Source organism: Bufo bufo, chromosome 2 (assembly GCF_905171765.1).
Source record: "Bufo bufo chromosome 2, aBufBuf1.1, whole genome shotgun sequence".
NCBI lineage: Eukaryota > Metazoa > Chordata > Amphibia > Anura > Bufonidae > Bufo > Bufo bufo.
The window spans coordinates 290,671,558-290,815,736 of NC_053390.1; the positions used below are offsets into that span (position 1 = coordinate 290,671,558).

At 43.7% G+C, this 144,179-nt stretch overlaps 1 protein-coding gene across 1 annotated transcript; it reads right to left on the minus strand.

Annotated features, from left to right (window-relative positions):
* Positions 1–512: 512 nt before the first annotated feature.
* Positions 513–73,773, minus strand: P2RX2 (purinergic receptor P2X 2). The gene is made up of 12 exons (XM_040419693.1): positions 73,631–73,773; positions 73,350–73,500; positions 71,724–71,795; positions 22,478–22,553; positions 20,171–20,267; positions 16,104–16,184; positions 12,343–12,475; positions 10,448–10,575; positions 6,791–6,881; positions 5,592–5,657; positions 1,915–1,992; positions 513–704 (listed from the first exon to the last, which is right to left on the minus strand). Exons 1-12 carry the CDS (start codon positions 73,771–73,773, stop codon positions 513–515), a joined length of 1,308 nt encoding a protein of 435 aa, XP_040275627.1.
* Between the last annotated feature and the right edge of the window lie 70,406 nt (positions 73,774–144,179).

The following is a 144,179-nucleotide window of genomic DNA, read 5'->3' on the forward strand; positions in this document are numbered from 1 at the left end:
TGCTAACAAATCCCCAGAGAATGATAGTCAGGGAGTCTTAACCAGAAAAGACACAAAAGAGGTGGAAATGGAAATACCATTTCAGATATATGCATAAATAAATCATGAGTTATTAAGTTATAGTAAGTATGATAAAGAGTTAAAGGGGTTATCTCAGCAGTCTTGCCTGTATGTATGGCAGGAGATAGCTGAGCCCAGCGATTGGATGCATCGGGCACGTAGGTAGACAACACATGTTCAGCTGCATAGTAGTAAACAGAGACCTGCGGGGTTGTGGATTGTTTAAAGAGGGTGACATCAGTTTGCGCTGGTGGTCCAATGTTGAGGGTCTATTCTTCGATTTGTTGACTTCTTTTCAGTTCCTGTGAGGCTGAGAGCCTGTTAGTCATTTAACCCAAACACTTATAAGATAGACAGAGCCAGTAATTTTTCCCATGACTAATAGTATATGTTCTTGAGCCCCATGAAATTACTTGGCTTTTAGAGAGAGTTTTATACCTCTCTATGAAATGTCAGCTTCCTGGCGGAGGCTCTATTCCTTCACTCCATGTATGGTCTTGCTGCCCCTCCTTATGTGTGACATTGTCAGACGAAGGACTACTGTCTTTGTATGGAGGATCATGATTGGTGCAGAGGGATTCGGAGGTAGCGGGTGAGCAAACCGTAGTAACTGTTGCAGTATTTGTCTCCTCCAATTTCCAAACCTTTAAAAGATGAACCATAACAGCTACAGTTAGAAAACATACGATTAAAATATTGACATCCCAAAAAGTTTCAATATATATGTGATAACATATTTACAGAGTAGTCCATTATTTATTGAGTTAATGGGACTGGGGACTACTGGTATCCGAATTAGGGAACTTGATACCAACTATCAAACCCTACTGGTCTGGTGTTTTTACTTCGCCTATAGTCCAGTAAATTTAACAGCAAAAGGGGGTTCTGGAGTATAAATTTCTAGAGGAGTGTCATTTTATTGACCAATAATTTATAGTTGCATGTACCTTGTTGGAAATTACAAACACATAAAATATTTAAATCAGCTTATTTATAGAAAAAAAATAATAATACTGATCCTTTACGAAATGGAAAGATAATATTGCTGTGTAGTGATTCAGGGAGTGGTACTGTTATTGAGGAGCCACATGCTTCATGAGAAAACAAGTATGCAAGTTAACTCTTTATCAGCCAAGCCAGAAGACAGATGAATGTCTCTGGTTTGACTGGTATGAGTCAATTTGCAAACCGTCCAGTGATGCTGAAGAGCTAAGTAGTTGTGTCTTGTCCAATCTGAATATCTAAACGGATACTGACTCATTGGCTTGACCCATTATTTGGCCCTTATCTGTCTTGGTGGGCCTGTTAGATATGATTTTGCCTACATTTGCCTAACAAATCAGTAGTGGAGGACCTGAAGGTACATTTACACTGTGCAATGAGCAGCAGATTATCGGGAAGGAAGCGACTGCTCGATTAGTGGAGGAGAAAGCTGTGTTTACATACAGCGATCTCCTCCGCAGTATGAGAATGAGGGATCCTATTGCAATTGTGCATTCTCATAGCGCTGCCTTGTTTCTGGGCAGGAGATAGCTGTTTAGACAGCACAATCTGGTGCCCAGAAACAATCATTTAGGTGCCTGCAGAAACAACAGGATCACCGTTTTGCTCGTTCATTGGCTGATCAGCAGCACTTTTACACAAGCAGATTGTCAGGAACGAGCGTTCGCAGGACAATTCGCTTCCGATAATCTGCCTGATTATTGCAAGGTGTAAATCCACCTTAAATTTCACCAAACAGTGTGATAAAAAAGGGGAATGCCATTTATGAGTTATCTCTATGATTTCTCTGACATGTCAGGTTTATAAAGCTGGAAGGTTTTATAAGCCAGTGTACAGATGTAATATCTTTACCTTATCAAATTTTCTCATACTGTATATGTGGTTTTTGTTCATGAAGGTCAGTAGTATCCAGTCACAGAAAACAGAACCCTAAAGGGACAAAGAAGCACACACAAGGCCATATTAGAAGTCTATGGGATGCTATATGTATGGAGGTATTCTCCCCTAGAAGCAATGCTTACTTTTTGTTTTTTGTCTAAAAAGAATAATAACACTACATGGTACATCAAAAACCTTAATTGCACATAAATAAAAATAATTATCTTTCAGGACTAGGGTCCATTCACACGACCGTAAGTATTTTGTGGTCCACAAATTGCAGATCTGCAAAACACGGGCACCGGCCTTGTGCGTTCCGCACAGCCAGCAGTATGATAGAAATGCCTATTCTTGTCTGCGGACAAGAATACAACACGCTCTTTTTATTTTTTTTGGCGGGGCGTGGAACAGAATTACGTTCTGCATGTTTTGCAGCCCCATTGAAATGAATGGGCCCGCACCTGTTCTGGAAAATTGGGGAAAGGATGCAGGCCCAGAAATATGGTCATGTGAATGGACCCTTAGAGACCTGGATTTTCACAAGAAGGGTATGGTTATGTTTCAGGGAACCCATCCTACATGGCTTTGTACTTTGAAACTGATTTTGAGCTGGCCGTAAAGTTTAGATGAATGCTAGCCGAAATGTCAACTTCAAACATTTCAAACAATAGTAGTTTTTTAAATTGTATCTATGGGCAATGACTGACTGAAGGCTGACTGGTCATGTTGGTCTTTGGTGTGTTAGACAAAGTTAATACAAGCCATTTACTTATGTATCGTGATTGTCCATATTGCTTCCTTTGCTGGTTTGATTACATTTTCTATCACATTATACACTGATTGTATCCAGGGGTTATGATCACCCTGAAATCCAGCAGTGGTGGCTGTGTTTGTAAACTGTAGGAAAAAGTCAGATAATCTGTTGGTGTAATACAGCCCTTACAGTTTCATAGTCCTGTGTCTCAGTCCGAGCAGTTAGGCAGTATAGGATATAACGGTTGAGGCCATTGAACTACATGTTATCAGAGTCTAATCTATCAGAATTTTAATTATTATTAAATTATTGCTTGAAACAGTTTTATTTCATTACAAAAGAGGAGGCAATGTTTTTCTCTACCAGTAACCATGCAAGGAACGAAATGGATGGTAATTGTTGGGATTGTAAAGTGATTCATAAATAAAGTAATGTGTGAATCACTAAAATGATCTCTAGCAGCACATATTAAATGGGTTTTCCAAGACTTTAATACTGATGAATTATCCCTTGGATGGGTCATCAGTATCTGACTGGTGGGGGTCCGACACGTGGGAACCCGCGACCTTCTCTGTGCTCACCAAGCCCAGTGCCGTACATTGTGTAGTGGCTGTGCTTGGCATTCACTTCAATGCGGCTGAGCTGTGCCTAGACCACATGTCGTTACTGGCCTAGGAAAAGCTGAGAGAAGGCAGTGGCGTACTGTGAGGTTATGCCCTGTCTTGTTGACAAGTCAAACATTGACTGCTCATGACTGGGCCGGTACAAGGCAGGGGCCGAAGGAGCGGGTGCCCTGGGCGCTACCATTTGCGGACAGGAGGGGGGCGCAGGTGAAGTGCCAGCCACGGCCCCCCCTACATCATGCTGTGCCCCCCCATGTGCCCCCCCAACTAAAATGATGCCCCCCCCCCCCCCAAGTGAGCAGCCGCCGCCGGGCACAGGGAGATGAGCGCTTCCATTGCGCTCATCTCCATTGTAAACTGTCTGTGCCAGCGGAGGTGCAGGGGAGGGAGAGGCGTGTCCCTTCCCTTTCCTCTGATAGGCTGCAGGCAGGCACCGAAGTGGAGGAGAGGCCCCCGCCCCCTAATTACTCCTGTTTACCTTTCTAAAGCTAAAGGACCTTTGATGATGTCATCACAGGTCCTGTAAGGGAACTGCACAGTGTAAAGTGTAGTTCCCAGGTTAGAACAGTGCATCTGCCAGGACCTGTGATGACATCATCTTCAACATCACAGGTCCTGCAGAATCTAGCAAAGGAACTGCACCAAAAATGGTTGTAGTTCCTAGGTTTCAAAGGTACATCTGCCAGGACCTGTGATGACATCATCACAGGTCCTTCAACCCCTAACAGCAAGTATTAAAAGTTCACAAGCAGCTCTGTATTGATCCATACAGACTGGAATGGAGAGGTAAGAGGAGGTCCTCCACTTTTCATCATTTACCCCCCCCCCCCCCTCCATGCCCTGTTTTTACTCATTGCTCACTCATGTATACTACTTCAGACAGTTACCACTACCTCATGTACCTCACAGTGACTATAATGCATAACTGACCACATATTTCTATAAACACTGCATCTACAGTATTATACCTTCTATGTGTCACATCAATACACTGCTCTGTATATATATATATATATATACACACACATACATGCACACACACTGCATATATTACACAGTATTATACATGCAATATGTACAGATATATAGTATATACCGCAGTGCACTGATATGTGAGGTATGAGGTATAATAGATGCTGTGTGTACAGATATCAGTACACTTCTGTATATACTATATATGTGAGGTACGAGGTATAATAGATGCAGTGTGTACAGATATATAGTATATACAGCAGTGTACTGATATGTGAGGTACGAGGTGTCAATACACTGCTGTATATACTATATATCTGTACACACTGCATCTATTATACCTCGTACCTCACATATTACACTACTGTATATACTGTATACACTGCATATATTATACCCCGTACCTCACATATCAGTACACTGCTGTATATACTATATACCTGTACACACTGCATCTATTATACCCTGTACCTCACATATCAGAACACTAGGGAATATACTATATACCTGTACACACTGCATCTATTATACCGCGTACCTCACATAACTGTACACTGCTGTATATAATATACATCTGCATCTATTATACCTCTTTTGTGTGCCAGGGCTGTTTTGTAATCCCATTCCGGCCCTGATGGCATAAATTATAAAACGCAGCAGCAAGAATAGTTCATGGAACAAAGGGAGGGGCTATAAAAGGGGAATGGGGCCCAATTTAGATTCCTGCTATGGGGCCCAGTGATTTTTATGTACGCCCCTGGCTGCAGGCACTAGGCCGGCAGCCTATCAGAGGCCGGCGCAATGACGTCATCGTGCCGCCTGAGCCTTACATTACAGCGTGGGACACAGGAAGAGGCTGCATCGCATCGCTGACACTTAGGTAAGTATAAGTGTTTTTTTTTTTGTTTTTTTTTACAATAGTGTTACTGGCACATTGGGGGGGCTTATTACAAAACTGGCACATGATGATGGGGGGGACTTTATACTGGCACATGATGATGGGGGGGAACTTTATAGTGTCTGTGACTTTCAAAGTCCCACAGTCCTTTGTTCTATTGCTTTAAGTATATTCTTGTTTTGAAACAACATTGATTCTTTCTTAAAAACGGGGGGGGGGGGCGCAGTTTGCCATCTTCGCCCTGGGCACCAAATGGCCTTGTCCCAGCCCTGGCTCATGAGCCACTTCCAGTGAGACGGCTTTCTTTCTCTGGGAGATACCACTTGGCAAATCAGCAATACGTATTCAGTAATATTTTATAAATGCATATGACTGAAAAAGAAATGATGTACTGTATACTTACAACACCAATTGAAGTCAAGGCTGTGGCCAAGTTAATGATGGTTGGGATAAGACTAAACTTTCCAGCCTGTGTGATGAGAAAAACTTTTATTCTTTGAGTTCTCATAACAAAAAGTAAATAGTCAATGACATTAAACGTAAGAGAGTGTCATACATGGTCTGTCTTCATTCCATAAAAGTTAGTCCTGAGAGCTGGGTTGTACAGATTAACACCTAATTTAGGGGGTTACGTTTATTATTCGTTCATTTATATATGTAGTGGTTGTAGCCAGTGTCGGACTGGGGTGCCTAGGGCCCACCAGTAAAATTTATTTTGGGGGCCCACCGTACGGATACATTCAAATATAATAAACAAGTTTTTTATACGTATGAGAACAGGCTGGTTGAGGGGCTGTACATTGAATATATGTATGTAGTGCAGTAAATCTAATGTGTTATGTGTCACTTGTGCAGGGGGTGGGAGACTAGGGGCCCATCTTGCTCAGGGCCCCACCGGGGGATACCCCTGTACCCCTGTGGGCCAGTCCAAGCCTGGTTGTAGTGCTATATTAGATCTGTCCATTGAGGTAAAGGATTATTTCACAAATAAGTCATAAGTGTATGGCAAAGTCTAGAGCTGGAGTTAAAATGGGTATTCTAGTTGTTAAAAGTTATCCCCTATCCAAATGATAGCGAAAAACTATTAAATCATTAGAACGGGTACCACATACCCCTCCAAAATGAACGGAGTGGCAGGTCGAGCATGCACACTACAGGGGCGCTTGACCTGCCGGTCTGTTCATTCCCGGGGGCGCCAAGGGGTTCTAATGATCATGGGGGTCCTGGCAGTATGACCCCCAACAATTTAATAGTTATGCCCCGTCCTGTGGATAGGGACGGGGATAGTCAATGGGGCAGCACTTTAGTGATGAGCTTAGTCCACTACAAAGCAGATGGAACTGTCTACTTCCAGCGCTGGAGCTACTGCCGAACAGCTGAGGATAGGCCATGACTTAGGGGGGACAACTGTTTAATTGCATATCTAGTGCATATTCTGTATAATTTGGTCGCAGGTTTGCCCACATGACCACTGTGGGCACCATTTCTGTGTTTGACCTGATTTTTTCATATTTTTTTTCTTTTACTCTGTCCTCTAATAAGTTGGGTATCTGATGGTGGCTGGACTCTGAACAGACATATAAAAAATGGAAGTAAAATTACCTGTCCATGCACAATGACATCAATACGGATCCCATAAACTTTTATGAGCGTGCGGGCCTCTCTACCATTCTTATTGTAATACTTGGCAAACCTGAGAATAGAATGCCAGGAAAGTGAGGATTGAAAGAAAAATAGATGTTAAGTAGAAAACAATTCACTCACTTTTATTTATTATGATTGTAATTTATATAAAACAAACATTCTGATTTTGTCATTTCTCTGTTATTCCTCCTGGAAATGTATGAATGAATTGACAACTGGGACCCTTCACAGTCTGACATTGTTCAATCAGTGTTACCAGTGTCAGTCTGTGTGACACGTCCCTTTGAAGACCCAGTTCTCAATTTATTCATACATTTTTAGGAGGAATAACTAAATGCAAAGTTCTAAGAAAAGATGCTCTATAGTATTTGTTGTTTGATGGAGAATACTAGTATGTACAGTACTAAAAAAGACAGGTCAGGAGTGGTGACACTGCAGAAACTCCCAGGGGGGGGGGGGGGGCAGGAGGAGCGGAGTGGTAGCTGTGGCATTGACATAGGAATGGTGGTGGTTCACAGTGGCTGTCCTTACTCCAATGCTCCCTAAGTTAAGTCCATACAGTGAATGGGGGGTGCACCTTTTCTTCCCTTGGGCAGGGGTTCACTGGCCATAGACCTTGCAGGGAAATTTCCCTGTGGGCTGATGCCCAAGCCCTCCTCACGGCCACTGGCTGGGTACTTAACAATCTGATGCTCTAAGAATTAATGCTAAGAACATCAGGCACTTATGCACCTGGCCAGCAGCCGCATGTACCCTCCTGATTTCAACTGTATTACCATCCTTAAGACAGTTATAAAGTTGAATACTGTGCACTACAGTATTGCAGACCATACCTACCTATGTTGTCCTGCCTACTTGTGTTGCCCTGCCTTCTGTCAATTTGGACCTGCCTACAACATGGGGCCACTTTTAAGTTTTTTTCCAATGCCACTTTAAGTTCCCAGTCCGCCCATGCCCTCAGGGCACACCCTGGACCTTTTTGGTCTCCTGCCTACAGGTGGGGTGCCATTGATTTTGGGTGGATGAGTGCAATGCAGGAAGGCAGATGTAAGTAGGGGGGTGGCAGATGATGGTGGATACAATGACCAAGCCTGCAATAAATAGTCTCTCTTTATTGAATAGATGATGGGAGTTGTAGTACATATAGCATCAATAGGCACAGATTCGAAGTATATTTCAGTGTAGGCTCTTTCCAAGAGCTGTGTATAGGCAGCAGCAATGATGGTAATTATCCTCCCTAAGTCTCCGTCTAAGTGCGCTTCGAGATTTTCCAAATAACCACAGGTATACAATTACATTCTTATTAACTCTTTCTGAAATTCTCAGGCTGTGGGGTGCAGATCTTAGATCCATATGGTCAGTGTGTTGGGCGCCAAAGCAAAATAACCTTTCCCCAACCACAAGCAGTAAAGTCTTATTGCCATAAATGTGCAGTACATTACTGTGTTTCCAGGCAAGGCCTGGGAAATACAGTTCTAAACCCTCTGTGAATGTCTGTTCTCTTTCCCTCAGGGGTTTTCCCTCAATTAAGTTAATCTCCGACAGTTTTCAGCCTCAGGGATGAAGATTCTCTGGGTCAGAATTCTCCTCAGGCCAACTTCTAAGGAGCTTGCACAGGCAAGTGTTGCCTATAGCTTTGCCTGCTAGACTCTCTCTAGCCAGCCCATCACTGTGGAAACTAGGCTGACTGCCAGTGTTAACCACTTGTTGTCCATACATAACCCTTAGGTGTACATAGTGCATAAAGAAATAAATGCTTTGACAACTTACAACTTTTAACTCTTGACAAGCAGTTTATTTAGCAGTGACCCACTGGGTCACTGCAACATTTCTTCATTAACCACTTGGGGACTGCTCAATGACTTTAAACACCATAGTGGCCCCTTCTTATCTCTTTAGCACAATTTATAAGTGTCAGTTGAAGTTCCTATGTCCAAATGCCATGCATCTGAGTGCTGTGAATGATGCTGTAACATACAACATTAACCCCTGCAACAAGGGATGTCAATGGTTGTCCTGTCAGTTGGGGGCCTAAAAAAGGCCCCCAACTGACCGCAACATCCAAGTGGTTTAGAGGGAGGGAGTTCCCTCTGTCTCACATTGGCACCCCGCAAATGAGATTGTGGGGTGCTGATGTCTGTTCATGGTAGCCTGGGACCTAAAGAAGGCCCCAGGCCTGTCTGCAGTGTTTCCTATCCAGCTATGCCTCTCTGGTGAACCCTGATGGTATCTCTCAGTATAGCACTGACAGTATAATACACTGTATTGCATAAGCTATATAATGCATTATAGAAGTGAGGAAAATATCACCTGTTACAGTCTCCCTGTGGAGCTAGTAAATGGTTAAAAAAAATCTTTAAAAAGTTTTATTAAATAAAAACATTTTCAAGTAAAAAAAAAAGGTTTTCAGTGAAAAAAATTGCAAAAATAAAATCCCCTCCACATATTTGGTATTACCGCGTCAGTAACGTCCTATACTATACAAATATCATGTAATTTATACCGTATGGTGAATGCTGTAAACAAAGAACTATGCCAGGATTGCTGTTTTTTGTTTATTTGCTGCAAAGAAAAAAAAAAAAAAAAAAAAAAAAAGCTATCAAAAACCCCATATTATACCCCAAAATGATGTCAATGAAAAGTATGTCGCCCTGCAAAAATCAAGCTCTCATACAACTCTGTAGAAAAAAAAACAAAACCTATGGGTCTTGGGGTGAGGCAATGCAAAAATATTTTCATTTATTTTTATTTTTTTTAAAGAAAAGGCTTTTTATAGTGTAAAAGAAGTCAATAAAATGTACAACGCAAAATTTATAACCCAAAAACTCTGTGATAGTATTGCTGTTTACAGAAAAGTAAAAAAAAAATATAGCTCTTAGGATGCAATGATGAAAAGCAAAACAAAAAAAAATGCTTGGTCATTAACGGGGTTGTGTCACTTCAGCAAATAACATTTATTATGTAGAGAAAGTTAATACAAGACACTTACTAATGTATTGTTATTATCCATATTGCTTCCTTTTCTGGCTGGATTAATTTTTCCATCACATTATACACTGCATGTTTGGTTGCACACGAAAGAAAAAAGCACCAGCCTATGTGAGCTTCCATGGTCCTGGTATAACAATATAATAACATTTGCAAAGACAGGTGCACTCTGTGGTCTTACTAAACCCTCAAACTGATGTTAAGATTGAGAGATTAGCCAACATATCCTACTGTGGAGGACATGTCTGAGCCCGAGCACCACACTACTCCCATGGTCCTGGCCACCAGAGAGACCGGCACTTTTTCCTATAGTGTGCAAGCACGGCCACTGTTGATGGATTGCAGGGTGGCCGTAACCATGGAAACAAGCAGTGTATAATATGATGGAAAAATGAATCCAGCATGGATAATAACAATCCATAGTAAGTGGCTTCTACTAACTTTGTCTGCATGATAAATTATACTTGCTGAAGTGACACAGCCCCTTTAAGGCCCAAAATGCATATATGTGGAAGGTATTAGGACTGTCTGTGTTTACCCTGTTTTACGATTAGACAGGATTATTAAATCTGCCCCATTGTGCTTTCTCTCCACACACTTGTCACAGTAACACAATCCAGCGCTAACCTGTAGTTATAACCAGTGGAAATATTGTTCTGCAGGTCAAGGCGTCGGAATGAATAATGTGGACGACACTTTGAGGGATGTAAATCCAAATTACAGTTCCAGTTAATGATCACACCAATGATTCCTCCCTTTAAAAATGAAAGAAGGAGTTGTTTAGCAATCTCGAGCTTGTAAGCTAAAAGTTATATGACTGTTCACATTATGTTTGGCAGACATGTCTGTGCCCTAGAAATGTATGTAACAGTATAACACACAATATCTGTTTTTCTATGGAATCAACCTACACTGAATAGAATAGTCAACCAGTGGCCACATGTATCCCAAAAATACACTTTTTTGGAATACATTTGGCTAATAAATTGTTGGGCTTATGTTGGTAACACATATCCGGTTGATATATAATACTAATATACTAGTTATCCTCCACAGACCATTTAGTCATAGGGGAGATTTATCAAATCTGGTGTAAAGATAAACTGGCTTAGTTTTCCATAGCAACCAACCAGATTGAGCCTTTTTTGAGCACTTTGGGGAAAATTAACGGTGGCATCAGATTGGTTTCTATGGGCAACTAAGGCTAGTTTCGCATCTGTGTTGTGCTGTCCGGTTTTGAGATCCGACACAGGGTTTCAAAACCGTAGCACAACTCTTTAGTGTTGTCCCCATTCATTGTCAATGGGGACAACACTGAACAAACCGGAACGGAGTGCACCAGAATACATTCTATTCCGGTTTGTTGCGTTCCCATTCCGGACGCAAAACCGCTGTAAGCAGTGTTTTTGTGTGTGACATGGGAAACTGAAGAAACCGGATCCAGCACCAAAAACATGTAAGTCAATGGTGCCATATCAGTTTTTTTCTAATAGAAAAAAAATGGCTCCTGCACCCAATGACTTAAAATGGTTTTAATGGTTAAATGGATTCTTTATTTCCAATTTAATACAACCGGTTCTGTTCTGAATGGATGCAGCCAGTAGTATTTTTGTAACGGAAGCGTTTTGCTGTGGTTTTGAGATCCAATGCTGGATCTCAAGACTGGACAGCAAAAATGCAGATGTGAAAGTAGCTTTTTAGGAATTTTCCGTGCAGTGTACTTCTTCAGGGTTTTCTCTCCCATATTTATCAGCTGTCTAAAGGATTGTTGATAATTGTTAGATTCAGCTGCTGGGACCCCTCTCCATCTGTCTTCCTTCTGTGGACAGCCATGGTGGGGAGGAGTTGTATGGAAGAATAGCCAAGTATGTGGGCAACCCTCTGGATGCAAGTCTATGAAAGATAAGCAGATAGCACAGTGTACTCCCACATCTGCCTCCTCACCATGGCTGCTCACAAGAAGAAGAATCGGATAAAGTAGTCTCCCATTCTAGAGATGGATTGGGGTCCTAACAGTCTGACTCCCACTGATCTTACATTTATCCCCTATAGTACAAAAGCTTCTTTACTCATCATTTATACCTAAATATATCGTGAGGGGAGAATTAAATACAAAATTACCACAAACTCTTTGCTGAAACCCCTATTAAGGCAATTCGACAGGATGCCAAAATCAAACGTCTAGCCTGCTAAACTAGGAGAATATTATGTGAGTCCACCTTCACTTTGATTGAAGTGACATTATTTCTGATGGATAAAGCTCCACATCTGACTACACACTAGGACACGACCAGCAAAAGTGGCCATCTGTATTCAGATTCTTAGCTCAGACAATTTACATTTTTAACACTGCTTTGAGTAAAGAAAGTGACAATTCCATGAGGCAAAAAAAAATCATTTCCGCAATCCGTTGTCCCTTGTGGCCCCAGACTGTAACCAGCTGAAAGACAATTGTTTTCTGCTCTTTATTTTTATTTTTTTATCCATTCTCCATGAGTGTCGTTCCTGAAATACAAGCTGACCTTATAGGCAATTTTTGTGAAGTTAACACCAGCTTCTTTTACAATAAAGTCCATGGTGAAAATTGGGCATGAGGGAGAGCGGACAGGGTGGTAAGTACAGTTCTTCAAGGCATTGTCTCCCTCGATGTTACTCCTAGGAGACACAAAATAGATCTGAAGGTCAGAGAGTGACCATACTCAAAATGCGGATCAATCATTTATTTATTTGCATATTTCACTATAAAAAGTTACTAAAATAAATACTGTTACAACTATGTTCGCTTATACAGTCCTGATCAAAAGTTTAAGACCACTTGGAAAATGGCAAAAAATCCTATTTAGCATGGCTGGATCTTAACAAGGTTACAAGTAGAGCTTCAACATGCAACAAGAAGAAATGGGAGTGAGACAAAACATTTTTTGAGCATTCAATTAATTGAAAATAACGATTAAACTGAAACAGGCTGTTTTTCAGCTGATCAAAATTTTAGGACCACATGCCTTTGAAAGGCCAAATCTGTGCAAAGATGTGGATTCATTGTCATTTTCTGTCAGATAGTCACACGTTGTGATGGCAAAGGCAAAAAAACTCTCCCTTTTTGAACGTAGCCGGGTTGTTGAACTGCATAAGCAGGGTCTCTCACAGCGCGCCATCGCTGCTGAGGTGGGACGCAGTAAGACAGTCATTTGGAATTTCTTAAATGATCCTGAGGGTTATGGAACAAAAAAGTCAAGTGGAAGACCCAAAAAAATTTCATCAGCACTGAGCCGGAGGATCCAATTGGCTATCCGTCAAGACACTGGACGATCCTTGACCCAAATTAAGGCCCTTACTGGTGCTGACTGCAGCCCCATAACCATCAGACGGCATCTAAAACTGAAGGGCTTCAAAAACAAAAAACGTCTTCAAAGACCTTGTCTCCTTGAATGCCACAGAACTGCTCGTTTGGACTTTGCAAGAGAGCACCAAACATGGGACATTCAAAGGTCGAAGAAAGTTTTATTCTCTGATGAGAATTTTTTTTACCTTAATGGTCCTGATGGTATCCAACGTTACTGGCATGACAAGCAGATCCCACCTGAGATGTTTTCTACACGCCACAGTGGAGTGGGGGGCCATAATGGTCTGGGGTGCTTTTTCCTTCAGTGGAACAATGGAGCTTCAGGAAGTGCAGGGGCGTCAAACGGCCGCTGGCTATGTCCTGATGTTGCAGAGAGCATTCCTCATGACTGAGGGCCCTCGTCTGTGTGGTAACGACTGGGTTTTCAACAGGACAACGCTACAGTACACAATGCCCACAGGACAAGGGACTTCTTCCAGGAGAATAACATCACTCTTTTGGCCCATCCTGCGTGTTCCCCTGATCTAAATGCAATTGAGAACCTTTGGGGATGGATGTCAAGGGAAGTTTACAAAAATGGACAACAGTTCCAGACAGTAGATGGCCTTCGTGCGGCCGTCTTCACCACTTGGAGAAATGTTCCCACTCACCTCATGGAAACGCTTGCTTCAAGCATGCCGAAACAAATTTTTGAAGTGATAAACAATAACGGCGGAGCTACTCATTACTGAGTTCATGTTTGGAAGTGGGATTTCTGTTTTGGGGGGGTTTAGTTTTTTTTTGAATGTGTGGTCCTAAACTTTTGATCAGCTGAAAAACAGCCTGTTTCAGTTTATTCGTTGTTTCATTAAATTAAATGCTCAAAATATGTTTTGTCTCACTCCCATTTCTTCTTGTTGCATGTTGAAGCTCTACTTGGAACCTTGTTAAGATCCAGCCATGCTAAATATGATTTTTTTGCCATTTTTCAAGTGGTCTTAAACTTTTGATCAGGACTGTATGACATCTTACCAGATGCTCAGGAGACTCACAAGTTTTCTCAACAACTTTTTTTTTTTTTAAACAAGCTATACAAGTGTTATTCATACCCTCCTCCAGTACTAAAATATTTAATATTCTTGTTTTAGGTGAGAATCAGAAAGTTTCCCTAACCATTTTGTTTTCATTTGTATCCCTTTATACACTTCTCCCAATCTCACTCTATTAGGGTGACTTCACACACGGCAGTTTTTCTGGCAGAAAATTCTGCAACTGAAAATCTGTTCCATTGATTTAAATCGGGGGCAGGCACATGGATTTCTACAAGCCCCATTAAGGTAAATGTAAATGACTTTCAGTCGCAGAATTTTCTGCCACAAAATCTGCCGCATGTGAAGGCACCTTTAGTCTTTTTATATTTTGTCAGTTCAACAACCATCTTTTCAAAACCACGTGCCATTCCTTGAATTGCCTTTGTGATGAACTAAAGGTCGTTTGTGCAAAACCAATGACATTTTAAACAGGACCTACCAGAAAAAAACTTATATAATCCCTTTAGTGTGCATTTATTTTTATTCATTCTTTAATATCCTGGTAAATTATTGACCTTTCAAAAATTATTATCCACATCCATGTGCACATGGATGTGTGCAAATCTTCAGACACTTTCAAATTTTATGTTGCTGCCTTGTGCTAAAATGAAAAAAAAAATCCCATCTTTTTTTTTTTTTTAAAGGAAAAACTAAAATATTGCATTGACGTATGACATACGTATTCAGACCAATTACTCAGTACTTAGTTAAAGTACCTTTGGCAGTGATTACAGCTAGAGATGAGCGAATTTTAGGTTATGAAATTCGTTCATGCTTCGTTTACTGGTAAAAGGTTAATTGCTTTATGGATTCCGTTACCACGGCACAGGCCTCTTCATAACTTAGGCGCATCCACTGCCAGTCTAAATAAAAGACCGCTTCCTAGCTGTCTCACATTTAGACCTTTTTTTTTAACGTCTGAAACAGGCATAGAAAATGGTAAATGAGAAGGGCCTGTTGGCCCGACCCCTACTTCACCCGCTCCACGCCCACTTTTTTAGACCTGGTGTGAGTGGGGAGAAGTCGCAAATTGCGGCGCAACTAACTGTTTTGCCACAATTTGCGCTTGAAATAAGCCTAATTTAGGTGTTTTTCAACTTGATAAATGACCCTCATAATGTACCAACACTTTCTCTGAGGAAAAATGGCCTTCTTGCTCATAGCAGTCAACCAGAGTCTACAAGTGCACAATACAGATAAGTCTTTGGTTCCATGGTCAACAAGGCCACTTTTCCACCACGTTGGCTCTGACGCCTGAGGTCCTTTCTATTTCTTTATACAGTCAGGATCTTTAATATAGCTAAGTATTATAGTCAATGGCCTATTGGAATTTTTCACTATGGAGCCCTTCAGATTCCCTAATTATTCATTACGCAGCAGCCCAAATATGTGTGTACCGCAGTGCTGCCCATGTTCACCAGTACACAGTACAGTCCTCTTAAATTGTCACAGTCAAATCATACAAATATTGTCACCAAAGGATTTTTTTAAAAATCTAAAATGACAATTACAAGCCATCCTGGATTCCAGCATATTCCTATCATATATGGTATATAGGCAAGATGACAAATACAAATATCTTTAGAAATATCCCCCATTTATTATAGCACCTCTGCTTTGTAATGTGTTACTGTTTATAATGCATGACTAATTTTGGCAGTGACCACCAACACCTCATCTAAAGTGATTTAACGCTAAGTAAACACTAAATGCATTGTGCTCAGCCACAAAATTATTTTAAATACATTAAAGGCATTGGAATCGCCTCACTGAGCAAACTAAGTAGTCTAGACTTCATTTGTACATGCTTTTTGGACAAGGTTTTTGTACAGCAGGAGGTGAGACAGAGCTATCGATTTAATAATCTTACTTGGAGAATCCAAACTGAGGGAAGTGGATGTTGTTCTTGATGAGGATGGTGAAGCTCGGGACAAAGTCATGCAATGACTCACTAGAACCAAAGAGACAATGGTGAGAAATGAAGATAAAGAAGATTTTATTATGGTGTTGTGAAATTGGAAGAAGAGAGAAAATGCAACGGAGAAATAACAAGTAAAACCCCTCTGAGGATAATGGTAGGTTTCTAGGATATTAATGATATTTCTGACCTCTTCTCAGGGGAAATTCAGGATTGCATTTCCTGGTAATGTGCAATTTATTTCAAGGCTCATCTACTAAATCCCAATGGTGGAGATTTAGAAGATGTGGAGCAAAGATTACAAAAATGGTGGGGTTCCTTACAAGGAAGAAATAGAGCTAGTGGGCTGTAAGATGTACAATAGCTTCTGTATCCATCTATTCTCAGCCCTTGTGGTGTCATAAATTTAGTTTGATAATGTAGAAGGTGGAACTCTATTTGTAGCATTTATTTAATAAAACAATATAATTTCATAGTCGTAATGGAGGGATAATATGGATGATGGCAACGCTGGGTTTGTATGGAGACCAGTTAATAAAAGGGGTCTCCACAAATGATTTAAAATGGCTGCCACCAACCTGTCCTGAATGTGATATTTTTGAGGATTAATTTTATTATTGAACAACAACCATGTTCTCAATGAACCCAAAAAACTCATTAATATCAAAGCTGAATATTTTTGGAAGTAGTTTTTAGTTTGTTTTTAGTTTTAGCTATTTTAGGGGGATATCTGTGTGTGCAGGTGACTATTACTGTGCATAATTATTAGGCAACTTAACAAAAAACAAATATATACCCATTTCAATTATTTATTTTTACCAGTGAAACCAATATAACATCTCAACATTCACAAATATACATTTCTGACATTCAAAAACAAAACAAAAACAAATCAGTGACCAATATAGCCACCTTTCTTTGCAAGAACACTCAAAAGCCTGCCATCCATGGATTCTGTCAGTGTTTTGATCTGTTCACCATCAACATTGCGTGCAGCAGCAACCACAGCCTCCCAGACACTGTTCAGAGAGGTGTACTGTTTTCCCTCCTTGTAAATCTCACATTTGATGATGGACCACAGGTTCTCAATGGGGTTCAGATCAGGTGAACAAGGAGGCCATGTCATTAGATTTTCTTCTTTTATACCCTTTCTTGCCAGCCACGCTGTGGAGTACTTGGACGCGTGTGATGGAGCATTGTCCTGCATGAAAATCATGTTTTTCTTGAAGGATGCAGACTTCTTCCTGTACCACTGCTTGAAGAAGGTGTCTTCCAGAAACTGGCAGTAGGACTGGGAGTTGAGCTTGACTCCATCCTCAACCCGAAAAGGCCCCACAAGCTCATCTTTGATGATACCAGCCCAAACCAGTACTCCACCTCCACCTTGCTGGCATCTGAGTCGGACTGGAGCTCTCTGCCCTTTACCAATCCAGCCACGGGCCCATCCATCTGGCCCATCAAGACTCACTCTCATTTCATCAGTCCATAAAACCTTAGAAAAATCAGTCTTGAGATATTTCTTGGCCCAGTCTTGACGTTTCAGCTTGTGTGTCTTGTTCAGTGGTGGTCGTCTTTCAGCCTTTCTTACCTTGGCCATGTCTCTGAGTATTGCACACATTGTGCTTTTGGGCACTCCAGTGATGTTGCAGCTCTGAAATATGGCCAAACTGGTGGCAAGTGGCATCTTGGCAGCTGCACGCTTGACTTTTCTCAGTTCATGGGCAGTTATTTTGCGCCTTGGTTTTTCCACACGCTTCTTGCGACCCTGTTGACTATTTTGAATGAAACGCTTAATTGTTCGATGATCACGCTTCAGAAGCTTTGCAATTTTAAGAGTGCTGCATCCCTCTGCAAGATATCTCACTATTTTTGACTTTTCTGAGCCTGTCAAGTCCTTCTTTTGACCCATTTTGCCAAAGGAAAGTTGCCTAATAAATATGCACACCTAATATAGGGTGTTGATGTCATTAGACCACACCCCTTCTCATTACAGAGATGCACATCACCTAATATGCTTAATTGGTAGTAGGCTTTCGAGCCTATACAGCTTGGAGTAAGACAATATTCATAAAGAGGATGATGTGGTCAAAATACTCATTTGCCTAATAATTCTGCACGCAGTGTATACTAGATATGGATGATTGTTCCTGTCAGGCTGCTCAGCCATGATGGAGTATCATAGGCAGGATCGCATCATTACCATCTATTGCAGAGCAGTGTAGTGTGTACTGAGGTCATGCCCCCTCACCCCCTTAGGCAGCTCGGCAAGTGGAAGCAACCAGTCCTGTTCACATCCTAGGACAGGTTGCTGGTGGCCATTTTAAATAATTCCTGGAAGACTTCTATAAACAAATATACTATGGAACTGCAATTTCCCAACACATTGTTAATATAGGAGAATCTAACATGATACACAAAGAAATCAGCTGATATTTAGAGCTCTCCTTGTTCTCATAGTTTCAGTTACCTGAACAGAACTATCGTCAACAGCAGAGGTACACAACCTGCAGCCTGTGATGCCATTCTGTGCAGACACCAACCTGCCAACTATCTACTCACAAAATTGCATAGTTGCATGTAGTTTTCATGTCAGAACTAAAGGAGTGGCACACTACTCTGGACAGACAAATTCTAATGGTGTACTTTGTAGCCATCTCTGGTTTGCCTATATATCAGGAGAATTGGGTTCTTTGACCCCTGATTGGAAGGGGTATATGCATCAGAGAGGTGTCCATCTATGCATGGAGTTCTCTCCACTGTAGTTTATGGGTGTTGTGAAATACTAGCCTGTTACCACAACACCCATCATCTATCATGGAGACAGTCACATGCATGTAGGGTCTCCTCCTACCTGGAATGCGGAAAGCAGAAGAAGATCTTAATTCTCTCAAGTGGTAGGAGTTCTGGAAGTGGAACCTGCACTTATCAGACATGTATAGCATAGATTTTTGATGCTATGAATATCTCAGATGATGGTGCCTCCACCTTGGGAGTGGTTCAATATGACAGTTTGGCCCTCAGACCAGACAAGGTCATGCATAGCTAAAGACCACCTAATAAATAAACAGTACTGTTATCAGGTATTATAGGAAATACAACTGTCACTGCCAATGACCACAGATTGTGCCTATTACATTAAAGATTTTGTGGTCACAGATATAGGTATTTATTCGGCTGAGGCAGTGATGCCAGGTTGGTAGCTTTCTCATCAAACAGAGCTGCTTTCTTGTAGTCTCTTTGGCAGAACCCAGTTCTTAGTTAATAGGTTTCTGGATCTTGAGCTAGTTGAATATGCTGTACCCGCTTGAGCTAGTTGAATATGCTGTACCCGCTTAAAGGGGTTATTCCATGACAAATGTAAAAAATGAAAATCAGACATCATATAGTACATGGCAGTGGCTTTCTAACATAGCTATAACCAGCCCTGTACCTCACATCCAAGGATCCTCCTCATTCATTGCTCCAATTGCTCTACTAGATGAATTTCAAGAATTTTCAAAGCAGCTCAGGAGAGTGTCCTTGCTCAGGGGCATGTCCTTCGTGCAGCATCTCTCTCCCTGTCAGGCCATGTTCACATGGCAAAAATCATCAGTGGGATGATCTGCTTCTGTGAGCAGCATGTTTGGTTCCTATTGGAGCCCACGTTTTAGATATTTTAGCCTTATGCGGTGAACATAGCTAAAATCCACTTCAAAGAAGTAACATTCCCCTTTTGAAGCGGATTTAAAATCATCAGCTAAAAATAACGGCACCGTGTGGTGCTCCAGAACCCCTGAATGCAAAAAGTAAAAAGCATGTGTCTATTTTCAGATCTAAAGGGCAACCACAGGAAATTTCGAAAACTGGACTGCCCCAGTTATTATAGAAAGCAATTCTGGTACATTGTATATTACAATATTAGGAAATTGCTTATTTTAGTTCCTTAGTATTATGTATGCAATACCAAATACCAAGCCTGCCTTGTCTACTAAACTGTACAACTGAAAACAAGTACTGCCCTCCTAATATCTGTTACTAACCTGGTGACGGTCTCATCTTCCAGCGGACACCATGCATGGATCTCACAAGTTTTAAGTGATCCATGAGTAGCACTGACACAGCGCCCAGTTTGCACACCTACGGAAGCACAGAAGTTACCAATAAGTTCAATTTCCACGTTCACAGGTTGTTAATCACAGTTTTTGAGCGAGGCCACACATATAGTTTTTAAAAATATAATTTGCACAAAAATATTCTTGCACAGCCAACGGTAACGCAATGCTACATTTTAATGGTGAATATTTATATATCTTTTAAAAAATATATTTTGGACAAATTTTATTTTATTTTTTTCTTTACCCCTTTATTGTGCTACCAAAGTAAAACCAGTACCTCTCCATGCATTTATACACAGGGATAACAGTAAAGATGTAAATTCCTTTGTTATCTTTTTGTAAATTACTGCCATTAATTTAATCAAACAAATGCCACTAAATAAACTTTGCTCCCTTCTGTGATACCAAATTCATGAACTTTGCCCAACTGACGTCATTGCTATAACACTCAAGAAGAAAGGTTCTCAATTTTTGTAGTGTGACTCTTGCCTTCAGGTGGTATGTGTGATCTGTAAAACCACCCATATATTAAGACATTTTTCTTGAAAATATAAGAAGAGATGTGGGGCTAAGGAGGCAAAAACAAATCACAGATAATAATAATAACTTGTGTGCATTTGATATTGAATATATTTCAAGAAATGGATGCATCAGGTCTTACTCAGATGTGCACTGACTGTTCTCCACAGACAGCACATGGATCATGGGTGACGGGTCTATTTAAACATCAGTGGCTTTCTGAGGACCATGGGTCGGTGGAAAACAAGAGAGACATGCACTACTTTGTCCTGTGCTGCAGACCAATCCTGAACATTGACGTCTATGGGTTCATGAAAACTACCGACAGAACATGGATGATGTGTTTTGGCACTGGTTTTCACATTCTAGCAGTGTGAATAAAGCCTTATTATATGGGCTCATAACACGGTGGATGGTCCTTGTTGGTGTGGCTGGGTTGAGGCTGAGATTATTTAGTGTTAGATTTTTATTTGATGGGAGGGGGGATGGAACAAGCTGGGATAACATGACTTGCGCATACAGAGGAATGCAGATCATGTCCTCCCAGCATGGACCACTCCTCCATCTGACGGTTGGAGGCCTTTGATGTCATTCCAATGTCATAGGCCTCCATGACATGAATGCAGAAAGGAAACTTCCTGCATCTGGGCTCTTGCTGACTATACAGCTCACTCTAAGACCTGTGTTTAGCATTTTTTTGTGACAGAGAGCCAACATGATCACTTCAAGTGGATCAGGCTGACAATCTTTGTAGCAAGATCTACTGCAGTTGTTTATGGTTTAAATTGAGTTTTAAATTGGCCACAATAGCAGGCAGGGCTTCCTTCTCATTTTATTATCATACCTTTATGTATCAAGATCACTGCTGCAATCCATTGTGCAGTATGCTAATTAGATGTTAAGTGCACCAAGTTTGGGCATGAGCTGCTCAGTGCACCATAGCTCCAGCCCTTTTCCCTCTCAGCACCTCCCTTTGCTGCTTGATAGATAAGTCCAAGCGCCATGAGGCTGCAGAAGCACTGTCAGTCAAGCAGCTAAGGGAGGCTGGGATGGGAAAGGGCTGGAGCTATGGTGCACTGAGTGGCTCAGGCTCTCCCTTGGTGACCAGCTAAGGCTACTTTTACACTTGTGTTGTTAATTCCGGTATTGAGATCAATAGGATCTCAATACCGGAATTAAACTGATCAGTTTTGATTTTCCACATCAGGATGCATCCGTTCCATTAGAATGCGGTTGTGTGAATCAAAACAGAAAAAAACGGATCCGTCACTAAATACATTGAAAGTCAATGGGTGATGGATCTGTTTTTTAGGCTCCTATACAAATGGATCTGTCACCATTGACAGTGCTGGATCCGTTTTTTTCTGTTTTTATGACCGGACACAAAACCGCAGCTTGCAGCGGTTTTGTGTCCAGTCAAAAAACGGAATGCTGCTGGAACGGAAGACATCCTGAAGGAATTCAGAATGTATGAGGACTAAACAGAAAAGTTTTTTACCGATATTGAGATCCTCCACCGGATCTCAATACCGGAAAACAACATTGAAAGTAGCCTAATAAGCATATTGTATAAGAGAATTTTTCACTGGATTGCACATAAAGGTATGATTATAAAAAGGGGAAGAATACCTGGCATTGTGGGCAGTTTAAAACTGATGTTGATGACAGATTCTTAGTAAGCTAAATATTGCAGTACATTATTAAGTTACTTACCATGACCAAGAACATGCATCTCTCCATGTTTACAGTCTTCAGTTGTAACACAGAGAGCGTCAATTACACTCTTACTCTGGAAAAAAGAAAAAAGAAAAATATGTATATACAGCCATGAGAAAAATAATACACCTCTCAAAATTCTATGGTTTTACGTATCAGGACATAATATAAAGCATCTGGTCCTAAGAAGGTCTTAAAATGATGTGAATACAACCTCAGATGAACAACAGTATATGACAAATTACAATATGTCATTAGTCATTTAACAAAAACTATGCCAAAATGGAAAAGCCATGTGTGAAAAATGAAAGGGGTATTCTGATAGCAAGAAGTTTACCTCTATCCACAGGAAATAACTATATCAGTAGGTGTCCTACCTTTGGGATCCCCACAGATCACAAGAACGAGGACCTCTTGCCCTTTGGGGGCCACTCAAAAGGAACAGAGCAGCAGGTCAGGCATGTGCACTGATGCTCCACTCATCTGTACGGGAGTTCTGGAGACAACTGACTAGAGCACTTTGCGATTTTCACAGAGATGAATGGAATGGGCCATTATAAGGCCATTTCCACACTATTTGAAGTCCATCATTCTACAGTGAGAAAGATTATTCACAAGTGGAAAAAATTCAAGACAATTGACAATCTATCCAAAAGTGGATGCCCTAGCAAATTCATCCCAAGGTCAGACTGTGAAATGATTAGAGAAATTGCAAAACATCCAGAAGTTACATTCAAGACTCTACAGGCCTCAGTTAGCAAATTAAATGGTCAATTAGAAAACGACTGACCAAGTATGGCTTGTTTGGAAGGACTGCCAGGAGAAAGCCTCTTCTTTCTAGAAAGAATATGGCAGCACAGCTCATGTTTGCAAAGTTGCATCTGAACCAACCACAAGACTTCTGGAAAAAGTTATTTGCCTAGACGAGACCAAAGTGGAAATGTCTGGCCATAACACACAGCGTCATGTGTGGCAAAAGTCAGACACAGCATATCTCCACAAACACCTCATGCCTACTGTTCTAGTACAGTGGTGAAGAGGGGATGATTTGGGATTGTTTTACAGCCACAGGACCTTTGGACTATGAACTCCTCTGTTTACAAAAGTGTTTCAAAGTCAAAGGTGAGGCCATCTATCCAACAGTTAAAGTTTGGACAAAACTGGGTCATTCAACAAGAAATGATTTAAAGCACACCAGCAATTCTACTACGGAATGGCAAAAAATAATAATAATAGAATTAAGGTGTTTCAGTGTCCCAGTCAAAGTCCAGACCTCAACTGCTGTTACAGGACCTTAAGAGAGCTGTGCATAAACGTATGCCCACAAATCTCAATGAACTGAAGCAACGTTGTAAAGAACAGTGGGAAAAAATTCTTCCAGAACGATGTGAGAGACTGATAAAGTCATACAGAAAACAATTACTTTCAAGTTATTGCTACAGGTGGTTCTTTTTTTAACCTTCAATCAAATTATTTTTTATTGATTTTCTTTAGCATTTATACAGAAACAAAGATGACACGGATCCATGTGCAAAAATATACAGAGACCCGAATTGGGTACATCCACAGTCATAAACAGAACATACCCATTTTCCTAACCAAACCCCCCGCCCCTCCCCTGAACTGCACCATAACGCACTTAGACCATAACTCTCTCTCTCTTCCTGACCTATAATCATGCATTTCTATTGCATGCAGATCCTAAAGGTCCAACAAAACTGAGTAATACCCCTCCCCAACTGAAGAGATAATAGGCGCCTGGAGGGCAGTACCGATGTTGTCATCCATGGTCCCCAAATACAGTCACACTTTTTAACGTTGCCTCTATTATAATACACTCCCCTCTCTAACCCGATTATCACATTCATGCGTGCAATGAACTCATCTTTGGTTGGTACATTGGCGCTGATCCAGTATTTGGCTATTAGTTTCCAGGCTTGATATAAAAATCTACTTATTCCAATGTTGGGTCCCTCTGCGGAATCTTTTTGCAGTAGTGCCAATATACATGTTAAAGGTTCAGCAGGAGTCTAATTCTATATACCTCAAAAATAACATCCAATATTGCTCGCCAGAAAGGGCCTAGATAGGTACATTCCCAGAACATATGAAGGAGGTGTGCGTCAGGGATACAACATTTAGGGTAATTAGACGTGTCATGTATACCCAATTTCTGAAGGAACAGGGGTGCCCTATATACCCTATGTATCAAATAGAGTTGTGAAAGTCTGTGTGCCTCGCACAGGGACAATGAAGGTCCCATAGATAGCACCTCCGACCAGTGTGTATCTGTTAATTAACCCATATCCCGAGACCACTTCTTTCATACTAACAATGGAAAATGTTCCTGATAAAATGAAAGCAATAGTTTATAAAAAAAAATATTAAATCACCCCCTTAGTCCCTCCCCCACTTTTAATCTGCTCCGCCACCATAGAAGTATGTATGGTAAGATCAGCTGTCTTACACTGTGCTGCTAGGGCATGCCGAAGTTGTAAATACTGGTAGAAGAGAGAATTCAGAAGGCCAAACTCTGCCTTCAATTGTTCAAAGCATTTAAAGGGAACCTGTCACCGGGATTTTGTGTATAGAGCTGAGGACATGGGTTGCTAGATGGCCGCTAGCACATCCGCAATATCCAGTCCCCATAGCTCTGTGTGCTTATATTGTGTAAAAAAACGATTTGTTACATATGCAAATTAACCTGAGATGAAGTTCATACGTTGACGTAAATGATGGAAGACTGAACGTATAGCATGCGATTCAGTGTCAATAACTCTGGACTGTAGCACCTGTAATAGTTCCCTACTTTTAGACTTGCGGCACTGAATATGTATGATAAATATCCCCCTAACATAAGCTTTCAAGGTATCCCAAACTAGTGTCCGTGATGCAGATCCAATATTAAATGACATAAATTCCTGCCTCTCTGTCAGTATACCCCTGGAGTCGTGAAGTAGTGTTAACCAGAAAGGGTTTAACTTCCACAAGCCCCTACCTCTCACTGATTTAGGGTCCAAGCTTAGCTCGACCCTGATAAGGGAATGATCAGAAATACTTCTGGGCATATACTGAATAGTGTTGATCACGAATATTCGAATTTCGAATTTTTATCGTGAATATAGGTACTTTGAAAATTCGCGAATATAGTGATATATATTCATAATTTCGAATATTCGTTGTTTTTTTTTAATCAGTACACATGATCCCTCCCTGCTTCTAGCTTGTAGGCCAATGAGAAGGCTGCAGTATATTTGACTTTGGGAGTAGTGTTGTTTGCGAATTTTCAAATTTTTATTGCAATTTTTTTCAATGTACAGCTACTACACAAAGAAGATTATAGCACTATATTAGCTAAATTGTTCTATATTCGTTATTCCGAATATTTGCTATATTGCTATAACTTCATCTGAGTTTTTACGAAGTGTAAAATCAGATCTGAAAAAAACAGTTATGCAGACGGATCCGTTCTGAACGGATGCAAGCGTTTGCATTATAGGAGCTGATCGGTCTGTACAGACACCAGACGGATCCGCTCCGAACACAAGTGTGAAAGTAGCCTTACACGATCATTACCTTGCCGATTTTTCGAGTAAAAAAAATCGTAGAATATAACGAATATTCAAATTTGCGAATATTCAACGAATATTCTACAAAATATTCGCGAAATATTGCGAATTCGAATATGACCCTTGCCGCTCATCACTAGTAATGTGAGGAGAGGCTGAAGATGTCTCCTTTTCTGGAGTGTGAACCAGGATAGGTCAGGAAACAATTGAACTGGAGCGGCATCAAAGTCAAAGTTGCGTAGGTATCTCGCCTTAGCCATGATAGATTCTTTAAGGGCAAAATCGTGGACACAACAAATTACGTCCCTAGGACGTGTAGCAGATCCCTTAGGCTTGAGTGCTCTATGAGCCCCGTCCAATTTGATCTTGTGCGAGGATGGTTGCCCCAGGATCATGTTAAAAATGGCTTCCAGCGTAGCAAAGAGATCTTCGTCACCGGTAGCCTACGGAAGACCCGGTACTTGGATGTTATTCCGGCGCCCTCGATTATCCAAGTCCTCCAAATGCCATCCCATGCCCCTGAGTACAGCCGTTTGGGCAGAAATGGATTCATGAAGAGTGGAAATATATTGCCTGGTATCGTCATGGGCATTTTCCAGGGAGTCAACCCGGTCCACCACATGCTTAATGTCAGTGCGAACTACCGAAATTTCAGCTCTGCAGGCTTCCGTGACTTCAGAAATAAGAACCCGAAAGTCCTCTTTTGTAGGAAAACGGTTAAAATAGCTCGCCCATGGCTGTGGAGGTTCAGGCAGGGATGGGGGGTCCATAAGGGCAAGTGTTGGAGGGCTTGGGGATCTGGCCCAGATGTCAGAAAGGAGAGGAGAGCTGCTGTTCCGCTGGTCCAGCAATGGTGGGGCTGGGAGCTGCTTATTTCGCAAGGGCTCAAGCAGGGGGGTCCCAGGAAGGCTAGATGCAGGGTCCCCTGGGTTAATATACCGTCCCCTAGTAGCCACAGTACCTTTACTTGCAGTCGCCCCCTGAGAAGTGGGTCCAGGAGACATCATGGCGGGATCCCTCCTTCCAGTAGTAGCAGGCCGAAAGTCTGGGGTGGCCGGTGAGAGCCCCAGGTCAGAGGATCGGCGTGTGGACACTGCAGATGGCGATCCGGTTCCCTGAAGAGATCCAGCAGGGGTAAGTAGCACTGTGTCCTTCTCCCTGGGCAAGGTGCGGGAATCCGGCGGGGATAGGAAGGAATGGCGGGAGGCCCTCTGTGCCTTGGTGCTGCGCGGTGGAAGCGCTGGACCTGGAGTGCAATCCCAGCACAGTTCAAGGGTCCTAGTAGGTGAGGGGGATCGAGGAGGGATAGGGGTCTTTTTTGGAGTCACTTTCTTCCCCATATGATCAAGGAGAGATGTGTCGCTGGCCAGTAATTTGCGGTGCAGTCAGGAGCAGCTCATTCAGGTAGCCATCACCGTCAGCGTCCGGACACGCCCCCGCAACCTGCACATTTAGATGTGCTGACTAATACCCATTTTTTTTCTTGACAGGAATTTCCCTGCCTGCTGCCCACTGATTGGCTGATCCAGGCTGTCTGCAAGCCTGTAAGCCAATCAGGGCAAGCCCTCCACCCAACTTCCTCCCAGGAATATGCAGTAAAATGGCTCACTGTGTCAAATTTCCAGGGTGATGGACCTGGATCCACTCCCCTGATTAGTCCAAGTCTACTTTTGGTTGAGGAACAGTAAAACCTACACGTGCAAGCTACTCAGAGCTAGGCCCAAGTTCAGAGAACCTCTGTTTCTGAGAACCAAGGAAGCAACTTAGCTACCAGAATATTCCAGTGAGAAGGAGATTAGAAGGTCTGAAACCCACAAGGCTGTGCATTGAACTGGAATTTAAGTTCTAGCTCCTTCCTCAGTGGCCATAATTAAGTTCTGGATTTCCTCCTTTGTAACATTTCGAAACTCGTTAAAACAATATAAGATACACTGCTATAACCCTCAAATCCCACAAGGTGTATTATACTAATGGAACATCCATATTGGGACTATATCTAATACCTTTTTTGACAGCACTTTATATCTAATATCTATCATCAAGGCAAGAGATTGATACATTGTCCTACAATTAATAGGGGGATAACAATAAGTACATAATTTCTTTATGTTTTTCATTTCTTTATATTATTTTTTATTGTCTTTTACTAATTCAGAAAGGGCCCTTCTGGTACCATTTGTAATTGTTATATTGTATAATAAAATATTTTAACTATATAATTGGTTGATACTAATAGTCCAGGTGGAGGTGTGTCTATTAATCAATTTATAATTTCTATTGTACACTAGTTGGCAGTGGGCAGGCTATTTGGTAGAGAACCTTCAATTTATCCATAGTGTAGGAAGGGTGAGCCTCTGAATTATTTTACAAGTATTCAGGAAGATGTCAGTGTCCTCAAAAAATATATATTAAAATTGTATATATTACAATATATTCACATGCACATCTAATATAACAGGTACGCTTTAGACATATTGGCCTATTCTACTGTTGATATGAAAAGTCTATGATGAAACATAAAATTATTATAAGACTATGGGACCATCTTCAGTAGATTCAGATGGGGGAGACCCGGGGTTGCACTTGTCCATCTGTAATGTTTGTAACAAATCATTTTCATCTGTGTCCTCCAGCAATCTGTATCTGTATGTCTATAGAGCTAGGCTATGGCTGGACCCCCTGTATGGAGATGAGCCCCAAGGAGGTCTTCATTGTTTTGCACAACAATCCACGGTTCTCCAATTTGTCCTCAATTCCCTTTGTAATCAATCAAAAAAAGGAAAATTTCACATTTGCCATTTTATTACCAAATAACGTCAAAATCATTCTGCAGCAAAGACGAGACAGGAGCCGAAGATCATGGGTGTATCTCCAGTGTGGGCTCATTGGGACAGCACTACCCAAATGCCATATCTGAACATCATAGATGGGGACTTCTGCTCAAGACTCCTTCTACTAGACAAATCAGAGCGTCCCTGTAACTCTGACTCGGACTGACCTGTCTTGTCAATGGATTACATTAACATTACTGCAAAGTATATGACTATGAAACCATATACTCTGCTGCGTCCACTGCTGCAAAAGTATTACAATTTTCAAGTTTACAAACAGGAATAATTTGGATAGGAGCGCAGAGCAGTGAGAGGTGATATCTTCTCTCCTGAAACGGTCAGCAGAATAGAGACACCTTTCATGGCCCCTTCATTCCATACACATTGTAGGCAAAGGGGCTCACATGGGTGCAGGGTCCATAACCCAGTTTTACTCATTCTGTTGTGATATGGTACAAATGTATAAAAGTAGAATTTCTTCTCTATTCAGTAGACTTGAAAAGCCAGTAACATCTCAGCAACATATGCATAAATTCCAAAAATACGGAGGACCAATCAGATCCAGGCATGTATGGAGGTTGAAGCACCAATCACATCGCAGAAGCTACTGAGGACCAATCAGATTCAAGTATATAAGATGATGTCACAATGAAGGGAGAACCAATGAAATGAAATAAACTAGCGAGGACCAATAAGATTGCAGAATGTGTGATGATGTCACAGAAGCTAGTGACATCACCGAGTTCTGAGCCTTAGAAAACCACTGCCTGACATTATCTCAGACAGATTTTCTCTGGATATAGAGAGAGACAGATCGGCTTGTGCTTTTGCTTAGCAAATCCTTGCTTTCGCTTAGCGAATAATTGACTTTGCGCCATGGAGATCCGGGGTTTGGCATTCTTGCTTTTCCTCTGGGTCATATGGACGCTATCGGGCCTCTGTGCCCTGATTGCCTTGACTGTCATCCCAGGCCATGTAAAATATCCTTACATCAGGTAAGAGGGGACGGGGCGGGATTCCTCTGTAGTATTATTACTGTTATTACCGTATTATCAGTTTATTCCTGGAAAGTTATTACATTATTATTAGTGGATTATTAATAAGCTTCATCTAATAATTGTTAGTATAGAAAACATCACATTTGGGGGTGGGGGAATCTATGAAGACTGAGGTTTCATGCCCCGGCCCTCATCTAATCTGCACTGGAGTGAGATGCACAAGCCTCATAATAAATTAGGAGCATCTCTGACCCCCATGCACAAAAAATAAATAAATAAAAATAAATAAAAAATTTATTGCACCAACTATTTCAGGTGGGAATTTGCCAGTTTGCAGAGGCCCGCCCCCTCCTGCTAAACCCACCTAAACCACACCCACTTTTTGGAAATGGCTTAAGAGTGCAAAAAGCAACTTTTTGTAGAAAATGTCTCTTTCTTAATAATTTTTTTGAGTTGCAATCTCACTGGTTGCTATGAGCAACGGCTCCATAATATCTTCCCCATTGTTGTTTGTCTTCTATTTGTGTCTGGACATTAGATCATATTATGGAGGATGATTACAATGGAAGGAAATAAAGTCTCCTCTGCTATTAGAAGACATGACGCAATCCTGCTGCCGTTTGTGTCCTAATAACATCCAATATTTTGCTTTCTTTCTCAGTGACACGGGACGAATATTCCCCGAATCGGTGGTCTTTACAGTGGTCTTCTTAATATCTGCCCTTTTTGGTAAGTGGATTTAGAGAGACAACATCATGAGGAGATCAGCGGCTCCAGCGCTCAGTGATGACATTATCTCCCTAATCACTATTCACTGCTGAGCGGCGTCCATCACTGGAGATTATAATCATCACTGAGTCCTGGAGGTTATCACAAGTGTCTATGGACGTTCCCGGCTGATCCCATGTATTGTCTATTTCAGGAGCTGGCAACGCTTCCATCATGTACCGGTTCATGATCATCCGGTCTGAACAATCAGAGAGGCGACATATCATCTGCCAGAGAATCCTCTATGTCGTTGCATGGATGGGCTGCATTGGGACCATTGTGACCGCCATAGTTTCGGTAGGTTTATATACAGAGGTCTCAGGACTAGTAATACAGAGGGGACATCGCTTGAAGTCAAGAGATATGTATAAATACAATGACGCGCCCTGGTGACTATTCTTATGTATTACTGCCCCTGTATAATTACACCACCTGCGGCCTCTGCTGTTCTGTATTCTCAGATCTTCATGACGTCCATATTGATGACATTTATTCCTCTGCTTTTGTTCTAGATGAGGATCAGTCCTACAGTCCACAGGATCGGCGCAGGACCGGCATTTTTCTTTTGTGCCGTTTACAACCTAGGTCAAGCTGTATGCCTGTACAAGAAATCCTTCAGCAGTCGCCGCCTATGCCACATTAGATTGGCATCAACCTTGGTGCCCATTGTGGGCCTGCTGACCTGTATCCTCTTATAGCTGACTGGTACAGTGCCATGTTGTGTGCTGGATACACTTACACATACGTACTTACCATCATTGCTGCCGTTAGTAAATTTGGGTCAAGCTACCCACCCCCTTAAATTGTCAGGTCACGCTCACTCATTGGTGGAGTTAAACTAAGCCCCACCCATTTTTCAGCCCAGGACAACCCAAATTTACAGAGAGATTGTCTCTGAAAATTTGGAAACATTTTGGCAAATTTGGGACTGTTGGCAACTAAGATTATTCGCTTCCTCTGACCCCATTGTAGCACAGATCAGACATCACAGTATAGGAAACACTATAATAATATAATTAATTCTGTTACTTGTCCTTAACACGTCCTTCCAGTTTCTGTGTGTATGACCATCGGCTTCTTCAAGCTTCTTCCATGTACTGGCCGATGTGAAGAGGTGAGTTCATGCAACTTTTCACCGTCTTGCATAATCTACATCTTTCCCGTGTAACAGTAATATAAAAGCTCCTATCTCACCTCCATCTTCCCATCTCACTCCATATAGAGTCCCTGGTGAGTACCGCCAGGCACTAATCCTCTATTCTGTCTTCTGCAGATCTACACCAGGACAGGCATGGTGGCCGAGTGGACTGGATTCCTTGGCCTAATAATACACCAACTAATGAACTATACAGATTTCCAGGTGAGTAGATGCCGTGTCAAGGTCTAATGTGCTCCAGAAACATTTCAGAGAAGTAATATATTATATAGAGCTGTTTTATAATTAATGGTCTTTATTCTTTTTTCTCAGCGTTTGTCTTTAACGTTGTCCCGAGAAGGTGTCTCTATTGGCCTGAGAGAAAAGACCCAGGACCCTGAAAACCCCCAATAAGATCCAAGGGGTGGAGCGCCAAGACAACTGAAACCATCATGACATTGCTGGACATGAATCTTCTGGATCAAGAGGCAGATTCCAGGCTTGGTCTCTGTCCTCAATACTGGATGTGACATTTTACCGGACTTTCCTAATACCGGATTTGACATTTACCGGATTTTCTGGATTCAACATCTAGCAGAATTTCCAAATACTGGATGTGACAATTACCCGGACTTTCCATAGTTACCTCATCTCAAATGATGGTTTTTACCCCCTTGCCCAAGGGAAGGGCAGTCCTTCAGCCATGGTTCCCTGGAGGTTTCCTCCACTAGGGGGTTTTTCCTTCCCTGAGTGTTGAAGGATGAGTTGGGGGTTCACCATCATCAGGGTCATTTCAAAACCACTGGCCTGTTAATAAATGAGTCAATACATGAGGTAGCTAACAATGTGTCCGAGCCTCTTTATTGTAGGGAATGTATTGTAACTAATGTTACCCAATAAAGACCGGGGAACTTCATAGGGGTGATCAGTCCAAGCTCTGGAAGGAAAACGATGAAGGTGCTAATGGCAGGGTTAGATTTTTTCAAATTGTATGGGTATAATAAAAGTGATTCATTAAAAGGGCATTCTGCTTGGGATAATTCATCTCTTATCCAGCTATTACTAGGACTTGTGACCCCTTGTTTGAATGGAGTGTTGGTCGAGCATATGCACTACAACTCCACCCCAAATCTATGTGATTGTTAGAGATAGTGATGTTGTATTCTGCTACAGAATGCACAGAGTGGTGGTGCGCAGACTCAACCAGTGCTCTTTTCAAATTGGGGCGTGGATCCCTCATCATTGTGACTGGTTGCGGTCTAAGTGGGCAGACTGCCACCAATCTACCAGTTATTTTCTTTCCAGGGGATAAGGGATAACATATTCTAATTGGAATACTCCTTTAAACAATTTGGAAGAAAATGGGTAAAATTATTGTTAAAAGTCATATTTATAAAACCTCTGAAAACAGGGTGTACCTTATAGAGAGGGGGCCCCAGAGCTCAAGTCAAAACGGAGCTTTCTTCTATTGCTGGTTCATGCCACCACTACAGACCCACATCCCTTGAAAGGAGGGTCCAATATTTGCTCACCTTCTGGACTACTGTTATTACATACCACTGTACTAGCTGTGGTAGTATATAGGACTGGACTTCTAATGATGGGATAGTATACAGCAATCGAGAAGAAGTAACAGGGAATAGTAAATATACAACTGGACTGTTAATGAAGGAGGGTAGTGTATACAGGAATACAAGTGTCAGGGAATATATTAACCATTAGGCTACCAATGATAGAAAGGCATACACCACTGGTAATACAAGGAATAGGATAAATACCACTAGATTGCCAGTGACAGGACACAATCTATATCACTGCCAGTAAAGAGGAATAGAATATCACCCTGCATTACCATGGACAAAATGAATATACAACTGAAATACCAGTATCAGAGCACAGTATATACCATTAGACCCATGACTGGAGACCAGTATAAACAGGCTTACTAATAACAGAGCAGATCAGAGGCCTGTGGTCTACAGCACCCTGGGACCAAGCAGTGGTTGTAAGTGTGTCGGCATGGGTGGTGTAATGATGTCACCACATTGTCATACGCAGACTCTGTCAGATTGCTCATTAGGGAAATGTGGTGAGTTGAGTAAAAGTTTTAAAACATTTTTCTGTAACATACAGTCTGAAAATGAGTGTGGTGCACTTAGGGGCATTATATCTTTTTAAGGGAGCAATTGGGGGGCATCAAAACATTTTAAGGGGCACTTGAGGCAACATAAATCTTGAAGGGGACACTCAGGGACATGGTTACCTTTTTATTGAGCACTCAGAGGCACTCAGGATGCATCATTACTGTCTAGGGGGGAATAAGAAGCACTGTTACTCTCTAGGGGGCACACAGTAAGCATTTTTACTTTCTAGAAGACACAAAGAGAGGAGCGAATTCTTTTGCTTTATTTCTGCGTAGGGAACTTATAAGATCACAGTTATACTTTTGGATACAAAATATGGCACTTTTACTGTGCTGTACACCATCACCATCTGAGGTACTGGGCATTAGAGTTGTCATTATAACAACATTTTATTCGATTTTGATACCATAGAAAAGTATTGCGATACTCGATACCATGCGAAAAAAATAAAACACCAAAAACGTAGAGTGCATTCCGCATTTTATAAAACATCCGGCCCATAATCGAACAGTCTTGTCCTATTTTTTTGCGGGGGGCCAGGGTGACAAAAAAATGGTGAATGGCGCAGGTTTTTTTTTTCTTCTGTTACGCCGTTCACTACATAGAAGATTTTTTTTATATTTTAATAGTTTGGATTTTTCGGACGTGGCGATATGTAATATGTTTATTTATTTATTGTTTATATATTTTATATATAAAATTGGGAAAGGGGGTGATTTATACTTAATATTTTGTTGTTGTGATTTTTAACCTTTTATTTAAAAACTATTTCCCCCCTTAGGTGTTAGAACCTAGGATATTTTAATCCCTTGTCCTATTAATCCTAATAGAGCTCTTTTAAGGTGAACAGGACTTTACACTGTCCCTGCTGCCCTGAGCTTTGTACACAGAGCAGCAGGGAGCTTACCATGGCAGCCAGGGTTTCAGTAGCGTCCTGGCTGCCATGGTAACCGATCAGAGCCCCAGGATTACACTGCTGGGGCTCCGATCGGAACTGCTATTGCACCACCAATGAAGAGGGGGGGAGGGGACTCTGTGGCCACTGCCACAAATAATTTAATACTGGGGGGGTGCACTGCGCCACCAATATTTTTAATACCGAGGGGGGCGTACTGTGCCACCATTAATACAAATACAGGAGGTGGGTGCCAGCACCCGACCTCTATGACAGGGAGCTGTGATCGGTGGTAGTTAACCCTGCTGATCGCAGCTCCCTGTCATAGAGGTCGGGTGCGGCTATGTGATTCTGCCGCCGGCACCCACCTCCTGTATCTGTATTAAACATTAATTATCTTCATTGGTGGCACCGTGGCCACAGTCCCTCCCCCCCTCCTCCTCTCCTCTTATTGGTGGCAGCGGGAGCACAGGGGAAGGGAGGGAGAGACTGCTTCCTTCTCCCCTTTGCTGCTGAGGGAACATGGTGCGCGCTGAAAGCAGCGCGTGCCATGTTCTGTGATACTAGGCTGCGCAGTATCGGTAAAAAACAAATCCCGGTATCAAATCGATACCAGTACAAAAGTATTGATTGGGTATGGATAATTCTATACCCGATGCAACCCTACTGGGCATCTTCCATTATTATATTTTGGGGCCCAATCAATTTGTCGTTTTTTGTGAAGAGTTAATGATAGTTATGATGTCACTTCCGAAAATACAGTGTTTGAGGGCACCGCAGTAGACAGAAGGTACTGTAAGTGGGGCAGAAGGGGCAGAAAAAAAACACAGAATTACCCGCGGCGCAGAGCAGGTAAGTATGTTGGGGCCAATGATCAGGGGAATTGCTGCGGGACCCATACTGATCCCCAAACTGACTGCAGTGGAGGGCAGGGGGGGTGTTTGGTCAGATTGCCCCTAGTCTAATGATTTGGTTTTGGCTAAGTCCCAAAGTTGTGGCAATGATCATGAGGTTACTTGTAAAGCGTGACCCTGGTGGGGGCCAAAGAACAAAGGAGAAGAGGCAGCACCAAATGCGCCCCTCTGCGGTGGGGAAAACGGAGCACGGGATGAAGGCTGAGCACCAGGGGGCACCGACCGCTCTGCCCACTGACACCATTAACCTGGCCATGGATGTGGTATCACCTCTTTATCTGGACGCAGTGGGAACTATGTAGCAGTAGTTATCTGGGTGCAGTATGACCCTGTCAGTGGGCACTATAAAGCAGTATTTATCTGGGCGCAGTATGACCCCGTCAGTGGGCACTATATAGCAGTAGTTATCTGGGTGCAGTATGACCCTGTCAGTGGTCACTATAAAGCAGTATTTATCTGGGCGCAGTAGGACCCTATCAGTGGGCACTATATAGCAGTAGTTATCTGGGCGCAGTATGACCCTGTCAGTGGGCACTATATAGCAGTATTTATCTGGGCGGAGTATTACCCTGTCAGTGGGCACTATATAGCAGTATTTATCTGGGCGCAGTATGGCCCTATCAGTGGGCACTATTTTGGGGCACAATCTATTTGCCTTTTTTTGTGAAGAGTTAATGATAGTTATGATGTCACTTCCGAAAATACAGTGTTTGAGGGCACCGCAGTACACAGAAGGTACTGTAAGTGGGGCAGAAGGGGCAGAAAAAACCCCCCACAGAATTACAGGAATTAGCTAAATGGGAGGTTTGCATAGGATGGAAAAGGTAGGTTAGATGCTGGAAAAGTGAGGAGCCAAAGAGGTCTCCGGGGAAAACAAGTCACGGCTTGAAGAAGTCATCAAGGAGGTCACTACATTTACAATGACACTGTAGTAAAAGAACCGCCTGCTAACAAAGACCCAGCAGGTGAGGACAAAAGGATGGAGAATGTTAAAGTTGCCATTCTTGCCAAGACATCCTGATCAAGCCTTATTAATAAACCCCATCCAAGCAGCACAAAGAGATGTAAATTACAACGACTGCAGTAAAGAGAGATTATTATATTTAAGTAGGGGAATAACAGAGGGTGGAGATATACACTGCGTGCAGAATTATTAGGCAAATGAGTATTTTGACCACATCATCCTCTTTATGCATGTTGTCTTACTCCAAGCTGTATAGGCTCGAAAGCCTACTACCAATTAAGCATATTAGGTGATGTGCATCTCTGTAATGAGAAGGGGTGTGGTCTAATGACATCAACACCCTATATCCGGTGTGCATAATTATTAGGCAACTTCCTTTCCTTTGGCAAAATGGGTCAAAAGAAGGACTTGACAGGCTCAGAAAAGTCAAAAATAGTGAGATATCTTGCAGAGGGATGCAGCACTCTTAAAATTGCAAAGCTTCTGAAGCGTGATCATCGAACAATCAAGCGTTTCATTCAAAATCGTCAACAGGGTCGCAAGAAGCGTGTGGAAAAACCAAGGTGCAAAATAACTGCCCATGAACTGAGAAAAGTCAAGCGTGCAGCTGCCAAGATGCCACTTGCCACCAGTTTGGCCATATTTCAGAGCTGCAACATCACTGGAGTGCCCAAAAGCACAAGGTGTGCAATACTCAGAGACATGGCCAAGGTAAGAAAGGCTGAAAGACGACCACCACTGAACAAGACACACAAGCTGAAACGTCAAGACTGGGCCAAGAAATATCTCAAGACTGATTTTTCTAAGGTTTTATGGACTGATGAAATGAGAGTGAGTCTTGATGGGCCAGATGGATGGGCCCGTGGCTGGATTGGTAAAGGGCAGAGAGCTCCAGTCCGACTCAGACGCCAGCAAGGTGGAGGTGGAGTACTGGTTTGGGCTGGTATCATCAAAGATGAGCTTGTGGGGCCTTTTCGGGTTGAGGATGGAGTCAAGCTCAACTCCCAGTCCTACTGCCAGTTTCTGGAAGACACCTTCTTCAAGCAGTGGTACAGGAAGAAGTCTGCATCCTTCAAGAAAAACATGATTTTCATGCAGGACAATGCTCCATCACACGCGTCCAAGTACTCCACAGCGTGGCTGGCAAGAAAGGGTATAAATGAAGAAAATCTAATGACATGGCCTCCTTGTTCACCTGATCTGAACCCCATTGAGAACCTATGGTCCATCATCAAATGTGAGATTTACAAGGAGGGAAAACAGTACACCTCTCTGAACAGTGTCTGGGAGGCTGTGGTTGCTGCTGCACGCAATGTTGATGGTGAACAGATCAAAACACTGACAGAATCCATGGATGGCAGGCTTATGAGTGTCCTTGCAAAGAAAGGTGGCTATATTGGTCACTGATTTGTTTTTGTTTTGTTTTTGAATGTCAGAAATGTATATTTGTGAATGTTGAGATGTTATATTGGTTTCACTGGTAAAAATAAATAATTGAAATGGGTATATATTTGTTTTTTGTTAAGTTGCCTAATAATTATGCACAGTAATAGTCACCTGCACACACAGATATCCCCCTAAAATAGCTAAAACTAAAAACAAACTAAAAACTACTTCCAAAAATATTCAGCTTTGATATTAATGAGTTTTTTGGGTTCATTGAGAACATGGTTGTTGTTCAATAATAAAATTAATCCTCAAAAATGCAACTTGCCTAATAATTCTGCACTCCCTGTAGTAGCAAGTGAAAGACTTTGGCCTATGAAAGGAATAAGGATCCTGTGAACGGTATTGGGTCGATGGCAGTGTCACCCCCCTCCTTTCCCCTGCCAGGGCGCACTGCTCGTAAACGCAACTGGGTCGTCAGTGAATATGCATGTCACTAATTGCACTGCCTCCTATCAGGTCCCTGAATTAAGCTGCTGGCTCTTCCTCTTGCGAGATTTGCCAGTTAATTAGTTCAGGGGCGTACATAAAAATCACTGGGCCCCATAGCAGGAATCTAAATTGGGCCCCCATTCCCCTTTTATAGCCCCTCCCTTTGTTCCATGAACTATTCTTGCTGCTGCGTTTTATAATTTATGCCATCAGGGCCGGATTGGGATTACAAAACAGCCCTGGCACACAAAAAAGGTATAATAGATGCAGTGTGTACAGATGTATATTATATACAGCAGTGTACAGTTATGTGAGGTACGCAGTATAATATATGCAGTGTGTACAGGTATATAGTATATTCCCTAGTGTTCTGATATGTGAGGTACAGGGTATAATATATGCAGTGTGTACAGGTATATAGTATATACAGCAGTGTACTGATATGTGAGGTACGGGGTATAATATATGCAGTGTATACAGGTATACAGTATATACAGTAGTGTAATATGTGAGGTACGAGGTATAATAGATGCAGTGTGTACAGGTATATAGTAAATACAGCAGTATATTGACACCTCGTACCTCACATATCAGTACACCGCTGTATATACTATATATCTGTACACACTGCATCTATTATACCTCGTACCTCACATATATAGTACAAATATATATAGCAGTGTACTGATATCTGTACACACAGCATCTATTATACCTTGTACCTCACATATCAGTGCACTGCGGTATATACTATATATCTGTACATATTGCATGTATAATACTGTGTAATATATGCAGTGTGTGTGCATGTATGTGTGTGTATCTATCTATCTATCTATATATATATATATATATATATATATTACACACAGAGCAGTGTATTGATGTGAGACATAGAAGGTATAATACTGTAGATGCAGTGTTTACAGAAATATGTGGTCAGTTATACATTATGGTCACTGTGTGTGTGAGGTACATGAGGTAGTGGTCACTGTAACTGTCTGAAGTATTATACATGAGTGAGCAATGAGTAAAAACAGGGCATGGAGGGGGGGGGGGGGTAAATGATGAAAAGTGGAGGACCTCCTCTTACCACTCCATTCCAGTCTGTATGGATCAATGCAGAGCTGCTTGTGAACTTCTAATACTTGCTGTTAGGGGTTGAAGGACCTGTGATGATGTCATCACAGGTCCTGGCAGATATACCTTTGAAACCTAGGAACTACACCATTTTTGGTGCAGTTCCTTTGCTAGATTTTGCAGGACCTGTGATGTTGAAGATGATGTCATCACAGGTCCTGGCAGATGCACTGTTCTAACCTGGGAACTGCACTTTAGACTGTGCAGTTCCCTTACAGGACCTCTGATGACATCATCAAAGGTCCTTTAGCTTTAGAAAGATAAACAGGAGCAATTAGGGGGCGGGGCCTCTCCTCCACTTCGGGCCCCTCTTTCTCACGGGCCCTATAGCAGCTGCGTGGTCTGCCTATATGGTAGGTACGCCACTGAATTAGTTCAATATTTGGAGAACTTCCTATATATAAAGCCAGATTACTTCTGTGCACTTATCTCCATAAGGAAAGAGCTGTTTGGCGTGTATATACAGGGGGTCGCAGTTGCGACTGGGCCCGACACTCCAGGGGGCCCGGCCGCCTGTGGACCCCTGGCCCCTGCATTAGTGCTGTATGTACCCGGGGCCCAGTGCTCCTGGTTTCCGCGCGGCCCACCCCTTACCCTCGCCGCACGGCGCTTCACTGTCCTGAGCGCATACAGCGTCAGGACGTAGTGCGCGCACTATGACCTGATGCTGCACGCTGTCAGGTGACAGTGCAGCGCCAGCCGGGGAGACAGAAGAGCGAGCGCGACTTCTGCCGGAGAGGAAGAGTAGCCGCGGCACGCGGCGCAGAGCAGGTAAGTATGTTGGGGCCGATGATCAGGGGAACTGCTGCGGGAAACCATACTGATCCCCAAACTGACTGCAGTGGAGGGGAGGGGGGGTGTTTGGTTAGATTGCCCCTGGTCTAATGATTTGGTTTTGGCTAAGTCCCAAAGTTGTGGCAATGATCATAGGGTTACTTGTAAAGCGTGACCCTGGTAGGGGCCAAAGAACAAAGGAGAAGAGGCAGCACCAAATGCGCCCCTCTGCGGTGGGGAAAACAGAGCATGGGATGAAGGCTAAGCACCAGGGGAAACCGCCCACTTCGCCCACTGACACCATTAACCTGGCCACGGGCGTGGTATCACCTCTTTATCTGGACACAGTGGGCACTATGTAGCAGTATTTATCTGGGCGCAGTATGACCCTATCAGTGGGCACTATATAGCAGTATTTATCTGGGCGTAGTATGACCCTGTCAGTGGGCACTATATAGCAGTAGTTATCTGGGCGCAGTATGACCCTGTCCGTCGGCACTATACACTCACCTAAAGAATTATTAGGAACACCATACTAATACGGTGTTGGACCCCCTTTTGCCTTCAGAACTGCCTTAATTCTACGTGGCATTGATTCAACAAGGTGCTGATAGCATTCTTTAGAAATGTTGGCCCATTATGATAGGATAGCATCTTGCAGTTGATGGAGATTTGAGGGATGCACATCCAGGGCACGAAGCTCCCGTTCCACCACATCCCAAAGATGCTCTATTGGGTTGAGATCTGGTGACTGTGGGGGCCATTTTAGTACAGTGAACTCATTGTCATGTTCAAGAAATCAATTTGAAATGATTCGAGCTTTGTGGCATGGTGCATTATCCTGCTGGAAGTAGCCATCAGAGGATGGATACATGTTCTCATTCTGTTTACGCCAAATTCGGACTCTACCATTTGATTGTCTCAACAGAAATCGAGACTCATCAGACCAGGCAACATTTTTCCAGTCTTCAACAGTCCAATTTTGGTGAGCTCGTGCAAATTGTAGCCTCTTTTTCCTATTTGTAGTGGAGATGAGTGGTACCCGGTGGGGTCTTCTGCTGTTGTACCCCATCCGCCTCAATGTTGTGCGTGTTGTGGCTTCACAAATGCTTTGCTGCATACCTCGGTTGTAACGAGTGGTTATTTCAGTCAACGTTGCTCTTCTATCAGCTTGAATCAGTCGGCCCATTCTCCTCTGACCTCTAGCATCCACAAGGCATTTTTGCCCACAGGACTGCCGCATACTAAACCCTAGAAATGGTTGTGCGTGAAAATCCCAGTAACTGAGCAGATTGTGAAATACTCAGACCGGCCCGTCTGGCACCAACAACCATGCCACGCTCAAAATTGCTTAAATCACCTTTCTTTCCCATTCTGACATTCAGTTTGGAGTTCAGGAGATTGTTTTGACCAGGACCACACCCCTAAATGCATTGAAGCAACTGCCATGTGATTGGTTGACTAGATAATTGCATTAATGAGAAATAGAACAGGTGTTCCTAATAATTCTTTAGGTGAGTGTATATAGTCCTGATGAGAAGTTTAAGACCACTTGAAAAATGGCAAAAAATCATATTTAGCATGGCTTGATCTTAACAAGGTTCCAAGTAGAGCTTCAACATGCAACAAGAAGAAATGAGAGTGAGACAATTTTGAGCATCCAATTTAAGGAAAACAACAAATAAACTGAAACAGGCTGTTTTTCAGCTGATCAAAAGTTTAGGACCACACCTTCAAAAAAAAACTAACCCCCCCCCCCCAAAACAGAAATCCAACTTCCAAACATGAGCTCAGTAATGAGTAGCTCCGCCGTTATTGTTTATCACTTCCAAAATTCGTTTTGGCATGCTTGATGCAAGCGTTGGTGAGTTGGAACATTTCTCCAAGTGGTGAAGACGGCTGCATGAAGGCCATCTACTGTCTGGAACTGTTGTCCATTTTTGTAAACTTCCCTTGCCATCCATCCCCAAAGGTTCTCAATTGGATTTAGATCAGTGGAACACGCAGGATGGGCCAAAAGAGTGATGTTATTCTCCTGAAAAGAAGTCCCTTGTCCTGCGGGCATTGTGTACTGTAGCGTTGTCCTGTTGAAAAACCCAGTCGTTACCACACAGACGAGGGTCCTCAGTCATGAGGAATGCTCTCTGCAACATCTGGACATAGCCAGCGGCCGTTTGACGCCCCTGCACTTCCTGAAGCTCCATTGTTCCACTGAAGGAAAAAGCACCCCAGACCATTATGGTGCCCCCTCCACTGTGGCGCGTAGAAAACATCTCAGGTGGGATCTGCTTGTCATGCCAGTAACGTTGGAAACCATCAGGACCATCAAGGTTAAATTGTTTTCTCATCAGAGAATAAAACTTTCTTCCACCTTTGAATGTCCCATGTTTTGTACTCTCTTGCAAAGTCCAAACAAGCAGTTCTGTGGCGTTCAAGGAGACGAGGTCTTGAAGAAGTTTTTTGTTTTTGAAGCCCTTCAGTCTCAGATGCCGTCTGATGGTTATGGGGCTGCAGTCAGCACCAGTAAGGGCCTTAATTTGGGTCGAGGATAGTCCAGTGTCTTGACGGACAGCCAATTGGATCCTCCGGCTCAGTGCTGATGAATTTTTTGGGGTCTTCCACTTGACTTTTTTGTTCCATAACCCTCAGGATCATTTAAGAAATTCCAAATGACTGTCTTACTGCGTCCCACCTCAGCAGCGATGGCGCGCTGTGAGAGACCCTGCTTATGCAGTTCAACAACCCGACCACGTTCAAAAAGGGAGAGTTTTTTTGCCTTTGCCATCACAACGTGTGACTACCTGACAGAAAATGACAATGAATCCACATCTTTGCACAGATTTGGCCTTTTAAAGGCATGTGGTCCTAAAATTTTGATCAGCTGAAAAACAGCCTGTTTCAGTTTAATCGTTATTTTCAATTAATTGAATACTCCAAAAATGTTTTGTCTCACTCTAATTTCTTCTTGTTGCATGTTGAAGCTCTACATGGAACCTTGTTAAGATCCAACAATGTAAAATATGATTTTTTGCCATTTTTCAAGTGGTCTTAAACTTTTGATCAGGACTGTAGCAGTATTTATCTGGGCGCAGTATGACCCTGTCAGTGGGCACTATGTAGCAGTATTTATCTGGGCGCAGTATGACCCTGTCAGTGGGCACTATGTAGCAGTATTTATCTGGGCGCAGTATGACCCTGTCAGTGAGCACTATGTAGCAGTATTTATCTGGGCACAGTATGACCCTGTCAGTGGGCACTATATAGCAGCATTTATCTGGGCGCAGTATGACCCTGTCAGTGAGCACTATAAAGCAGTAGTGGGGGGAGGGGGTGGAGGCGGCGGCAGGTTGGGGGTGGGGGTGGCGATGGGGAGGGGGCCCCATGGATTAGTTTTGCATCGGGGCCCCATGGATTGTGTGTACGCCACTGGGATACTATATACAACTAGACTATTGGTGATGGGGATACTATATACTACCATACTACTGGAGACTCTCTTAACTATCTGCTGTAGGGCATTGTGGGGTTTTGTTTTCTCTTCTTAGGTAAAAAGAAGGCGCCCCACTAAGATGAAGAGGACACCATTGAAAGATTTCTCTGGGTTCAGATTCCGCCACTGCACTTTGGTCTTTTACATTGTGAGAGAGTTGGGCATTGTGATACCCAACCCCTACCAACCCCCTTTCCTGCCTATCCTGATATTCACTTTATACCCGAACATGTTCTTGAGCTAATGACAGCACCCCACAAGAGTTTGGGACATGATCTGGGTATGGAGTCAAAAATTGTTGCATTTAGTTAGAATCCCAGAGTTATATAGTACTCTCACAATACCCCTGAAGTATATGAAGATTTTCAATAAAATTGGTTCAAAATGTAACACATTGTTACAGACCACACTGCAATCCATCAGTGGTGGTCGTCAGGGCCGGCCTTTGGGGTGTGCGGGCTGTGCGGCCGCACAGGGCGCCATAGCAACAGGGGCGCCGGGCGGCCGACAGCCCGCCGTGAACTAAGTCTCTACTCTACTCATGATTATTCTGCGACTGTCTGCGGGCGGCCGACTAACACAGCGCTCAAAGCGCACGGTCCAGACAATTGAGGAGTGAGGAGGGGGCGGGGCCCGTGGCCGCTCTGAGCTCCGCTCTGCTGCCTGGCTGGCCTGCCTGTCTCTTTAAGAGAGCAGACCAGTGGCTGCTAGAGCGTAACTGCCGCACAGGCACGTCTTACCTTTTGATGTTGCCACTGAGCTCCGCCCCCAGAGAGAAGACGGCGCGCGCCCGAGCGCCAGCCAGCAGCCACAGCAAGGAAGCAGCACTACAAAAGAACAAGTAGGTATTTGGAGAAATGTGCCATGGGGGCGGGGGGGCAGAAATGTGCCCTGGGGGGGGCAGAAATGTGCCATGGGGGGGCAGAAATGTGCCATGGGGGGGGCAGAAATGTGCCATGGGGGGCAGGAATGTGCCATGGGGGGGGCAGAAATGTGCCATGGGGGCTGGGGGCAGAAATGTGCCATGGGGGGCAGAAATGTGCCATGGGGGCTGGGGGGGACAGAAATGTGCCATGGGGGCTGGGGGGGGACAGAAATGTGCCATGGGGGCTGGGGGGGGCAGAAATGTGCCATGGGGGCTGGGGGGGGCAGAAATGTGCCATGGGGGCTGGGGGGGGACAGTTGTGCTGATGCTGCAGTGCCCATCTGGAGGGGAGAAATGTGCCATGGGGGAGGGGGGACAGAGATGTGCTGGTGCTGCCCATCTGGAGGGGAGAAATGTGCCATGGTGACTGGGGGGGGATGTGCTGCTGCCAGCCCACTGGCCCATGGAGTGGGAGAAGTGTGCAATGGGGGAGGGGGGGCTCAGAGAGGACTCAGGGGGGCCTCATAGAGGACAGGGGGACAGTGTGCTTTCCTGCTACTACATCAACCCCCCCCCCCCCCATTGATTTTGGGGGCCATTAAGGGTTGGACTTTAACTCCTTGCTGCTGATGTTGAGTGTGCACATAGCCACCAATCATATTCCTCTCCCCCAGCACATCAGTTACCTTTAGGAGGGGGGGATATGATTGGTGGCTATGTGCACACTCCGCATCATCCAACCCCTAATTCCCCCCAAAATGCCCGGTGTGGGGGGGGGGGGGTATGACAGGCAGGAGGAGCAATGTGCTTGCATATATATCGTGCCCTGTGTCCACTGTCCTGTGCCCACTCTGCTAAAGCCTGGCATAGCCCAGCTATGCCCAGCTTTACCAAAGCAGACAGGCAGGAACTGTGATGTGATCATATTTATTGTATGTATGTGTGTGTGTCCGTCCCTGTGTCTGTGTGTCTTTTCCTGTGTGTCACCATCACCATGCCCACAGTGTTCCTATGTCTTGACGCAGCTGCATCAGGACGTTCTCTGCGGAGGAAGAAGGAAGAGGAGGCAGCGCCGCCAGCATGGAGTCCCGTGGGTGAGGGACAGGGAGGCACACTAAGGACGAAGGTAACACTACCACATTATCAGCACTAGTGTTATCTGTGGTTTTACACAGGACTGCAGGTAACACTACCACATTATCAGCACTAGTGTTATCTGTGGTTTTACACAGGACTGCAGGTAACACTACCACATTATCAGCACTAGTGTTATCTGTGGTTTTACATAGGACTGCAGGTAACACTACCACATTATCAGCACTAGTGGTAGGTCGTGCTTGCACACTATAGGAAAAAGCACTAGCCTATATACGCTGCCATGGTCCCGGCCACCATAGAGGCTGATGCTTTTTCCTATAGTGTACAAGCACGACCACCACTGATGGAGTGCAGGGTGGTCTGTAACCATGCAAACGAGCAGTGTATAATGTGAAAGAAAAATTTATCCAGCCAGCAGAGGAAGCAATATTGATAATAACAATACATAAGTAAGTGTCTTGTATTAACTTTCTCTACATGATAAATGCAACTTTCTGAAGTGAGACAACCCCTTTAATAAAAAGAGACTGAAAAAGAAAAGAAAGGAAAAGGAAAAAAGCAAGAGGAATAATGTAACTCCTGGCTCCAAGGCTCAGTGACAGACTCAGAAGTGACCTCCATGTCACCATCATGAAAGGTGTATCCCCATCTTGGACATTGGGGCATATCTCTAAGATATGCCCCCAATGTCTGATAGGTGCGGGTCCCACCTCTTGAAAATGATGAGCAGCCACCCTCTATTCACTTCTATAGAGTTTACGGAAATAGCCGGGCCAGTGCTCATCTATTTTCGGCACACCCATAGAAATGAATCGAGGGTGGCTGCTCATGCGCAGTGCGCCCTCCTGTACTTTGCAGGCTCCGTTCTCCGTAAGTATAGGTGCAGGTCCAAGAGGTGGGACCCGCTCCTACCAGACATTGAGGGCATATCCTGGCGATATGCCCCAATGTCCAAGATGGGAATAACCCTTTAACACCTCAAAATGATGTTCTGCTGGTTCTGTACAGGAATTTGTGGCTGACTCCATTGGTCGTTTGTGCATTCCTAAATAACCTGTTTGTCCCACAGGCAGATTTTAATTACTGCAAGTATAAAGTTGTAGCCTGCTCTTCCTGAATTGAATGGAAGCTATTCGGCAGCAGGAAAGGTAAAATACAGAGTGCGCTCAGCATGCATGTGGAACCTGCATTCCCTGAACTTAATGGAGGCCAGATGGCACCCGAGTAGGTAGCATTTAGTGTAGGTCTCTGTCCTAAAGAGATCGCCTTGTCATTGACAGGTAATTTTGAACAAAATGAATTTGCCAAGAATCACACATTTACAGTTGAAACCAGAAGTTGACATACACTATATAAAAAGACACATATGCATGTTTTTCTCAATATCTGACATGAAATGAGAATAAACCTTTCCTGTTTTTGGTCAATTAGGATTACCATAATTATTATTTGCCAAATGCCAGAATAATGAGAGAGAGAGAGAGAGAGAGAGAGAGAGAATGTTTTAAGGCATTTTTATTACTTTCTGCAATGTCAAAAGTTTATATACACTAAGATTACTATGCCTTTAAACAATTCTGGACTGCCCATATAATGATGTCATGTATTTGAAAGCTTCTGTTAGGTTTGTTGGCAACATCTGAGTTAATTAGAGACACACCTGTGGACGTATTTAGGTGCACACCTGAAACACACTGCTTCTTTGTGTAGGATCATGGGAAAGTCTAAATAAATCAGCCAAGATATCAGGAAGAGAATTGTGGACTTGCACAAGTCTGGCTCAACTTTGGGTGCCATTTCAAGATACCCGAAGGTGCCTCGTTCATCTGTACAAACAGTTATATGCAAGTACAAAAGATTGGAATGTCCAGCGATCATACCGCTCAGGAAGGAGACGGGTTCTGTGTCCAAGAGATGAATATGCTTTGGTCCAGCATGTGCATATCAACCCAAGAACAAAAACAAAAAGACCTTTGTGAAGATAATGGTGGAAGCTAAGATTGTGACAATATCCACAGTGAAACAAGTACTATATCAACATGGGCTGAAAGGCCACTCTGCCAGGAAGAAGCCATTACTCCAAAAGAAACATAAAAAAGCCAGATTAATGTTTGCAAATGCACACAGGAACAAAGACCTACATTTTTGGAGACATGTCCTGTGGTCTGACGAAACTAAAATTGAACTTTTTGGCCATAATGACCATCGTTACGTTCGAAGGAAAAAGCGAGTAGCCTAAGAACACCATCCCAACTGTGAAACACGGCAGTGGCAGCATCATGTTGTTGGGTTGTTTTGCTGCAGGAGGGACTGGTGCACGTCACAAAATAGAGGGCATCATGATGAAAGAAGATTATGTGGAAATACTGAAGCAACATCTCAAGACATCAGCCAGGAAGTTAAAGCTTGGTAGGAAATGGGTCTTCCAAATCGACAATGACCATAAGCATATGTCACCGCCAGTTCTGTGAGAAGGTCTGGCAGATGTTCTTCTCTACCTCTTGTATGACGTTCTTTGTTTTGGTTTCACTTTGTCATCTCCTTTCCTTCTGCCAGGTGTCACTTATTTAGACTAATCGTCTTCCTTTATATTCCCTCCCATACTGCCTCACTTTGCGGTTTATACTACTTCCTGGATGAAGTGTTCACTGCTGGAGGCTGCTGCTGCTGTTTGCTCAAGATAAGTCTTTTCCTTTATTGTGTTTTCTTGCTGGCTTGATTCTAGGTGACCCTGACTCCATCCGTATTAAGTGCAGGGAGCCGGTGGTCGTGTCCCCTCACTATTATAGGGTTTTCAGGTGTCACACAGCCTTAGGTACGTGGGCATGCAATCGTCTACCATTGAGACCCTTGCATGTGCATAGCAGTCAGGGAGAGCTCTTAGAGTTTTATAGGGCTCACCTATATGCTCCTTAGTTTGGGATCAAGCCAGTCGGTCGTTTATTTATAAGTTCCAGTTATCTGCAACTTCATCCGTGACAGCATACTGCCAAACTGGTTATAAAGTGGCTTAAGGATAACAAAGACAATGTTTTGCAGTGGCCATCACAAAGCCCTGATCTCAATCCTATTGAAAATTTATGGGCAAAGCTAAAAAGGCAGGTGCGAGCAAGGCGACCAACAAACATAGCTCAGTTACACCAGTTTTGTCAGGAGGAATGTGCCCAAATTCCGACCAACTATTGTGAGAAGCTTGTGGAAGGATATCCAAAACGTTTGACCCAAGTCATACAGTTTAAGGGCAATGGTACCAAAGAGTAATGAAATGTATGTAAACTTGACTTTGCAGAAAGTAATAAAAATGCCTTAACCCCTTCTCGACACATGACGTACTACTACGTCATGAAAGTCGGTGACTTACCGCATCTTGACATAATAGGAGTTTTTCTTATATTTTTTCTTATATACTTTCCTTCATGTTGTTTCAGCCCCTTGGTAGGTGGCGTGGTACTTGAGGCTGGCCTGTGACAGCCCTCTCTACCACAGGGACGCCTTGACTACCCCGCCAGCCCATAAACCCCCCCAGTTTTTTATCCTATGGCCTTTCTCTACAACAGATGTTCCTGTGTGTTGGTGCATTCTGGGGCCATCCAATACCCCACTTTTTCTGGCCGCAGCCTGCACCGCACACAGGTCTAGCACTCGCATACCTACATTGAGCACAGTTGCTCCTAGTGCTACTGAACATGATTTAGCTCTTTGGACCATTTGTTTATACTTGGTGACGTTCCGCCTCACCGGTTGCATTTTATGAAATATGTGACTATAACATTATTGTATAAACCTTCCAAATTGTTTTTTAATCGTGTCTTATTTGTATAATCATGTATTTATGCATTTATCTATACTATCATGTATTATTGATTTTTTTGATGGCTGCCATATGAATTTTCTTTCTGTACATTATGTCTTGTCAGCCTGATGAAGGGCGATCATCAAGCCTGAATGTTGCAACTGACATACCACCTACTCCGGCTGAAATAATATGAAATAAAATCATTAATTATCACCACTTAAGGAGTGCTGTCTAAATATTTATGACACTTACAGTTCTTGAGGTGGAGCTATAGAACATAACCCGGACGTGCACCCACCCTTGCCATTTTATGAAAAGAGTGCTGTGGCCTATTTACTTGACATAATAGTACGTCATGGATAAATCCGGTCACCGTGCCGAATCGCGCGGTGACCGGAGTAAGCTGACTGCACTAATCGGCAGTCAGCCATCTTGGCTGAGGGAGACTAGGAGTTTTTCCTCCCCTCTGCAGCCCCGATCGCTGCGATTGACTGGCTAGTGAAGACCAGCCCATCGCAGCACCGGCAATGTATGGAGCTGCAGGGGGGCTCGGCTAGAGGTGGGAGGGGGCTGATGACATCAGCCCATGTCTCCTCCTAGGTCAGGGAGGGGACACCAGACACAGGTGTCCCTTCCCAGCGCTGCGATTGGCTGAAGCAACTCTCCAGCCTATGGCAGCGCTATACTTCTATTGTCCCATCTGTGTTGCTGCTGGTGGCTGGGATGGAGGTGATTGGGGCTGATTACATCAGCCCATGTCACCTCCAAGGTCAGGGAGGGGATATCAGACACTGATGTCCCCTCCCAGCGCTGTGATTGGCTGGAACAACGCTCCAGCCAATGGCAGCGCTGTGCAGCAGAAAGAACCGTTGGTGCCTCTCTGCAGGCAGCTCGTTGTCGGCTGGGACTTGTGGTACTACCACATAAATCACTGCTTTTCATTCAGAGCTTTTCAGAAGAAAAAGAAGTTCTGGAACAGCTGTAGTGATCTTTGGCTCATCTGCAGCTGTTTCAGATCCCCATTCCCTGTCCCTTCCTATTCCCCTCCCTCCTTCACCCCCTCTCTGTCTTTTTTTAGGGTTTTTTTGGGTTGTTTTTTTTTGGGCTCTGCACCACTTTTTCTGTGTGCGAGCTGTGATTTTATATATATATATATATATATATATTTATATATATATCAATTTTAGTTAGTAGTATTTTAACTGCACCTGTTGAGCGCTGGTCAGTAATGTCAATTATCGACTGCGTCTGCTCAGGTTTAGTGCCTTTTTAAAAAAAAAAAATTTGGAGCCTTTTTTTCTACATTTTTGTCTTATTCTTTCACTTATCTTTTTCTCTTTTCTTTCTTTCTCTTTTTTTATCATAAATTTTATTTTAATTAATTCATTACAAGCCCCCTCACGTGTTAAATCACTACATACACCCCCCTGACACTTTTCACTTTACATACACCAATAAAAATAGAAATGTCCAATTCATCCCAGAGAATGTACTCCGCTGAAGAGGCATACGCCATCCTTGCCTCTGAAACGGAATCTGCAAGTGAGGGAGAAGAGGATGCCACATTCCTCTATTCCTCTACTCCATCATCATCGTCATCCGGTGATGAGGGACCCTCAAGTAGACGCCCCAGGAGAGATGAAGTAGTCCCCCCCAGTGATCCCCTATGGTCCACACCGCCTGAGGATTATGAGCCCCAAATTCCAGAGATTGTGGGAAACTCTGGAATCCAGATTGACTGCACGGGCTTAACAGAAATAGATTTTTTTCAAAATCTATTTCTCTGACGATCTCATAAATTTGATGGTGACCCAAACAAATTTGTACGCCCAGCAGTTTATTTCTCAAAACCCGACATCCTCGTATGCTAGACCCCTAGGTTGCACCCCTGTAAATGCAGCAAACATTATGAAGTTTTGGGGGCTGTTGCTGCATATGGGCCTGGTAAAAAAAAACGAGACCATATTGGAGTTCAGATGTCTTGTACCACACTCCAATTTACAATATGGCCTTGTCCCGCTCAAGATTTGAATCCATTTTGAAATTCCTACATTATAATGATAACGCACAGTGCCCCCCCCCCCCAAAATGACCCAAATTTTGACCGTCTATTCAAAATAAGACCCCTCCTGGAGCACCTCAACTCCAAATTTACAGAGGTGTTCACCCCAGAAAAATTAATTAGCATAGACGAGTCCCTTGTACATTTTAAAGGAAGGGTTAAATGTCACCAGTACCTGCCCAGCAAGCGGGCACGGTATGGAATTAAAATGTACAAGCTGTGCGAAAATACCTCCGGGTACACCTACAGGTTCTGGGTTTATGAGGGGAAAGATTCCCGGATACAACCCCCTGAATGCCCCCCCCCCCCGTCCTAGGAGTTACTGGCAAGATTGTGTGGTTATCACCTCTATGTAAATAACTATTACACCAGCATCCCCCTATTTATGTCCCTAAAAGCCTGAGGTACTGTGGCTTGCGGCACAGTGCGAAAAAATCAGAGAGGGCTCCCTATATCCCTGGTAGGGCAACTACTCCAAAAAGGTGACAGTAAGGCTCTCCGCCATAAGAACATGCTGGCGGTTAAGTACAAGGACAAGAGGGATGTCCTTGTACTAACCACCATTCACACAAACACCAGTTCTCCTGCCCAAGTGCAAGGTACCACTACCCCTTTCAACAAGCCAGACTGCATCCTTGATTACAACAGGCACATGGGAGGGGTTGATCTGTCCGATCAAGTTCTGAAGCCCTACAGTGCCATGCGTAAAACTAAGGTGTGGTACAAAAAGCTTGCCGTATACATTGTACAGATGGCAATGTACAATGCGTACATTTTACATAGAACTGCAGGCCACACAGGAACTTTCCTTCAGTTCCAAGAGGCAGTAATCAAGGCCCTAATAAATCAGTCAGGAAGGGGAGGGCCAGAGTACTTCAGGAGGTCATGGTGCCTGTGTTGTACCAGGACAACATTTCCCTGGTGAAGTGCCACAAACAGCAAAAAGGGGAAAGACCCAAAAAAGATGTCGGGTTTGTTACAAAAGGGGAATACGAAAGGACACCATTTGTCAGTGCGACACCTGCCCTGATAAACCAGGCTTCTGCATGAAAGAATGCTTCCGAACCTACCACTCATCCATGGATTTTTAATTTCATCCTTTATGCGCCCTGTAATATTTCCATATCTCTGATTTGCATACCTACTTTCCAACAACCACTACATAATCTTTTCTGTGAGACACCTGTTTGGTAAAAAGTACCCTTTCCACCACTTAAAATGTTTGTACGGGGGTGCTCTTTCCGAAATGGGGTCATTTCTTGGGGTTTTTCATTTCTGGGGACCTCTGGAAATTTTTTAAATGCGACATGGCAGCTAAAATCCATGTCTGCCAATCCAGGCCTGCAAAAACCATATTTTGCACTTTGCCTCTGGAGCCCTTCTGTGCGCCAATACAGCAGGCTACGAGCACATATGGGGTGTTCGCAAAATGAGGAGAAAATGGGGAACATATACTTGGGTGCATTTTCTCCTTTAACCCCTTGTGAAAGTGAAAAATTGGGGTCTGCTTGTAATTTTTCATTTTTACAAATGTGTGCTTTGAAATCCTCTCTCTAGTATTTCTGCCTTCTGTGAGACACCTGTTTGGTAAAAAGTACCCTTTCGACCACTTAAAATGCTCGTACGGGGGAGCTCTTTTCGAAATGGGGTCACTTCTTAGGTGTTTTTTTATTTATTTCTGGGGACCTCTGGAAATTTTTTAAATGCGACATGGCAGCTAAAATCCATGTCTGCCAATTCAGGTCACCAAAAGGTCTAAATATTTAGATGTTTGTATCTGGAGCCCTGCCATGCGCCAATACATCATTTTATGAGCACATATTGGGTGTTGGCGTATTCGGGGGGAAATGGGGAACTGTTACCCCTTGTGAAAGTGAAAAATGTGGGTGTAAAGCAACTTTTTCTGGAAAAAAATAAAAAAAATTATTTTCACAGCCAAGCGTTTCCTAATTCTGTGAAACGCCCGATGGGTCTAAGTGCTCACTACACACCTTGAAATATTCCTTGAGGGGTGTAGTTTCTGGAATGAGGTCACTTCTTTATATGCGACATAGTTCCCAAAAGCCGATCCTGCAAAATCTGTCCTCCAAAAGCCCTATGGCGCTACTTCCCTTTTGGACCCTGCCATGCACCCATACATCATTTTATGAGCACATATTGGGTGTTGACGTATTCGGGGGAAATGGGGAACAAAATGTAGGGTGCATTTTGTCCTGTTACCCCTTGTGAAAGTGAAAAATGTGGGTGTAAAGCAACTTTTTGGGGAAAAAATTGAAATTTTTCATTTTCACAACCAAGCGTTTCCTAATTCTGTGAAACCCTCGATGGGTCAAAGTGATCACCACACACCATGAAATATTCCTTGAGGGGTGTTGTTTCCAGAATGCGGTAACTTTTTGGGGGTTTCCACTCTAGGGCAACCTCAGGGTGTGTTCAATTGCAAGATGGCGCCTGAGAAATTATTCAGGTGAAATCTGCCTTCCAGAAGCCATTTGGTAGAGAAATTGAAATTTGGAAATTTGCTAATTTTTCCAAATTTTTGGTAAATTTTGTATTTTTTTATAAATAAAAATGAATTTTTTTTTACTCCATTTTACCAGTGTCATGAAGTACGATATGTGACGAGAAAAAATATCAGAATGGCCTGTGAAAGTAAAAGCGTTTTAAAGTTATTACCACATAAAGTGACATGTCAGATTTTAAAAAAATGGCCTGGGCAGGAAGGCCGAAAACAGGCCCGGGTTGAAGGGGTTAAAACATTCTCTCTCTCATTATTCTGGCATTTGGCAAATAATAATAATTATGGTAATCCTAATTGACCAAAAACAGGAAAGGTTTATTCTGATTTCATGTCAGATATTGAGAAAAACATGCATATGTGTCTTTTTATATAGTGTATGTCAACTTCTGGTTTCAACTGTATAATGTAGCATCAACACTAGTACATTTTCTATAGTGAGTATGGCACTATTGTATTTACTGTATTATTTGTGTTTGCAGAGTGCTGTTGCATTATGTTTGTTTTTGCTTTTTGTGCTTTCAGCCATGGAGACGTGCAACCTGTGCATTTTATACATATATTTTTTTATAATTGTATATTTATTATTAAGTAAACAAAGATGAAAATACACTTTTACAGTAGAATAATGCACAGAAGTACAAAGTAAGGGTGATACACTAAATACATCACATACATGTTGAATGGGCATATGTAAAACTTGATAATAGTCAGTGATGAAGAATGGAAGACCAATCAAAAATAAAGCAATAACATGGACTAACTGAGACTGTGTCTATCTGAAACCAGTCCGACCAAGGACTACCATGCAATGTATCTTAAACAAAAAGACATCAGGAAGGAGCGGGAGAGCCTTAAAGACCCAAAAGCCCGGAGCCTCTCAGCCAATATGCCTAACCCAACAAATAACCAACAGACAAGACAAATGACATAGACAAATACATAATGGGGGGGGGGGGGGGACGGACATTCCTTTCGCATGAGATCATCAAGGTTGTCTAGTGGCCCAGTAATTATCCCATAGGTCCCATATGGTGTTGAAGAGTGCCATTTTGTCCTGAAAAATAGCAGTGGAGTACTCCATTGTTCGGATCTCCATCACCCTAGCATATAAATCAGAGACCCGTGGTGGTTCGGGACTTTTCCAAGCTCGGCAGACTAGACAACGAGCTGCTGTTAGTATCAGTAGCAGTAGCTTGAGTGCATGTTTTTTTAACTTGTATTGGGACCACATTGAGCAGGAAGGACATAGGATCCGGTCGGATTTCAAATCCAAAGACATCACTCAGGAGGGCGCCTAATCCGATCCAGTAGGGGCATATCTTGGGACAGTCCCAAAAAATGAGAGGCAACGTACCCCTAAGCCACATCTCCAACAATCACTGGATTCATTCTATGGAGGAGGTCAGGAGTGTGATACCAGTAGATTAAGATTTTATATTGGTTCTCCTTATGAAGTACCGACATAGATGATTTCGCTGCCCTCCACCATATAAGGTGCCAGAGTGAGTCCGGCAAGGCCCTCCCCAGATATTCCTCCCACCGCATCATATAGGAATGCCTCTGGACCAGATCAGGGAAGGGAGTCAGCAATATGGAGTAAATCTCAGAAATCAAACCTTTCGCATGTATCCCTTACCTGCAAAGGCGTTCAAAGGGAGTCGGAAGGGAAACTGTGACCCCTGAGAAAATGGACTGGGCGAAGTGCCTAATCTGGATATAAAAGAAGTTGGAGGATGGGGGGAGATCATATTTGGCCTGCAGGGTAGGAAACGGCAGAAGGACCCTAGTGAAGGGGTCCACAATATCAGCAAACCGAAACACCCCCCGCTGAAACCATGGCCTCGTTGTGGACGTGATAAGACTAGCAGGGAGCGTGGGGTGATAAGAGAAGGAGGTCATGGCGGAGTGAATGGACTCCAGAGGGAATCTGCTACTGCACTGCTGCCAGATGCGTCTGGTACAAGCCATGGGCCCTAGGAGATCCTTGGCTGGCAGAGTCCCGTCCGGTCCGGACCATAGCATGGAGTTAGGAAGTACAGGAGCCAGCCAGAGTCTTTCTATCTGCATCCAGACAGAATATGGGTGCAAGGGAGCCCAGGCTGTGACAGAACGCAGCTGGGCCGCCCAGTAATATTTGGACAGATCCGGGACCCCTAGACCGCCCTGGTGCCTACTAGATAGGAGGACCGACCGCGGGATTCTGTGCCGCCTTCCTGCCCATATGAATCTAAGGAGGTGAGATTGAGTGGATCTCAGATCCTTAAGGGGGACTTTAATCAGTAAGGTCTCAAAAAGGTACAGCAGCTTGGGCAAGATCGTCATTTTAGTCGCAGCAATACGCCCCATGAGAGAGAGTGGGAGAGGATGCCACCTCTCTAGAAGACCCCTAATCTCAGCATATATACGTGGGAAATTAGCTTTGTAAAGCTTTCCATATCGGGGAGTGAGGTCAACACCCAAATATCGCAGTGAGTCCATCTTCCAATGGAATGGAAAGTTAACCCTGAGAGAGCCCAGGGCCGTCTGAGAAATATTAAGAGGGAGGGCCTCAGTTTTATGGGTGTTGACCTTATACCCCGAGAGGCGACCAAACTCCCGTAGGATGGAGGGGAGGGTAGGATGGATATGTGAAGCTTGGTAAGGGTAAGGAGGATATCGTCAGCATATAGCAGTGTTTCCCAACCAGTGTGCCTCCAGCTGTTGCAAAACTACAACTCCCAGCATGCCCGCACAGCCAAAGGCTGTCCGGGCATGCTGGGAGTTGTAGTTTTGCAACAGCTGGAGGCACACTGGTTGGGAAACACTGGCATATAGCGATAGCTTAAACTCCCTGTCCTTGTCCATAACACCTCTGATGTCCGGGCAGGCCCTGATCTTGGCCGCCAGGGGTTCGATACACATGGCAAAGAGTAGGGGAGATAGGGGGCAATGCTTATGGGCCGGTTTGAGCATGAGGTAATCTGATCGTTGCTGTGGGGGAGGAGTATAGACTATGAATGGCTCTAACAAAGGGACCAGAAAAGCCGTAAACCGGTAGGGTAGCAAAGAGGAAAGGCCAACCTAAACGGTCGAATGCCTTTTCTGCATCTAAACTAAGAAGTAATGCCTCCTCACCCGAGCGAGATAAGACATCTATCAAGTCAATGTTTCTTCGTGTGTTGTCGGCCCCCTGACGGCCCGGGACAAATCCCACTTGGTCTTTATGAATCAGGGAGGTGAGGAAGACATTTAGTCGGGTAGCTAGGGTTTTGGTGAAAATCTTAAGATCTGAGTTAAGTAGAGCAATGGGCCTATAGTTAGGGCATTCGTGCGGATCTTTCCCAGGTTTTGGAATCATCGTGAGATACGAGTGAGACATTGGGGGAGGTACCGCGTTACCAGCTAGAAAATGATTGAATAGGGTTACTAAGTGGGGAATTAGTTCAGTCTTAAAGGTCTTATAATATTTGTACGAAAAGCCATCAGGCCCTGGGGATTTACCCTCAGGTAGATGTTCCACCACCTCCCCAATCTCCTCCGACGTAATCGGACTATTAAGGGCGGCAAGGTCGGAAGTCGATAGGGTAGGAAGGTGACAGGATGCCAAATAAGACTGGAGTGTACTATCTCTCAGTCTCTCATCTGTGGGAAGGTCGGAGGGTAAGTTATACAGGGAAGAGTAATAGGCCGAGAACCTCTCCGCTATCACCCGGGGGTCATAGTGGATTGTTCCGTCAGCCCCACTAATAGCACTCGGACCCATTTGGGAGCTATGATTCCTGAGTTGTCTGGCCAGCTGTCACGACCATGGTCATGGTCGTGACTCTTAACCGCAGGCTGTTGCCTGCAGTCTCGTGTGGTTCTTTCAACCACAGGTGAGGGGTGCTTGTATGTTGCCTCACTTGTGGTTGCTGTTGGCAACATGCTCTATTTATGTACTTGGCAGCATAGCAGCCTGAGCTGTTGCTTGGCAGCTTGCTGCAATCTGCATGCGGTTGCACCTGGCAACCTGTCTTTGTAGGTGTGCCTTTTTATAGGTTTGGTGTGCACGAGGTTTGTGTGTGTGCACTGACACTTCCCTTCTCCTGTGGCTGCCCGTGGCAACGTGTTGTATTGTTTACATGTGCTGGCAGTGTCTCGGCCTTCTGGCCGACTCCCAGGACACGGTTGCCACGCATGTCGTTGCCTGCGGTAACAGCTGCAGGGTAATTGTGTGCGTTTTTACCTTTAAGATGTTTCCATCCCTTGCCTGGTACTGGAAGGGTTAATTCCCTTCCTTGTGTGTGATCACTGGGTGTGTCTGTGTGTGGGTGTGGCTACTTGGGGCTATATAGCTCCTGCTGGATGCCAGACTCTGAGGGGTACTTCAGCCATGCTTAGCTGAAGTCATCCTCCTGGTTATATATCATCTCCCAGTGAGGGCCACCCTTGTGGTCATAAACTTATGTTAGACATTATTGTTTCTTTTATATTATATGTCTAGTGGTGTCTCTATCGTTATTGCAGCGTATGGTCCTGGGTTCCTGTCTGATGTGTGGTGTGTGCTGTGTCCATCTATGTGGTTGTGGACTGCAGCACTTGTGCACGGGTTCCAGGCTGTGTGTCTGTGGCAGGTAGGTGTGACTAGTTTCAACTACCTGCCATTGCCATATGTCTGTATATGTTTCCCTTCTCCTTTATAGCTTGGCCAGTGAGACTCCTGTTGCTCCATGTCTAGGAGGAACAGGTCGTCTTACCCTGCTCCTAGTCCAGGGCCACCCTGAGGGCTAGTAGGAATTACAGGTTCCAGTGTATGAGCCCTCCCACCATCAGGGTCGGCTCATACGGCTAGGAGACAGGGTCAGAATTAGGGATGTGATAGGAGGTGACCGGCTCCCTGATTCCTGTCCTGGCCTAACAGCTATACTTCAGAGAGACATCGCATGGCTGAGGGTTTCCCCCATCCACAGCCGTGACACCAGCAAAGTGTGGGGCTTGTTCCCCCAAGCATAATAACGCTGTCGTGTGTAAAGTAATAACTTGCTGACACGACCTAAAGCTAGACTCTTCAATTGGGCCCTAGTATCTACGATTCGTCTCAGTGTGCAGCGTGAGGGATGAGCAGTCATCTTGTCTTCTAGTGATTGTAGGTGGGACGTAAGGGTCTTGACTAAGGCAGTCGAGTCCTTCTTTAATTTTGAGCTTATTGCAATACAATCATGGGCGTCTGCAGAAATTTTTCCAGGGGGGGGCATAATTTTATTGACATCCTGTCACGAGGGTGTCAAGACCCACGCCTGACTCCGTTATACCCGGGGTCAGGAAGTCGCAGCGGTTGGCTGCGCGCTCTATGTAAGATAGGGCTGTTTCCTTATGGTAGCTTTCTGGGTTTGCTTTGCAACCCTTTTTGGCTCACTCAGGGATCCGTAGCTCCTTCTCCTCAGCTGTTCCTTGTCCAGCACTCCCAACCTCCTTATATTCCCCTCTCACACTTCTCTGGTTGCCAGATATAGAGCTTCCTGCCTGGACTTCTATACTGACCCTCTGGAGCTGTGTTGCTGCGTTCTCTGGTAGTTGGTCCAGAACGTTACCCTCCGGATCCCTGTTGGACCTTGGTGGTCTGCTGTGGTCGCCCACCTGGGTGTATGTGTTTGTCTGTATTGTCTGTCCTCTCCCTGGTGTTTCCCTCTTAGTGTCAGTGGTGCGGACTAGCGATCCCACCGGCCCGTTCACTATCTAGGGCTCATTCTAGGGAAAGCCAGGGTTTAGGCACGTGATCGCCGCAGGGTGAGGAACCCGCCTGTGCCGGCCTCCTTGGCAGCGATGCAGGCCTCTTCCGGCCTGTGTCCCGCGCTGTATGGCTCAGGCGGTGCGATGACGTCATCGTGCCGCCTGCGCCGGCCTCTGATAGGCTGCCGGCCTAGTGCCTTCAGCCTATCAGAGGAAGGGAAAGGGACACGCTTCTCCCTCCCCTGCCTCAGCTCAGTCATCTGTATCGCTGTCCTGAGGACGGCGATACAGATGACTATGGAGATGAACGCTTCCACAATGGAAGCGTTCATTTCCCTGTGCCCCAATTTCCAGGGGGGGCCCCTTGCCCCCTCATGCGGACACCCATGAATACAATGACCCCTCATGACCGCTTTATGTGCTTCCCACAAAGGACGGACATCCCCTACTGATCCCTAATTTAGGTCAAAATACGTTTTCAGATGTTCGCGGAGTTCCTCCCTAATGGTAGGTTGTTTCAGGAGGGAGTCATTAAGTCTCCAGTGGCAATGGCGAAGATGGCCCGTCTCACTACTAATGTCAACTAGTACAGTAGCATGATCTGACCAGGTGATTCGGCCCATGTCCGCTCCCTCCAATAATCTGAGGGTCGAAATGGTACCAAAGAGGTAATCAATACGGGTGTGTGAGCCATGGGGGGCAGAGTAAAAGGAGAAGGACCTATCAGTGGGATAAGTGAGACGCCATAGGTCATGCAGGGAGTATTTCCGCACTAGTTTACGAAAATCTCTGGCTAAGCGCTGCTGCGTCGAGTGCATTGGTCTACTCGGGAGTGCCAGGCGATCCTTTGATTCAGAGAACACTGCATTAAAATCCCCACCCAGGAGGACTAGGGGCTCTGAGGAGTCCGCTCCCTCAGCAAACACCTTGCGGAAGATTCCGCCGAGAAAGCGTATCTGGGACGTGTTTGGTGAATAAATGTTACATAAGGTGATGGGTCTATCCGCCAAACGGCCACGGAGAATGATATAACGGCCCTGTGGATCTATAATTGAAGATTCAATCCTGAGGGGACACCGTGCAGACACCAAGATGGCAGCACCCGTCCTCCGACGGCTTAATGTGATGGTACACAATGTATGCAGGGTATTGCTCACCAAGGGAGTCCGTATATGTCAGTAGGTTCGCCCTGGTCGGGCAACGGATCAAAGGCAGAACTGAGGTACACGATCTCTGCAGGCAAGGAAGTTCAGGCGCCTACAACAGGAGAGAGATCACAGGGGGAGGGGGAAAAGACAGGACAGGACAACACAAAGACAGACAAACAGATAGCAGTAAACAGCTATTCCCAGGGATGTAATCCCTGCTAGGGGCATATAAGAAGCCCCTTTGGGGGTGTAAATGTCAGACACCAACAAATTAAGGCTGGCCAAGGAGCCAACTACAGTTATCTGAGAGAAACGAAAACAAGTTACAACTAGGTGGAGCCTTCAGACAGCCTGCACCGTGATGCAACAAGAAAACAATAACTGGCTTAACAGAGGAAATAATTGATCAATATGGGGGCCCTTCAGGGACCATCAATCCATCCATCAATCCTGAGGGTGAAAAGGGTTAAGGGCAAGTTCTGGACAACCAAGTCCACCCAGTCGTTGGCGGACAAGCAGATGGTCGATGTCCTGAGAACGGTGGAGACCGCGGGGAAAAGGACGCACTTGGGGCGCTGGAGACTCAAATTCCCAGTTCGACATGTCAGGGATAGGAATTCCAAGTGATTCGCAGAAAGGGCGAAGATCCGAAAAAGAATGGAGAGTCTCTGTTGTTTGCGAATTTTTGAATTTTTATTGCGATTTTTTTCAACTTACAACTATTAGACAAAGAAGATTATAGCACTATATTAGCTAAATTGCTCTATATTAGTTTTTTTTCCGAATATTTGCTATATTGCTATAACTTAGTTTTTTCGAATATTCGTAATATTCTAAAACAAGAATATATAGCAATATAGTGAATATTCGAAAAAAAAAACTAATCTAGAGCAATTTAGCTAATATAGTGCTATAATCTTCTTTGTCTAATAGTTGTAATTTTTTTCTCATCTAAAGCTCAGATTGGAAAAAAATTACAACTATAAAAAAAAAAAGATTATAGCACTATATTAGCTAAATTGCTCTAAATTCGTTTTTTTTTTTTTTTTTATATTCACTATATTGCTATATATTCTTGTTTTAGAATATTACGAATATTCGAAAAAACGAAGTTACAGCAATATAGCAAATATTCGAAAAAAAAAAAACGAATACAGAGCAATTATAGTGCTATAATCTTCTTTGTCTAATAGTTGTAAGTTGAAAAAAATCGCAATAAAAAATTGAAAATTACTAAAATTCGCATGTTACACGATCATTACCGTGCCGATTTTTCGAGTAAAAAAAATCGTAGAATATAACGAATATTCGAATTTGCGAATATTCTACAAAATATTCGCGAAATATCGCGAATTCGAATATGACCCCTGCCGCGCATCACAATACTGAACTGTACGGACAAGCTGTAATATCTGTTGATTACCCACTGCCAAGTCGAAGTAGCAGCCTCACGGAATTTATCCATGTTATGGTCAAGCACCAAGTTGAAATCTCCAACAATAAGTGTGGGGGCGCTTGGCGACGCAGCCATAAAGGTTAGTACATGCTTCAATACCTCACCCGTATATGGAGGAGGAATATACAATGCTACTATGATAAGCACTGCTTAAAATATAGCGCAGTGTAGGCATATATACCGACCATAAGGGTCTATACTGACCTTAGAACACTGAAAGGGGATCTGCTTATGTAAAATTAAACTAACCCCCCTGGCATGTGTAGAATACGTGGAATGGTACGCATGGCCCATCTTGGAGCGATTTAATGCGCCTACAGATTCCCTTATCAGATGTGTTTCTGACAAGCAAATAATGGCAGGTTGGAATTGCCGCAGCAAATTAAACACAGCCTATCTTTTGGATGCGTCACCAAGGCCCCTCACGTTCTAGGCTAACACATTAACCCCCATCATCAAAACCTAGAAATAATATCTGCGGACCCCGGATAACACACTACCAGCTCCATATACCATTTCCCAGCTCTGACATATAGAAGAGGTATACCCCAATATAACAAAAAGAAAGAGTGGTGCATTTATGGTGCCATTCCCCTAAACTTGCAAACAAAATATAATTAAAAAAACACATTCCCCACTGTAACACGGGGATCAGGGCTACTTAACTAGAATATACCCAGCAATCAATAACCAAAGACAATTACCATTCCCAACTGGTTCAGGACCCGACTAGAGGGACAGCCATACTGGAATTAGTATTAACCAATAGACCTGACAGAACAACAGATGTCCAGGCCGGGGGACACCTGGGAAATAGTGACCATAATGTAATAACCTTCCAATTGTCATTCAAAAGAGTGTTTCTTCAGGGAGGAACAAAAATAGCAAACTTCAAAAAAGCTAAATTTAGCCAACTAATAGAGGCCAAAGGCCTAACTAACCAAAGGCCTAACTAAGTCCTCAAAAATAAAAATACAGCCACAAAATGGGATATTTTTAAAAGCATCCTAAAATCGAATTGTGAGAGGTACATACCTTATGGGAATAAAAGGTTAAGGAACAAGAAAAAAACTATGTGGATGAATAGAACTGTAAAGAGCAATAAATGACAAAAAAGACAGCATTTAATTCACTAAAACAGGAGGGTAGAGAGGAAGCACGGAAAAACTATAAGGAAAAAAATAGAATATGTAAAAAAACAAATAAAAGCAGCCAAACCAGAGACCTAGAGATTAATTGCCAAAGAGAGCAAAACTAACCCTAAAATGTTCTACAATTATATAAATGGTAAAAAGTATAAATCTGAAGGTGTCGGCCCTCTACAGAGTAATGAGGGGGGTGGGGGGGGGGAGTTGCAGAGATCGATGAAAAGAAAGCAAAGCTATTAAATATTTTTTTTACTGTATTCACTGAGGAAAATAAACTGTCAGATGAAATGCAGAATGTAAAATTAAATTCCCCATTAAAAGTGCCCTGTCTGACCCGGGAAAAAGTACAGTGGCGTCTTAAAAAGATTAAAATAGACAAACCGCCAGGACCAGATGGCATACACCCCCGTATCCTAAGAGAATTAAGTAATTTCATAGCCTTTATTTTTGATATTTAAGGACTCTATATTGACAGGGAGTGTTCCACAGGATTAGTGCATAGCAAATGTGGTGCCAATATTCAAAAAGGGTCCAAAATCAGAGCGTGGAAACTATAGGCCGGTAAGTTTAACATCTGTCGTGGATAAACTGTTTACAGGTTTTCAAGGAGATGCTATCTTGGAGTACCTCAATGAAAATAAGCAAATAACGCCATATTAGCATGGCTTCATGAGGGATTGGTCATGTCAAACTAATTTAATCAGTTTCTATGAGGAGGTAAGTTCTAGACTTGACAGCGGCGAATCAATGGATGTCGAATATCTGGACTTCTCCAAAGCATTTGACACTGTACCGTATGAAAGGTTAGTACATAAAATGAGAATGCTTGGACTGGGAGAAAATGTCTATATGTGGTGTGAGGCAGTGACAGGCCTCATGGCTGCTAGGGGAGATTTATAGCAGGAGTTTCCATGTCTTCCACGGCATCAGGTCTGAGGCAGCACCAGGTGCAACAATCAGTCTGGGATAAGAGCCCAGCCCAGACTGTCAGTCAGGGGAGAGTGTTTTGTGAAGTAGAGTCCTGCTGTAGGCTCTGTGTGTGGTCTCAGTCAGGAGGACTGAGGGGCCACAAGGCTTTGAATAGCCTGGAGTTTAGGGGACCACGCAATGCCTGCAGTAAGAGGGTTGAACGGCCAGAGTCAGGCAGACTTCTGGGCCCTAGTTCCCCAGACATACTGTTTTGCTACAGCCTGGAGGCTGCTGAGCGACTGGCTGAGAAAGCCACATCTGATTCCAAGTGTGAACTGCGTTATGTAGGTGAGTCGGTTATATTATTCTGTTTAGGCAGAGCCCAGACAGGCGAGGTGTTTATTTTGTATAATTGTTTATGTTTACGCGGATGTGCCGCAATAAAGCACAGTGTTTGGACCTTAAACTTGGTGTCCGGCAAAGATATCTGTGAGTGTGACCCCCCAAAAGCGAGCTAATCCCTCACAGTGCGTAAGTAACTGGCTCAGTAATAGAAAACAAAGGGTCTCTACGCTACCACAGGCGTCTTTATACGGTAGAGGTAAAACGGACTTTGAGAAACTATGGGGTAGTCTCCGACACACTCTCTCCAGCATGTACGGTTTCCTGAATTCTCCTTCGGGTCTCCCCCCCCCCCCCAAAATATATGATACAATGGGAACAAGACCTGGGAGTGACGTTTACGGCTGAGCAGAAAGACAGGATTTATTTGTGCACACATAAGACCTCTATAGCTAGTAACATACAGGAAGAAGGGTTTAAACTACTCTCTAGATGGTACCGTGTACCCACCAGACTGACTGCCATATTCCCTACAGTGTCTCCACTATGCTGGCGCTGCGGTGAAACAAGGGGGACCTTGTTACATATCTTTTGGGAATGTCAGGCACTAACACAATTTTGGGATAAAGTGTGGCAGGTTACGTCCAAATTCACCACGGTTGACCTCCCGAAATCACCAGCATTCTTCCTGCTCCACCAGTGCGACCTATCCATGGCGACTTATAAAAAATCTGTGATACAACATTTGGTCAACGCTGCTTGGGCATGAATCCCTTGCCTTTGGAGGCAGACGACTGTGCCTACGATGTCTCTGTGGCTGGGTAAAATTCAGGAAATAATGGTAGGATGGAGGATCTAACCGCTTCGCTAATGAACACTGAAAATAAGTTTCTTAAGACATGGAAAGGCTGGATGACATTTCAAACTACCCACGACTATAAACTTCTTCTCGCTGCATAGGATATGAGGCTCTTGTGTATCTCTCTTGGCCCTTCCTTTCTTTTTTGCTCTTTCTGGGCTTTTACCTTTCTATTTCTATCCCCCCCTCCCCCTTCCTATCGCCTCCCTTCCCCACTTAACCTGGTCTTTCTTTCCCCCTGTGAACTACCTGAAGTTTCTTGTTTACTGGGCTGCACCTTACCGAAGGAATACCCTGATATCGCCCGGCATATGCTGGCATTTTATATTTGCCATTCAATTTTCCTTGGTGCTTTTCTGTTACATATTTTATGTTTACTTTTATAGCACTTAATGTGCTTTCTATTGTATCACTCATGTCTTATGGAGGTAACTCTCTTGGGCTGCGTCCCGAGGTGTCCTCCCCTCGTGATACCTTCATTTTAAATGAAAATTTATTAAAAAAAAGAGAATAAAAAATAAAAATAAAACAAAGGGTGGTTATTAATGGTACACACTCAGATTGTGTTACTGTCACTAGTGGAGTACCACAGGGGTTCACTTCAATATATTTATTAATGATCTTGTAGAAGGCTTGCACAGTAAAATATACATTTTTGCAGATGACATTAAACTGAGTAAAGTAATTAACACGGAAGAGGACAGTATACTATTACAGAGGGATCTGGATAGATTGGAGTTTGGGCAGAGAAGTGGCAGATGAGGTTTAACACTGACCAATGTAAGGTTATAGGAAAGAATAATGCAAGTCACCAGAACATACTAAATGGTAAAACACTGGGTAAGGGATCGTTCACACGTGTGCTGCCCGACCGCATTTGCGGATCCGCAATACACGGGCACCGTTCTTCGGCGATTCCGCATCACAGATGCGGACCTATTCATTTCAATGCGTCTGCAAATCTGAAGATGCGGAACGGAACACTACGGAAGCACTATGGAGTGCTTTCTATGGTTCCGTTCCGTGCTTCCGCACCGCAAAAAGATAGAACTTGCTCTATCTTTTTGCGGAACGGAAGGATCGTGGACCCATTCAAGTGAATGGGTCTGCGATCCCCATGCGCCTGCCCCACGGACGGTGCCAGTGCATTGCGGACCGCAATTTGCGGTCCACAGCACAGGCTTTACACATTCGTGTGAACGAGCCCTAACACTGACATGGAAATGGACTTTTAGTGAACAGCAAACTAAGCTGTAGAAACCAGTGTCAGGCAGCTGCTGCCAAGGCCAATAAGATAATAAGTTGCATCAAAAGGGCATAGATGCCCGTGATGAGAACATAGTCCTGCCACTTTACAAATCACTAGTCAGACCACACATGGACTACTGTGTACAGTTCTGGGCTCCTGTGAACAAGGCAGACATAGCAGAGCTGGAAAGGGTTCAGAGGAGGGCAAGAAAAGTAATTACTGGAATGGGGGGGACTACAGTACCCTGAAAGATTAGCAAAATTAGATTTATTCACTTTAGAAAAAAGACTACTGAGGGGAGATCTAATAACTATGTATAAATATATCAGGGGTAATAAAAAGAGATCTCTCTCCCATCATCTATTTATCCCCAGGACTGTGACTGTGATGAGGGGACATCCTCTGCGTCTGGAGGAAAGAAGGTTTGTACACAAACATAGAAAAGGATTCTTTACGGTAAGAGCAGTGAGACTATGGACCTCTCTGCCTGAGGAGGGGGTGATTGTGAGTTCACAAAAAGAGTTCAAGAGGGGCCTGAATCTATTTATGGAGTGTAATAATTAGAGTTGAGCGAACCCAAACTGCAGCCTGGACTTTTTTTTACTGAAGTTCGGGTTCGGCGTTCGGGTGATTTTATTATTTTCCGTTATAACCATGAAGGACCTTCTATCTTCATTCAGCAGGACTTGCGGTGACGTCACTGCAGGTCCTTTTGCAGGTCCTGAAGAAAAGAAGATACCGGCTGCGCGATCAAGTGGATGAGTTAGTTGTTTTTTAACCCCTCAATAGACATTTTATTTAGCATTCTGTTTTAAGAATGCTATTATTTTCCGTTATAACCATGTTATAACGGAAAATAATAAAGTGAAGTTCGGGTCCCCATTGACTTAAATGGGGTCCAAGTTCGGGGTGAAGTTCGGGCCCCGAACCCGAACTTTGACCTGAAGTTTGGCCGAACCCGGCAAACCCGAACTTCCACGGGTTCACTCAACCCTAGTAATAATATTACAGGCTATAGCTACTAGAGATGGGTTGTTGATCCAGGGAGTTATTCTTATTGCCCGATTGGAGACGGGAAGGAATTTTTTTCCCCTAAGGGTACTTTCACACTAGCCTTTTTTTTCTGGTATTGAGTTCCGTCACAGGAGCTCAATACCTGAAAAAAACTGATCAGTTTTATCCTAATGCATTCTGAATGGAGAGCATTCCATTCAGGATGCATCAGTTCAGTCCCTCTTACTTTTTTTTGGACGGAGAAAATATTGTAGCATGCTGCAGTTTTCTCTCCGGCCAAAAATACTGAACACTTGCCGAAATGCCGGATCCGGCATTAATTTACATTGAAGTGTATTAGTGCCGGATCTGGCATTAAATGTTCCGGAAAAACGGATCCGGCTTTCCGGTCTGCGCATGTGCAGACCTTTAAGAATGCAAATAAAATTAATACCGGATCCATTTTTCCGGATGACACCGGAGAGACGGATCCAGTATTTCAATACATTTGTCAGACAGATCCGCATCCGGATCCGTCTGACAAATGCCATCCGTTTGCGTCCGGATTGCCAGATCCGGTAGGCAGTTCCGGCGACGGAACTGCCTGCCGGAATCCTCTGCCGCAAGTGTGAAAGTACCCGTAAGTGGGGAAAATTCCCTTTTACCTCACAGTTGTTTTTTTTGCCTTCCTTTGGATCAACTTGCAGGATAACAGGCCGAACTGGATGGGCAGATGTCTTTTTTCGGCCCTATAAACTATGTTACTATGTAACTGTGGGAAACGTGAGCTTATATAAGACCTAAAATATGGTCCAGCTTCCTGTTAGAAAAATATCACTCGCTTCCTCACTTCTCCCCGCACTTTACAAAACATTCAGTAGGCATCCCATCACTGAACATGAAATATAGATAACATCTACGTCTTAAACAAAACCAGAAACATAATCAGGCTTGAGTCCTCTTTACTTGACTCTCCAGGTGATATCCTTTTCCAGACTTCCCAGTCGGGGGTCATTCTTCACTGTGCCTCCTGCCGTAGCTGGGCCTCATTAGTGTCTAGCCAAGACACTGCCCCTGCTGGTGAGTCAAAGAAATGTGTGGAGCCCTTACCTGCCACTCAGAGCTATGCTGGATAAAACATGGAATAGGACACTTGTAGGGTCCGTAGGCGTTTTTTAACATCCACATATTGGGCCCTTCTGTGATGGACCTCCGCTGAAAAATCTGGAAATGTTATCGCCGTCAATAGCAATCTGGCCCTTTTCACGTGCTTTACGTAGAATAATGTCCTGGTCTCTATAATGTAGAATCCGAATCAGGACAGGTCGCGGGGGCTGCCTGGAGGTAGCTGCCTCGCCTCGTGGGTACTCGGTGAGCATGTTCCACTGCAAACAGGGGAGTGAGCGACTACTTTCCAAAAGTTTCCAACAGACAGTTTTAAAAAAATAAACTAGGGTCACGACCTTCCACCTTTTTAGGTACCCCAATCAGTCTAATATTATTGCGCCTCATTCTATTCTGTATGTCGTCAGACGTTAGTTATAACCTTTTCGCGTCTCTTTTCATGGGAGGTACACAGTCCTTCAGAGTGCTCACTCTCCCTTCCACTTCAGTCAGGCGCTCAGAGACTTTTTGTAGGTCTTGTCTAATTATACTGACATCTTGCTTAAGGCCCCCCATAAGGTTACTCAGAGAGGAGATGGCGGTATTACACTGGTTCACCGCTGCAAAGACATCTTTCAAAGTGGGGTCGGCAGGGCAGGGATCAACAGTACTGATCTTCTGTGTCGCATGATCCTGAGTCCGCTCATCTCTTTCCCCTAGTTGTTTTGTGGGCTGTTGAGAGCTTGAGGTCTTGGGGTCTGCATGTTGTAACTGCCAGTCCTCTACAGGGTCACCTGCTACCTCTCAATACTCAGTAGCAGCCTCACCTCCGGGATCTTGGCTAGCTGTCCTGGCAAAACGCATCAGTTTGGATGCTACCTCAGCCACTTTTTCTGCTCTATGCTTCCTGGGCGGCTGCACAGGCCTAGCGATGCTCTCCTCCCTGGGCTCTATCTCCCCCGAGCTCCCTCTTTGTTTTTGCGGGTCATACTGGTACCGGAGATGATACCGAGGCGCTCTGGTAGGTCTTAGTTTGTCAGAAGGCTGAAATAGGGCAGGATGCCGAGGATATTATAAGGTTGTTGTGCGGGAGCTCTCCTCAGTTCTTCCGCTCACATGCTTGGCTGCTACAGGTGGTTCTACAAGCTATTGATTTACGGGGTGTACTTAGTTTTTGGCTTTTCCGTTTTGGCATCATTTATGTTAAGTAAATAATGATACAGTGGAATCTGTTGTGTTCTTCATCTGAGGTTGTACTTACTGAATTTTAGGACTAGATGTTTTCTCAATACTTCCTCAAATGTAAAACCATAGAATTCAAAGAAGGCCTATTTTATTTTTTTCATCACTGTATAATAATAATAAAAGATTTCTACAAATTGTTTCTTTATTAATAGTATTAATCAGCACTGCTGATTTTAAAAGCATAATAGGCAAATCTGCGCATTGTATTCTTTGGACTGCCAACTCTCTATATTGGAAAATCAAACAAGATGGTCCTCCTAGTCAGAATAGGCCCACAAAAGTTGTCCTTATAAAGCTTGAACTCTGCTTTGAGCTGGAAAGTTTGAATTCCACAGGCTGTGAAGATCTCAATGATACTCGCATGTGCTGCTGTAGCATGGTATAACTAATGCATTCTATGCACCAGATACATACACCTTACTAGCAGGAAGCAATGTAAAAATTACCAGAATTGCCAGCTACTCTTCAACTGTTCCAGCTATTTGACATTAAGATTTGTAGATGATGGAATGGATAGCTGAGGCTGTGGTATCTTACCATTGTGAACGTGACCTTAGTTCTTAGATAACAGACATGAAACTTTCTTAAAAAAGTGACTGTCTTTAAGGCACATTTACAGGGTTTCTTTAATTATTCAATGTAGTCATTAAAACGTGATTATCTTCTATGTTTGTAAATTATATGTTTTTTGAGATGTTCATCATATTCCAAAGAGTGTCACACAACAGACACTTATTTGTCACAAATATTGTACGGTATATTGATGTACACTTGATGAAAAGATCTTTCAGGTGTAAGACACAGGCAATATAATAAGGGTCACTGGTAAAATGCAAAGCTATAAAATAGTATTGCTTCAGTAAGTATGAAATATATGTATGTGGACATTCCTTCATACCAAGCAACACACACTAAGTATATAGTGTATCATTAATGACATGTCATAAAATGGAATGAAATTCCTTCCTTAACTTGCCATAGAAACTTTATTTTTTACAGCATAGTAAATGCCATATCACCAAACTAAAACCTGCCAGGCTCAGACGGATCCTCCGTAGGCAGTTTAAATATCAACTAGGTGAGACACCTCTTCTAAACAGTGGAATATATTTGCTGCCCACCCTACATGATCTCCTTCCTTCTGTCTCTCACCCCTTACATTTATCAGCTGTATAGAAGGTACTGTGCTACTGTGCATTACGAGCCATTTGTGAGCTAGAAAGAAAATACAAGGATCCACAAAGTAAACTGAGCTCTCACCTCGGGACAGGTTCCCAGGGTCTGGAGTTTGGTGCTTTCAGTCCTGGTTATGATCGTAAAAATGCTACCACCCTGATGGAGAAGAAAGTGATTGATAAGTTTTTATTATTTATATATTATAACATGTGATTTTCTTAGCTCTGTGACTGAACCGTGTTCTACTCATCCTTTCTTAAACATTAATTTTGCAACACAATACACTTAACGGTAGTCTTAATTTCCTTCCTTCAACCACAGTTGCACATTTTTCCAACTTAATTGACAACCATTAGGCATTAATTGCTGGAGAGCCTAAGAATGGGTCAGATTTACTACTCCTGCCTAAAATGTTGATGTGTTAAAACGCAGTCTAAAGATACGCCAAATTTATCACAGTGGGGTCAGGCTGGATGATAAATTTGGTGCATGGCTGGACACTTGCCTAACTTTCTACCCCTAAAGGGTTGGCTTAGTTTGTGACAGAACTCTGGGGCTCATTTATCAAATCTGTTAGTTCAGTTTTGTGGCATAAAAAATTCATAAGTGATTCCCACAAACGTCATTTGGTGAGCCTCACCAATTTTAAAAGTGGAGTGAAAAGTAGTTCAGGATTTAAGATTAGAACACCTTTAAATCTCATTTATGTTGCGCATAAATCTCCACGCCAGGCAACCCCTGGAATACTTTTACAGACATAGGCATACACCACATCGCACTTGCGCCAAATATATTATTGTGCGCCATTTCATAAATTTGGAGTAAACTCACAAAGCAAAGACAGACTTAAGACTGCCACCAAAACGACTACAAATTATAAATTCCCCCCTCTTTTGCCACAGTTGCTTCATAAATGTTTTTAAAACTTGATCCAATATTATGTGCCAGAAACATGCCAAATTTTGTGGCATTTTACTCCACATTCTAGGTGGCATTACATTAGTAAATGTGGGTCACTGTATTTTAACTTCACTAACCCCTTCTTTCTCGTTCACTTAACAATCACAAATTCCTTACAGCCACTTATTTTCCCCTCCACACCTTCCACCATCTCATATCATTACCTGGAGAGGACAACTTCCTATGCCACCCACTACTGTGACATTTCCTTCACCCAACAACTGCTCATCACCCCACCTTTGGCCACAATTGTCATGGCCATTTCACTCACCAACTGTAACACAATAATTCTTTCATTGACATCTACGCCTTTTACTTGCAGAAATGCCCTGGATAAGACCTATTCTCTTATTTCCAGTCAATTTAAAAATTGAACAAAGTTTAGCCCATCTAAACATTTTGCATTTACATTATTCATCCCTAAGTCTTTAGCAACTCTTATTTCATCTGTTATTCATCTGTTCATATAAGTCCTTTCTCACTGGCATCCGCTAAATGGATAATATCAGGAGCCTGTAGCCTTCATCAACCTTTCAGTACTCACGTGTGTTATACTATTTTACGTCTCATGAAATATATTACCATGGCGGACATGTTAAACTTGTTCTTAATGAGTGTAACATCTTAACCTATACAGTTTCGCATTACATTTTACCTCAAGTAAATCAAATCATCTTTTATATGGGAAGCTGGATTTAAGAATTTTCTTTAAGTTTCTCATTACTACCCTAAACTACCATCACAGCTTACCTCTGGAGGCTTCACGTACTCAGCAACATCCCAGATTTTCTTAGTTCCTCTGGGAGCTTTGGACATAGAGACCCCTTTGACTTTAGTGATGACTGCGCTCTCTGGACCAGTCTCTCGAGCCTGATATCCTTTTTGTATCACAAACACATACCTGTCAATAAAGTAGAAAAGATACTGATACTATAGAAATGTTGTGACACATATAGATACTAGATATGTGCTGGAAACATTTTCCTTTCAGCAGTTTATGTCCTCGTAGCCTCTTTTGGGTCAGCACTCACCAAGCAAAGTACACAATGATCAAAAGCTGCAGTAGTCTGTATATGGTTCCAAGATGACAATTCTTGACCACAATCACTTTGGGGGTCTCGTACTCCCATAGTTGCCCGAACCATGTCAGGGAGCGGATTCGGCAGCCAGTCATCAGCCAATGTCCTGTCCACGGGCACAAAGTGGCACGTGGTCCCAATACTCCTGTTTTGTAGCTCTAATGCCAGAATCTTGAAACTACAGTGGAAAACAGAAAATACAGCATCCAGGTCCGTAGGGCAGGCGTTTCTGCATCATCCTCTTGCTTCTCCTTAGACTATTTGTAAAGTAATTAATGCTGATGTAGTAGAGTTAGGAGAGGGTTGTCACAGAACAGAGGGGGCACAGGAATCAATCTGATCAGTACATTTAATACACTGGTGCCCTCTAGTGGTACATTTGGAGAATACATTGTCTTTCTAGACAGCTTTATTCATGAGGAAACTCGTTTTTTCCTCTTTAAAATGGTCTCTAAAGTTAGCCTGTCACATTGAAAAGCACAATCTTCAGACAACTGGAGGAGCTGAACAGATTGATCCGCAAAAAACAGAAGCGGCCCGTGTGCCTTCCGCAATTTGCGGAACGGGCGACCCATTGTAGAAATGTCTATTCTTGGCCACGGAACGGAGCAACGGATGCGGACAGCACACGGAGTGCTGTCCGCATCTTTTGCGCCCCCATTGAAGTGAATGGGTCCACATCCAAGCCGCAAAAACGGCGGCTCGGATGCGGATCCAAACAACGGCCGTGTCCATGAGGCCTAACTTGTATACATTTATACCTCTGCTCTTTCTATTCTTAGTGCTACTCAGTGGCGTAACTACCGGGGAAGCAGGGGAAGCGGCTGACAAGGGGTCTGGCGCCCGGCAGCCTGTCAGTCAAGTTTCAAAGTTTTTATTTATATGCAAATTACCTTCCTAACGTGCCCAAGGGGCTGTCCCTCCGCCGTTTGTGCCCAGCCGCACCCATTATCACCAAGCCCAGCACCGCCCCGCTGTTAATTATTCACTACTGTCCTCGTCTTTATTTTTTCTAAGTGCGCCGTAGTCCAGGTCCCTATATACAGAGAGTGCCCCAGAGGACTATTGTGCCAGCCTCTCCATCACTGCTGTGCGCTGCCCAGGGTCATCCTACAAACTGTGAGTAACCCATAGCAACCCTCATTTGCCTAAGTAACCGTGACCTCACAATCGCAATACCCTGCAGGTCTGCGTACTGCACCTCCCAGTGGCGTACTAAGAGGGGGGGGAGGAGTCCGCCCCGGGTGCCGGCTCTCAGGGAGGTGCCAGAAGCAATGAGCGCTTCCATCAATACAGATGTAATACACCAAAAGAGAAAGACAGGGCTAGCACTCAATAGTATTATATATAAACTTTATTAGCGTCTCAGGGGGAAGAAACTTGCGTGAAACGTACGTTGGGGTTGCTGGTGCACCACTCAGGTATCTTTTTTATGGCTTTGTAGTGAACTATTCAGCTTTAGTTATCTATGTACACTGTGACATTTGCACTATGCACTTTATATTTATATTTCTTGTACAGTGTATGATATTTCTACTCAGTTTTTATAGTTCTGCCTGATTATATGCATTTTTGACATCCTGTTTGGCTCATATGCATAATATATGCTATATATACATATTCATTGTTTGAATTCATCTGCCATTTCAGGATTAGTCCTCAGTTGTGCTCTATGTCATCTTGTGTGCTCCTTGTTCACCATCATATTGTTCCCCATGTATATTTTATTGTCATTTGTCTCGTATGGAGACGCTAATAAAGTTTATATATAATACTATTGAGTGCTGGCCCTGTCTTTCTCTTTTGGTGTATTACTATACGTGTTGGCTTTGCACGGGTACTCACTATTGTTAGTCATTTACTATTGGTGCTTATCATCAATACAGATGGAAGCGCTCATTGCTGGAGCGCTGGGAGCTGCGGTCCTATCACTCACAGCTCAGCTCCCAGCGCTCCTCCCCTCCTTCAGGCCCGCGGCGCACAGAATGGTGAAGCAGGAAGACTTCTCCCTGCTCCGCCTGCAGGCACAGATCGCGCTGACGGCATGTGTGGGAGGAGCCTGAAGCCCGGAAATTTGCATAAGCTCCACCCACACAGTGCTGCAGAGCGATCTGTGTCTGTAGGGGAGAGAGGACTGTGAGCTTCAGGAACGGGATGAGGTGAGTAGTTACTGTGTTTTTTATTTTATTTTTTTACATACAGAGGAGGTAAAGAGGGCTTTATTACTATGGAGGGGGCACAGAGGACTTTATTACTATGGAGGGGGCACAGAGAGCATTACTAATGTGAAGGGGGCACAATTGGCATTTCTACTATGGAGGGGGCACAGAGCCAGAGGGCATTACGACAATGAAGGGGGCAATGAGGGCATTATTACGGTGAAGGGGGCACAGTGGGCATTATTACTGTGAAGGGGGCACAATGGGGATTTCTTTTATGGAGGGGCCACAGAGTGCATTACTAGCACAGTGGGCATTACTACTATTAAGGGGGCACAATGGGCATTATTGCAATGAAGAGTACACATGGGGACAATTATTTTTATAGTATTGGGGAGAGGGGGGGGGGGGGGTGCCAGAGAAAAGACCCATCCCTGGTGCCAAACACCCTAAGCCTGCCACTGTGTCCTCCCTTTGTAAGCATGGGTTCCCTTATGGTTTTCGGGTATCTTCACACACTCCAAAAACAACTGATAGGTTAACTGGTTTCCTATATCACTGGCCTGAGTATGTACATCTTAAAGGGGTTGTCCAAGTTATATTTATTGATGACCTATCCTCAGGATAAGTCATCAATATCAGATCTGCTGGGGTCCGACACCCGGCACCCTCGCCAATCAGCTGTTTGAAGAGAAGGCGCACACCGTGCCAGCGCCGCCTCCTCTTCACTGTTTACTTTCTCGCCGTTGCATCTGCAGTGGTGAACAGGTGTAATTACACCTAACCGTCCCATTCATTTCAATGGTATGGATCGATCCTACACAAGTGTATGGGAACGATCCGTCCCATTTAAGGAATTTAAGGAATAAAGGGAACCTGTCAGGTGATTTCTGCTACTGACAGCAGATAGGACAGAGGGTGAGAAGCTGAGCTCTGTCAAATATAGATTTATATGATTTGGAGCAGGATTTCTGAGTAAAAAGCTGAGTAAATGCTAACAGGACTCCTAGGAGTGACAGTGAGAGTCCTGATTACCCTGCCCACACAATATGATTGACAACTATCCCTGTATCAATGTGTGTTCACAGAAAGCTTCCAATCAGGACTCTCGGTTAACTAAAAGTGGTACTGAGTTTACATTTCAAGGACTGTAGAGATTAACCACCTGAATAGAGTAAACTTTAAAATGTAACTTTATTGTATGTTGTAAAAAAATCTGTGGCTAAACCACAATGTGACTTAATTTTCAAGCTGGGTAGAAGAGTGATAGATATCTCAGGAAACATATGTTTGAGTCCTAAAAGCTCCTTACCCATTAAAATAGGGAATTATGGTCTGCACGCTGATGGCGCCGGCTGCCTAGTTTGTGAGGTCTGTCTACAGCACCGAAAAACGGCTAACATCGGCTACCCTAGCACCCTTATTTCATGAAGGACATTGTACCCAACAAAGGTCCACTGATGGGGCAAGTAAGGAAGCGCCAAGTCACTGAGTTCTTTCACAAATCTGTGTCACAGAGCGGGATCCCAAAATTGACGCCATCGCCATCTTGCTCGGCCTCACCTGCTTCCTCCACCGGGGGGACTGCTACAGCGCAATACAGACATCCGGAGCCCCTCACATGCTCACAGAAGATATACTGAGAAGCATGCTGGAGTCGCTGCGCACATCTTTAAAGAGGATATCCACAGCATACTCAGGGAAATGCAAAGAGAAATTTCACAACTTGGGAAACGCACGTCCCACCTAGAAGGCAAGATGGTGGAACTGACTGCTTCCTACAACTGACTAAATAGACGCCAATGAAGCCCTAGAGGAGGAGGTAGGGAAACTATCAGCAAACCTGCATATTATGGAAGAACGCAATCGGCGCAACAAAGTACGCCTCAGAGAAGTGCCTGAATCGGTGGGCACAGATGAACTCAGCTCCCTACTTAAAAACCTCCTCAGGGACGCCATTCAAGGTGTGCCAGAGTTGGATACAGTCAGGTCCATAAATATTGGGACACCAACACAATTCTAATATTTATGGATCTATACACCACCACAATGGATTTGAAATGAAACGAACAAGATGTGCTTTAACTGCAGACTGTCAGCTTTAATTTGAGGGTATTTACATCCAAATCAGGTGAACGGTGTAGGAATTACAACAGTTTGCATATGTGCCTCCAGGGCTGGCCTTAGGTGTTCAGGCGACCTGTGCGAGCTAATCATGTGCCAGTAATAACAGTCCCCCTATCATGTGCCAGTAATAACAGTCCCCCCATCATGTGCCAGTAATAACAGCCCCCCCATCATGTGCCAGTAATAACAGCCCCCCATCATGTGCCAGTAATAACAGCCCCCCATCATGTGCCAGTAATAACAGCCCCCCCAATGTCCCAGTAATAACAGCCCCCCCAATGTCCCAGTAATAACAGCCCCCCAATGTGCCAGTAAAAGTATTGCATATATAAAAATAAAAATAAACTCTTATACTTACCTCAGTGTCAGCAATGTGATGCAGGCCTCTTCCGGCCTGTGTCCCGCGCTGTACGGCTCAGGCGGCACGATGACGTCATCGCACCACCTGCGCCGGCCTCTGATAGGCTGCCGGCCTAGTGCCAGCAGCCTATCAGAGGAAGGGAAAGGAACACGCCTCTCCCTCCCCTGCCTCAGCACAGCCATCTGTATCGCTGTCCTGAGGACAGCGATTCAGATGACTATGGAGATGAGCGCTTCCACAATGGAAGCGTTCCTCTCCCTGTGCCCTGCCCCCCCCCCCCCCTTCCGCCGCCGCCCGAGGCTCAGTGACAATGTCATGCTGGATTGAGGAAGTGCGTCCAGGGAGGTCCGAGAACACATCCGTGTTCCGACTAACGAACTCCCTGGTCTCCTGAGCCTGTTTAGAGGAGAGGCTGTCAGCAATTTTTACTGTGGCAACCACCTCCCTTGCATCAGACATAGGAGCCTGAACCTTAGGGAAGCCGTTATGTGTTTGTCTTTGTATGTCTTTATGTGTATTTCATGCAGCACTTTGTATTAATTTGGGTACCCCAGAGCTCAATCCTCTCACCCTAAGCATAAGTCGAGGGTGGCTTAACTCAAAGTAAGAGGGAATGTAACACCCCAGAGTTGTGTTACTACATGTCTCTAGCCCAATATTATCTTCTAAGAGCCTGTATATTGTCATCTTATGTAATTTATATTATGTTTTCAGAAATTTGCATCTAAAACCATGTTAAATTCCATTGTTCTTGTAATTTTCCAGGTTCACCAGCAGGTGGCAGCAACGCATTGGCCAGGTACTAGTCCTAGTTTAGTATATCTAGGCTGGAATGGATTATTCCAGCTTAGCTCCCCCTCTGTGAGAGAAGTGGGCTGTTCCCACATCCTGCAGCATGGGTGGAGAAGGAAGTTAAAGTTAGTGTAGCCCACCCCCTGCTAGGGGTAGGGTGTGTGTGTGAGGAGTTCCCCTGCATAGGGAAGACAGCAAGGATCTTGTCTCGGCTGAGACTTGATCAGATTCCCAGTCTGAGCTCCTTCAGCCTCAGCTGGATGAAGAAGCAGAAAACTACAGACAACCTCCAGAGTTCCAGGAAGAAAGCATCCCCTGAGAAATCATCTGAGAGTTAAGTCCAGAGACCTAGGAGAAGCAATTCCTCCTCAGCTAGTCTGTCCCCATACAGCAGAAGTTACAGAAAAGCGCAGAAGATTAATTCCTATCACAATTACAGAGCTACCAAGTAGACGACTTATCCTGCAAGCTCCAAGTTTAAAGCAGAAGCATTCGTTTCCTGCCAATCATTGCTAAAACCTGCTGGGGCCAGAGACCAAAGCTGTATACTGCTTGGATGAAAGTTATCTTCAGTAAAGAAACGTTTGAACTTCATCTAAAGGTCTGGACATCATTTACTCTGCAAAATTCCTCTATTACTCCTACTATCACCAGACTCAAATTTATTGCAAGTGAGCCAGGATCCAGGAGTCCAGCCGTACCCAGGTATGAGACACCGTTGACACAATTGCCACTATCCTACAGAGACATTATAGGCTTGACCTCCTAAAAGTTTTAGACTTCCTCCAGAAGGGGGTAGATAAGGGATTGGCATTGAACGCTCTAAAAGTACAGATTGCGGCATCAAAGTGTTTTGTTTGATTCCAGGTTAGCACATCATCCTTGGATCATTAGATTCTACAAGTCTGTATCCAGGGGGTTACCTTTCAGAATTCCTAAAACCCCTCCTTGGGACCTTAAAGTGGTTTTACAGTTTCTGATTGAACCTCTAGATTTCCTCTGTATAAAGATGCTGAAATTTAAGAGTATCTTTTTGGTAGATATTACCTCAGCAAGGAAAATAGAGGAGCTTCAGGTGCAGTCCATTAGTCCCCCCAATACTACTATTCAGGAGGATAGAATTTCCTTTAGGTCTGATCTGGCCTTTCTCCTGAAAGTGGTTTCTGATTTCCATAGAGCTCAATAAATAATCCTCCCTTCCTTCTTTGCTGCCCTGAAAAATCAGAAGGAGGCAGAATTTCACTGTTTAGATGTTAGAAGATATGTTTTAGTGTATCTCGAGGCTACTAAGGACTAGAGAAAATATTCTTCATTGTTTGTACTGTTTTCAGGTCAGAACAAGGAAGGAGAAGTCAGCTAGCAAAGGGACTTTAGCCAGATGGACTAAACAGGCTATTTCTCTAGCGTATCTTTTTTTATGCAGAAACCCATTCCTTCGAGGTGGACAGCCCATTCTTTCCAACTCATGGGCAGAAAGTGCATAACCTTCCATCCAAGACATATGCAAGGCAACCACTTGGACATCTGCTGTGACATTCTATAGACAATATAGACACTATAGATTAGATCTTTCTGTGGTGTCTGACCTTTCTTTTGGACGTAAGTTCCTTCAGGCTGTGGTCCCTCCCTAATTTTACTTCTCCAGGAAATCTTATGTTGCTGTCATAGGATGCAGGGAAAAATTATAATTACTTACCAGTAATTTGATTTTCCAGAGTCCATGACACCACCCTTCTAATTACACCTTCTTCTCCTTTAACTGTGATCTTGGTAATGGACTTTAGTTTAATTTTCACTGGGTGTGCAAAAAAAAAAAAAAAAAAAGAAGAAAGGGAAATAGGAAAAGGTGTTAAACATATAAACAAGAGGAAGGACTGGTCGAACCAGTGGAAGATATGGATCAATGGAAGGTGGTCTCTCATCTCTGGAAACTACTAAATGAGGGAGAGGCTCCATCTTTTTTTTTTATACTGTATCTGTGGGTTTCCTGTCCTGGGAGGCGAACCCACTCTCCTGGTGCTGTCATGAACTACAGAAAATCTAATTATCGGTAAGTAATTATAATTTTTCATATTATACCCGTAAACTTAAATGTATTTTATTGGGATTTTATGTGATAGACCAACACAAAATATCAAGTATGTGTGACGTGAAAAGAAAATAATACATGGCTTATAAAATGTTTAATAAATAAAAATCTGAAAAGTGTGGTGTGTATTTGTATTCAGCCCCCCCGTACACTGATACCCCTAAGTAAAATCCAGTGTGACCAATTGCCTTCAGAAGTTACCTAATAAGTAAATAGAGTCCACCACTGTGTAATTTATTCTCAGTGTAACTACAACTGTTCTTTGAAGGCCTCAGAGATTTGTTAGTGAACATTAGTGATCAAACAGCATCATGAAAACCAAGGAACACACCAGACAGGTCAGGGATAAAGTTTTGGAGAATTGTAAAGCAAGATTAGGTTATAAAAAAAAATATTCCACGCTCTGAAAATCTCACAGAGCACTGTTCAATCCATCATCTGAAAATGGAAGGAGTATGGCACAACTGCAAACCTACCAAGACATGACTGTCCACTTAAACTGACAGCCTAGGCAAGGAAGTCACAAATTAGAGAAGCAGCAAATAAGCCCATGGTCACTCTGGAGGAGCTGCAGAGATGCATAGCTCAAGTGGGATGATCTAGCCACAAGACTACTATTAGCCGTGTACTTCACAAATCTGGCCTTTAACCCCTTAGGGACTCAGCCCTATTTCACCTTAAAGACTTGGCCATTTTTTGCAAAATTGACCAGTGTCCCTTTAAGTGCTGATAACTTTAAAACGCTTTTACTTACCCAGGCCGTTCTGAGATTCTTTTTTCGTCACGTATTGTACTTCATGACACTGCTAAAATTGGGTAAAAAAAGTTTTTTTTTTTGCATAAAAAAATACCAAATTTACCAAAAGATTTTGAAAAATTTGCAAATTTCCAATTTTCAATTTCTTTACTTCTATAATACATAGTAATACCTCCAAAAATAGTTATTACTTTACATTCCCCATATGTCTACTTCATGTTTGGATCATTTTTGGAATGATATTTTATTTTTTGGCGATGTTACAAGGCTTAGAAGTTTAGAAGCAAATCTTGAAATTTTTAATAAATTTTCAAAAACCCAATTTTTAGGGACCAGTTCAGGTCTGAAGTCACTTTGAGAGGCTTACATAACAAAAACCACCCAAAATGACCCCATTCTATAAACTACACCCCTCAAGGTATTCAAAACTGATTTTACAAACTTTGTTAACCCTTTAGGTGTTCCACAAGAATTAATGGAAAATAGAGATACAATTTCAATATTTCACTTTTTTGGCAGATTTTCCATTTTAATAATTTTTTTCCAGTTACAAAGCAAGGGTAAACAGCCAAACCAAACTCAATATTTATGGCCCTGATTCTGTAGTTTACAGAAACACCCCATATGTGGTCGTAAACATCTGTACGGGCACACGGCAGGGCGCAGAAGGAAAGGAATGCCATACGGTTTTTGGAAGGCTGATTTTGCTGGACTGTTTTTTTTGACACCATGTCCCATTTGAAGCCCCCCTGATGCACCCCTAGAGTAGAAACTCCACAAAAGTGACCCCATCTAAGAAACTACACCCCTCAAGGTATTCAAAACAGATTTTACAAACGTCGTTAACCCTTTAGGTGTTCCACAAGAGTTATTGGCAAATGGAGATGAAATTTCAGAATTTCAAACTTTGGGCAAATTTTCCATTTTAATCCATTTTTCCCAGTACAAAGCAAGAGTTAACAGCCAAACAAAACTCAATATTTGTGGCCCTGATTCTGTAGTTTACAGATACACCCAATATGTGGTCGTAAACAGCTGTACGGGCACACGGCAGGGCGCAGAAGGAAAGGAATGCCATACGGTTTTTGGAAGGCAGATTTTGCTGGACTGTTTTTTTTTACACCATGTCCCATTTGAAGCCCCTCTGATGCACCCCTAGAGTAGAAACTCCAAAAAAGTGGCCCCATTTTAGAAACTACGGGAAAGGTTGGCAGTATTGTTGGTACTAGTTTAGGGTACATATGATTTTTAGTTGCTCTATATTACACTTTTTGTGAGGCAAGATAACAAGAAATAGCTGTTTTGGCACCGTTTTTATTTTTTGTTATTTACAACATTCATCTGACAGGTTAGATCATGTGGTATTTTTATAGAGCAGGTTGTCACGGATGCGGCGATACCTAATATGTATACTTTTTTTTATTTATGTAAGTTTTGAAGCAAAAAAAATCATGTTTTAGTGTTTCCATAGTCTGAGAGCCATAATTTTTTCAGTTTTTGGGCGATTACCTTGGGTAGGGTATGATTTTTGCGAGATAAGATGACGGTTTTATTGGAACTATTTTGGGGTGCGTGTGACTTTTTGATCGCTTGCTATTACACTTTTTGTGATGTAAGGTGACAAAAAATGGTTTATTTAGCACAGTTTTTATTTTACATTTTTTACGGTGTTCATCTGAGGGGTTAGGTCATGTGATATTTTTATACAGCCAGTCGATATGGACGCGGCGATACCTAATATGTATACTTTTTTTATTTATGTAAGTTTCACACAATGATTTCATTTTTGAAGCAAAAAAAATGATGTTTTAGTGTCTCCATATTCTGAGCCATAGTTTTTTTATTTTTTTGGGTCAGGTAGGGGCTCATATTTTGAGGGATAAGGTGAAGGTTAGATTGGTACTATTTTGGTGGGCAAACGCCTTTTTGATCGCTTGCTGTTGTACTTTTTGTGATGTAAGGTGACAAAAAAATGGTTTATGTAGCACAGTTTTTATTTTTTATTTTTTACGGTTTTCATCTGAGGGGTTAGGTCATGTGATATGTTTATAGAGCCGGTCGATACGGACGCGGCGATACCTAATATGTATACTTTTTTTCCCCCCCTATTTTTTACCAATTTTTTTTAACTTTATTTGGGGAAAATTACGTTTTTGTTTATTTTTACTTGAAACTTGAATTTTTTTTGGGGAAAACTTTATTTTTGAAACTTTTTTTTCACTTTATTTTTTTGTCCTACTTTGGGACTTGAACTTTTGGGGGTCTAATCCTTTACAATGCATTCCAATACTTCTGTATTGGAATGCATTGGCTGTATGAGTAATACTGTGTGTATTACTCATACAGCTTCCGGCCTGTGAGATCCAGAGGGCTGGATCTCACAGGCACGTCACAGGAAGGCAGCGGAGATGGCTCAGGAAGGTATCGCGCTGCCTTCCATGCCATTGGGTCCCCCCTACTGCCCCATGGGGACCCGATGGCGCCGCCGCACCAGGTAAAAGTTGCAAACTGCGCATTTAGCCAAGGTGCCTGCTCAATGATTTGAGCAGGCACCGGGTTCCGATCACCGCCCGCCGGGCGGCGGTGATCGGAACTATACATGACGTACCGGTACGTCATGGGTCCTTAAGGACTCGGGAACCATGCCGTACCGGTACCTATTGCAGCCCTATTTGGAAGGGCAAAAGCTTCCATTAGTCTTTATATGGCTTTGGCATTTTTATTGGAGTTCCGTTTGCTGTAATGAAGTTTCTACTTTTCCATATGGGTCCAAAATCATGGGCAACCCCAAAAGCATACCGGGAATATGTGTAGATGTTGGCCGTCCTCCCCTCTGCAATCTTACATGCCTCAGTTAGTGCAATGAGTTCAGATTCTTGTGCTGATTTGTCACAGCATAGCCAGTGCGGTATCTGCCTTGTTCATCAGCATACCTGGACTCATCCACAAAGAGAGTAACATCTGGGAAGGCGAGTGGCGTTTCTTCAATGTTTGGTAGGGGCTCAGTTTCCTGCTTGATGAGTTCCAAACAGTCGTGTGTGTCCGCAGAGTAGAATTCATCTTTGGAGTAGACTTTGTCGGTGAACCCCTGTGTGTCTATCCCCCTTGAGGGAAAGGAAGGAGGGAGGCGGGGTTCAACATATGAAATCTAGAAATTGTGACAGAATCAGGTAGAAGTAACGAACACTGCATTCTAAGGTGTTGGGCAGCTGAGAGGTGTTTTGGCTGTATTTGTTGCAGAATGGCTGAAATATCATGGGGAGCCAGGATTTGTAGGGGGCGGCCCAGCACCACATCAGAGGTTTTGTCCAGCAGGAGATGACAAGCATAGATGGCCTGTATGCAGGAAGAAGTGCCTCTCGCTACCGCATCCAGTCAGGCAGAGTAATACCATAATGGGCGATTTCTGCCTTCATGTTGTTATGTGAGTACTCCTGTGGCGTGGCCCTGTCTTTCCATGATGTATAATCGAAAGGGCATGTCATAATTGGGTAGGTCCAATGCAGGAGAGGAGGCTGCTGCGAGTTGAAGCTGTTTGAAACATCCCTGTGCCGCTTCTGAAAGGTAGAACGGTGAGTGTGAGATGCAGTCATACAGAGGTTGCATTAATATTGAGGCATCCAATATCCATGGTCTACAGTAGGAGATAAGACCCAGAAAGGCCTGAAGTTGTTTAGGGGTTGCAGGCTGAGGAATGTCTAAGATAGCCTTTTTTCTTTCTTCAGTCAGGTGTTTTGCCCCCTGGCTGAGGAAAAACCACTCGGAGCAAAAGTGAGGGGTGTCAGCGCTCACTAAGAGGTCATCCACATATTGTAGGAGGACTACAGATCCATGGCCTTGCCGCCATTTGTCCAGGATAGAAGACATGGCTTTGCTAAACTGGGAGGGGCTATTTTGGGCTCCCTGGGACATCACAGTCCAGGTGTACTGGGATTCTGCATGTGTAAAGGCAAATAGATATTGACAGTCAGGATGCAGTGGGACAGAGAAGAATGCATTTGCAAGATCTATGACTGTGAAACTGGTAGCCTCAGGAGGTACGGATGACAGTAGGTTGTGGGGGTTTGGGACGATTGGTGTTTCCACGACAGTGGCCTCATTGACCGCCCGTAAATCATGTACCATCCTGTAGGTGTCGGGCTGACCTTTCTTGCCCTTCTTCTTCACTGGGAAAAGGGGTGTATTGCACGGGCTGGTGGTAGAAACTATGGTTCCCACCTCTAGGAAGACTTGGATCTGTTTAGTTACTGCATCCCTTTGCGCCACGGACAGAGGGTATTGTGGTTTTCGTGGGAGAACTGCCCCATGCTTAAGGACTACCATCACAGGCTGGACCCTTAGTCTCCCTATATCTTGCGGACTGGAGGACCAAAGGGTATCCGGGATTGCCTTCAGTATTTCAGGAGGGATGGGATGACTGATGGTGTCGTGATATCTGTATTATGTACCATCTGCAGAACTGCTAGCATTATAGTCTCTTTAGGCTGGAGGGGGGAGGTTAATACCACTGTGCCGTCGGGTTGGAATTGGATGTTGGCTTCCATCTTCTGTAATAAATCCGCCCCAGGTAAGTTAAGTGGGCAGGTGTTGGACACCACAAACTGGGACAAAACCCCTGCATGATCGTCATAGAAGAAAGAAACATCCAATGGCTTTGTTAAGACAGAGGATCGGGGTTTGCCATCAATACCAACACATTGTACCGTTATAAGATCAAGGACCGAAGGATCAGTAATCTCATCATGTCGGAGCACACTTCTGGCTGCACCAGTATCCACAAGAAACGTATGGGTGTTGCTTTCTACTTGGAGCTGCACAGTAGGTGCAGGTCCACATTGAAGTGGTAACAGGGCCATGGTGTTATCTGCCCTGCCGACGTGTGGCTCTGGCTTGCTTATGTCCTATGCTGACTGCAGCCCGGGGGGTGGAGACCATAGGAAGGTACGGGAGCGGTCTTCAACACCCCCTTTCCTCTTGAGGGCGTTCTCTTTTGAAGTGTCCATTTTGACTGCACCCATAACAAACAAGTGGGGGTCTGGGGTCCCGGGGTCCCTTCACAGTTAATGGTTCTTCTCCGCCTCCGTACATTATGTGGGATCTGGGGGCTGCTTCGATTCCCTTTGCTACTAACATGAGAGTTTCCAGATCCACTGCTCTTAATTCTGGTCGGGCAATTTTTAGAGCTTTCTGAATATGTGGTTTCAGACCGCCAGCAAAAGCACTTGACAACATTTTTTTTCTTGTTTACTGAACCCCAGATCTCTGAACATTTGTTACATTCTGTTTGCTAATTTCTTTACTGACTCCCCCTTGTCCTGTTTCATGTCTTGGATTTTAATTGCCTGATCGGCCAGTCTAGCCCTAGCCCAATTCTCTAATAATTCACAGAAGTGTCCTCCAGATTAGTATGTTTTCTGGTATTCATCATCCCCTTGGTTTGGGGCTGGTAGATCCTTAGCCATGGTTGGTCAAAAGGAATCCCCTGGCTTAATTTGAGTAGGTCCAGACAGGTCTCTCCATGTGGCAGAGTGTGTTTTTCTGATTTGTTCTAATGCCCTATAGAAGAGCATGGGATGTTGTTCAGGGTTGAGGAGTGAGTTCACCAGATAAGTAGCTTGCGTAGGGTTAAAAGTCACATATCTCCCCTGCTGGTTCATTTCAGGGGGAGACCTAGGAGTCTGGAATTGTCTAGCCAGCAGATCTACTTGTCCAGCTAACCTGTCCATTATTCTATATCTCTCCCTCTCTCTCTCCCATTCTGCATTTCGTGCTCTCTCAGTTTCTTCCCCCCCTTCTGCTTCTTTATGCTGTGTGTCAGAAGGGGGTTTGTCTTCAGAGTCTGAATCCGTGGAAGGTTTCGATTCCTCCTCCCTCTGCTTGTTCCTATTCCTCCCCATCATAATGGGCACAGGGAGGGATGCAGCAGGGTGGGTGACCAGCCCCCCTGGCATGTAATAGATGCTGTCCGAATTTAACACAGGATACAAGGGGGTTATGGGCTTTAGCATTTTCCCCCGCAGTCTGACTGACTGAGTTCTCACAAGGCTGTGTTGTCTCCTCAAATGTTATCAGAGGAGGGGAAAGGAAACTCGGAGTAGTCTGTTCACCACTTTGTGATGGGGGCTGGGCAGGGATTGGACCGTTTTGTACTGGGATGTGTGTATCTACAGGTCGGGGCTGCATCGTCACAGAGGTCCTCCCACTTCTGAGGGAGTGGGGTAGGAGAACACCACAAGCAAGACAAGTATCACGGGAGTCGGGGTTTTGTTGTCCACAGACCTTACAGGTCCATCCCCTGGCCCCTCCATTTCCATGGTGGGCAGTGGCCTATGAGGGCGTTGGACAGCCAGGACAGATTCATCTGCGAAATTGTAGGGTGAAGGCTCGTCCCCCCCACCGTGTACACATACACTTTCTGATCTTCATCCCATCTTTCTGCCCCCCTGTAGCCCTTAATCGATTTGCAGTCCGCTGCCAAGCCTGTGCAACACTCAATAATCCTTTGTCAATAAACTTTCCTTTCCTCAAAACACGTTTCCACAGTTCAACATTTAGTTCTCCATTTGCATCACATCCTGCAATTTTCATTAACTTCTTGCAATTCTTTACATACTTGTTTCCTTCTTCACAGGCTACTAATTGGGGGGGCAGTATATTCACTGCCTTGCAAAGACCGAGACTCTCCCATCTCACTAGGATTCAGACAAACCAAACCAAACAAACAGACTCACAGGCGGATATTTTCTACCTCCGTACCACGGGGGTTTATCCGCACCTATCTCTGATATCAGATCAGCCAGTCTTTCTTAGTGATCCTATCTCTCAGTGCCTGACTGGCTTTCCACGTCTGGTCTACCAAGTCAGCACTCCCCATTCTCACCAGGAAGTTATGTTTTCATGTTCTCAAGTCAGGAGGAGTACACTACACAGACTACACAACGTTACATATAATTTCACAACAGAGCAATCCTCTCCTCACTTCTCATACTGAAGTTCTAGGAGCCAGAAATTTCAACATTAGCCGAGTCAACCAATATGTAACATCGTCCAGCAGACTCAACCCCATCCACGTGATGAAAACAATGCAACTTAGAGGCAGGCAAGATAAACAAGTTTTCTTACTTTCTTTTTGGGACTGTGGTTCCCCTCCTCCAGTAGTGCATTCTTCAAATTCCTGGGGTTGTTTTAGGTCGGCTACCAGTGTGACGGGATGCTGATATTACATTCTTTCTGGCTCCACGTTGGGCGCCAAAATGTTAAAGTCACCCCTAAACAGGGAAATTAGGATTTGCTCTGTTGTTCCAAATTAGAATGGTACTTCCGGTATATGTGCATGCACAGAAGAAATCACACTAAGGCCTCATGCACACGACCGTTGTTGTGCTCCGTGTCCGTTGCGGCGTTTTTTAGTGATTTTCTGCGGACCCATTGATTTTCAATGGGTCCGTGGAAAACTCGGCTAATGCACCGTTTGGCATCCGCGTCCGTGATCCGTGTTTCCAGTCCGTCAAAAAAATATTACCTGTCCTATTTTTTTCACGGAAAACGGTTTGCGGCCCCATTCAAGTCAATGGGTCCGCAAAAAATGCGGATGCACATCCATTTGTCATCCGCGGCCCCTTTTTTTGCGGAACCCTTGGCTTGCAGTTGGCAACTTGTCAGCCTGTCTTTTGGCAATATGTAAAAAAAAAAATCGATTGCAGATCCCTCTCCACCGTGTGGCAAGTTGTCTGGTGTGTGTGTAGATACTCTAATTTTGTCAGGATGCCAAGGTGGAATGTAGATAAGTTAATAACCTTGGTCCAGGAGCGCCCAGAACTTTGGGACAGCAGGTGTAGTGGCTACCAGGACCGTGTACGCAAGGAGGTATCCTGGGAGCAGGTGGTACGTCGCATGCGGCGTGGCGAATGGGAGAAAGGCGACAGACGATCTCGTGCAGACTTAGGAAAGGGCCAGCTATGTATTTTTTCAGTCCTGCCCTTGAGTTGTCACTTTTCTTTATCTCCAACTTCAAGTAGGCCATGCTACTGTCTCATTGGTTGTTTGCCTTGTAGCTTTCTTCAGGCCATTATTTTTTTTTAAGTTTTTTTATCAAAAGTTAAAACATACACTCTCATTGACATTGGAATATGGATGTTCAAGCCTTTTTAGTATATAGCATATATGATATACAGTCAGGTCCATAAATATTGGGACATTGACACAATTGTAACATTTTTGGCTCTATTCACCACCACAATGGATTTGAAATGAAACAAACAAGATGTGTTTTAACTGCAGACTGTCAGCTTTAATTTGAGGGTATTTACATCCAAATCAGGTAAACGATGTAGGAATTACAACAGTTTGCATATGTGCCCCCCACTTGTTAAGGAACCAAAAGTAATGGGACAATTGGCTTCTCAGCTGTTCCATGGCCAGGTGTGTGTTATTCCCTCATTATCCCAATTACAATGAGCAGATAAAAGGTCCAGAGTTAATTTCAAGTGTGCTATTTGCATTTGGAATCTGTTGCTGTCAACTCTCAAGATGAGATCCAAAGAGCTATCACTATCAGTGAAGCAAGCCATCATTAGGCTGAAAAAACAAAACAAACCCATCAGAGAGATAGCAAAAATATTAGGCGTGGCAAAAACTATTGTTTGGAACATTCTTAAAAAGAAGCAACGCATCGGTGAGCTCAGCAACACCAAAAGACCCGGAAGACCACAGAAAACAACTGTGGTGGATGACTGAAGAATTCTTTCCCTGGTGAAGAAAACACCCTTCACAACAGTTGGCCAGATCAAGAACACTCTCCAGGAGGTAGGTGTATGTGTGTCAAAGTCAACAATCAAGAGAAGACTTCACCAGAGTGAGTACAGAGGGTTCACCACAAGATGTAAACCATTGGTGAGCCTCAAAAGCAGGAAGGCCAGATTAGAGTTTGCCAAACAACATCTAAAAAAGCCTTCACAGTTCTGGAACAACATCCTATGGACAGATGAAACCAAGATCAACTTGTACCAGAGTGATGGGAAGAGAATAGTATGGAGAAGGAAAGGAACTGCTCATGATCCTAAGCATACCACCTCATCAGTGACGCATGATGGTGGTAATGTCATGGCGTGGGCATGTATGGCTGCCAATGGAACTGGTTCTCTTGTATTTATCGATGATGTGACTGCTGACAAAAGCAGCAGGATGAATTCTGAAGTGTTTCGGGCAATATCATCTGCTAATATTCAGCCAAATGCTTCAGAACTCATTGGATGGCGCTTCACAGTGCAGATGGACAATGACCCAAAGCATACTGCAAAAGCAACTAAAGAGTTTTTTAAGGGAAAGAAGTGGAATGTTATGCAATGGCCAAGTCAATCACCTGACCTGAATCCGATTAAGCATGCATTTCACTTGCTGAAGACAAAACTGAAGGGAAAATGTCCCAAGAACAAGCAGGAACTGAAGACAGTTGCAGTAGAGGCCTGGTAGAGCATCACCAGGGATGAAACCCAGCGTCTGGTGATGTCTATGCGTTCCAGACTTCAGGCTGTAATTGACTGCAAAGGATTTGCAACTAAGTATTAAAAAGTGAAAGTTTGATTTATGGTTATTATTCTGTCCCATTACTTTTGGTTCCTTAACAAGTGGGAGGCACATATGCAAACTGTTGTAATTCCTACACCGTTCACCTGATTTGGATGTACATACCCTCAAATTAAAGCTGACACTCTGCAGTTGACGCACATCTTGTTTGTTTCATTTCAAATCCATTGTGGTGGTGTATAGAGCCAAAAATGTTAGAATTGTGTCGATGTCCCAATATTTATGGACCTGACTGTATGTCTCCCCTAGCCTATTGCCTATTTGATTATGTGACAACTTTGCGCCTGTAATAATAGTGCATGCAATAGTTGTCCCCTTCATCTATGGTGAAAAGTGTGTGTTTTGTTAACAGGCCTCCGCATATATTCACCTTCTTCTTCCTGCCATGCTTGTACATTCCTCTTGCCACTCTGTATCCTACTGTACCATGCAAAATGCATTGGTTTGTATGTATGTTTTTTTTTTTTTCAATGTGGATAGTTGGTTTGGCTGTTAGATGAGGTTTTTATGGTTATTTTTATATTTTTTTTGTGTATTTTCTGGTGTGTATTTTCTAATTTTTTATTTTAAATTTCCACAGTCAAACATACAAAAACCAGATGGAACAGCTGCCGTGATCAGTTTCGGCGAGAACTTAACGAGCGGGGGTAAAGTGGGCAAGGCGGCTCAAAGAAGAGGCCCTATCTATATACTGTGCAACTTCAATTTCTTAGGCCTGTCATGGATCTGAGGCCGTAAGTACTCTTTCCACCCCACCCTTTGTTGATGTACACATTTTACATTATATGTAATGTAGTCCATTACCGGCTCAAAACTTTAGGTTTAAGGCTGTTTGGCCCTGCTATATGATTAGCTGTCTGATGCGCTGGGGCGTGCTTTGCGCATATGCCGGCTACATTCTCTCTTCATGTGGGGCCCTCCCTTCTATGCCACAGACCTGTGCTATCTACAAGCAGAGCCAGAAGAGAGCGGGTGGCTGACACATGTGACCTGCATGTCTCATCTCTTCATACAGTTGTTGTTCTGGGGTGCATGGTGTTGTTCCCCTTACAATCCCATCTTGGTCACCTATCCCGCTAATAGGTGATCAATCTTCTAAAGGGGTCCCCTTTTGATGTTGGTGTGCACCTTGTTTTTAAAATTTTTGCACTAGCGTCAATTTTTCCCCAAAGCTTTGTTCTTTTATTTGTACCGGTAAGCTTTTTCTATAAGCAATTCTGTACATGTTAATAATTTTAATGTTGTGGTCCAATCTAATTCTTCTCCTTGTGTTAATCTCAAATTGCTTGCCTCCATCCCGTCCCTGTATAATATCTACTTCTCCTGGCTTGTGCATGTGATGGCTCCTACCTGGTTTTGTTGTGTGACTCAAAATGACACTGTTCTTGTTCTCAATGAATTTGGGGAGTGTGGTGTTTGGTTGGTTGTGAAACTGCCCTTTGAAAAGACGGATCTAACATCAGCATTTGGTTAGCTCCTTGTATTTGTCTAGATACTTTTGTGCTGGACAGCTCTAAACACTAAGTAATGTGCCTATAAAGTGTTTGTCAATTTGCCATTTGGCTATAATTGTGAATGTATTTTCCTGGCATTTTTGAGGCCTTAATTCAGGCAAAACTTTTTACAGTCATTCGAAGTAGATATTTCATTATGTGGGGCCAGTCGCTTATGTAATAGACATACCGCTGGATTCCATGTTTATTATAAAAATATAGCAAGCTGGAGTACCAGAAAATAAATATTTCTTATTTTCCATTTTCCATACAGTACCGTGGATAGTTTGGATGATCCGGACGACTCTGATGTTGGGGGCAGCGAGACACCGGCTGTCTTTTCCCCAGCCACCAGCCCACCAACAACACCTGCAGAGGAGTCTCAACCAGCTCCACCCCAGGCAGACATAACATCCCAGCACAGGCCAGAACAGAGGACACAAGCACAACCCAGGCGGAGGCGTCAGGCCCAACCCTCTTCCTCTGGGCAACAAAGTCGGGAAATGATTGATTCCTGAGTTATGGAGTTTCTTGCCCAGAGGAGGAGTGAAGGGCAAGAAGAGGCCATGTTGAGGGGTTTTGCACTTCTATTAAGGCGGGTTCCCCTGGAGAGATATAACGACTGTGTGGCCACTATCTCTATGCTATTAGATATGTTTGCATCTTCCTATCAGGGAGACCTACTTTCCGAAATAAATGAGATACGCAGGCGGGTTTTGAGGCCACCACCGGCAACACATGCTCCACCCTGCCAGCCAGCTCCTCAACCCACTCATGGCCCCTCTTTCCAACAACCACCACCGTATCAGGGGTCCCATCAGCAAAACCCCCCCCCCCCCCCCCGGCCAGCGAAGTTATGGGGCCACTTTTGCAAGTGGGGCACGTGATTCAGGCCATGTGGCACCTTCTAGTTCATATGGCCCTGGCTCTTTTACACGTGATCTTTTTGACATATAAATGTGGTTTCTGTATATCTTCTTTATTTGTAAAGTTATTTATACATAATTGTGTTTAAACTCAGTGGAGTTGTTCCTGTTATTTTTGATTTTGTTGACTAAAATTTAGTCTTAAAGTGTCCATAGACTGCTATTCTTGTTCTTTTCATACATCACACACATTTACATTTTAACCACCTCAGCCCCCAGTGCTTAAACACCCTGAAAGACCAGGCCACTTTTTACACTTCTGCACTACACTACTTTCACCGTTTATTGCTCGGTCATGCAACTTACCACCCAAATGAATTTTACCTCCTTTTCTTCTCACTAATAGAGCTTTCATTTGGTGGTATTTCATTGCTGCTGACATTTTTACTTTTTTTGTTATTAATCAAAATTTAACGATTTTTTTGCAAAAAAATGACATTTTTCACTTTCAGTTGTAAAATTTTGCAAAAAAAACGACATCCATATAGAAATTTTGCTCAAAATTTATAGTTCTACATGTCTTTGATAAAAAAAAAATGTTTGGGTAAAAAAAAAATGGTTTGGGTAAAAGTTATAGCGTTTACAAACTATGGTACAAAAATGTGAATTTCCGCTTTTTGAAGCAGCTCTGACTTTCTGAGCACCTGTCATGTTTCCTGAGGTTCTACAATGCCCAGACAGTACAAACACCCCACAAATGACCCCATTTCTGAAAGTACACACCCTAAGGTATTCGCTGATGGGCATAGTGAGTTCATAGAACTTTTTATTTTTTGTCACAAGTTAGCGGAAAAAGATGATTTTTTTTCTTTTATTTTTTTTTCTTACAAAGTCTCATATTCCACTAACTTGTGACAAAAAATAAAAAGTTCTATGAACTCACTATGCCCATCAGCGAATACCTTGGGGTCTCTTCTTTCCAAAATGGGGTCACTTGTGGGGTAGTTCTACTGCCCTGGCATTCTAGGGGCCCAAATGTGTGGTAAGGAGTTTGAAATCAAATTCTGTAAAAAATGACCTGTGAAATCCGAAAGGTGCTCTTTGGAATATGGGCCCCTTTGCCCACCTAGGCTGCAAAAAAGTGTCACACATCTGGTATCTCCGTACTCAGGAGAAGGTGGGGAATGTGTTTTGGGGTGTCATTTTATATATACCCATGCTGGGTGAGAGAAATATCTTGGCAAAAGACAACTTTTCCCATTTTTTTATACAAAGTTGTCATTTGACCAAGATATTTATCTCACCCAGCATGGGTATATGTAAAAAGACACCCCAAAACACATTCCTCAACTTCTCCTGAGTACGGGGATACCAGATGTGTGACACTTTTTTGCAGCCTAGGTGGGCAAAGGGGCCCATATTCCAAAGAGCACCTTTCGGATTTCACTCCTCATTTTTTCCTGAATTTGATTTCAAACTCCTTACCACACATTTGGGCCCCTAGAATACCAGGGCAGTATAACTACCCCACAAGTGACCCCATTTTGGAAAGAAGACACCCCAAGGTATTCCGTGAGGGGCATGGCGAGTTCCTAGAATTTTTTATTTTTTGTCACAAGTTAGTGGAAAATGATGATTTTTTTTTTTTTTTTTTTTTTCATACAAAGTCTCATATTCCACAAACTTGTGACAAAAAATAAAAACTTCCATGAACTCACTATGCCCATCAGCGAATACCTTGGGGTCTCTTCTTTCCAAAATGGGGTCACTTGTGGGGTAGTTATACTGCCCTGGCATTCTAGGGGCCCAAATGTGTGGTAAGTAGGTAAATGACCTGTGAAATCCGAAAGGTGCTCTTTGGAATGTGGGCCCCTTTGCCCACCTAGGCTGCAAAAAAGTGTCACACATCTGGTATCTCTGTATTCAGGAGAAGTTGAGGAATGTGTTTTGGGGTGTCTTTTTACATATACCCATGCTGGGTGAGATAAATATCTTGGTCAAATGCCAACTTTGTATAAAAAAATGGGAAAAGTTGTCTTTTGCCAAGATATTTCTCTCACCCAGCATGGGTATATGTAAAATGACACCCCAAAACACATTCCCCAACTTCTCCCGATTACGGAGATACCAGATGTGTGACACTTTTTTGCAGCCGAGGTGGGCAAAGGGGCCCATATTCAAAAGAGCACCTTTCGGATTTCACAGGTCATTTTTTACAGAATTTGATTTCAAACTCCTTACCACACATTTGGGCCCCTAGAATGCCAGGGCAGTATAACTACCCCACAAGTGACCCCATTTTGGAAAGAAGAGACCCCAAGGTATTCGCTGATGGGCATAGTGAGTTCATGGAAGTTTTTATTTTTTGTCACAAGTTAGTGGAATATGAGACTTTGTATGAAAAAATAAATAAATAAATAAATAAGCATTTTCCACTAACTTGTGACAAAAAATAAAAAATTCTAGGAACTCGCCATGCCCCTCACGGAATACCTTGGGGTGTCTTCTTTCCAAAATGGGGTCACTTGTGGGGTAGTTATACTGCCCTGGCATTTTCCAGGGGCCCTAATGTGTGGTAAGTAGGTAAATGACCTGTGAAATCCTAAAGGTGCTCTTTGGAATATGGGCCCCTTTGCCCACCTAGGCTGCAAAAAAGTGTCACACATGTGGTATCGCCGTATTCAGGAGAAGTTGGGGAATGTGTTTTGGGGTGTCATTTTACATATACCCATGCTGGGTGAGAGAAATATCTTGGCAAAAGACAACTTTTCCCATTTTTTTATACAAAGTTGGCATTTGACCAAGATATTTCTCTCACCCAGCATGGGTATATGTAAAATGACACCCCAAAACACATTCCCCAACTTCTCCTGAGTACGGCGATACCAGATGTGTGACACTTTTTTGCAGCCTAGATGCGCAAAGGTGCCCAAATTCCTTTTAGGAGGGCATTTTTAGACATTTGGATACCAGACTTCTTCTCACGCTTTGGGGCCCCTAGAATGCCAGGGCAGTATAAATACCCCACATGTGACCCCATTTTGGAAAGAAGACACCCCAAGGTATTCAATGAGGGGCATGGCGAGTTCATAGAAATTTTTTTTTTTGGCACAAGTTAGCGGAAATTGATATTTTTAATTTTTTTCTCACAAAGTCTCCCGTTCCGCTAACTTGGGACAAAAATTTCAATCTTTCATGGACTCAATATGCCCCTCACGGAATACCTGGGGGTGTCTTCTTTCCGAAATGGGGTCACATGTGGGGTATTTATACTGCCCTGGCATTCTAGGGGCCCTAAAGCGTGAGAAGAAGTCTGGAATATAAATGTCTAAAAAATTTTACGCATTTGGATTCCGTGAGGGGTATGGTGAGTTCATGTGAGATTTTATTTTTTGACACAAGTTAGTGGAATATGAGACTTTGTAAGAAAAAAAAAAAAAATTCTGCTAACTTGGGCCAAAAAAATATCTGAATGGAGCCTTACAGAGGGGTGATCAATGACAGGGGGGGTGATCAATGACAGGGGGGTGATCAATGACAGGGGGGTGATCAATGACAGGGGGGTGATCAATGACAGGGGGGTTATCAATGACAGGGGGGTTATCAATGACAGGGGGGTGATCAGGGAGTCTATATGGGGTGATAACCACAGTCATTGATCACGCCCGTGTAAGGCTTCATTCAGACGTCCGGATGCGTTTTGCGGATCCAATCCATCTATCAGTGGATCCGTAAAAATCATGCGGACATCTGAATGGAGCTTTACAGGGGGGTGATCAGGGAGTCTATATGGGGTGATCACCACAGTCATTGATCATGCCCCTGTAAGGCTTCATTCAGACGTCCGGATGCGTTTTGCGGATCCGATCCATCTATCAGTGGATCCGTAAAAATCATGCGGACGTCTGAATGGAGCTTTACAGGGGGGTAATCAATGACAGGGGGGTAATCAATGACAGGGGGGTGATCAGGGAGTCTATATGGGGTGATCACCACAGTCATTGATCATGCCCCTGTAAGGCTTCATTCAGACATCCGGATGCGTTTTGCGGATCCGATCCATCTATCAGTGCATCCGTAAAAATCATGCGGACATCTGAATGGAGCTTTACAGGGGGGTAATCAATGACAGGGGGGTGATCACCACAGTCATTGATCATGCCCCTGTAAGGCTTCATTCAGACGACCGGATGTGTTTTGCGGATCCGATCCATGTATCAGTGCATCCGTAAAAATCATGCGGACATCTGAATGGAGCTTTACAGGGGGGTGATCAGGGAGTCTATATGGGGTGATCACCACAGTCATTGATCATGCCCCTGTAAGGCTTCATTCAGACATCCGGATGCGTTTTGCGGATCCGATCCATCTATCAGTGCATCCGTAAAAATCATGCGGACATCTGAATGGAGCTTTACAGGGGGGTAATCAATGACAGGGGGGTGATCACCACAGTCATTGATCATGCCCCTGTAAGGCTTCATTCAGACGACCGGATGTGTTTTGCGGATCCGATCCATGTATCAGTGCATCCGTAAAAATCATGCGGACATCTGAATGGAGCTTTACAGGGGGGTGATCAGGGAGTCTATATGGGGTGATCACCACAGTCATTGATCATGCCCCTGTAAGGCTTCATTCAGACGTCCGGATGCGTTTTGCGGATCCGATCCATCTATCAGTGCATCCGTAAAAATCATGCGGACATCTGAATGGAGCTTTACAGGGGGGTAATCAATGACAGGGGGGTGATCAGGGAGTCTATATGGGGTGATCACCACAGTCATTGATCATGCCCCTGTAAGGCTTCATTCAGACGTCCGGATGCGTTTTGCGGATCCGATCCATCTATCAGTGCATCCGTAAAAATCATGCGGACATCTGAATGGAGCTTTACAGGGGGGTAATCAATGACAGGGGGGTGATCACCACAGTCATTGATCATGCCCCTGTAAGGCTTCATTCAGACGACCGGATGCGTTTTGCGGATCCGATCCATGTATCAGTGCATCCGTAAAAATCATGCGGACATCTGAATGGAGCTTTACAGGGGGGTAATCAATGACAGGGGGGTAATCAATGACAGGGGGGTGATCAGGGAGTCTATATGGGGTGATCACCACAGTCATTGATCACGCCCCTGTAAGGCTTCATTCAGACGTCCGGATGCGTTTTGCGGATCCGATCCATCTATCAGTGGATCCGTAAAAATCATGCGGACGTCTGAATGGAGCTTTACAGGGGGTTGATCAATGACAGGGGGGTAATCAATGACAGGGGGGTGATCAGGGAGTCTATATGGGGTGATCAGGGGTGATCAGGGGCTAATAAGGGGTTAATAAGGGGGGGGGGTGTAGTGTAGTGTAGTGGTGCTTGGTGCTACTTTACTGAGCTACCTGTGTCCTCTGGTGGTCGATCTAAACAAAGGGGACCACCAGAGGACCAGGTAGCAGGTATATTAGACGCTGTTATCAAAACAGCGTCTAATATACCTGTTAGGGGTTAAAAAAAACACATCTCCAGCCTGCCAGCGAACGATCGCCGCTGGCAGGCTGGAGATCAACTCTCTTACCTTCCGTTCCTGTGAGCGCGCGCGCCTGTGTGCGCGCGTTCACAGGAAGTCTCGCGTCTCGCGAGATGACGCGTATATGCGTGACTGTGCGCAGCGCTGCCACCTCCGGAACGCGATCCTGCGTTAGGCGGTCCGGAGGTGGTTAAACTCATTCACCATATAGAAACAGACACACACACATGATTTACATGTCAATAATTTATTTAGAAAATTATTCAGATTTTAGAGTCCGGTGAACATGAGGTATTAGAAGATTTTGGGGACCATATCCTTCACAAAAAAAACATTGTAGTCACCACACAATGTTGGTGAATCAATGTTTATGCTATTTTGATTTAGTTATAAAGATATTCGGTCCCTAAAACCTCAGCCCGCAAGCCCACGTCAAGGGTCCTCATTCTCTTGCGAGTCCATACACTCAACTAAAATCAATATACTTAGCTAATCTACCTCAAACTAACGAGAACAGAAGATATCAAACACTGCCGCGAATAGCGTCCCTCTGCCATGGCAAGGACCCCACTGGGCTCAAAAAGTAGTCTGCAAAGAGTTCCCGAACTGCAATACCTGCAGTACCAGGTCGTCTATGCAGGGTCCAATCCAAGCCTAAAACTGTTGACGTAGGAAATTCGTCCATGTCAACAGAAGAAGAGGAGGAAGCCTCGTGAATCCGGGTGAAGTTGTGTAGAACTACACAAGCTTGAATCACCAGGGTAGCATTCTCCGGATCCATTTGTATGGTTGTCAAAAACACCCTCCACTTGCTAGAGAGTATTCCAAAAGCGCACTCCACATACCGACGGGCACGAGTCAATCGGCAGTTGAAAATACGCCTCCTGACATCCAAACCACGCTTTGGGAAGGGACGCATAACATGGTGAGTCAATGCAAACCCTTCATCCGCCACGAAGATAAATAGAGCCGGCGGACCTGCAGATCCGGGCAGTCTTCTGGACTCGGGAAGGGCAAGCTGGGTGGCACGAAGCCGCTCACCCATTCTAGAAGCACTAAAGATGAGAGCATCTGCTGTGCTTCCATAGGCCCCGATATCAACCATTATAAACGTATAGTTACTGTCAGCAACAGCCATCAGCACTATAGAAAAATAATGCTTATAATTGAAGAATCAGGACCCAGAGTGAGGAGGCTTCTTCACGCGAATGTGCTTGCCATCCATTGCCCCCAAGCAGTTGGGAAAGTGCGCAGAATCATTGAAGCCCTCAGAGATCCGAAACCAATCGTCCACCTTGGGCTGTGGCATCACCGTCTCTCGGAGTTGTTGCCAGATGACCTGGCAAGTGTGAAGCACAATCCGATAAATCGTCGAGGTTCCCAAAAGAAACTTAAAATGCAGTGATGCAAACGAGTTCCCAGTAGCAAGGAATCTGTGGGGAAATTAAAAAAATTAAAACATTAAAGTAACCCAAGAAAGGGAACAGCATAAACAGAGTTCCTTTAATGCAGGGGTAGGGAACCTCAGGCTCTCAAATAAAAAATATAAAACAGCCTTTTGTACGTTGCCTTTCTTTTGGTGCGTCGCGAATTCCAATAGTGAAGTGGGTAAAGTTCACATCTATAGACGCGTTTTCTTTAAATGGACCGCGCTGCTCCAGGACAAAGCTGAAGAATCCTCCCTTCCAGATATCACAGGAATTTCATGGACATGGGTAAGCAGTCAGTTCACTCGGATTCACCTTTCCTCTGGGGAACCTTATGAGAAATCAAGGTGCCGCCAATAGTGAAGTACAATCACAAAAGTTCCAACTGCAAGGTTTTATTATACTCACAAGATGGATATGGTAACAAGCAGTATACACAAATCATTCACCCAACCCGGGTTTCGCTTTAGGAAGCTTCGTCAGGGGTATCTCCTCCGCCTACCTAGAGGCGGTCTTTATATACCTGCCGGTGATAAGCTACCACACCTCCTTAAAATCATCATAGCCCTTATGGCTCAATACAAAAATAAAAGTCCATAAAATACATAGAATACATTCATAAAATACATGTCACAAAAAGACCTCCCTTGGGTCACCAAATTACTGGTTAAGTGGAAATTACAGACAAATCTGGACTGATCCAGACTAATCGCATATAATCGAGTGCCATGCGATCATATCCGAACTATCACACATGATCGCATGACTAGCACCAACATTCACATGGTTAACACAGAGACATATCTGGACTGATCGCATATAATGGCATAGAATAACTTAATCGCATAACATTTTCATACTTAACACTAACACTCCCATAATTAATGTGCAAACATGTCTGGACTGGTCGCATCCAATCACATAGCATTCTCCTACTTACCACTACCCGCCCACCCATAAAGCACAGTATCTAACCAATGCTAAAAGCGCACCTCCTGGAGGCTATCCCCTCATTCATGGATAGCTAAACATATCACCACCCACATAGTTGGTTACAACCATTGATCAGTTCTACTTAGGACCACCCTCCTTCATTCATTGCTGTCCTACGTGCCATACCTCAAATATTACAATCCCACCAATGGAGATATCAGGAGTCACATGGCTCTTTCCAGCCAGTAACAGCTTCACACATCATGGGACCGCCCTCCAGTAGTAGTTTACACACCATGGGACCGCTCTCCTTCATTCATGGATGACCACTCCTCTACCCCCACGAGATCCTTCCCCACCAATGGTAGAGTACCTCTCCTGGGGCCGCCTCCCTCCATCCAAGAATGACTGAACACATCACGATCCACATGATTGCCCTCACTACTGCCACAGATCTTTACATGGCCAGAACGAGGATTACAGAAAATTCTCTCAGGTGAGACAGGGTTTCAAATCGAATTCTACATTCATCCCTTTTGGTTGCAATGAATCCATCTTGTAGATCCATTCAACCTCCCTCCTGTTGATCCGCTCAATGGAATTCCCTCCCCACCAATGTGGTTTAACCAACTCCACCCCTGCAAATGACAGGCCACAAGGGTCTTTCTGATGTTTAATTTTTAAATGCATCGAGACACTGTGTGTCTCAAGTCCCTTTCTGATGTTGCAAACATGTTCCTGAATTCTAACTTTCAGCTTTCGCATGGTGCGGCCCACATACTGGAGGCCACACGGGCACTCCAGCATGTAGACCACCCCTACACTTTCGCATGTGATGAATCCTTTTATTTTTATAGTCCTGACCCTTCTGATTGGAATGTACAGTCTGAGTATCCCTCTTTCTTTTTTCTCTCTTCCTGTTACGGCATGGCAGACAGAACCCACACCAGGTAAATTTATTCCCTTTCCTAACACCCTCAGAGTTTGAGGAGCTATGCACCAGTTTAGTCCGTAAACTTGGTGCTTTTCTAAAAATCACATTTGGATGTTCCGGGATATCCTTCCCTAATACTGGGTCATTTTTTAGTGTTCGCCAGTTTTTCCTTATTATGTTTTTGATTATTCCAGCCTGGACATTATCCTGTGTGAGGAAGGAAAAACTGAAGTCTTTCTTTGTTCTCCCCGAGAATCCCTCTCCTACATTTTCTCTCTCTACTTCTTCTCTACATTTCTCTAAATCCTCTCTACAGTATCCTTTCTCCAGAAACCGCTCACTGATAACCTCACTTTGTGCTCTAAAATCTTCATCCTTTGTACAGTTACGGTGAACCCTTTTTAATTGCCCCTTGGGTATATTCTTCAGCCAAGGGGTATAATGGCAACTGGAGGTATCTACTTACCCTCTGACGTCAGTCTCCTTGAGGAACGCTTTAGTCTTCAGGTGGTTATCCTCCAGAAAGATTGTCAGGTCAAGGAAGTTACTGACTGTACTTGTAAAGGAGAGGTTCCATTGATTCATATTCAGACTGTTAATGAAGTTCAAGAGCCCCTGTCTCTCTCCCCTCCACACAATCAGACAGTCGTCAATGAACCTCTTCCAGATAGTAAGTTCACCAAAAGCCGTTACTTTATTCAGAACGGGGCTGATGTTTTCTTTTTCCCAAACCCCCATAAAAATATTAGCGAAACTGGGGGCGAATTTCGCCCCATCGCCGTCCCTGTGCGCTGGAGATAGTAGTTTTCTTTGTACCAGAAATAGTTATGGCAGAGGCAGAAGTCTACACAATCAAGGATAAACTTCCCCTGTACCTCCGTCATCAAAGGATCCTGTCTTAGCTCTTCCGCTTTCGCTCCAAGGGCTAAATCCTTGGGGATTACTGTATATAACGATGTTAAGTTGACTGTTGCCAACCACATATCATCAGGGCAGGCACCAAATCCTTTTGTTAGATTCAGAACACTCCCTGAGTCCTTCAAATAGGATGGTATCAGCGGGACATATTTCTGGAGAAAATAATCCACATATTCTCCTAGCCTGTTTGTAAGAGAGTTTATCCCCGACACAATGGGTCTGCCAGGGGGGTTGGTCAGACTCTTGTGTATTTTGGGCAAAAAGTATATTACCGTCGTGACCGGGAACTTGTTATTAAGATAATCCAACTCTTTTTTATTTAGGATCTTATCCATAAAGCCTCTAGTTAAGAATGTATCAAGTTTTTCCTTAAACTCAATTGTTGGGTTCTTTTTTAAAACCTGATAGGTCTCGCCATCTGATAGTAACCTCAACATTTCTGCCTCATATTTCACTACATCCACAACAACTACCCCCCCCCCCCTCCCTTGTCCGCTGGCTTTATAATGATCTCATGATTATCATTTAAGCTTTTAAGTGCATTCCTTTGCTCCTGTGTCAGGTTCTGTCTCCTTGGTTTCATACTTATTGCCTCAATCTCCTTCAAAACTCCTCTCCTGAAAGCTTCCACACATTCATTATTTTTATTTTTTGGGTAGAAAGTAGATTTTTCCTTTAAATGTGTATGCACAATCCCCCCATCCACCTCATTATTTTTCACCGGGGCTTGATTGGATACACAATATTTAGCAATATTCAGCTTCCGTATAAACTTATGTACATCCAAAAAGGCAAAAAATGATCAGAGCACTGAATCAATTCAGGCTATGCAGACACTCCAAAGTGACAAGCAGACAATGGGCCCCTGTAACAGGAGGGGGGAGTATACTTATTTAAAATTTAACTTTTAATAGGATCGATAAGTGTCAGACTAATAGAACTCACTACACAAAATAGACATACATACACATAAATGACCAACTGAGTGGTGCCTGGCTGGTATAGACAAAAATCTGTTCCGTCCGGGGAGACGCGAACAGTCTTACCAGACCCTTTGTAGATGGTGGGAGAGGTCCTTAGATACAGGAGGCAGGAGACACTTGGATCAAGCCGTGCGGGAATGGGTGCTGTAACTGTGGGGCCGCGTAGATGGAGTAATGGAGTGAATCCTGAATGGCCCTGCCAAAGGTGAAGGGGGCTATTATGCTACTACCTATCTACACGGAGCACTCGCCTTGGAAAAGGCGACCCCGTCCGGTAGCCTGTCCCTAAGGTGGACCTAACCCTAAAACTACAGAAGTTATGCCAGTGGATTAAAGATGAGATTGCTTCCAATGGTCTCCCGACGTGGCACGTTTCTGTCCGTGACTCTCAGGGAAAGACTGCAGGAAGATAGAAGGTAGAAAGCCGCAGGTATCTAGCCTGGGGCTGAATACACACTGGAAAAGGGGAACAAGCTAGGAAGCTTGTGTTCTGCTATCCTGGGGTGGGATGCAGTGTTGCACAGGAGGGGTAGTCCTGTGTTAGACGGTCCGGGGGACACAATGGTCCCTGGCAAGTGAAACCCTTCTAGTTGGGGGTAACAGTGCAATAAACCAGCCGCAGTGATGTACCTCAGTAATGGGTTTTAAGTAATCGCGCCCCAGGTCCTTCGCCCCTCTTCTCCAATGGCATCATCGGCATATGACTCCTGCCTGAAGTGCCGCTCGCTCCCGGTCACATGACCCCGACGTCAGGAAACCTGCGCCGAGGCAACATCCACAGGGCAAGGGGCGGACGCAGTCCATGACGCCGCACGCTGGCGGTACCACGTGGGGTGGGCGGGAGCGCGACAAGAGATGGGCGGAGTTGAAAAACGTTCAGCCAATGGTTTAATGGTCTGATGATCACATGGGACGCACAGTGTACGCGTCTCCAAGGTAATAAACAAGATAGTAAAGCCTTTCATCGGCTAGTGGCATTTGGTGCAGAAAACAGGGATAGACAGGTGATCAATATTGCAAATACTGTCAGAGAGATCCCTGACAGGGTAACATGAAGTCAGAGGTATATGGCTGTGTCCTGATTACACGGATCCCGTGCACTCAGGGCCCAGCACTGGTATTATAAGGCATCCTGAGGACGAGAGTCGCGCATTACAGACGCAGGCGCAATCAAGATGCCGTGGATGCCTGCGTTTGCCGTACACTCAGGGCCCAGCAGTGGTCATATAAGGCGCCCTGAGGACTACAGTTACGCATTAATGGCCAAGGCACAATTAGGGGGCTGTGAATGCCTGCGATTGCGCAGCGCAATCTCAGCAGGATACGTGGTCGCCATGTTCATAATGCATATAGGTTAGCCTCAGGAGGCGGTGCGCCTAAGGGTCAATGCGCTAGTGGGAGTATAGCACACTGAACCCATGCGCAGTGGAGGTATATACCAGCATGCATATATGCGCAGATGTGTGAAGGAGGATGTGCACCTAGGGGTTAACAAGCGCAGGCTTAAGGAGTAAAGCCATATGCGCTTGTATAGGTACACAGTGCCCTAGATCATCATCAGGGCTGCAGCAACTTGACAGGGAATAGAGCCATAAGCGCATGTATAGGTATACGGTACCCAAGATCAACAGTCAGACAGCAGCACCGTGGCAGAAGAGGCATACCAGTTAGTTTGCACGTAATTTTTCAAAGAAAACAAGTATAGTTCAGTCTCTCGTTCATGCCACAGGGTGCTGCTGTTTTCAGATTGAAGATCCAGCGTGCTTCACGTTGGAGGAGGCTCCTGTCCCAGTCCCCCCCTCTTGGAGGGGGTTTCACGAGATCAATGCCCATAAATTTCAACCGGGCTTTGCCGTTGTGATCGGTGTGCACATGTTTTGACAGCGGGGTGTCCCTCTTGTGTGTCACGTCCCCCATGTGCTCACCGATCCTCCTCCGAAATTCCCGTATGGTCTTGCCGACGTATTCCAGACCACATTCACAGAGGATACGATAAATCACGCCTCTGGATTTACAATTGATGAAATGCGGAATGGAATACGTCTTGCCTGTGACCGAGCTGGTAAACGATTTAGTGGTCATAATGTATTTGCAGGCGACACACCTGCCACACCTATGACTACCTACCAAGCTGGACTGCAGCCAGGTTGAGTGTGTATTGATGGACGAAAAATGACTGCGGACGAGTTTATCACGCAAGTTGGTACCGCGTCTATACGTTATCTGTGGGCTGTCTCCTAGTATATCCTGGAGGTCGGGGTCCATTTTCAGGATCTCCCAGTGGCTTTGTAAGATCTCCCTGACCTGACTTGAACCTCTGTCAAAAGTTGTAATGATGCGGGACAGTTTGGTTGCAGGGATGTTCGGCTGTTTCTTAATTAATAGGGTGGGTCTCTGTCGTGCAAGGGCCACCTTATAGGCAGCTCTCAAGATGTAATCCGGGTACCCCCTTTGTAGAAATCTAGCCCTTAGGTCAGCTGCCTGTGCCACAAAGTCCTTTTTGTCTGAGCAATTTCTGCGCAGGCGAAGGTACTGCCCTCTTGGTATCCCTCTCCTGAGTGGGAGAGGGTGACTACTCTCCCATCTCAGGAGAGAGTTTGTTGCATTAGGTTTCCTGTGAATCGAGGTGTCCAGTTCCCCCCTATCATTCTTGGTGATTTTAATATCCAAGAATGGTAGACTGGTTGGATGGGTCTCGTGTGTGAACCTCCTGCCAATATCATTCTGGTTCAGGCGGGACACAAACGACTCGAATTAAGAGGGGCTCCCGTTCCAGGTGATGAAGATGTCATCTATATAACGCGTGGTGGATGAAGAGAAGAACACATTGACCACTCTTAATCAAAAATTGTCTGAACAAATTGAGGTGGTACGGGCCTTCTCACAGGAGACCGAATTCTCCAATAGGGAAAAACAGCTACAACTTACCCTTGAGAAGTACCAGTACCACCTCAAGGAAAGAAAACACCGTCAGTTTATACGAGATCTTTCTGAATTTAAGGAGAACCGTATTTATTCCTCTCTTAATAACGGAAAAAGGGATAATAGACCTAGTAATTCAGAGAGATCCTCAACCGAAACAGATCTCTCTGACTCAGAGAGAGAAACAGGACCCAAAACAACCAAATACCCTAATAGGGGTTCATCCAGAAGGGGTCGACCCAGGGGTCCATATAGGGGAAGGGATACCCGTTTTTTAGGACAACCGAGTCAGACTCTGGACTACCCACTCCGCAGTCGCACACCTCAACCGCCAACTCAATCACAGGACCAGAGGTGATCAATTTGTCCTCACGTCCTCTCTCCCAAGACGAGACTAGAGCCCTTGAACTGGGACTTTCTTTTGTGCCTACCCCTAAGTTTGATAGATTCATGGCCATAAAAGACCTGAATCTATTCATCCGCAAACTTAGATGGCACAAGCATTTTAAATACATTGACAGACGCCGATGCCTTGAACTTGGTATTCTGGCGGAGATGTTAGCTGATGTTCAACTACTGAATTCACTATCCCAGATGAATAACTCAGCGTCAGGTCTGGGCCCCTTTACAGACCTCAAATGTAAAAGCAATAAGATGCCACCCAGCTCTAGTGAAGTTTCATGTGTAGACGTCTTCCTTAATATGGTCACTAAGGACCTGGAGGATCTGCGGATCTCTTCACACCACTCGAATTGCGCAGAGTCCATGGCCACCGCCATCTCATCACTTGGCAATGATCCCACGATTATTATCAAACCTGCAGATAAAGGGGGCAACATTGTGGTCATGGACACTGTGCAATACAGGGACATGTGTAGGTGTCTCTTATCTGATAAGGCAACCTACGAGATCCTGGAGAGAGACCCCACGGACATCTACAAACGTGATCTTAAATCCATCCTTGACGAGGCCAAGGGCTCCAAAATTATCTCGTTGGAAGAGTACACATTCCTGCTACCTCAATTCCCCCGTAGGTCCACATTTTACTGTCTCCCAAAGGTCCACAAGGGGACCTCCCCATTAAAAGGGAGGCCGATAGTATCAGGGGTGGACAACCTTAATCAAAATCTGGGGATTTATATCGACCGTGTTTTAGCACCATTTGTAACTACTCTACCATCCCATCTCAAGGATACTACGGACCTCCTCAAACAATTAAAGGGTCTTACCCTTGAGAATGGATGCCTACTGTCAAGCATTGGCGTAGAGGATTTATACTCGTCCATACCACACCAGTTGGGATTAATGGCAGTTGAATTCTTCCTTAAATCCAGGGGTTGTCAATATCGCGCCCACAGCCAATTCATCGTCCGGATCCTGGAATTCACCCTGAACAGGAACTTCTTTTCCTTTGATAACAAAATCTACCACCAGCTCAGGGGTACTGCGATGGGGAGTCCTTGTGCCCCGTCGTATGCTAATTTATTCCTGGGCTGGTGGGAAGAGACCCTGGTCTTTGGGGATAGGAATCTGGATGATCTATCTAGAATTGGGCTGTGGGCGCGTTATATGGATGACATCTTCATCACCTGGAACGGGAGCCCCTCTCAATTCGATTGTGTCCCGCCTGAACCAGAATGATATTGGCATGAGATTCACACACGAGACCCATCCAACCAGTCTACCATTCTTGGATATTAAAATCACCAAGAATGATAGGGGGGAACTGGACACCTCGATTCACAGGAAATCTAATGCGACAAACTCTCTCCTGAGATGGGAGAGTAGTCACCCTCTCCCACTCAGGAGAGGGATACCAAGAGGGCAGTACCTTCACCTGCGCAGAAATTGCTCAGACAAAAAGGACTTTGTGGCACAGGCAGATGACCTAAGGGCTAGATTTCTACAAAGGGGGTACCTGGATTACATCTTGAGAGCTGCCTATAAGGTGGCCCTTGCACGACCCACCCTATTAATTAAGAAACAGCCGAACATCTCTGCAACCAAACTGTCCCGTATCATCACAACTTTTGACAGAGGTTCAAGTCAGGTCAGGGAGATCTTACAACGCCACTGGGGGATCCTGAAAATGGACCCCGACCTCCAGGATATACTAGGAGACAGCCCACAGATAACGTATAGACGTGGTACCAACTTGCGTGATAAACTCGTCCGCAGTCATTTTTCGTCCATTAATACACACTCAACCTGGCTGCAGTCCAGCTTGGTAGGTAGTCATAGGTGTGGCAGGTGTGTCGCCTGCAAATACATTATGACCACTAAATCGTTTACCAGCTCGGTCACAGGCAAGACGTATTCCATTCCGCATTTCATCAATTGTAAATCCAGAGGCGTGATTTATCGTATCCTCTGTGAATGTGGTCTGGAATACGTCGGCAAGACCATACGGGAATTTCGGAGGAGGATCGGTGAGCACATGGGGGACGTGACAAACAAGAGGGACACCCCGCTGTCAAAACATGTGCACACCGATCACAACGGCAAAGCCCGGTTGAAATTCATGGGCATTGATCTCGTGAAACCCCCTCAAAGAGGAGGGGACTGGGACAGGAGCCTCCTCCAACGTGAAGCACGCTGGATCTTCAATCTGAAAACAGCAGCACCCTGTGGCATGAACGAGAGACTGAACTATACTTGTTTTCTTTGAAAAATTACGTGCAAACTAACTGGTATGCCTCTTCTGCCACGGTGCTGCTGTCTGACTGTTGATCTTGGGTACCGTATACCTATACATGCGCTTATGGCTCTATTCCCTGTCAAGTTGCTGCAGCCCTGATGATGATCTAGGGCACTGTGTACCTATACAAGCGCATATGGATTTACTCCTTAAGCCTGCGCTTGTTAACCCCTAGGTGCACATCCTCCTTCACACATCTGCGCATATATGCATGCTGGTATATACCTCCACTGCGCATGGGTTCAGTGTGCTATACTCCCACTAGCTCATTGACCCTTAGGCGCACCGCCTCCTGAGGCTAACCTATATGCATTATGAACATGGCGACCACGTATCCTGCTGAGATTGCGCTGCGCAATCGCAGGCATTCACGGCCCCCTAATTGTGCCTTGGCCATTAATGCGCAACTGTAGTCCTCAGGGCACCTTATATGACCACTGCTGGGCCCTGAGTGCACGGCAAACGCAGGCATCCACGGCATCTTGATTGCGCCTGCGTCTGTAATGCGCGACTCTCGTCCTCAGGATGCCTTATAATACCAGTGCTGGGCCCTGAGTGCACGGGATCCGTGTAATCAGGACACAGCCATATACCTCTGACTTCATGTTACCCTGTCAGGGATCTCTCTGACAGTATTTGCAATATTGATCACCTGTCTATGCCTGTTTTCTGCACCAAATGCCACTAGCCGATAAAAGGCTTTACTATCTTGTTTATTACCTTGGAGACGCGTACACTGTGCGTCCCATGTGATCATCAGACCATTAAACCATTGGCTGAACGATCTTCAACTCCGCCCATCTCTTGTCGCACTCCCGCCCACCCCACGTGGTACCGCTGGCGTGGGGCGTCACTGACTGCGTCCGCCCCTTGCCCTGTGGATGTTGCCTCGGCGCAGGTTTCCTGACGTCGGGGTCACGTGACTGGGCACGAGCGGCGCTTCAGGCAGGCGTCGTATGCCGATGATGCCATTGGGGAGGAGGGGCGAAGGACCTGGGGCGCGATTATTTAAAACCCATTACTGAGGTACATCACTGCGGCTGGTTTATTGCACTGTTACCCCCAACTAGAAGGGTTTCACTTGCCAGGGACCATTGTGTCCCCCGGACCGTCTAACACAGGACTACCCCTCCTGTGCAACACTGCATCCCACCCCAGGATAGCAGAACACAAGCTTCGTAGCTTGTTCCCCTTTTCCAGTGTGTATTCAGCCCCAGGTTAGATACCTGCGGTTTTCTACCTTATATCTTCCTGCAGTCTTTCCCTGAAGAGTCACGGACAGAAACGTGCCACGTCGGGAGACCATTGGAAGCAATCTCATCTTTAATCCACTGGCATAACTTCTGTAGTTTTAGGGTTAGGTCCACTTTTCCAAGGCGAGTGCTCCGTGTAGATAGGTAGTAGCATAATAGCCCCCTTCACCTTTGGCAGGGCCATTCAGGATTCACTCCATTGCTCCATCTACGCGGCCCCACAGTTACAGCACCCATTCCCGCACGGCTTGATCGAAGTGTCTCCTGCCTCCTGTATCTAAGGACCTCTCCCACCATCTACAAAGGGTCTGGTAAGACTGTTCGCCTCTCCCCGGACGGAACAGATTTTTGTCTATACCAGCCAGGCACCACTCAGTTGGTCATTTATGTGTATGTATGTCTATTTTGTGTAGTGAGTTCTATTAGTCTGACACTTATTGATCCTATTAAAAGTTAAATTTTAAATAAGTATACTCCCCCCTCCTGCTACAGGGGCCCATTGTCTACATCCAAAAAGGCCTCAAATTTATTAATTTTCAATGTAGGTGCAAACTTGAGACCTTTTTCCAAAACCTCCCTTTTCAGACAAAACATGAGAACTCAGATTAAAAATCCCCATTAAGTCCCCCTGCTTTTTTGGGGGTTTGGGCTGATGTTTCCTTCCCCCTCTTTTTCCTCTACATGATTCCTTTTTAATGGGGTGGTCTGTCTTTCTGTCTCTAACCTCTGTACTCCCTTCATTCCCTGGTGTGGAAAATTTTGCGTCTCTGCACACACATTTCTCTGTGTCTCGGCAGGTCCTCTCTCCTCCCTATTTTCCACTTGTTCCCTTCTTTGGGGTGGTTTCCCATAGTTCCCTCTCATAATTCTTATGGTTGGATATGTTAGGTATATATCTCCCTTCATAGTAATTATTATTTTGTCTGGGGGGATAGTAGCCCCGTTGCTGTGCAGGATGGTAATTTCCATTATAATAATTATTTCTATAGTTATGCGGTCTATACTGTCCATATCGCTCTTGGTTCTGGTAATTCCCAAACCGAGCTTAAATCTCTGTGTTCCATAATTCCTCCCTTGATCATAATTAAAACCTCCTGTTCTCTCCCCGTGATTGCTATAGTGTTCTCCATTATCCTTCACATTAGTCTGCATAAACCTTTGATTTCCTGCGCTATATCCCTGTGAGGGTAAACCCATATCCTTCTCTGCCATATCTGTCTTAGTGGTTTTCTGCTCCTCCTTATTTTTGAATTTATATACTCTATTATCTTGGTAGTCACCACACATTTTAAAGTACTTTTTCTGTTTTTAACTGGTAACATCCTTTTCTACTTTCAAGAGACCGGTTTTACATTTTTCACACAAAGCGGCATACTCTTTATGCTCTTTGTACGGTTTCAATTGTTGCTGCAGCGAATCAATGTTATTTTTGATTTTCTGCAGTTTATTTTTTCGCATACATATAATAAGCCTCATGGCCCTGAAACCACAATCATTCATTAGTTTCTCCCATTCTCCTAAATCATCAGGGTTATCAGAATTCAAAGGTAATTGCCACCTTAGACCTTCAGGAATTTTCGCCTCACAGAGATATTTTTCAAGTGAGGCTATATGCCAGGTGGTTCTGATTTCGCTGATTAGATCACGCTCTAACTCAGAAAAAAGTACTTCCAGAGTATTGGAGGTTTCCACCACCTCATTACCAGAAAAAACAGACTCAACATCAAATCTTAAATTTGCTCTAAAATAAAAAATGTCCATCTTATGGCATACTCAAGGCTAACCCACAAACAATGCAAATAAAAAATATAAAACAGCCTTTTGTACGTTGCCTTTCTTTTGGTGCGTCGCGAATTCCAATAGTGAAGTGGGTAATGTTCACATCTATAGACGCGTTTTCTTTAAATGGACCGCGCTGCTCCAGGACAAATATGTGATATCTGGAAGGGAGGATTCTTCAGCTTTGTCCTGGAGCAGCGCGGTCCATTTAAAGAAAAAACCTCAGGCTCTCAAGCTACTGTGAAAGTACAATTGCCAACATTTATTTTTTAAAGGGGTAAGTATCCATGCTGGGAGTTTCAGTGTAAAACCAGCCAGAGAGCCGGAGGTTCCCTAACACTCCTCTAATGCTTGATATGCCATGTGTTCAAACTGCATGGATACTATAAACACTGCCACCAATGGCGGTGTAGCCATGACTATAATAAGAAATGATACACCTCCTGTGCGGACAACATTTACATGCACTGTGTATATTAAAGGGAGGCTGATGGGGGACACTCAGCATGATGCTGACATTAGGGCAAATGTGCTATGAAAGCGGATTAGTAGACACAAAAAAACCAAATTCACATGTTATATGCCCTGGATACCAAATAAAAAGGAGAATTTAGAATGGTACTAACATATTAAACTCAAAAAAAGGTATCTTCCAATAACACAGCCACATATCTTACTACATACATTTAGGTTCTTAATTCACTGAGCACAAAAGTCCTGCACATTAAAAAAGGGCACAACATTAATAAAATCTTGATTACCTCAACGTGACAATGAGCCTTTCCTCTGGAGTAATGCTGCGCCTCATATTGGTGTCCATGAAGGTAAGGACAGTACGTAGAGACAACAGCAAACTATCAAAGGTACCCACTGACATCTGACAGAACGCAAAGAACTTCTCAGGATGGAGACTAAGATCTTTGTAAAGGCTATGGAAGTGTCCTTTCCGGTAGCGTTGAGACACAATGGGATGGACCCAAAAATGCTGCCTTCTAGTCGGTCCCTCATCCAAAAGGGAACGCTGGCCCCAGCGACGAGAAACAAGCCAGTGCAGTACAACTTCTTCCTCTGAATCATCCGCCATGGTGAGGCCCAAGACGAAAAAAAGGGAGAATACAACGACAGCAAAGCCAAGCAGCCATCAGAAACTCTGTACCCTGTGGAGAGTAAAGAAAATGGCCACCACAAAAAAAATCGGGTGCCCAGCATATATACTTATATTGCTGGGTGTGGATATTTAAATGACATAGATTATTTATTTTTTTGTTTGATTTGGTCATGTCCGCATTTGGTCAGTGGAAAAACAAATTTCCACCTCCTCCATTAACTTCCTCCACTCTTCATTTATAAAGAGTTTAAAGTGCCTACATATAGCACATAGTGGGACACTGCATCAAGATGAATCAGGCGTGGATCAGCCAGGATTTCCACACACCAATGTCTGATGCATCAGACTAGATCATCCATGGTGCCACACCAACAATTTGACAAAAGAGACCGGTTTCTTCTGGCTACCTGCCTCAGCTACTATTGTGATGCTGTTACATCTGATGCCAAGTGCTCCTTCTTTCACCCACCATCTTCAGCGGGTACCGGTATTGCCACCCACCTCCACAGTATGTCACCTTGCCACTCTGTGGCCTCCCGATGCTGCCACCACCTTCAGACTCTGTCATTGTGCCGCTCTGTGGTCTCCTCATGCTGCTGCCACCTCCAGACTCTGTCATTGTGCCACTTTGTGGCCTCCTCCTGATGCTGCTGCTGCTGCCACCACCTTCAGACTCTGTCATTGTGCTGCTCTCTGGTCTCCTCATGCTGCTGCCACCTCCAGACTCGGTCATTGTGCCACTCGGTGGCCTCCTCATACTGCCGCCACCTCCAGACTCTGTCACTGTGCCACTCGGATGCCTTCTCCTAATGCTGCTACTGCTGCCGCCACCTACAGACTCTGTCATTGTGCCACTCGGTGGCCTCCTCATGCTGCTTTCACCTCATTACTATGTCATAGGTCCTCTCTGTGGACTTCTCATGCTGTTCCCACCCTCCCCACTTCATGACTGGTCCACTATTTTGGCTTTCGACCTGGCTGACATCATCATTTATTTGATACTTCTTCTGATCTGTCAGAAGGAAGGAAAAATGAGACGCACAACGGATCCTGTCTGTGTAGCAGTTTTAAGGCCTGTATGGTCCCATCAGAATTGTCTTATGATTTGGTAGAAAACCAAAAAGTAATCAAAGCCACACATAGATAAATATAATAATAGCATCTTTATTAATCAATACAACAATTAGTAAAAAATGTAGGGAGTGTTGAAAAGTGGAAAAAACAGGCAAACCCCAAAGCAGAGGTAATATGTGGTAATAAATATTTCATAGGTATATAACCATAACTTGAGACATATTGTATCACCAGTTATTCCAACACAGAAAGTACTGATCAATGAGGTAAAATACAGTAGCAGTAGCGTGGGGATACCAGGTATTGATAGTGGGGTGACAATGAACATAAATCATCTACCCTATAAATGGATCATCCCTTATCCCAGGAAAAATTTCCCTCTGCAACTCAATATGAACAGCAAAATTCACTGTGTGAAGAACTGGGTATAGCAGGGTATATGTGGTGGCATGGCCGACACCCAACACAGCCAACAACCAACCACAACCTGAGCATAAATACAAGAGGCAAAATACCTGTAATAATAAATACCAACCATTAGGGATGATCCATATATGGGGTAGATGATTTGTATTCATTGTCACCCCACTATCAATACCTGGTACCCCCATGCTACTGCTACTTTATTTTACCTCATTGATCAGTACTTTCTGATTTGGATTAACTGGTGATACAATATGTCTCAAGTTATGGTTATATACAGTGAGGAACAGAAGTATTTGAACACCCTGCGATTTTGCAAGTTCTCCCACTTAGAAATCATGGAGGGGGCTGAAATTCACATTGTAGGTGCATTCCCACTCTGAGAGACAGAATAAAAATAAATAAATCAGGAAATCACATTGTATGATTTTTATGTTTACTCAGAATTTTATTGAAATCACCATTTTCAAAAAGGAGTGGTGACATTATATGAACATAAATGTTACAAACAGACCATGCAGGGTCCAATGTATAAAGTAACAATGAGACTATTTGTTATCAGCAACACGTACAAGGAGCATATACATTCATCAATAAATGAATAGACATACGAATGCATATATATACATCTCGCTACATGTGTCTATAATGATGCAAACCAGTAATACTCAATGCAATGTCCATGCAACAGATTGCCAGTTCCAATACATTCTTTGTGGCACTGAGTCTATCTCATTGAGAATTATCGCCATTTAGCAAAACAACAACATGGGGAGTGACAAGAGAAGGGGAAGGAGGGGGTGGAAAGAATAGGGAGGTCGTGGGGGGAGAATCCTCATTAAGAGATGCTAATATAGATATAAATGTAAAAGGTAAGTGATCCTGACCTAAAAGAACTAAGATATGTCTTGAGTACTATAAGTACTCACTACTCTCCTAACAAGTCATTAAACTCCGGCGAATCCAAAAACTGAAGTAAGGGGTCACAACTACGCGCTAAAGAATCAGCCCTTTCTTGTTCAATTGCAATCAACTCTTCCATACGCAGTATAAATCTTAGCTCTCTTGCCCATTCAAGCAAAGTGGGTGGAGAACTGGACTTCCAATGTCTGGGGATAACCATCCTGGCAGCTGACAGGAAATGTCGCAGAACCCCTTTCTTTTTTTTTTCTTTTTTTTAAATATAATTTTTATTAAAATAGATAAATCATATCCAATTGATTCATTTCAATACAGGTGGTTACAACAACATTGATGCAGTACTACATACATTGTACATCCTTCATATTACAGTTGTTGCACATCTTGATGTTTTACGACATTGATGTAATAGAACCCCTTTCTTGACCTGGGCAAGAGAGCCAGGAATCAGGGATAGAAGGGTAAGTTGTGGAGTGTTCGGGATTGTCCTGCTTGAGTACTTTGCATAGATCAGTAGAATACGTTCCCAAAACGAATGAATTTTCGGACAGCTCCACCAAATATGCAACAAGGAACCCCTATCATTCTCGCATCTCCAGCACTTATCTGACACCGTAGAGAACATCTGATGTATTTTAGTAGGACAGTAGTACCACCGTGAGAGAATTTTGTAATTCTTTTCCTTGACCTGTGACACCAGTGAAATTCCATGGGAGAACGTACACATCTTCTCCACCTCCTCCCCTGTGAACCTGACCTGCAAATCAGTTTCCCATCTATCAAAAAATGATGTCCTTTCTCCACTATGTATATCCAGGAGCACTCTGTATAGTGTGGACAGGGTACCTTCAATTATGCCTTGTTGTAGATATAGTCTATCAAAATCTGTCATTGGGTTCACCATTCCTCCAGAGAATGTGGTTCCAGAAAAGGAAGTTAATTGAGCATATCCCAGCCAGGAAGCCATGCTGATTGCTGTGTTCTGGCGTAAATTTTCAAAGGAGGATAATGACCCACCTGACAGGACATCCCTAATTCTCATTAAATCGTTATGTGTGGTTTTGATGAGAAAGGATGATGGAATCATGCCCGGGATAAACGCTGGATTCCCATGAAGTGGGGTCATAGGACCTGGTCTGAAGGTGATTTGAGACTTGGAAATCCATTCCTCCCAGATCACAAGAGCATGTCGTACAAGGAACGGGAATTCTTCTTGAGGGGGTCTGTCATTTATATTTAGCCAGGGTATGCCTTGAAGAGAGAGAGGCGATAAAGAATGTTCCAGAGTGACCCAGAGCTTCTTCAAGCCTTTATGTCTCCAGTCTAAAAGTCTAGCAAGTACCGCCGCTTCATGATAAAGGCGTATATCTGGTAATCCAAACCCCCCAAGGGATTTATGTTTGATCAGGTCTTTTTTATTCAATATAGGTTTACTAGTTTGCCAAATAAACCTCTAAGAAGTATTTTTTAGGTACATGTATAGGTATAGTTTGGAAAAGGTATAAAAACCTTGGCAAAATGTCCATTTTGACAGTGTTCATACGACCAAACCAGGAAAGGTGTTTAAGTTTGTATGACTGTAATTATTCAAGGGTTCTTTTCTGTAACGGTAAGTAATTTAAGGGGAATAGCTGATGTAGCTGTGCTGGGACCTGAATGCCCAAATATGATAGGCTACTAGTTTTCCACTTAAAGGGGAAGTTGTGCTTGAGAGATTCTGTCGCCTCTTGAGAGAGAGAAATATTTAACATTTCAGTCTTATCAATGTTCACCTTAAAGTTGCTAAGATGGCTAAATCTATTGAACTCCTTGAGCAGGGACGGGATGGAAGTATGAGGGGAGCCGGTTACATACAGAAGGAGGTAATCTGCAAAGAGTGCAAGTTTATGATGCAACTTGGGAGTTTCTATTCCCCTGATGTTCGGGTTGTTCCTTATTGCCTCTGCCAAATGTTCCATTGACAGGACATATAGGAGAGGAGACAAGGGGCACCCCTGACGTGTTCCATTATGTATGTCAAACAGAGGGGCTAGAATACCATTAGTTCGAACTCGTGCTGTTGGATGTGAATACAAAGCCGCTACCATCTCTACATATCTTTCCCCAATGCCTACTTGTTTTAGGGAAGCCAACATAAATTGCCAATGCACCCTATCGAACGCTTTTTCGGTGTCTACCGACATCAGGCACATGGGAACCTTCTGTTTCTGAGCTTGCGAAATAAGGGTAATGGTGCGTATGGTATTGTCCCTAGCCTCTCTCCCTAAGATGAATCCTACCTGGTCTTTGTTAATAATTTCAGGTAATAAGTTGTTGAGTCTGTTTGCTAGGATTTTCGAATAAATCTTAATGTCGCAGTTTATTAAGGATATTGGCCTATAGTTACTGCATATAGTGCCATTTTTGTTTGGTTTAGGTAAAACCACTATGTGAGCTTCTAGGGATTGCTTAGGGAAGAGACATGTAGGGGATATACTGTTATATATCTTAGTAAGAAAGGGGAGTAGAGATTCCTGGCATCTTTTAAAGAAAATGGCTATAAAACCATCTGGGCCAGGACTTTTCTTCCCTTTAAGAGATGAGATTACTGTTTTAACTTCTGCAAACTGGCCTCTAATATTATACAAGGATTCATAGTATGTCCTAAAGGTATTGGCAATATGAGAGGGGTGATGTACTGATTGACCCCTGTGGTCCTTAATCATAGGAATATATGTTTGCAAAGGTCTAGGGTGTAACAGCTTGACAAGCGCGCTCCCACATTTGTTGGCCTTGTCATGTGGAAACTCTGAAACCTTTCCCTATAGAAAGTGGAGCGTTTATCTATAGCTATTTTAAGATTATCTCTTATTGTTGTTAGTTCAACTAGGAGAGCAGGGGTAAGAAGTCGCTTGTGTAGTGATTCTAAATCTTGTAAGCTTTCTGTTAACCTCTTAATATGAGCCTCACCTTCCTTTTTCAGTCTAGATCCGTGTTGTATGATTGTGCCTCGTATTACACATTTAAGTGCTTCCCACTGTAAAGGGAGAGCTGTGCTGTCGGAAGCATGGTTTACCAAAAAATCTTGAATCGTATCCTCAATCGCCTTATTGCACACCGCATCTCTCAACAGGATTTCATTAAGTCGCCATGTCCACTCCCTGGCTACCAAATCAGGCAGCTCCAGGGTAAGGAATATGGGCGCATGATCTGACCACAAAGCTGTGCCAATGTTAGCTTTAGGTTGGAACATTAAGGCATGGTGAGAAATGGCGAATAAATCAATCCTGCTGTAAGTGCGGTGTGCTGGAGAAAAGTATGTGTAGTCTCTATCATTTGGGTGTAATGTTCTCCATACATCCACCAGTCTTCTATTGAGTAGAATTGTGCGTATCCTGGATATTGCCGAGTATGGCACTAAGGACCTGCCCAGGGATGTGTCCATCTTAGGATTTAGCGTCAGATTGAAGTCGCCCCCAAGGAGGAGAACCCCCTCAATGAAGGAATCCAATCCAGACATGATCGAGGCAAAGGCCTTACCCTGTCCCGAGTTTGGCAAATAGATGTTACCAATTGTGTATGTTCTTCCATGGATTGCTAGCTTGACGAATACGAATCTTCCTTTGTCACAAGATCTGAAATCCAAAACAGAGCAAGAAAAGGATTTATGTAAAGCAATGGAGACACCTCTAGCTTTAGTCTCAGGATTAGTGCTGTGATACCAAGTATTATAGGACCTCGAGCGTAAACGTGGGATATGATTTGTTTTGAAATGGGTTTCCTGCAACAGAACAATATGAGCTTTTTCTTTCTGCAAATCTGACAATATCTTTGTTCTGGGATGTTGAGCCCTCAAACATTTAAGGAGATAAGTTTAATCGAGCCTGGAGTAGACATCTTATAGTGTCAGGCCTGTCACTCTAGCAAGAAAAAAAAAGGGGGGGGGGAATAGGAAAGAAACAAAAGGGGAAAAACACAAGGGTAGGAAAGTGAATACGGTACACCAGACAGGGAAGACAAACAAGGAGGGGATAGTGTGCGGTCCCTGGAAGGGATATACGCACGTATAACCTAAATAAACCTCGGAAAAGAGGCAAATAACGTAACCGCTATTCTATATGTGGATGGTCTTCCAGTAACAGGTGAAGAGACCGCTACGAGACTATACATAATTTCCTTAAATTGTTACATACTCCTCACTTTAACTTCTAACAGGAGGTTTAAGGTACATAGGTCAGCGCATATCAATCTCTAATGCTTGAAGAGTTATCATAGAGTTGCATAACATAACATACTTAAGGATCCCTCACAAGGTGTGATCGGTTATCATTTCTGACAGTAGTCTAACTAGCCCATAGTATAACTATCAACTCCCTTCTATAGTAATTAACAGAAGTATATTAAAGTATATTGACACAGAATATTGCCAGGGACCTCAAAATGAATTGCAGGTCACTGGCAAATGAATGATCGTACTTGGATGTCGTACGTCCTGCAGACTATATACCAGACCTGATTTGAAACTAATAACAAGAGGTTTAAGGTACATAGGTCAGCGCATATCAATCTCTAATGCTTGAAGAATCATCATTGAATTGCATAACATAACATTTTTAAGGATCCCTCACTAGGTGTGATCAGTTATCATTTCTGACAGTAGTCTAACTAGCCCATAGTATAATTCTCAACTCCCTTCTATAGTAACAAACAGAAGTATATTGAAGTATATCGACACAGAATATTACTATGGACCTCAAACTGAACTGCAGGTCACTGGCAAATGAGTGATCATACTTGGATGCCGTACGTCCTGCAGACTACATGCCAGACCTGATTTGGAACTAATAACCTGACATAACCAGGCATACATTGAGAACATGTGTTATCAAAGGGTCCCCCACCCCATTGCGGAGCATTAACTAATAGGAGATCACAGCATTAGGAGACCCTACACACTATAGCTTATACAATCATCTCTTAAGGTAGCAAAGATCAGGGTGGATGACCCTGCGAATTGGCTACCATTCTTGATCCAGACTTTTTCGCTTTCCAGACCGAAAAGCGTGCCGGTAGTGGCGGAATGGCATGCCAGTCCGGGAGGATAACATCTGGTAGGCCTAAAGCAGCTAGGAAATCTGGTAATTCGGCAGGGTCTCTTAGCTCATAGCGCTTGCCTCCACGTCGGACCACAAACTGAAAGGGGTACCCCCACATGTATGGAATCTCCCTTTCTCTTAGGCACTCCAACAGCAGGCGCAGAGCTCTACGTTGTTGCAGAGTCGAGCGAGATAAGTCCTGCAGTAGAGAGATGTGAGTGTCTCTGAATTCAATGGTTGGTTGATTCCGCATCTTCCGCATTATTTCCTCTTTGACCGTGTAGTAGTGCAAGCGACATATAATGTCCCTAGGCTTAGAAGGGTCAGGGTTAGGAGGTGCCAGAGCCCTGTGCGCCCTATCAATTTCGAGGTCATCAGTAACGGACTTATCCAGGATTTTCTTGAAAAAGTCCTGTAGAGTGTGAATCAAATCTGCTGTAGGGATAGACTCAGGGAGCCCTCTGATCCTTATATTGTTTCTTCTGCTCCTGTTTTCCGTATCCTCTTGGAGCCGGTATAGCTGACTTATATGTTGATCTCTGATGCATCCTTTTTCTTCTATATCATCTATTCTGGCCGACATTTCTTCTTGGTGAGAGACTACCGCTTCGACTCTTTCCTCCATGATTTGCATGTTGTTGGAGATTACATGTAGCTCTTGTTTATAAGAGTTTTCCAAGAGCACTATGAATTGCTCCATCTCTTGCCTAGTCGGCAATTGCTTTACATGCTCCCTCCAATCCCAAGATTCCTCATTTGTAGAGGGCATTGTAGACACCGTTGGGCCATGAGGAGACTGATGTTTAGAGGAGAGAGGCTCCATGGCTGGTGAGCAAGATGGCGGTCGCCACGTGGCGCCTTGCGCCAGTAACTGACTTCCCTCATCAGGTGGCATGGTCTCTCTCTCCCTGTTCCGGTCACGCTCTATGTCCCTGTCCACTGCTCTGTGCGGCTGGAGGGGACGGGGATCAAGCGATGTCGCCGCAGCGCTCGTTTTATGCGCCATGGGGGAGAAGGCAGTAGAGTGCGGAGTGCGGCCTGTTACCATTTGCCCTTCCAGGGCGAAGAATTGCTGGATACCGCTTCTTCCTCTCTCTGAGGTACCGGCAGTCGAGCCCTTTCTTGTCCGGACCATTTGCCAGAGAGAACGGACCGCTGGTGAGTGAGGAGCTCGTTATTTTCGTCTCGCGGCGGGAGCTCACAGTGAGTCCGACTTCACGCTGCCATAGTCAGGACACGCCCCATTGTATGATTTTTAAAGAATTTATTTGTCTTGCAATGCTGAACATAAGTATTTGAACACCTGAGAAACAGCAAGAATTCTGGCTCTCAAAGACCTGTTACTGCTCCTTTAAAAAGTCCACCTCTACTCCACTCATTAATCTAACTTAGTAGCACCTGTCTGAGCTCTATAAAGACCCCTGTCCACCCCACAGTCAGTCAGATGCCAACTACTACCATGGGCAAGACCAAAGAACTGTCAAAAAATAGAACTGTCAAAAAATACCAGAGACAAAATTGTGGACCTCCACAAGGCTGGAAAGGGCTACAGGGCAATTGCCAAGCAGCTTGGTGAAAATAGATCAACTGTTGGAGCAATTGTTAGAAAATGGAAGAGGCTAAAGACGACTGTCAGTCTCCCTCGGACTGGGGCTCCATGCAAGATCTCACATCGTGGGGTATCACTGATGATAAGAAAGGTGAGGAATCAGCCCAGAACTACAAGGGAGGAGCTGGTCAATGACATGAAGAGAGCTGGGACCACAGTTTCAAAGGTCAGAACACTACGCTGAAAAGAGCTGGGACCACAGTTTCATCGGTAGAACACTACGCTGTCATGGTTTCAAATCATGCATTGCACTGAAGGTTCCCCTGCTCAAGTGATCACATGTCCAGGCCCGTCTGAAGTTTGCCAATGACCATCTGGATGATCCAGAGGAGGCATGGGAGAAAGTCATGTGGTCAGATGAGACCAAAGTAGAACTTTACCACAGCCAGGATAACCAAGATAATCAAGGTTATGGAGTGGCCTAGCCAGTCTCTAGACCTAAATCCAATAGAACATCTTTGGAGGGAGCTGAAACTCTGTGTTGCTCAGCGACAGCCCCGAAACCTGACAGATCTAGACGAGATCTGCGTGGAGGAGTGGGCCAAAATCTCTGTTGCAGTGTGTGCAAACCTGGTCAAGAACTACAGGAAACGTTTTAACCTCTATAATTGCAAACACAGGCTTCTGTACCAAATATTAACACTGATTTTCTCAGGTATTCAAATACTTATGTTCAGCAGTGCAAGACAAATAAATTATTAAAAAATCATACAATGTGATTTCCTGATTTATTTTTATTTTTTATTCTGTCTCTCAGAGTGGGAATGCACCTACAATATGAATTTCAGACCCCTCCATGATTTCTAAGTGGGAGAACTTGTAAAATTGCAGGGTGTTCAAATACTTCTGTTCCTCACTGTACCTATGAAATATTTATTACCACATATTACCTCTGCTTTGGGGTTTGCCAGTTTTTTCCACTTTTCAACACTCCCTGCATTTTTTACTCATTGTTGTATTGATTAATAAAGAGGTTATTTTTGTATTTATCTACGTGTGGCTTTGATTACTTTTAGGTTTTCTGATATGATCCCACATATGTTTTGTTATATTGTGTATCTATCGATAATTATGATTTGGTAGCCAAAAGCAGGAGTGGGTAGAAAACACAGAAGACATGCAAATATTCCATTCACGTGTCATCTCTGTTTTAGATCCACTCCGTTTTTTTTTTTGCCTTTAGCAATACTGATGGATTATTGAGCAAATGCTGACCGAGTAAAGGCATATGCTCCACAGACAGGATCCGTTTTTTCTGGGTAATTGTTCTGACAGATCAGAGAATGGGGAAAATTAATCAGTGACGTCAACACAAACTTACTGCTGACACCCTCTCCACTCTGTCAGGGGGGGTTCTACTTGTATAAGCGTTTAATAGAACAGGTTCTGTAGATATCTATGTGGAATCAGCTGATGACGGTGTAAAAGGAGTGCGCTTCTTCTTGACGCTAACATCTACCTGTAAGGCTAAGCTGATACTTAAGTTATTTGGTGAGTTTTGGCCCCGTTACTGCCCAAATAAGTGCAGTATGCAGTGATTCTAAGAGCCAGGGCCGGCCTTTGTGGTGTGCGGGCTGTGCGGCCGCACAGGGCGCCATAGCAACAGGGGCGCTGGGCGGCCGACAGCTCGCAATGTAATATGCGGCAGGCGAGGCTGCACTTGTGTTCTCCCTCGGGGCGCCCCCTCCATCTCCCCCTCCCCTGTCTGACCTGATTCCTCCTCCCCTGTGTCTGACCTGCCTGCTGCCCCCGCCGCTGCCAATAAGAAGAGAGACGGGAGGAGGAGGGGAGGGGCTGTGGCCACTGCGCCACCAATGAAGATAACTGACCTGTAATACAAATACAGGAGGCGGGTGCCGGAATCAAATAGCCGACACCCGACCTTTGTGACAGGGAGCTGCGATCAGCTGCAGTTGAGTTAACCCTTCAGGTGCGGTACCTGAGGGGTTAACTGCCGCTGATCGCAGCTCCCTGTCACAAAGGTCGGGTGTCGGCTATTTGATTCCGGCACCCGCCTCCTGTATTTGTATAAGAAACGGTGATCGGATGGATGTTCTCAGCTGGACACCGGCCGACACTGCGCATGCGCTGGGAACCTCACCAGCGGTTAGGGTAGGGAAAAAGCACTGGCCCGTACGTAATTTTTCCCTTCCCTAACCGCTGGTGAGGCTCCTGGTGCATGCGCAGTGTCGGCCGGTGTCCAGCTGAGAACATCCATCCGATCACTGCGCCTGCGCACTGGCCCATAGTTTTTCCCTACCCTAACCGCCGGTGAGGCTCCTGGCGCATGCGCAATCTGCTGTGAAATTTTCCTAACCTGTCGTTGTGCGCCTGCGCGGTGCTGCACACCTCCTCACGTCATGTCCGGTGCGACCGGAAGTTACGAAGGTAGGGAAATCTCACGAAGTAGGGAAGTATAACATTACACCGGCCTTTGGGGTGTGCGGGCTGGTAACTACTTGGTTGGATAGTCAGCCAGCCTATGCCATGATGCCAGCAACAAGCAGTGTTTTTTTTTTTTTTTTTGGGGGGGGGGGGGGGGGCGCCACAAGATTTGCTCGCACAGGGCGCCTGAACACCTAAGGCCGGCCCTGCTAAGAGCGATGCCTGTCATCTGCGTGTCATATGGACTCACAGTGGAGAGTATGTTGGACATTGATATGTTACCTAATCAAAATGTATTTGATTTCTCTGAACTTGTTCAGATCTCCTCACTGCAGGGAATGTATCGAGAGCCAGATGATGTATCTATGCAGAATTCCTCCATTGGTTTCAAAACCTCCAACAGGGATTTTTACCCTATTCAATCTAGATCCCTGGCTCTCGATACATTCCAAGAATTAGTGGAGAAAGATCTCTGTTCCCTAAAGAACCACATTAGACATAATAGTCAGCATAGGAATTTATCGAAAGAGGAACATACAGCTCTCACCAAGTTGTCTAACATGAAGGATGTTGTTGTCCGTAGGGCTGATAAGGGGGGAGCAGTGGTGTTGCTGGATAGTGAGGTTTATAGAATGCAAAGTGAGAATATGTTAAAAGATACCAATGTGTATTTGCCACTAGCAACTACCCCTCTCCCCCAGTATCAGTCCAGGTTACACAACATCCTTCAGGAAGGGGTGCACCTGGGTGTTCTATCTTAAAAAGAAAAATAATTTATATATGTTGAGCACCCGAGTACACCTATATTCCATGCTCTCCCTAAGGTGCACAAGGAGGGTTTTCCTCCACCTTTAAGACCAATTGTGGCAGGAATCGGATCATATTCGGAAACGACTTTCGGAATGGGTTGATTCCTTGCTGCAACCCCTTGTACCTCATATACCGGGCTATCTCAAAGACACATGTAGCATTCTCCAAAATTTCCATCAATTTGTATGGCGAGAAGAGTTCGTATGGGTTACTGCTGATATTAATTCACTGTACACTAACATCCCCCACCATTTGGCGATTGTAGCTTTGAAATGGTTTTTGGATATGTTTAGCAATTACACCTTGGAACTCCGAGATTATATTTGTATCTGTACCGATTTTTTGCTTAAGCATAACTTTTTTATGTTTAATGGTTCATATTATTTACAAATATCCAGAGTTTCAATGGGTGCAAAATTTTCGCCTTCGGTGGCAAATGTGTTTATGGCATGGTGGGAGAACAGTTTTTTATTTTCGGACAGTAACCCATATTTGATGTCCATGAAATGGTATGGGCGCTTCATTGACGACATGTTATGGGTATGGCAGGGTGATGTGAAAGAGTTGATGTAATTTGTGGAGTATTTGAACAGCTGTGTTCCCTCGATCAAGCTCACTATGGTTAGCGATTTATTCTCGATTGTTTTCCTGGACCTTTTATTGTGGGGTGATCGAGAGAACCAGAAGGTTTACACCTGCACACATTGTAAAACCACTGCGGGTAACACTTTACTCCATGCATCATCCTGCCATCCCCCTCATGTAGCCAAGAACATTCCCAAAGGGGAGATGTTGAGGGCATGGCACAATTGCTCTTCTTTGAATCTATTTGTAAAGGAAGCCTCTGACATTTCTGCAAGGTTGCGGATCACGGGATATTCAATGGAAAATATTCGTAAGGCGAAGGAACATGCAATATCTGTGGATAGAGATTCACTTATATTCGCTCGAATCAAGAGTGTGAAGCAGGTTCATAAGAAAAAAACTAAGAGAGCGAACCTGTAACTTTCGTCACAAATTATAGTGCCGAGTATCCCCTTGTCTGCAACATTTTGCGTAAACATTTTCCAGTGATAAGTTTTGATGAAGGTTGGGGGGATATTGCAGAGGCAGGTATTAGGTGCATTGCGAAAAAAGCACCAACCATTGGACAAAAAGTCAGCCCTAGTCTATTTTTGGAAAACGCAGTGTGTGAACCAGTGTGGCTAACCACCAAAGGAAATTTTAAATGTGGAAGCAAAAAATGTATTTGTTGCATGCACATGTCAGTCAGTAAAGATATTGTATCCACATCGAATCGCAGTACACACAAATTGCAACAATATATTAATTGCAACTCAGAATATGTTGTATATGTCATCACTTGTCGGACTTGCGCGTTGCAATATGTTGGATGCACCATTGATCAGCTCAAAGTGAGAATTCGAAAACATCTTATTGACATCCCACATGTTTCAACGCGCAATGTCTCAGCAGCCACATCACACTTTGTGATAGTACATAAGGGCGATACCTCTGCGTTTTATGTGCAAGGTGTCGAAAGAGTTACTGTTCCGGTTAGAGGGGGAGATCGCAGACAAAAACCTTTTAGTAGAGAGACATACTGGATGTTCAACCTTGGAACATGTATACCTAAAGGGCTGAACAGAAAACATGATTTAACCCTACAATATAAATTATTAGATTTTCTTCTATTTAGGGCTCCGTCCCAATTGATTAGGATTGTTGTCCAGTACTCTATGGCCACCAGGTGCTTGTTCCAGGTGATGGAAATCATTCAATCAAGTGGGCAGGTTTTCTGCCTGTGTATAAAATGGAGGTTTTTAGTTTATTTGTTTGTCTTGATGAAGGGCTAGGATGTAACAGACCGAAACGCGTCACAACAAAATGTCTCATTTGTGATGTCGGATTTTATGGAAGTCGAATAAAGCATTTTTTACTGTGAAGAGCTGGAATCCTTGTTTTTTCCATATTTTGCTCCAGACTTAGTCCAGGTCTGATCATCCGTGCTCCACTGGGAGGTGGCAGGTGAGAGCTACAGTGATTTTCCTTTTACATACGGACTCACAGTATACAAGGCAGGGCACCGTGTTCTACACCACTATAAAGGCTCTCAGCAGCCAGGAAATACAGTCCTGATCAAAAGTTTAAGACCACTTGAAAAATGGCAAAAAATCTTTTACAAATTAGCATGTCTGGATCTTAACAAAGTTCCAAGTAGAGCTTTAACATGCAACAAGATGAAATGGGAGTGAGACAAAACATTTTTTGAGCATTAAAATTAATGAAAACAACGAATGAACTGAAACAGTCTGTTTTTCAGCTGATCAAAAGTTTAGGACCACACCTCCAAAAAAAAACGAAACCCCCCCAAAACAGAAATCCAACTTCCAAACATGAACTCAGTAATGAGTAGCTCTGCCGTTATTGTTTATCACTTAAAAAATTTGTTTCAGCATGCTTGATGCAAGCGTTTCCATGAGGTGAGTGGGAACATTTCTCCAAGTGGTGAAGACGGCCGCACGAAGACCATCTACTGTCTGGAACTGTTGTCCATTTTTGTAAACTTCCCTTGCCATCCATCCCCAAAGGTTCTCAATTGGATTTCGATCAGGGGAACACGCAGGATGGGCCAAATGAGTGATGTTATTCTCCTGGAAGAAGTCCCTTGTCCTGTGGGCATTGTGTACTGTAGCGTTGTCCTGTTGAAAAACCCAGTCGTTACCACACAGACGAGGGCCCTAAGTCATGTGGAATGCTCTCTGCAACATCTGGACATAGCCAGCGGCCGTTTGACGCCCCTGCACTTCCTGAAGCTCCATTGTTCCACTGAAGGAAAAAGCACCCCAGACCATTATGGTGCCCCCTCCACTGTGGCGCGTAGAAAACATCTGAGGTGGGATCTGCTTGTCATGCCAGTAACGTTGGAAACCATCAGAACCATCAAGGTTAAAAAAAAATCTCATCAGAGAATAAAACTTTCTTCCTCCTTTGAATGTCCCATGTTTGGTGCTCTCTTGCAAAGTCCAAACGAGCAGTTCTGTGGCGTTCAAGGAGACGAGGTCTTTGAAGACGCTTTTTGTTTTTGAAGCCCTTCAGTCTCAGATGCCGTCTGATGGTTATGGGGCTGCAGTCTGCACCAGTAAGGGCCTTAATTTGGGTCGAGGAACGTCCAGTGTCTTGACGGACAGCCAATTGGATCCTCCGGCTCAGTGCTGATGAATTTTTTTTGGGTCTTCCACTTGACTTTTTTGTTCCATAACCCTCAGGATCATTTAAGAAATTCCAAATGACTGTCTTACTGCGTCCCACCTCAGCAGCGATGGTGCGCTTTGAGAGACCCTATGCAGTTCAACAACCCGGCCACGTTCAAAAAGGGAGAGTTTTTTTGCCTTTGCCATCACAACGTGTGACTACCTGACAGAAAATGACAATGAATCCACATCTTTGCACAGATTTGGCCTTTTAAAGGCAAGTGGTCCTACAATTTGGATCAGCTGAAAAACACCCTGTTTCAGTTTAATCGTTATTTTCAATTAATTGAATGCTCAAAAAATATTTTGTCTCATTCTCATTTCTTCTTGTTGCATGTTGAAGCTCTACTTGGAACCTTGTTAAGATCCAACAATGTAAAATATGATTTTTTGCCATTTTTCAAGTGGTCTTAAACTTTTGATCAGGACTGTATCAGTTTTTTAACGCTATTTGCCGCGAATTTTGCGAACCGGCCAAATAGAATTTTTGAAAAATTCGCTCATCTCTAATCATGATATTCGTCACTTCCTCACTTTGGAGAGACCACTTGGGACCTGAAAATGAGATTAAACCAACACAGGTACACTATCTGGCAAAAAAGAAAAGATTTCACTCCCCCCAAGCATTTTTTATTTTTTTAAATTAAATTAATTTTTATTTTTCCTTCTAAATAAACATACAAATTTAGCAAACAAGATATTAGAGAATTTCAATACAAAAAATACACAATTTAAATACATTTTTCTATCATGAGTGCCAACCACAAACACAATTAACCCTAATTCCCCCCCTCTCCCTCCCTCGTTATCGCTGTCTGGGGGACACATCCAATACAACACTAGATCTTACGACCATGTGAGCCAAGTTCTATCCCATCTAACCTTCTGGCTTTTTTTATGTATAGCAATTTTTTCATATTTCCTCACTTTATCCACCAAGTGGTGCCATTCGGATATCAGCAAGGGATTTTTTGAGCCCCAATTCCTAGCAATTATTACCCTGGCCAACATAAGTTACTTCATCGAAAGAAGATTTTCCCATCCCTGATCATCAAATACGGAGGTGCCTAGAACCGCAATGGTTATATCTATATCCGCATCACATGAAGAGCATCTACGGAGCTGAGAAAAAACATTACTCCAAAAATCCTGGATTAGAGGGCATTCCCACACCAGATGTATAAAGTCTGCACCTTGGGCTTGACACCTGCGGCATCTATCTGAAACATCCTTATAAAACCGAGAGAGAGAGAGAGATGGGTGTGTAGTATAAACGGTGTAAAATCCTAAACTGAATTAACCTGTGATTGCCCGATATAGAAATTTTTCGAACATTCCTATAAATTAGTTCCCATTTTAGTGTTTTGTTATTACCAATATCTTGACCCCATTTCATCTCACTTCTAAACTTATACAATTTTGCCATTTCCGCTCTCCATTTACTATAAATTAGTGAGATGGAAATAGTGTTCTGATATAGGTTAAAACACCAATCTATAAATTCATGTGACTTAACCAAAAACACCCCTTTGTCTTTAGTGCACATATATGCGTGTTTCACCTGAAAATATTTATACCAATCCAATATTTCAATATCTCTGTGCCCAAATATATCCACTTTAGTCCTAATTTCCCCGTTATGTATCAATTGCTCAACCCTGGTTATTCCCTTTCTTTCCCAAAATAGAGTATCCTCCATCTTATTAAAATCTTTAAAGTGAACATTATACCATAGAGGGGTAAATGTAAATATGTGCGTAATTCCTAAAGTAACTTTAAGTAAATTCCATATGAGTTGCATAGAGTGCGATATACTACAATTTTTTCCCATCTCTCCCATATACCCAGCTTCTAAGATGCTAAATATGTCCTGCTGGGGCCCCTTATAATTTCCAAGAAGTTTGGAGAATGTATAAAAAGGTGCGGCAATATACCACTGTATCTGCGAGGCCAGAAAATAGCCCCACAGGCAAGGGAGGGACACACCACCACTCTCCTCTGCTAGCCACAAATAATTTTGTTTGATGCGTACTCTTTTCCTGCCCCAGATTAGTTCATTGAACAATCCCTCTAGAGATTTAAAGTGTACGTCTTTGATGCAAATTGGACAGCGAATCAATTGATATAGTATCTGTGGAAGGAGAACCATTTTAACCAAAGCAATTCTATCCGCCTGCCCCAACGTCAGCTTTTGCCATACATATATTTTGTTTTTTATTTTTTCTATCAGTGGGATGATATTCAATTTGGTGTACTCCTTCACCATAGAGCTGATCCGCACCCCCAGATATTCCAGTGAATCTGTTGACCTTAAACATCTGACCTCCCCAACACTTACTGGAGGAGTTTTATTCAGTGGGAGGAGAGCTGACTTCTGCCAGTTCACTTCATATCCCGAGAAGACGCCAAATTCATTTATTATCTACATCACATAGGGCAAGGCTAAATATCCATCCCTTTAATAAATAAGGACATCGTCGGCATACAAGCTAATTTTATCCTGGAGATCCTGGCACCCAAACCCAAAGATATGAATATCCTGTCTAATTCGACATGCCAGGGGCTCCAGAAAAATCGCAAATAAAAGAGGGGATAAGGGGCAACCCTGTTTCCCATAAAAACTCCCACTCCACCCGGTCAAACGCCTTAGCTGCGTTTAACGACAGGATGGAGCGGTTCTCTCCCTCTCCCAGGTGGATATTCATTAAAGTTCTTCGTATATTAGTATGAGCTAAACGCTTTGGTATAAAACCTGTTTGATCAATGTGAATTATCTTAGCTATTACCCTCTTAAGTCTATTAGCAAGTGCCTTAACACCAATTTTATAATCTGTGTTAAGTAAGGAGATGGGCCTGTATGACCCCATCTCCAATTCACTTTTCCCCTTTTTTAAAACCAATGTGATAATAGCTTCCGTCATTGACGCGGGTAGATGGCCTTCATTCCAAGACACATTTAACACCTGCAGCAAGTGAGGTAACAACACACTATAACGCCGGTATAATTCAAAAGGAAGGCCATCTGCCCCTGGAGATGAATTACCTCTAGTTGTTTTCAGTGCTTCTTCCAACTCCAACAATTGGAGAGGAGTCTCCAGCATCAATCGATCCTCCTGGGAGAGGGAGGGGAGATTAATCCCATCTAAGAATATCCCATGGTCAATATCTCGGTCCTTTAGCTCTGATCTATATAATGTGGCAAAATAATTAAGAAATTCATGTTCAATATCCGCCCTACAATATCTGTACATATGTTTCCCTTACACGATCTGATACTTTTAATTATAGTAGGCATTTGCTGATTTTTAATCAGGGAAGCTAGCAATCTCCCTGGTTTACCTGCCTCACAAAACAGTTTTTGCCCGAGCGAAAAAAAATCTTCTGTTGACATTTATCTTGGAGGTGGTGGTTATATTCCTCCCTCGCCCTAAGCAGAGACTGCCGTACAGCTGCACCTTGATCTATAGCTACCTTCCCCTGTAAAATGTGTAACCGCTGTTCCAGATCATTCTCCTTTTTAATATAGGAAGCTTTAAGTTTTTGAATTTTAGAATAGAGAATGCCTCGAGTGAAGGCTTTTAGGGCGTCCCAGACATAATGGTCATGAGCAGTACCAACATTGAGGTTCCAAAATTCTTCCAGATCACTCCCCAGTGCCTCGTGGTCCTGAAGTATGTTAAGCCAATGGGGATTCAATCTGAAGGTACGAACTTCCCCGACAGCCTCTCAAGCATTTTGTTGATTTCGGACATAAAGAAAAGGATCTCTAATTCAGAATTTTGGATCACATTCCACCCTTGAAAAAGGGGGGAGATAGAGAGTTGGTACTTAAGCAGAGAGAACTCCAATGGATTAATCAATTACAGACCCTTAAACGCAAGGGCCTCATTACTGAGTTCAAGTGGAGTCTCTTTGGTTGAGGTTGGGCCTCATTCTATATCCAGTGGTGGTTGAATTTCTTTATTAGTTCTTGCTGTTAGGTAATATGAATGATGTCTATGATTAAGATATTTTATTTTTTTACATATACCTTACGGCTATTTTCTGCTTATTTTTTAGATCAGCATTTACTTTGTCATTTCTACCCTGCTGCATCCTGTTGGTTTCCGTAATGAGAGACTTAAAGATCATCTACATTCATTATTCAAAGGTCTGGCCTCCTGGGAATCACAATTGCAACAAATGGATTTCTCTCTTCCTTAGACACAGGAATTTGGAATTATGTTCATACATGCTAATTTCTTCCATGAGGGACTTTGTTGTTGAGTATGATTTTTAATAAAGTGCCCAGAAATACTGATCTCTGTGATCTTGGAGTTTTTGGGATTATTAGTTTGGTCCCGGGTTGAGGGACACGAACCTCTGCCCCCTAACCTCTGCCCCCTAACGTGGGACCATAAAGAGGTGGGTGGAACTATGCCATTGATCCTGGCTAGTGGCCCCACCTGATCCCTTTAGATCTCCTTTCTTATTGTGAGATGTGTTAAGCCACGGACAGTGGTTATCACACCTCCCTCTTTAATATTGTTCTTTATGCAACTTTGTCTCATTGTCCCCATCAATCTATAATGAGTATTGACTCTAGATTTATAGAGTATATTTGCCATGTTGGATGTTATACTCCCTTTATATATTACAAGTTCCTGTGTCTGATTATTATTTTTTGTCAAGATGTGTTGTAAGATATTCAATATTCAATTATATTCAGATATTCAATATTTTACAATCTATCTTTAAGTATTGTATCCTCAGGTGGTCATTCCTTGTATTGGTCTATCTGGTATAGCCGATGGGGACTGCACATGTCAGGTTTTGACAGCGCTCCTTCTCCTTTACTTGGTGTCCTCGCAATTCTCTTGGAGCGCACATGTGATCGGCGCGGTAACGCTCTTTGGAGCGCTCACGTGACCTTCGAGATGAAGCTCTTCAGTCACGTGAGGTTCGCCACTGGTAATGCGAGACTGACGCTGCCGTGACATGCGCACTGCCCCATGGAGGACGCAATCTCTCACACTAGGAGCCACCAACGATGTAACAGGTGTTTTTGTATATATTATACATTACAGCTGCTGATGATGATGATGATTTTTTATTGCACTTGGCACTTTATACAGGTGATGTCACTGATTTATGCACAGGCACTTTACAATATAGTTTACCTTATACATTAAAGGATGAATTTACACATGAATTACCGGTAATAGTTATTATGAAATAAGTTATCACATTATTAATCATTGATGCACTTTGTATTATGGATACTATGTGTTATTACTTTATACACCTAATTATATATTATTGATTATCAATTATTTAATTATGTATTCTAATCGCCATGTGGGTATTTAAACCTCTGTGGGACATCATTTGTTTGCTTGACAAAGGCCCTTTAGAGCTGGGCTGAAATGTTGTGACTGGGGTAATGAAGGGGTCCACCACCCTCACCTTCCTTGGAGTACTGCCTCATTATTTGTTCTCTATAACACTTACACTATTTTCTTTATTTTTCACTTATTTTCTTTATTTTATACGGTTATTGGCTTACACTTTGGATTTAGCTATTTCTGATTACAACTAAAGAATTGTAATAGCTGTCACTATAACTAAGATATTTTCACTTAACGCCTGTTTTTTTTCCCACTGAAATAGACTGTAGTTTTGAATATTACTGGTGTTACAGTGTTATTTTGGTTTGAGAGAATATGTGAGTATAGGCCACTATTGCCTCATAGTATAGGTGGTGGCAGCAATTGCGATAGAAAATATTGGTGTGTTAAAATTGATGAGCTCACTGGTATAATTCACTCCCGTGATGTCACCCAAGAGTAGAGATTGTCACACATTGCATAGGGCAAAACACAGAAGTCTACATATACACACTGTTGTGTATGCATTATGACTAAGGACGCGCCAAGAGTCTGAAATGTGTAAATGCGGTTTTCCTATGTCTATTTGTACTGTGAAGATGCTGTAAAGCTCCAATAAAGACTCAAGAGTTTTATTTAACTTTTATGGCTGGGACTTCCGTTTCTGCTCTTGCCTTGATCTGTTTCCACAACATTCTGTGTCAGATCTGAACGTGATAGGAGCTGGCATGTTTTGTTTGCTCTGTATTTCTCAACATTGGTGCATGTTGCAAAACCAAGGGTGAAGATAATATTTTTTTAGGATCAAAAAAGGCGCAATAAATTTTGTGTAAACCAATTTCAAGGCTTTAAATAATGTTTTATTTAAAAAAATGTCATTGAAATTTTTTTACGGCAGAGGTGAATTTCAGGATTTTTGAAAATTAAATATAACATAAAATGCAAACCACATTATAACATAAAATTAGCAATGGGCAAAGAAACAGTAGTAACAAGCAGCTTGGTGAACACAAAAAGGACACTGTTGTGCTGTCATGACAACATACAGCATGTTGGGTTGCTTATTACAGAGCTGCCCAAATTGCCAGGGCACAGCACCTTCAAAACTCATGAAGTAGTCCACAATGGTTTCTCTCACCAGTACAGCACAGCTGGATGGCTGACCCAAGCCCCAGTTGAAATTTTGGTCACCAAGTCCATGTCAGCACTGTCATAGTAACTAACATAGTTGTGGAAAAGACATGCAGCTTTGATGACCTTATCAACTATGGCCACATCCAACTGCACTGCACTGTCTAAGACTGTATCCAGTGACCCTCGTGGGTATGGGCGCAGCAGGTTGGTCATCAGTGGAACAACCTCATCCAATACTATAATGAAGAGGACTGGATGTGTGGTACACAAGGTTGTGGTGGAAGAAGAGTCACCTGGTCTTGCAGTACTCACCACCCTAATTCTGAGGTTAGTTCCCTGGAGTCTCCAGTGCCTCCATAGGCACTCCATAGGCGATAGCATGACAGCATCCATGTAATTGGGGAAATTGGCCACAGATTGAAAGCCTGCTGCCACCTGCAACCAAATCTTTTGGGTCAGAATAGGCATAGAAAAGGGTTAAAAATACTGCCAGATCACTTGTCATGTGTTCCTGACAATTTCACATATGGTAGACTTTCCAACCCAGAATTGCAGGTGCAGTAATCCAAAACTTTCCCCGTAGCCAAAAATCTGAAAGAGAAAAAAAAAACTGTAAAATGTAGGTAAAATTAAACATAAAAGAGACAAATATCATTCTGAATATACAAACAAACTGAAAAAATGGCATGTGTTAAACAGCCAGGAAGTGCTCAAACCCATATGCAGTTGTGCATGTATATACAGGGGAGCAAATCCTGCACTTCTGGCCCGTTGCTAATGGCGATTCCCAGCAAAAATGCATACAGTGGAGGATGCCCGCAGCAGATAAACATCCTACACAAGATAGCAATTATGTGGCTGTGATAACCAATATAACAATATAATAATATTTCCAAAGACAGGTGCACTCTGCGGTCTTACTAAAACCCTCAAACTATTGTCAAAATTGAGAGAAACAGGCCCATACGGCACAGGTAGGTGAGTGCTAGGACCCGAGCTACTTGAAAAACCTTGGCGCGGTGCTCGGGCTCAGAAATGTCCTCCATTGTAGGATATGTTGGCTAATCTCTCAATTTTAACATCAGTTTGAGGGTTTAGTAAGATTGCAAACTGATAGTGTAGGTGAATAAAGACACAGAAGAAGCTGGGCAGTGATGAAGACACAGGCAGGGCAGGCAGGCTAAGGATACTTGACTGGAACATGAACAGGGCAGATGAACAACAGAACTGAAAGGACCACACAAGCAGTGAGAGTACAGGGCTTGGCACAAACAGGAACAAATGCAGAACAAACAGGCAAAACTAAGGAGAATGGCTAGACATCAACACCTTTGCTGGCCACCAGGAACCTTAAAGCTCAGCCACCCTCTGTATGAAGAGGTTGCCTTAAAGGGGTTCTGCACTTTGCTTAAACTGATGACCTATCCTCTGGATAGATCATCAGCTTCTGATCGGCGGGGGTCTGACACCTGGGACCCCCGCCGATCAGCTGTTTGAGAAGGCAGCAGCGCTCCAGCAGCGCTGCGGCCTTCTCACTGTTTACCGCAGGCCCAGTGACGTCATGACTTGTATCAACTGGCCTGGGCGGGGCTAAGCTCCATTCAAGAGAACGGAGCTTAGCCGCGCCCAGGCCAGTGATGCTAGTCGTGACGTCACAGGGCCTGCGGTAAACAGTTAGAAGGCCATGGCGCCGCTGCCTTCTCAAAGAGCTGATCGGCGGGGATCCCGGGTGTCGGACCCCCGCCGATCAGATGCTGATGATCTATCCAGAGGATAGATCATCAGTTTAAACAAAGTGCAGAACCCCTTTAAATACATAGGGACCCCTAGCCATTGGCTGGGGAAGGATTTAGAAGCGTACGTGCCATAAGGGGATTGAGGCTGGTGTACTATTCATAAGCATAGAGGCAGCAGCATGGTGAGTAGCGCAGCGTTTGTGCCCAAAGCCATGCACAGCTGCGCTAACAAAATGTATATATCTACAGTGAAGCTTTGGGCTTGCTGCAAGCCTTATTTTGCACCATCCAAAGAACTTGAGATAGCACCAACCAAACTTTGTCTCTCTCATACAGCAGATATAAAAGGTTATTCCAATAATCCAAAATCCCCATTCACCCAGTGTTGCTGCTTACCTATGAAGTGGGTGGGTGGCTCTGGACAGAATCAGCCTCCTTTCTCCTCCGGCAGCTGGTCCCTTCTTACTTCCTTGAAGGAGGAGAGAAGGAGTGGATATGGGGAGAGTCACTGAGAATGTGTGCCCATCTGTACTCGGCTCAAAAGGGGTTTGTGCAAATTGCTATATCCTTTTAACAGCATGTAGCTCAATATTAGTAAAGGTCATAACTCTGTTCACAGCATGGTAATGGAAAACATTGCTCATTTTATTGATCTATATCAGGGATTAGTAACCTCCGGTACTCCAACTGTTCTGAAACTATTACTCCCAGCTCGCTCTATTCACTTCTAAGGTAGATACAAGCAAGTGTTCATGCTGGAAGTTGTAGTTTCACAGCAGCTGGAGTGCCGAAGGTTGCTGATCCCTGATCTATATGATGAATTTGATATTTCATGGTGGGAAACCTACAGAAAGGGAAATCTGCTCTATTTAAGAGTCATTTTTACTCCAAATGTTTTAAATATTTTGTTGGCTTTTGTTGAGATTTTTATATAAAAGACATTTTTCTCACACTGTGATAGAATATACTATTGAACCACCACAAGCCCTTCACATATCGCATAGACGCACAGCTGCCCTGATGATAAGGGTTGAGAGGGCTGATCACTTTTAAGGCTGTATTAAAGGGGTATTATCATCTTAATGATCACTGTTAAATCTGTTAATGATTTAACAGTGATCATTTTTCTAAATATATTTAATTAACAAATTCCCACCCCTTAGAAGAAAATAAACCTATACTTACCTGACTGTTGTCTTCCGTCTCCCCTGGTTACGGCCACCGCTCTTCTCAGGAATCGCGGTGGCTGCGCGTGCACAGACGACTTCTTATCTTCTCCCGGCCGGCCGCGCGCTGTACTGAACGCGCACGCCGAGACCGCGCATGCGCTATAGTGATTTCTTCCTGGCCAGTATAGTATACTTGCCAGGAAGAAGTCACCAGGGCGCATGCGCGGTCTCGGCGTGCGCGTTCAGTACAGCACGCGGTGTGGCCGGGAAAAGACATCAATCAAGATGGAGCCCGCCCCCTGCCGAGTGCCGAAACCAGGAAGTGGACAGCGCGCCGGGAGCAGGTAAGTATTAAACGGCGTCATGAGAATACCCCTTTAAGTCCTATTACACTGGCAGATCATCGCTAAGATTATTGTAACAAGCGTTCATATGAATGCTTGTTATCGATGATCTGGCAGTGTAATACCACACCTCCTAACTTTTTGGACGGTCAAAGAGGGACACTTATGGTTCATTATGTGAAAGATCAATTTTTCCTGCATATCTACACACTTCAATGTTTTCTTTTACACTATACAAATTATCTGAGTATAGACATTTCGAAAACACAGATCACATCAAATAATGAAATATTATACAAGAAATAAACTAAACACTTTCAGGATCAATATTGTAGATGTATTCATGCAAAACTATACATCAGATCAAAGAGAGACAATTTATGAAGCAAAGAGGGACAGACTGACTTGGTAAAAAATAGGGACTGTCCCTCCAAATGAGGGACACTTGGGAGATCTGTAATAATGCCGATGAACAAGCAAATGGTCGTTCATTGGGTAATCGGGGTCTTTTAACATGTTTAAAAATAATCGTTTGCCATGTAATCAGCACTCTGCTGCTGGGAAACAGTGATTCAGTATGGGGACGAGTGATGGCATTAGTGATCACTGGTCCTCATACTGAGGAGGAGATCACTGTATGTAATGCACCAGTCTCCTCCACCAGCGAGCAGGCGATTGCTGGGAAGGAACGCTTCACTCCGGACGATCGCCTGCTTCATCTGCCAGTGTAATAGGGCCTTAACACTGGCAGATGATAACGCTCGTTAGTGATCATCTGGCAGTGTAATACTGCCGCTGATTACCCGATGAAAGAGCAAACAATAGTTTATCCGGCAATCATGATCTTTCAGCATGCTGAACTACTTGCAAACTGCTGCATGTAATAGGAACACTTCCCTCCCGTCAATCACCTATATTATCCCTGGGTCTAGAATGTATGTTATATGGGGCTTTGTGGCTGGCCCTTTTATAGGGCAATGTTACTGGCAGTATTATGCACTTCTGTTAAAGGGTTACTGACTGTGGTCAGCATAGCTGGTGATGGTTACAGTAGCTAACAATGTTACAGTATGTGCTGGATTGACTGTGGCTGTTTAGGCAAGTTTTGTTCTGTTTGTGCATATATGTCTATACCCCTCCTGTAACAAAATCCTGGTAATCTCTTTATATACTCAAAATATATGCGGTAACTTTTTTTGTATTCCTTCTACTATATGAAATAGACATACTGTAGATATCTGAAACAACATTATGTAACCAGCATAACACTACTATGTCTTCTTATCTGATTCACTGGTGTTTTGCTCTTTTCGGACTTATTTATCAACAGTTTGCATGCAAATGATCTACAAATGCCATTCTTTCATCATCCGCCCCCTGGTGACCTTTGTAGCACTTCTAGTGTTAATGTACAGTGTCACTCTGGACCATGGACTTCCACAAAGTATGACTGCGTGTCAAGTGAGCAGAGGTTAAGGTTGTCTGCCCTTTCCCCAGACTTGTCACCATATGTGTAAATAATCACAGACCCTTCCCTTAACCAGACACAAATTTATTTAACTATATGATGGCCAGAACACTTATTCTTCATGGTAGTTTATTGGATATGTTTTTATTCTGTATGCACACTGGAAGCAGGACAGAGGCCCAGGCTTCATCATTAAAACTGCTTTATGTAAATCCTCTTTAATCCACATACAATGGATGACATATCAGAACTATTGTTATAAGGAATGCCATCAAGAAGACTTTTTAAACATTTAAAAGGGTGATTCTGATATTGATGTCCTGTTCTCAGGATAGGTCAATATCTGATTGGTGGGGGTCGGACTCCTGGCACCCCTGCCAATCAGCTGTTTGAAGAGGCTGTGGTGCTCTGGTCACTACTGCAGCCTCTTCCTAGGTCAGTGAAGTCATGAACATTGCTCACGTGGCCTAGGCGCCCAATTGAATGGGACTGAGCTGCAATACCAAGTGCTGTGCTGTAGGATGCAAAAAGGCCATGGCATTCACCAGAGTGCTGCAACCTGTTCAAATAGCTGATCAGCAGGTTGTTGGGAGTCGGACCCCGCTGATCTGATATTGATGACCTACATCAAAATATCGAACAACCCCTTTAACTAGTATATCAATTACCCCTACTAGAGGGCACTCAATGTGACAATTTAGTGGCCTATATCAATGTAGAAAATTCTCTCTTCATTATCCTGAATGGCGCCCTGTGGATAAATTCAATGTATATGCCAGCAGGAGCTTTTCCTGGAGTATAAACTTAATGTAAGACTATACCAAAGTGTGAGCAGAGACCAACACATTTGCTGTATCTGAACACTCCCAAATGCAGCATGTTTTATGTGTTATTCCACAATAAAGGGGTTGTACCACTTCATTTTAAGTCTATGTGCAATGAGCAGGACCGTGGTACGGTTACACGGACGCCAAATTATGCAGTGGGTCAGGATATGGGTATAATAGTCTATAGTTTTGTTTGTGACGCCAATTGCAGCGAGCGCAGGGTACTGTCACAGGGCCCTTTAAGGATATTATAACTCACACCCCAGGTTAGAAATGCCAGAGTGGTGTAATGTCTCTGTATGGTAGTGGTAATGGTGTCAACGGTGTCTCCTACCTGGGTACGGCTGGACTCCTGGATCCTGGCTCACTTGCAATAAAATGAGTGTGGTGTTAGTAGGAGTAATAGAGGGATTTTGCAGCAGAAATTGAGATCCAAACTTTTCTTTACTGAGAGTAGCTTCCATCCAAGCAAGATACAGCTCTAGTCTAAGGTCCCAGCAGGTATTGGCAATGGTTGGCAGGAATTTATCTTCTGCTCTCTCAAGTACCTGGAGCTTGCAGGAAAGGACGTCTGCTTTTTAGCTCTATACTGTGGCAGGAATTTGGCTTCTGCGCTTTCTATCTTCTGCTGTATGGGGACTGACTAGCTGAGGAGGAATATGGCTTCTCCTGGGAATCTGGTCTGTACTCACAGTTGTCTTCACAGAGTATGGTTTCTTCCTGGAACTGAAGTTGTCTGCTTGCTTCTTCCAGCTGGGGATGATGATAAATGTCTCAGCTGAGACAAGATCCTGGCTTGGATCCCTATATCTGGGAGCTCCTAACAAACACAGCCTTCCCCTAGCAGGGGTGGCTGGCACACTGACTCTAACTTCCTTCTCCACCCATGAGGCAGGATGTAGGAGCAACCCACTCTGCTCACAGAGGGGGGGAGCTAAACTGGAATGAACTATTCCAGCTCAGAAACACTAAACTGAACCTAGCTCCTTGCCAGAACATTGCTGCCACCTGCTGGTGAACATGAAGAATGACAACAATATACATTTAACAAGGCTTATAATGCACAGTTGTGAGGATGTAAGGCAAATTACATCAGATGACAAGGTTACAGCTCTTAGCAGATTGTAGCGGGGAAAAAGAGTTTAGTAACACAACTCTGGGGTGTTACATATGGAATTTATGATAATGACTTTCATCAGTCTCACAGGCATTTAATAGACAAGCAGGGTGCAAGAGTGAACACCTCTCCATTCAAATATCTCTAAAACTAAGTACCCGTATTACATAGTTACATAGTTAATATAGTTGAAAAAAGACAAACGTCCATCAAGTTCAACTAAGGGATAGGTGGGGACACGAATCCCAGAAGGAAGTGAGATTTCTACACGTTTTCATAAGCAATAATGTTTTTTACTTTTAAGGATTCGTCTAAACCCTTTTTGAAACTGTCCACTGTTCCTGCTGTGACCACGTCCTGAGGAAGTCTATTCCACAGATTCACAGTTCTTACAGTAAAGAAGCTTTGACGCTTCTGGAGACTGAACTTTTTCTTCTTTAGTCGGAGGCAGTGCCCCCTTGTCTTTTGAGCACATTTTACATGGAACAGTTTTTCGCCGTATTTTTTGTATGGCCCATTTATATACTTGTATAGGTTAATCATGTCCCCCTTTAGACGTCTCTTCTCAAGACTAAATAAATTCAATTATTTTAATCTTTCTTCATAACTAAGACCCTCCATGCCCCTTATCATTTTAGTCGCTCTCCTCTGTATTTTTTTCCAGCTGCAGTGCATCCTTTCTATGTACTGGTGCCCAGAACTGGACTGCGTATTCCAGATGAGGCCGCACCAGCGCTTTGCAAAGTGGTAGTATTACATCCCTGCCCCACGGGTCCATGCCTCGTTTAATGCATGACAATATCCTGGTGGCCTTAGAAGCAGCTGATTGACATTGTATGCTGTTATTTAATCTACCATCCACAAGGACACCCAAATCCTTCTCTATAAGTGACTCTCCCAGTACTAAATCACCTAGGACATATGAAGCACAGAGATTATTACTACCAAGATGCATAACTTTACATTTGTCCACATTGAACATCATTTGCCAAGTTGATGCCCAATCACTCAGTGTGTTCAAGTCAGCTTGTAGTTTGTGGACATCTTCCATAGACCGTACAGTTCTACACAGCTTAGTGTC

Excerpts from the sequence above, each read along its gene's own strand:
- P2RX2 (XM_040419693.1), bottom strand. The coding sequence starts at position 73,773 with ATGACTGGCTGCCGAATCCGCTCCCTGACATGGTTCGGGCAACTATGG. Across the intron at positions 16,185-20,170 it reads GAAGATGAGACCGTCACCAG|TGAGTCATTGCATGACTTTG; the intron begins GTTAGTAACAGA and ends CTTTGGTTCTAG. Across the intron at positions 10,576-12,342 it reads TCACAAAAATTGCCTATAAG|GGAGGAATCATTGGTGTGAT; the intron begins GTCAGCTTGTAT and ends TCATTTTTAAAG.